General features: G+C 45.8%; 2 protein-coding genes across 3 annotated transcripts; one reads left to right on the forward strand and one right to left on the reverse strand.

Moving 5' to 3' along the window:
• Nucleotides 1-6,793: 6,793 nt before the first annotated feature.
• LOC106640241 (uncharacterized) lies at nucleotides 6,794-67,722 on the forward strand. 2 transcript variants are annotated; one of them, XM_089598362.1, is made up of 9 exons: nucleotides 6,794-7,585; nucleotides 14,719-15,111; nucleotides 22,084-23,148; nucleotides 25,540-25,685; nucleotides 29,652-29,660; nucleotides 56,052-56,186; nucleotides 66,234-66,432; nucleotides 67,051-67,259; nucleotides 67,635-67,722. In XM_089598362.1, the coding sequence occupies exons 2-9, from the start codon at nucleotides 14,913-14,915 to the stop codon at nucleotides 67,659-67,661; spliced, it is 1,989 nt and encodes a 662-aa protein (XP_089454488.1). In that variant the 5' UTR covers nucleotides 6,794-7,585; nucleotides 14,719-14,912; the 3' UTR covers nucleotides 67,662-67,722. The 2 variants fall into 2 exon arrangements, with proteins under 2 accessions (XP_089454488.1, XP_014209682.2); XM_014354196.2 differs by lacking the exon at nucleotides 29,652-29,660.
• A 24,993-nt stretch (nucleotides 67,723-92,715) lies between these two features.
• LOC106640196 (glucose-dependent insulinotropic receptor-like) lies at nucleotides 92,716-93,953 on the reverse strand. Its single transcript, XM_014354151.2, has 4 exons — nucleotides 93,727-93,953; nucleotides 93,290-93,532; nucleotides 93,048-93,216; nucleotides 92,716-92,952 (listed from the first exon to the last, which is right to left on the reverse strand). Exons 1-4 carry the CDS (start codon nucleotides 93,951-93,953, stop codon nucleotides 92,716-92,718), a joined length of 876 nt encoding a protein of 291 aa, XP_014209637.2.
• Between the last annotated feature and the right edge of the window lie 50,226 nt (nucleotides 93,954-144,179).

A 144,179-nucleotide genomic window follows, 5' to 3' on the forward strand; every position in this document is an offset into this window, starting at 1 on the left:
ATAGCACCCACGACGTATCGCCGTGTACCTCTCGGCCACGTCTTTTTGACGAGGCCCTTTCAAAAGACCACCCCTCCCCTATGGCCGATTATCTCGGCGATTATCGGCTCGGGACCCTACACGTGTGCCCGCGCTCGTGCATACAGACACACAAGCCGCAACGCATACACTCGTATAGCTCCAAAACTCTCGCGAACCGAGTGAGCTCGTATAAACTATATACAGCCACATGTTGCTCGGCGCGATACGGAGCCGCGATTCGCTTTATCTTTCGCCTAATTAGCGATATACGACCCCCGAGACCACATAGCTGCCGCGCGACTGCTTCTACTCTCGTTGCTGTTGTTGCTGTTGTGCTTTTCAAGAATAATAGAGCTCGCCGCGGCTTTTTTTTTTGCCTTCCTCGCGTGTAATTGATATATTTATATATAAACACAGGAAGCCAGACGATAATTGATGCGTACACGCTCTTTCTGTTGGCAATTGGTGCTTATGGTTATTAACAGCGAACGATAAAATTACATCTTATCCCCGATGTGGTTAATCGAAGGATTTACATGAAACGCGCGAGCGAAGCGTTATAATTACAGAAACGAAGATGCCTTTTCGGAAGAAAAACACCCCGTCCAGTTGGCGGGAAATAAGTTACGGAGGAAAGCGCAGACCAAGAGGAGAAGGGGGAGGGGAGAAAAAAAGAATAGGCGAGATAAGAATTTTATCGGGGCCATTGGAATTAATCTCGCATTAATTCTAATCGTTCCCGAGGATTTATAGAGTTTCGCGGCTTGTAAGAAACTTGCGCCGGGAGAAGAAAAACTTTTCTCGTTAAGCCCGACATATTTTCCTGGCTCGGGGGCTCGCTTCATAGATTCCACGCTTAACAATTTCTCCCCCTCCCCCCAACTTATTTCATACTATTATGGTGCTTTGCAACACTCGGAAGTCAAATGTGTGATGTACTTCAATTTTTTATGAATTTTCGATGTGGGTCTGCCAATTGAGGACTCGCTCAAGAGGTTCACCCCAGTGATGAATGTATACTTAAAAATAACTCACCGGACGTACGTGATGCAAACACACTGCAAATCTGAAAAAGAAGGAAAGTAAAAAATTAAATATTTATATAAATTCATATATATACCTACTTTCATTGAAGTTTTATCTCAACAAAAAAGAACCAAACGGCTCTTGTCGACAGCGAGAGGCTGTTCTAGATACTGGCCAAGGGAAAACGAAATCGGTGGTATACGCCTGCACTGGCCAAAAGTAAAAAAAAAAAAAAAAAAAAAAACTCCAAGGGAGACGCGGAAGTAGCCGTAAGGAGTTATACGGCATTAGGTGAACGCCCTATGTATGTATACGGCGCGCCCGAGAGCTCGAGGAGAAAAGCCGCACCGAGACGTAGTGTACCCACGTTGTACCGTATACGTATATATATAAAAGCGCAAACACACAGACCAGACACTGTTTTCTACAGCTTACGTTGGCTGAAACTCTTCCCTGTCGCCTCTAGCTCTTTCTCGTTGCACGTTAAATGGACTTGGAGCTGCTCCAGCACCGGCAGCGGTGCAGTTGGATATTTATCTCTCGAACAAATGCGAATCGCCATCTTTCGAACGCCCAAATATGTATATGTTGCGAAGTTTGCTTTGTTGATAAAACCAGTCGATCGTTTTCATTTTTATCGTTCATTATTCGATGTATTTAATTTCACGCTGAACAATATTGAAACGAAACGAAAAAGGAAAGATGCATATAAAAACACACAGGTGCACACAATATATCCATATCGACCTGTCGATGAAATTTCCGGCACGCCGCAGAGATATTCGAGTAATCCGTGCACGCAAGCACACACGTGTGTATTATTATATACAAATGCGTGTATCATATTAACGCTCGTTGGCACTGTCGATGAAACGCGCCCGATAGTGTTTATCTTCGTTTGGAATATAAATTTGCGCCGAGGCTGAAAACAATGCAAACGGGGAACGGCGGGCCGTCCAAATGTTTGTTCCCTCCACGCGATTGATAACAAAAAAACAAACAAATGTGTACGGGGGAAAAAGTCTTACTCGCGCGGGGAGATAACCAACTGCAACGGGAACGAGAGGATGATTCGACATGTACATACAGCAATTTACAAAGTTCGTGGGACGGGGGTGCTGGAGGTACCCACGAAAATGGCTTGCAACGCAGGAAGAAAAGAGAGCTTGATAATTGAATGCTGTGGGGGTCGCGCAGCGAATCGAGGGGGGATGGGGAGCAAAAGTAAAAAAGGAGAAGAAGAGAAAGCCGCGGATATAAATATTCCCATCCGAGTCCGAATAGGTAAAGCTTATACTCGGAGCGTCAGGCGGAGAGAAAGAAGAAAAAGGCTGGTCAAAGTGTAGGGGGGTGGGAGGAAAACAAGAGCGCTAAAAAACGAATCGATAGGCGGAGTTTTTCGCAGCGTTCCGCGTGCAGAGGAAGAGAGGGAGAATGATGTGTATACACGGCGCGGTGGAGGGGAGAGCTACGGCACGTACATATTATACCAGCAACGGCAAAGGAGGTAAGGGGGGCGGAGGGGAGAAGTAGGCGGAGCCAGGCTGATTTAGAGCCGCCATTTTGTGACAATGGCAGGGGGGACCGGCGCGGCTGGAGGGGGGCTGCCTATCTGATTGGCTGATCTATACGCGGACTCCTCTCTGTATATACATACATACGGACAAGCTCCTACAGATTGTTCGCTTGTTACCTACTCCTTGGGCCACCCCCTGCCCCTACATGTATACACATATGTATATATTATATACCACGCCAGCCCATACACAAACGAAGAGCCTCGTCTCGTGTGCCTGTAAGCGCGCATTCTTCCCAGCCACTCGTTCGTTCGCAGCTCGTTTTCCTTTCTTTCCTTTTGCTTCGCTTGTTGGTATATTATTATTATTATGTATAGGTGTATATGTATATATATATAACGCGTGTAAGTACTTTTGTGCTTATACACTGATGGCACGCGGGGAAGCCTTGGGGCGAAAAATTTCACGGGATCGAGAGATTAAGGAATCGGACGGGCCGAGAGTTAACGCTTTCTACTCTCCCATCCAAAGTACTTAATGTAATGTATACAACGAGCTCACTTTAATATATAACATGTATATACACATGTAGATACGGGTGGGTGAGCTAACTGGTTCGCAAATGCACTCTCAACTGTACTTTGCATCTCTGATGCGTGTAGACGAGAGCCTCAAGGCTACGTGGTCCCATTTTCTTTGAAATTACACACGCACGCGCATACTAATGGACGTGGAGAGCCGATGGGAGCTGTTTTTTTTTTTTTTTTTTTTTTTTTTCTCTCTCTTAAGAGAAAATTGCGTTGCGTTGCGCTCTACGGTGGCTCTTGAGCGCACGTACGCATAAAATTAACACAAATGGGCAAAGAACATTCGTTACGCGAGAGAGTGCGAGATTATTAATTTATCCTTTGAGATGTAGTATAAATTTATGAAAACTAATCGTACAAAAGTAGGGAAATTTTTGGAAATACGTATAAACTGTCTTAATTTTGACTCGGAGGTAATCAGGTAACGTAGACACGGCTTATCCAATTGAAATCGCCGAAAATCAAACTAGTACTTGCAAAGTAAATCTCAAGACGAGAATTTGTAAAATTTAAGAAATCACGTTCTCTGATCTGAAAAGCTCGTAAAACGATGTATACATAATTGAATGGAGAGAGATGGATGGTATATGTGTGGCAGGTAGCCGGTGGAAAATCGAGTGTCACCCGCAGATATAATCAACCGGATTAAAAAGACCAAACTGTCCGTCATGAGTAGCAGTGGAGGCGAGAAAATTGCGGAGCACCACACGAGTGTACGTGGGTTCTCGAGGCACCGCGAACATAGCCCAAAGACAGAGTCCTCGCATTGTTGCAGCTTGTTGGCCTCTCTCTCTCGGATTTCGAGGAGCCACATCAGAGGGAGAAAGATAGGGGCGTATCTTAATCGGCATATCTCATCTAGATAGGTAGCGGCGCGCGCGCGAGCGCCTATCAAGATCCCCCGCTCCGTATTATAATACCTCCACACACATCCAAGCTTCTGTATACCCATACATACGTACGCGCGTGCTCTGCTACAAATGGGGAATACATGTATATGTGTGTGTGTACAATCTCGGGCGTAATCTCCGGGTTATGTGTGGAGGAGCTCCGAGGTGGCGGAGGAGGCACGTGGCCCTCGTTTGCCTCCCCCCTCGCGATCAGTTTTCTCCCTCGCCCCGTTTCATCTAAATTCGGACGCCCCAGTCAATCGCTACATATACCCCCTCGTCATTGTTGCTGCACAATCGCTTCTACGGTTACTTGCTATATATGTACTTACCTATACCGATGACTGATGTTGATCTTTCCTTTTTATGGCCTATACCTACTATACACGGTTTACGTGGTGGCTGCGTCAGCGCTTCCCCCCCCCCCCCCACGTCGAAGTGTGCGGTTGAAGTTGAGCCGATCGGACGTGAATGTGTGATTTCGTGTTTATAGGTACGTCTCTTGCGCGAGGAGGAGTTGTAGGGAAACGGATACCTTGTTCCTCGCGCTATATTATCCCAATACCCTGTGTCTGTCGCGCGATTGATGCGGATCTACAAATTTTTGGGTGACGGGCGATACTTGGATACCGTATAGTTGGGTCTGATGGGTGATAATGGTGAGCATGCAGATGATGACTAAATGAAGAACGAGAGGAGATCGAGCGATTGCCGCACTCTCTGTTTGCGCCAGTGATGGGTTCTTTGATACTTGTGTTTATATGTGTATGTGTATGGTTTATCGTTTCTATTAGTACCGTTTGAGATGTGGCACGATTCCAGGCGCGAGTGATTTTTTTTTTTTTTTTTTTTTTTTTTTTTTTTTCGATGATACATGAGCTTTTATTACGTCGCAAAGTCACAAATAACATGATAAGCTGAATACGCGTAAGGGTCGGGAGTAGCTGTAGATGGTGTAGATGATTACGGTACAATAACAAAGTATATACGTGTATATATGTCTCACTTAAATTCGATTGGACGATTATTTCGCCTGTACAGCTCTATCAAATCGTACGATGTTGAATAGAAAAAATTGAAACGTGGCCTGCAATTTCTTGTACAACGTCTTTGACCCTCTGTATATATAGCTTGTAGCTGTGTCTCATTATTGTTTTCTCAAAAAAAAACAATCACTTTGATACAACTGATGATACGTCAATTTGACTTTTCTCAAACGTTTATTACAACACTGTATACTGCTGTGCGTTTTGTAAGGTGTCAACCGCATGCTTAAGTTTACTGTTTTACCAAATTTAAATTTCCATTTTCATGAAAAACAAAAAAAAATTACTTAGGTACCAGAAAAATTGCACAGAGAACAGTAATTTATCTCATTATAGTTGTATGAAACCATAAACTATACATCAGATAATTTTAAGGCGATCGTACCAAATGATATGTCACATAGATTTGAATAAGATCTTTTTGAATGTATTTAATTACACGTAAAAATAAATGTGGACGATGATTATTTTATGAATATGCAATAAGTGTATATCGTTGCCAAATAATATGTCCATGGCGTAAAAAGATTTTTATGAAAAACCGATTCAACCCATTAATATTATAGGAAATTTCATGGTTTACGTTGTAACGAAAATTTGCTTGGCTTTGCCACACATCAAAATTAATCCCTTGATTCTCATTTGTCCCCAAATGAGTTTATTTTTTGATAAAATCTAATAAATGTACAAAGTATATTTTGCTAAAGGATTTTCATGCATTTTGGCATTTTCATAACAGTTTCAATTTGGAAGAGATTGATTGTAAGTGACCTTCGAATAGCAAACTTTTCAAGTTTACGTTCCATGACTTTGCATCATTTTCATACATCCAAAATTGACCATAATGACAGTGCACATTAGTCTCTGGTTGTATATTTAGTCCGAACCGTATTCCAACATACAATTTATCAAACAATATTATTCAGCTCAGATGTTCTAGTTTCTGATTGTAATGTAAATGTCAATCTTCAGTCAACTCGTAAATTTATTTGCTAATTTTTTGATAGTCCCCGTATGAAAATAATTTTAAAAACAGAGATGCTTTATAAGGAAGAAAAAAAAAAATTTTAAAACAAATTCAACGCTATGAAATTATAACAAACCTGCAGGTAGAGGCCCTGTTCAATCTCGTGTAACGTAATTTTATTTTATTTTTTTGTCATCGCATCACTCGCAGCCGGACAAACTCACAAACGGTCCTTCAGAAATAAAAAAAAAAAGGACCAACCGACAGTAGTGGTACGATAACAAAAAAAAAAAAGGTCCCTCGCTCGTACATACGCATAAATATAATAAGTAGGTACATAATATAATGTATACCTACTGGAACGGCAGAGGAAAAAAAAAAAAAAAGAAAGAAATCAGTGCCGAGGGAAAAAAAAGCTCATCGCGGACTCGAGGATCCAACGCGGCCGAGGGGAAGGGCCAGGGCGGAATAAAAACTGGTGGGGCGAGAGAAAAAGACGCACGATGTAAGAGGCAAGGGGGCAGTTGACGCCCGCTGGTGAACGGCCGGCCTATTGGGTGGCGGGCGTAGGCGTAGACGGGGAGTCCGAAGCCGAGTTTGGCCGAGTACAGCCGACGAGGCGGATGAAAGGCCGGCCGGAGTAGGGGTGGGGGGAGAAGGCAGCCGGAGCACGAGAAGAGGGGGCGCAGCGTGAGTGTTTTGAGCGCGCGAGGTTTAGTTTCGCGCCGGGTGCCACGATAGTTGCATCGACGACGACGAGGGGAGACACGCGAGCGATCGCGCGCGCCTGCGACCGCCTCTGCCTGTCTCTCTCGCGATTTACGCTGCAGTTTCATATCCCTGTACTTTATCGTTACTATTACCATTGTTATTTCAATTATTATTATTATCATTACTGTGCGTCCGATCGTTATCGTGTCATCGTCACAGGACAGTATATTACCAGCAACGGGGGCTCTCTCCTTGCGAGACCCACCAATCGTTTTCTACTTCACGACAATCGTGACAGTAGTAACGCATCGATAACAATATCAGGGAAAAGAACGCCGAACGGTTACACGAGAGATGCAGCTATAGCGGCTCTCGCCAAACTATGTGACGTGTGTTGTTGTGATGTATAGAGTGTACAGTGCCGTGGTGATTTGTTTTTTTTTGTATACACTGATGAGGAAATAATTATTATAATAATAATAATACAACTGATAGCAAATATACAAACACGCAAAGCAGCGCTTCGCGAGTGACGATAAGAAAAAAGCGACTCGCTAGCAGTACACCGAACACTAGCCAGTCAAGATAGTCGTGTTGCTTTTTGTTTTACTACGAATAGTACGAATAAATATTAACTGCTACCACCACACCTAGTATTAATACAAACGTAATCGTTAACCGTCATCAATGAATTAAGTGTGTGCGTGTGTCTGTGTTTGCAATAAAATAACTTGACGAACTGGTGCTCTAGTGGGTGACCGACGAGGATAAGAAGTTCGGAAGGACAAGATAACATAGACCCAATGCAACTATAGATAAGGTAAGCCACCGTGGCAGTACACACACACACACGCGCGCGCGATTATGTTATATCCCCCGATAGGGGATAGATAACGATGAATGTTTTATTTTTTAACGTATTTTCCGAGCCAAAGGAGATTCGCACGCGCGAACGCGAAATTTCATCCGCCGTCCGACGGCAACTCGCTGCTCCTACATTGTACGGTTACCAAGCCTTGCGATACTTTGGCGTTGGGAAGTAGCATTTCGTGGCACTCGGTACACTTTCCGTCATCCCGGAGTGGAAAAGTCGGGGGGCGGTGGCCCATATAGATAATACACGATCGATAAACCGCGCTCCGCGTGAGACGTAGCTCGATAAACAAGAGTATATACGTACAAAATATAACACACGAGGAGAGAAAAACCTACTTCTTGGATCAACATTTCGTCACGGGTCGACAAACAAACCGCCGATTTCCGCTCGGTCGCGGTAAACCCCGATCGGGCTTCCTTCTATATATATGCGCGTCCGTCGTGATTTCGATCGATGGAGGAAAAAAAAGAAGAACGAGGACGCGCGGGTGTTTAGTTAGGGCAACGTCGGCGATAAGGCGCCACTATCTTGGCGTCGGAGTTTACGCAAGATGCGGTAATGTTTGCGCTCGGACGCGATGCCGAGCGCCCGTCGCGCGACGGTGGAATTTCGCGCGGCCGATATGCGGCAGCTCCTGACTCACGATTCTCTCTTTCTGTACCGCGCTGTGGAGCAATAATGGACATTTTCCTGTTTCCTTTTTTTTTCCCCTCATTCCCTTAGTAAATCGTTTCGAAGGGAGTCGTAAAACCATATCTTTGCAACGGGCAAGCTCGAATCATGATGATGATTGAACAATAGAAAACACGGCTCCGTACAACTGGTGGTGTAAAAAACAAAGTATCGGATGTCAAGTAAAGTAACTCGACGTGTAATTAAAGAGGAACCAGAACAGGGTGATAAATGACGCATGTTTTTGCGGGATGAAATTCGAGTGTAGTCCCGCGATATTTTGGGCAACGGTAATTCTCGTGCGCAGCGGTTAACCCCGTGTACGTGCAACGAAATGAAGAAGCGGTGAAGGAGGAAAAAAAAAAGAAAAATAACACTCGACGCACAAATTGTACAAGCGAATCCTTGTATAAAATTACAAGAGCTGCACTCGTGATTTTCGCCAGTTCTGGAGTTGTACTTGCGCGTGTGTCTACGGAGGCTGGATGATTGAGGGGAGGGGGAGAAAAAACATGGCGACCGTTCCCTGATCCCCTGCCAGGGGGAAACGTTAATTCCGCGCTTATTGATGCGATGATGTATATATTCTGTGGGGAGTACGTGAGAAATAAAAAAAAAAAAAGGAGACGACGAAACAATCCGACGATTTGCAAGTATAATCGGCGGCTGTTTGTGTTTTCGTATTATTACCCGCGAATCGGCCCGACGCGTACTGGTAATGTGCTATTCAAAGCCGCGCGGGGGCGTAATAAAAAATTCGGATTAATCGGCTTAAAGTATACCTCGGAAGGACGAGATGTACAATTGTCGTCAGGATTTACGCTGATGATCGGATACACGTATAGTGTTTGCCCGCAACTTTGCTAATTAAACACTTTCTTGCCTCGCGAGTGTTGCTTTTTTTACCGATTGAAAACTCGTTAGATTCTAGAGTTGGTTTTATATCGCGACTCGTTTTTTTTTTTTTTTTTTTTCAACTCTGCGCGCCGGTATACATTTGGTGTATGATTTAATGGCCAAACCAGTGAGAGAAACGTTCCGTGAGTGGCGCGCGTTAGACCAAAGTTTTGCGAAATCTCTTTAACGCATATTGATTTCACGTTAGTCTTGGCCGAGAGTTTGCACGGGTCCCGTTATCCCTGCACGGGATGGATTCTTATTGAATTTTTCAAGGCAACGCAAAGTAGTAAAAAAGTACATGTAGAGGGTGGAAGGAAGCCCTCAAGTTAAACGACTCTTGGCAGCGAGTCTCGTCCGATTAATCTTCAAGCACATGCACCATTTCAATTGTCAAATGCCATAAAAAAAAAAAGTCGTCTCTTCGGCATAGCGCGACTTTTCGAGGCTAAACGGGGGGGGGGCGACGCGTAACCTAACCTCAAAACGTCCGTGTTCGTCTCTATCCGTTCCTCTGTCATCGTCTCAGCCAGTGGGCATATTATACATATACAACTGTCACGGGCCAACGGGCCCATTGTCCGATTCGTGGCTCTTTTCACGCGACCTCTCGCTTTTACTTCTCTCCCTCTCTCTCTCTCTCTTGGATTTTAACGGGCCGCAAGTACATTATATTGTATATACAGGCTCGAGGGCGTCTCTCTCGCCTCTTTCAGGGATCTCTCGCAGGGTCGCGGAGCATAAAGCGGAGCTAGAGTATTATGGCATACTCCTATTCCGGGGCAAATCGTCTTACTGGTCCCTTTGTCGCGTCGAAAGTCGTCTCCGCGGTGGGTCTCGAGTCAAAATATTGTGAATCCCATGATGACGCCTTTTCCCCGAAAATCGAAAGAAAAAAAAAAGAAGAAGAAAAAAACCATCATCATCGAAACTCGACCTGTGAAAATATATTTATTTCGTTTCATTTTTTACGTGCCACTGTTAACGTCCATGGTCGTGCTTTGCTGGCCATGCAGTTGAAAAAAAAAAAAAAAAAAAAAAGGCGAACGGCTACTCTCACTCGGTGTATTATATTTAGGTACTTACGTGTAGGAGCTCCAAAGTGACTTTCAAATAATGTATACCCACTTGATGATAAAAAGACCATCGAAATATATAATAAGTGTATACACGTATACATGAGCACAGTACGGGAGAAATATATATATATGTATAACAAAGTGCGCGTTGAACGTAGGTACGCCAGGAGAGTGGCATGAGCCACTTTCACGCTGTGGTTGCTACCATCCTGGTGCATTATAATAGTCCAGCATTATAGTACACCAGCAGAAGGCCTCCTCGAATCGTGCAGAGCGAGGTGTAGGTATACCAGCCTATTTGCAGCTCTTTCCTCTTCGGTCGTATACCGGGCAACCTTCGCGTTGTACTTATATACCTGGGGTACTTCTCTTTGTTTTGCCACGAATTAATTGCGCGGCCCAATTTTATGGGACTCTAATTTCTTCATTCGCCGCTCGTGAATCTCCTTCCTCGTGTGCTGTGCCCCCCCCCTTCCCCCCTGGGTATCGCACGGAAAAGGATTCCGCTAATTATTCACTCGTCGAATTCCGCTCCTCTTTTTTTTCTCTCTATCATTCCTTTGTCTTGCCCCCCCCCCGCCCCCTCTTTTTCTTGTTGGGTACCGTGCTCTGGCGAATTGTTCTCGAGGGTAATTGTGGCCGTACGTTCAGGTCGGATTTATGAGGAGTGATTGCGCGAAATTTTTATGTTATACATTACGTGCAGAGGCCACCTTTTTTTCTTTATATATGATATTATAGTTCATTACGAGCTGTCAACGCTGACGTACATATTGTTTATATACACAATTCACTTGAGGGAAAGAAAAAAAAAATAATGTAAAGGTTTTCGCGTGTTTTTTTTTTTTTTTTTTTTTTTTTTACGTTATCTTTGATGAGAAAAAACCGATTTTCAACGAATCTCTCGATTGACGTGTCCGTGATTAATGTTTATCGCGCTTGTCTCGAGCGCGACAAGAAAACAAGCGCAGCATTAATTAGTTTGAATTCACACGAGTCGAACGTGTCATCGGAGATGTATGGCGTTGATTGAGTTATTATTTCACTGAAATCGTTATCATCGCCACGGCTATCGGCAAAATTCGCGGTAGAATTTTTTTATAAATTGTATTTACATTCTTTTTTTTTTCACCTCGAGCATTTTTTACGTTAATACCGTCTTTGCGGATTAATTTTCCGAGTACTTTGTTGACAAACTCTTTTTCTTTTTTTTTTTTTTTTGTAATCCAAAAAACAATAATAAACAACAATGGCTCGAAAAATCCAGTTGCCACGTATTATATACTTCACAGTCCGATGCGTCGCATCAGCGTAGACGACAATAATTCAGTTTTACTCGACGATGAGCGTAACGCAATCGTAACGCGACACCTCCCCATCGCCCAATAAATCCGATAAGACATCAACTATGTACATAGTTAGGGTACACATGCGAGTGTATAAGTTGTGCCGCGTAGTCCATCGAAATTGTTTGCTCCTCCGATAAGAGAGAGATAGACGGCATTCAGAGAATATATTTCGAAGGTTGAGCCTCTCGATGAAAAAACCAAAATGCGCTAGCTCGCCTACCGCACATTAGCACCGCGCACATCACTTCTCTCTCTAAGGCGTACAAATTTTCAAACGACACGGCAGTGATGACCGATTATCGACGTTTTCCCTCTAATGATGATTAATTTAGAGGCGACGCTGTGCTTGTTAATAACTTACGTCAATTTTCTCCAGTCGACGCACGCGCGTCGAAAACACCTGCGTATACATACTTGGGTAGTTTAGCCGTGTGGCTTAACAACGTTACGATGTGCGTACTCGGGTGGTAGGGAGATTCCCCGAATACACGCGGAATGTATAGATTTTTGACGCCCGCGATAATAGACTTGATGAATTTGCCGTGAATATATCGCGATCGGCCGGTGTAGATAGGGTATACGCGCGGGGTTGTGCGTTATCGGCTCGAAATCAGAGCAGCGAACGATATTTGAATTTCGAGAAATCGGCAAGTGAGAGAGTGACGGAGGGAGGGAGGGAGGAGAAAAAAAAATACGCACGATAAGCGCTTGGTGGTGACTGTTGTTGGACAGCCGCGATAAGAATTTAATTTTCTTAGCGCTGACTGATAGGGGAGAGAAGCTCTATCGGTCCGAGTCTCGATAGCGATCGGTTATTACCGGCGTAGGAAGCTTATTTTATTTTATTTCAATTTTTTTCTTCCCCCCCTCCCCCTATCCTAACATAAACGGTGATTATTCAGTGTAGACGTGTCATAGCTTAACTGTTGTTATTATCGTCATTTGTTGGGTATACATGCCTACAATATCAATCAGTTATGTAAATGCCAGCTCGTGCGTATATTATATACCATAAATATGGCACACGCGCGTCGTAAATTATCGCACGTCGGAAGGAATTGAAAGTTAATTAAGCGAAACAATCCTAGACATTTTGTGTGTACACGCATAAATTAAAGCGCCACATTTAAATGGATCATAAAATAATTATCCTCGTCGATTAATTTCGCGCGAGCGGTTTTACATGAGATTTTATTTTTACGCGACGGCTGACGCGTATATATATATAAATGTACTTAACATGCGTGTATATTATTTTCTCGCACTAGACGGAAAGCTGCTTGCAAAAACGTAAATATCGATAAATTTATTTATAAACTCAACGTGGATCGACGCGTTGTAACAGATCGGTGTATCCACGTATAAATTATATCGTCAAGGAAAAAAAAAAAAAAAAAAAAAAAAAAACATTCATGTTTTTGTCTTATCGGGTTCCAAATCACTGCTCGAATTCTGGATGTTACGTGCAGACGCCTAAAACCTTCCATTAAAAACTTGTCCGTCTCTTTTTCTCTCTCAATAACTTTTATTAACTGCGGCTTCTAATCGATTGTCCGCGTGACCGCGCGCTCGCTCTCATTTTTCTCAGCGGTATCTTATCGAGAACGAGGTGTACCCCTCTCTCGCACACACGCAACACCTACACTGTACATCTTATCGGCTATTGTTTCTCAAGTGCTTTATTTGCCAAATAAGTCGATGGTGCGCTGTGCTTCTTTTTTTTTTTTTTTCTCATATTTTTCTCAGGAAAAAAATGGGCGTAAATTACCGAGACGTAAGAAGGAAAAAAATGAACACGAGTCGATGTACGTGAAAACTCGTTAAGTATCACGCGGAAGAAGAAAGTAAATGTATCGGAAAAAAAGTTTCCAACAAATAGTTATTTTACGTGCGTTAAAGTAAAAAACTAAAGGGCCGTAATAAATCACGTTTTTATCATCAATCATATAAACACATTGTTACAACAGTGTATCATCGTCACAAGGTGATGTATAGACCCGCGATAGTTCCGATGAATATTTCCGTTTGTACGCGGGAGACCCTTCGATCACGTGTGTCTACGCGTCGTTTCGTCAATTTTACGAGGCAGCAATTGGTGTTGTAATTGATACAGGAAAAAAAAAAAAAAAAAATAGGGTTGGAAGAAGAAGGGGTGGGGGCAATAGCAATAACGATAAAGAAAAAAAGGAAAAAAATCGTACCGATCGGTGATAAAGAGCAGCAGCGCTGCCATGTAGCCCGTACCAAGAGAGCTTTTTTGGGGGATTGCGTCACAGCAGAGTGACCTTGATCGGCGCTGATTTTGCTGATAAATAATTTGGAGCCTCGCGAGTCGGCCTCAGTGTCGTCGTATTGTGGCTAGAATAAGCACACGCGACCGCGATCGACCGAGAGATCGACTCTTGGATCGTCATCTTCATCGGGCGCCCATCTCCTCTCTATCGTGAGCCATCGCGTTCACTTGTTTTTTTTTTTTTTTTTTTTTTTTTTCACACCTTTCTACGTTGGGTAAGTCTCTACACTTGTTTTCTCACTTTTCTCCCATTTTCAATTCACACTCTGCTTTTCCTGCGCAATTCAAGTCATCCGTAGTGTCAAAAAAAAAAAAAACGCGAGAGTTGCAAACGACCAATCATAAAAATTAGTACATAAGGGTAATGTATACGTAGTCGCCGTTAAGAGAACACAGTGTATGCAAACACGTGCTCGAGGAGGGCAGAGATCGTCGACACACGATCCACCGATTTTAGCCTCCGAGTCTGTGCATCAGCTCGCCGATCGAAGGACCGATAGCGAGCGATCCGGAAGATCGGGGAAGCTCTTAATTTCACGTAAGCCGATTTAGCTTAGTCGCGAGAGTCGGTGCCGAGGATACACGTCATCCAGTGCGACTCAATTAAATGACAATCCATATACCGATTGGAACAACGATTCTACCTTTTTGCATCGCTCGGATGAATATGAAAAAAAAAAAAAAAAAAAAAAAAAGAAAAAAAAATCATCCAAAGGATCGCGCAACTCGTAAGCTCGGGTCAAAAAGTAAAAATCGTGTAAATGAGTAAATTGTTTGTGTTCGCAGCAACGGGAGGAGCTTAGAGGGCCACCATCAGTCAACGGCTCTCTCACTGGGGCAGCCATATCGTCCGACGACGAGCAGCCAGAAGTAGGAGCAGCGTATAGAAGGAGGAGCCAGCCTCCCCTCCGATTGATCCCCTGGACCGAGTGTACGCGCTTCGGTGCGGGCCCCCAGCCACGAAAATTCTCGACTACATAATGGACATGAGCAGCGAATCGAGCGCGGCCCGCTGGTACGAGCCGCCGAGGAGCCTAGAGCCGGGCTCGGCGGGCGCCACCGGGGCCGGCAACAACCCGGCCGGCGTCGTAGGCAATCCCGGCGACTATCGCGGCTATTACACCCACGCCACCCCCAGCCACCATCCGGCCGCCGCGGCTGCTGCCCACTACGCCCACAGTGAGTATATATATATATATATGCTTTGTATACCATACACATACACGGGCAGATATCATCATTCATTCACACGCGAGTGCAACGCGCCCTTCTTTGCTCTCTCTATTTTTTAGGTACATCGGCTTTTTCGTCTTATCGCTCGGCTCATTCACGCGAGATCTCATCCCTCGAGCCGGAACGACCGCGTTTATTATTTATCGGCGAGCGCCGGTGTCTTTCAGCACCGGCTACGACGCTTGCACCCTACTATATTATACCGGGGGAGCTTTGGCTCGAGGTTGTCCCGCGTGTGTGTGCTCGACCGTCGGGTTGGTTCTTTCACGAGCTAATTGCGTTTTCGGATACCGACCGCGAACTTTTACATGGGATGCACTTTTTCTTTGCCATCCACAGCGGAAACTTACACGCACACGCCATACTTTGAATGTAAAATACATCCGCGATACCGTGGGCCGTCGAGAGTAACGCTCATCAAGGTGCTCGCGTGCATCCAAAAAACAAACAGATGGATGTAAAAAAAAAAAAAATTCAGACAATAAGTACGGAATAAAAAACAGCTCCCAGCAAAAATGTGTGCACAGGGGGGTTGGAGGGGGAGAGTCTCGGATGGAGCCGCGGAAGCGCAAAGACGACGCGCGCTTGCACGTATTTATAAGTATGGTGGTGTCGTTGGCCACGGCCGTAAATCCCAAAATTTCACGCCCCCCCCTGAGTTTTCATTACACGTCGACCGCGTGTATATTATATACACATACCTATATGTGCGCGGGACGCGCGAGCTGCATACGTATATAATATATTATACGCGCCGTGGCGTGCGTGCGTCCGTCTCTTTATGTCCGACGACGAAATTCGTTGTTTATCGGCTCTGGGAGTCCTCTCCCGGCCGTGTCTGGAATAAAATATGTTTCATCGGGACACGGCGCATATTACACCCACGTGGTGGGACCACGCGAGACCTTCAGACTCTTTGGTTGCTCCGTACGTGTACCTGTTACATGTATTATATATAAATATCCACCGCGCGTGTCACCCATCCATCCTCTCGCGTATATTATGTATACCTACACACCCTTCGGGTTACAAATTTAGTACTCGCTACCGCGAAATTAAGTTAAAAGTGTTGTCCTCGGGATCCAAGCGATTTTTCATCCCCCGTACGCCACAGCGTTATTATTATTATTCATATCTACTTAATCGAGAGTTGGAGGTGTCGAACCCCCGCGTATGGGATACGTCAGACGTATAGTTTTCCAAACACGTGTACCCCCCACATATTTTTATACGCTTTTGCAAAGACACCAGTATATACCCTGACTGAAAGTAATATTACCGCTCGAAGAAACGTTCGGCCGATTGAATTTCTCGGCCAGACGCGGTGGATTGCATTTAAACAAATAATTCTTTAAACTCTCCGGCAACCAAGTATTTTTTGCGTTTCTCTCTATCTCGCGTGGGTTGGCAGGGGGAAAAAAAAATAGGAGAAAAGCACGCGCGTTGTGTCGTTGGCCAAAGAAAGCGTGAGAGAGAGGATACACACCGTATGGGAGTGGGTTTCGCGCTCGCAGGATGGATATTACAACGTATATATACAGAAGCGACGGGCCCGAGGGTAGGGTGGGTTAAAAAATGACGCGGTCGCTGCAACGGGGCAAAAATACAAAACGAGCGCACGAGAAAAATAATGCACTGTGCAGTGCCGAGAATCGCGCGGACCCGCGAGGTAACTCGATACGCGCTCGGATCTTCTTCTTTGGAGCGGCAAGCCGATACGGCTGATTCTCACCGCCGACGACGACGATGAGCATCAACGGGAGAGGATCCATGTCCCGGGACGCGCTTCCTTTATATATGTATACATGCCCTTTTCCTTGATTCGATTCGCCTGGCAATCCTCGTTTTTTTTTTTTTTTTTTTTTTTTTTTTTCCTTGCGCCGAGCACAGTGCAACAGTATGTACCCACGGTAGCCCTTGTAAACTCGTGCCAGTCGAACCTTTGCATCCGAGGTTGAATTTGAAGAAATCGATGACGAGCACGATAATCGAGTACAACCGATGTAGTGTTGTTTGCAAGTGCAGCGCCGGGGAGGATTAAATTACCCAAGACGGTGTTAATAGCGCGGTATAGGTAAAGAAATGGGAAAATAAAAAATGAAAAATATATACCACGCGTACAAAGTGTATAGAGCCGCGCGGAGGGAAGCAATTGAGAAAATCACTTTGACCGCAAGAAACGTACTTACGGCATAATTTAGTCATTAGGCCTGATGATGGTGATGATGATGATACATTGACGCGCGGAACGCCGGAACGGCTGAATAGATGAATAATTTTCACGCGTTTGTTTGTTTGAGAGGCAAACGAGCCATCATTAAAACGTAAGGAGGATCCGAGTTTCAAAGGATATTCCTATTGTCTTTTCGTGACTCGTGTACATCTACTTGGTGTTTTCGAGTCCCGATCTCCGTGTCACGGGAATATCCGAAAGGAACCACGCGGGATAACCAAGCGATGGGAGGATAATCCAGGAAAAATGGACCTTGATTGGACTCGGAAATGTACAAGGTGCTTCCAGGCCGAGCCATTGATGTAGATAACCCCGCGGGTTCCTCTTCCCTCGCTCCAAGCAATCGTATATAGGCACGGGTGTAGTACACCCCGCAACATTGTTCCGACCTTGTGAAATGTTGGTCATTAGATTCGTCGTTTCTTGTATACAGATATACCTATACGATTTATCGCGCCTTTCGCTATTATTGCAATGAAACAATAATTTACGAAAGCCACGGCGAAAAAGTTGATTGCTAAACACCCACTCGACGCACCTATAGGCTAGGAGAAGCGTGCATATAAATATATTATGCGCACACACAACGGACGTTTCAAAATAATCGATCAGTATATGTATATATATAGCAAATGAGGGATATACCCCTTGCTACAAACTCCTCTCTCTCTCTCTCTATATGTGCAGTGTATGTGCAGTGGAGTTGTTGGCACGAGCAGTGGTTGCAGTATATTATATGCTAGTATGGTCGAGTATATATGGGTATACATATATACAACCCTGCATATACCAGCGATGGTATAGCTGCAACGGCAGACAGGAAGGAAGCGCAGCCAAGCGCGAAGCTGCCTGTTCGTGTGTGTATATATATATGTGGTCGCGCGCTGTACAAGCTGCTATATACATGTTATATGCTGCTGGCAATTCTTGCAGGCTGTGCAAAACGAGCGAGCGTATAGAAAGAGGGTGCAAGAGGGAGGGAGAGAGGCGCATACGTAATTGCAGGCATCAGGAGGGAGGCAGCGGTATATACGAGTGAGCGAGAGAGAGAGAGAGTTTCATTTCTGCAGCCGCGGCCATCCGTCCACTTATGCGCGATTATACACGTATATACATATACGTATGCATATAGCTTACGTACTCCGAGTTTTTGTTCCTCTCCGAGCAAGTACGGCAGCGTCCCTCTCCTCGTCTTGTATTCTTCTTCTTCTCCTTTTCAAGTGCGGCATAGCTATACTCTTCTCCCGCGGGGGTATATGTATATAGCAAGCACCAGATTGACCTTCTTTCCGCCTGCTCCTCTATATATATGTGTATGTGTTGCAAGAGCGAGTATATGGTACGTACGTGTACCAATACGCTTATACGCGCGCGAGAGAGGGAAGACGCGGAGAGGAGACGCCATCTTGCAAATGCACACACCAGCTTCGAAGGCGGAGCCAAGACCCGGCGAGTCTCTCTCCTCTTCCTTTATCATTATACATGTACATGTGTAACTATATATAAGCGAGAGTCTCTCCCACCTTGTGCCCACCCTATATACTCGTCGCGACACGCTTCGCAGCTTCCATGGTACCCCCGTATGTGCGGGCGATCGCCTTATCGGCTCGCTTCCTCCTATACTTACTTCGCGATCCTCTTGCAACTTCACTCGCAAGTTTTCGATTATACGAGAGCTCCCCGGTGCTCCTTCGACTTACTCTTTCGCTTGTGGAATATTGATGCGCGGCCGATCACCGATAATCATCAGATTTCGGGAGGCAGCCCCAACCCTTCGTTTTTTCCCGTGGTATACATTGACGCGTATACCTATTCGAAATATATACTTGTTTCAACTTACCTTGTATACCTATAATCGAACAAAACCAAATGTCGGCTTCTGAGAGAAAAGCAGAGAACGTGGCGCGCGTGACAACGAAATTGTGTGTCATTATACCCCCGGCAGAACTGTAAAATAAAAAAAAATAAAAAACGATGCCTATAAAGTGCAAAGAAATTCCGCCCCCTTGTGTTGCATCGACACCTTCGAGACTATAAATATACGAGATGCTTGTCACCGCGTCTCTCGCAGAGTAACCTCTTGATTATATATCTCTACGAGGGAATAAAAGAGGAAAGAAACAACAGCAGCGGATGTACAACAAACCAAAAAAAAGCCTGTCGATTCCATCAGTAAATGACAATTCGCACGGGAAACGGAGGCTTCGGAGCGTTCAATTTGCCAAATTAGAAAAGGGCCACGCGGTCAAAGGCTAACTCCTCTGCAGATGCCATCTGTGCACACGCATCCGTGGCTTTGAATCGCTCGAACGCCCTTTGAACCTCGTGTCTCTGTATACACCAGCTAGAGATAAGAGCGCGCGATTCGCACCTACGCTAATTAACCCGAGAGTATACAGGGGAGGGCCTCCTCCAAAGCCCATCGACCGAGAGACCGGCCAATCTGAGATCTCTCCTTCTTTTCTCTGTACTCTTAATTTCCATGGCCCAAAAACTGTGATGGTCTTTCTTCGGACTAGTGTGTGCGGCGTTTTTTTTTTTTTTTTTTTTTTTTTCCATTCCACTACCTCCCCCTCGATCGATACTCCAATTATCGTTATGGCCGGGTTTATCTGCTCGGCTCGATCTCCGCTGAATTTTTCATCGCCGACGCGCACTCGCAAGACGCATACGCGGCGCGACACTCGTCTCCCGGAAGAGCCGACCCTATCAAACACTCCCTGGGTTATTCTTTTTTTTTTTTTTTTTTTTCGACATTCGTCATTTATAGATACGCTGGTATCGACATTCCGCGACCAAACCTTCATTAATTTACACGCTTGGTAAGAATAAAAGAGAGATATCGTCTTTCCCCCGGTGACTCTCGGTGTCGGGCTATCTAATGGCCAGCCATTAGGGTGAGGGACAAAACTTGCCGTGCGTTGCCGCTTCCACGAACCCAAATAATCATCGCCCGGGATTGTTTCCTCCTCTCTTTCCCCGCGCACGAGGTGTATATATACATATAAGCGCTCGTATGTGCAATAATATATACGAGAGATGGCCGAAAATTATTCACGCGCGGCTGTAAAACGATACCCCCGAAGCGAGGTGGAACAGATATGCGCGCAGCTCTCAAAAATGGCGGCCAAAGAGAGGCCGCATTCTCTCTCCCTTGCGATCGATTGCCTTGGCACTCGCTTGTCGGTGCTATAGATACCCCGTCGTTTGTTTCAATAAGGTACATGTCCTCGCAATATTTTCTCACGAACGACATTGTTATCTCTGGGGCGTTAAATTTAAACAAATTGAAATAAAAAGAGGAGGAAGCAGCAACGTTTATAATTGGCGCGCTCCGTCCGCACGCCCGATCTTAAATCATCAAAATAATTCGGTCCGCGTCGGCGGAAAGGGAAAAAAAAGGAAAAAAAAGGTCCAACCGCGGCGAGAAATCCCCGAGGAAGTTTTACGCTTATAATTTACACGCGCGAGAGATCGAGAATGAGATAGCGCGCGTTTTACAAGATCCACGCACTCTCGTGTAAGTGTGTGTGTGTGTGTGTGTGTAACCTGGGCCGCGAGAATATTTTCGCAAAACGCATAAACGCGCACAGTCGTTGTATATATATATATTTATACCGAGCCCGCCGGTAATAGGCGCACGCGCGCGAGCTTCCTTGCTTATACACACATGTATATATATATTAAAAAGTAATTTATCACGTTTTCGGGGCGTAAATCAACGTCACCTACAATTAAAATAAACAGTTACCCCCTCGCTTTGGGATCTGTATTTTTCACACCTCCGCCGGTGTCCGGTATGCAGGACTCTCTGCGGACTGTGCCCTTCCCCCCCCCCTCGATTGCTTCGCAGATTGCACCTGAGCTATTTCCGATTCGCCATCGAATCAATGTTGCTCATCGGCGCGCGTGTTCGGTACTTATAACATATAAGAAAGATATCCAATGCACCTTCCAATTAAAATGTATAGATTATTTATATACACGTGTACCCGTATATATACGGATGATCGGTAGTATAGATCTACCGCTCGATGGATCGGAACAAAACACACACACCCCAAAGAGGATATAAGTAATGTATATAGCATACGTTGCGATGATTGACTCGTGTGGGAATGGAGACGCAGTGCAGAGTCGCTCGGATGCACCCCCAATCCGATAGGCATCTATCTCTCCCGGCCGCTTCCTCCGGACTTTTTATCGCGTCAAGGCGCAAAGTGTCACTCGGAAATTTTTCACGCCGTCGCCCTCTGCTGCTTTTGGCTTCCAATCTCCCTCCTTCCGAGGAGCCTACGGGTTGGCTCGTAAATTTTGTCCCCCCCCCCCCCCCAACTCTACCACTTTTTTTTGGGCCCCACGACGGCCAAATTATTTTTTTCGCTTCGTTCCCAGGACCCGCGTGAACTTGCGACCCGATGCCAAGTATACACCCTGGCTCATACTGTATGTATATGTGCAGTTCTCGCGGACGGTATACACGTCAGTGTGGTGGGTGGGAACGAGAGGGCCTCTCCTCATCGATATATCGATCCGCGCCCAACTCTAATGTATACACATGGCGCCGTTTGCATGCTAATGCCGTCTATATATATATATATGAGCGAATGAATATTCCCGAGCAATATGCAGCTGTATGATGGGTCGGAGTGTTGTTAAAATGACGATTGTGGTTGTGATTGCAGGCAGGATGTCGAGCGGCGGTATGACGGGAGGGCCGATCAGCCAGGTCTGCCGGCCGCACTTTGCCCCGTCGTTGCACCCGTGGGGCCCCTTCCCGACGACCTCGGCCTCGACGAACGGCTCGAGCGAGGACAAGCCCCACAGCCCCCTCGGCACGGGCATGGGGGGCACGGCCGGCACCCTCGTGGGCCACGCGGCCGGAGCCACGGGACACCCCTTCCCGTTTCCGCCGACGCCGCCCAAGGACGCCACCCCCGACAGCATAACCACGAGCTCGAGCACGACCAACGGCACAGGGAGCACCGCCAACACCGCCCAGCAACAACTCGGCCAACTCGGGGCAAGCAGCGAGTACCAGGCGGCCGTGGCCCACGCGGCGGTCATGGGCGCCTTCATGCACCACCAGGACGCCCTCGCTGGCTCCTGCGACGTCAAGCCTTCGGTCATGCTCGGCCACCACCAACAACAACAGCAACAACAACAACAACAACAACAACAACAACAGCAACAACAGCAGCATCAACAGCACGGGGCTCCGTCGCCGCCCCATCAGCAGCAGCAGCAGCAGCAGCAGCAGGGTGGCCAAGTGAAGCAGCGCGAAGGTAATCAGCAGTCGAGTCAAGGGTCCGCGAGTCAGCAGGATTACCAGAGCAGTCAGCAGCAACAGCAGCCCAACTCGCCCTCGTGTCGGGAGAGCGGGGGTGCGTACGGCTCCCACGCCGTATCCCAGTACGATCCCGCGGCTACGGCCTACAACATGTACCAGCACCTCCAGTATCCCAGCCACCATTCCCACAACCATCCGCACAACGGGCCCGCGTCCCTATTCTCCTCGGCGGCCAATCACCACGCCGCGGCCGCTGCAGCTGCTGCCGCGGCGGCGGCGGCTGCCGGCTCGGTCGTGCCCGGGCTCTCGGCCGCTGACTCTAAGGTGCTCTTAGGCGGCCACGTGGCCCAGAGCACGCCCACCTCGCCGGGCTCGCAGCAACAACACCAGCAACAACAACAACAGCACCAACAACAGCAGCAGCAACAAAAACCGAGGAACAAGTCCAGGACGTCCGCCGGTAAGCTCGACCCTCCACCCCACCCCCAAGCTCCTCCTTGCTTATATATTACATACCATTGCCCATCTCTCGCCACCCGTGTCCTTTAACTCATATACTTATACTTATTGATTATTTTACCACAACACTCGCTTCGACTCTCCTCCGGTTTTGCTATTCTTTCTTTCTTTTTTTTTTTTTGTTTGGTTTTTCTGGTCTGCGGTGCTTTGACGTCGTTCTTTTGTTTTCACCGAAACTTCGTACTAACCATTCTTTTTTTTCAACTAATATTAACTTCATGAATATCAGACGTCAAGTGCAGCAGACTTTCATTACTTTGTTCTGCTTTAAACTAACACAATTATTTCCTTTTTTCTTTTTTTGGTTCTTTTTTGTTATTTCACATGATTTTTGGTTCAATCCTCTCTTGAGCTTTCGGTGGCGGTCGTCCAACGCTTGCAGTATATAACATTGTACACACCCATGTTTATCATAATATTATACATATATATATATATATTTATTATAGTCGTCGACACGAAATTCATGACTATGATGGATGATAAATCACACACTTTTGACAGCAGTCCCGTTGCCGGCCGTTGTCTTCGTCACATATACACACGCAGCTCTGTTTTTGTGTCAAAGAGGATATCACGATTTTTGTATTTTGCCTCTCACCGACTTTTTTTTATAAATCTTCTTTGTTTTTTTTTTTTTTTCCTTCAACAATGTTTTTGAAGTGGCACCCACAAGTGCGCGCACAATCTGTATCCATGTCGCCGTTATACAACACGAGAGCACCAAATGAATTTTTCTTTTTTTTATTATTATTCAATGTGGTGTGGCTACGTTTTGTTATTTTGATTTTTGACGTACCATATTTTTCACAACACCGCCAAACGCCAAACAGCAATTGGATTTTTCAAATTCCCCTGCAGCGACCGAGGGACCATCAGTCGAGATTTTTTGTACCGAAACGCATCGTCCCACGTACTTTTCGCAAAGTTTTTTTCACTCCGGTTACTAATAAATTAGCTTCTGTAATAAACTTAAAGTGGCTCTTGACGTTCGGAGGGGGGAAGAGAGAAAAAAAAAAAGATCGGGAGCTATCGCGTGCGTCCTGAAAAATCGCTGATGCTATCGACAGCCCGAAGCGGAGAAAACCGGAAAATACGGGAATACGGCGTTGTCGGGGAGTTTTTGTTTTCCCCCTCCCCCTCTTCGCAGCTAAATTTTAACCAATCAGCGTGACACATTTTTCAAGACGACGAGATTTTAGTCGCACAATCCATCAGACGAGACGACACCAGAGACGAACAACAAAGGGAGAATCGGCTGGTTCATCCACGCTCGGCGACAGCCGCACAGGATCAAGATGCGAGGGGCAAACAAGGGAGACACCGATAATGATCCTTTTCCGCGGGGGAACCGCAAATCCCTCAAAATTACACGTACAAGTGTGCAGCTAACGTACGTGCAGCTAAGCACCAAATACAGAAGACCCAAAGCCGGAAAAATAACCTGTAATTTCCAACCCTACACCCACCCCCCTTCTCTCTCATATTCGCCAATTGATCTCCATGGTTCTCCCACGCATACACGCTCCTTCCTCTTTTCGCTCCAAACAACTGACCTTGCAATGTGTCGATCGGACTATGTATACGTGTACTCGCGCGCGCGCACACATATATAAATATGTATACGCAACGGCAATCATGTGCACAGGACTTTTTCAACAATTGGGTTGTTGTTGTTGTTGCTGGTTGTGGTTGCATTCGATAAGATTATTGATTTCTGCTTTTGCTCTGGTAACCGCTTGGTAATTTGTCTGCTCTGCATGCTGTATACTTATTATACAAATATATATATTAATCAACTCACACCTCTGATGATGATTAAGCTGGTAAAATATATATATATGGTGGTGGTTGTAGTGTAATTTAGTAGTGGAACACGAAGTTTTATCAATTGTTAATTCTTTCATTATCTAGAAATTTCGCGTCTATCACAATGGCACATGTCGAGTATTTTCCTAGCTTAGTTGCACTATTATCATTATTATACACGCATAATATTACGTGTGCTTTTGTTTCCTCCCCGTTGGACCAACTAATGTACCTTTACCGAAAATACTCGAGCGTGAAGCATATAATATCATATATATTATACTGTACAAGGCTGCTGTACTTTACGATCCCTGAATTTCCCGAAGTAGCAAATTTTATGTACCAATGATTGTATGATTTTTCCACTTGCTTCGAGAAATTCAGGATGAAAAGTAGACGCCGCGTACTCGCGAATAATAACCGCACAAAGCAACCAATGAGATTATTAACAAAATGTATTTTTTCTCGGGGGCTTTTTTTTTGATCTACCAAAAAAAAAAAAAAAAAAAAAAAAAAAACACAGAGGGTCGCGAGTGCGTCAACTGCGGAGCGACGTCGACGCCCCTGTGGCGACGAGACGGGACCGGGCACTACCTCTGCAACGCCTGCGGACTCTACTACAAGATGAACGGCCAGAACCGACCGCTCATCAAGCCGAAGCGACGCCTCGTAAGTACTTCAATGCCTTTTCCACTTGTACTTCCGCGTCATATTTTATATTGACAACTCCTCGCTGAGCGGATTTTATTGTCACATCATGAAACACGGCTCACCTACTTTAATAGTAGCAAAAAAAAAAAGAAAGTTACTTACATACAATGGGTAATCATCCGCGTAAGTACACCCGTGCACTCGACATCTCTATTCGAGGCGAAATTAGGTACATATAGACCTGTAGGAGCTGCATTATTCATGCCGAGTATAGGTGCATTACCGCACAAACGGCTGGGCGAGCATTTTAACTCGGAGCTTGGCCAAATTTTCTTTACCTCACTTTTTCGCTCGCCATACCCGATGGAGAAATTGCCGGCCCACCACCGCGACGTAGCACCTCGGCTCCCTTGATTAATCGATATAATATGGGCGCGTGCATTTCGAAATGCATGCAAGGCGTATATATATATGCATACATACGCACAGGTGAGAGTGCAAGCGTGTACGTGTGCATAAGGCAAGGGAAAGCGGAAGTGCCGAGGCAACGGATTGGTCGATACTCGAAGGCGGACACGCTCTTACACGTGATATGTAGTCCCCCCCCCCAACCCTTACCCGCGGACCGGCAATCGCGAGAATTCGATTTATACACTCGGAAGGAGGAGGGAATATGAGGCTAAAATGCACCGCGAGCACGGCATGGTAATACGAGGCTAGGCTGCATCGCGCACCTTTTTTTTTTTTTTTTTTTTTTTCATTCCCTCTATTTCCACTTGTTTCTTTCTCCCTTGGTACTATATAAACTGCTTCGCGAAATTTATTACACTTCCTGTGATAAACTTTTTATTGCCTCCATGCGAGAGGATCAAATATGTATATATATACATTATATTTTCAATGTACGGCGTTTACGTGCAATCGAGTCGAGAGATAAAACGAACTTCATTAGAGGGGGAAAGAAAAAAAAAAAAAAAAAAAAAAAAAAAAAATGAGAAGGTGAAAAGGCGCTTTTTTTTTTTTCGTCGTCGTGCCGCATGCATAATGAATACGTGCGTGGCCGGCGATGTGTGTACACGTATAATACGGGAAGCCAAGTAAATTACAAAGGTCGGCTCAATCGGCGCCGAGGTGTGGACTTTTCTCACCGCGAATGTGTGCCCGTGTTTATACGTGTGTATACTCGCACAAACACCACGTGTACGCAACACACGCGAGGGTGTAGGTACTGCGGACCGGTAGCCGCTCGCACCTACCGTTTGACTGATAGGTGGGCGGGTCGGCTCGTCACAATGTTTGGCCCCCGCGTTCCTATCCTCTGGACTTTCACCGCCTGCTCGGTTCCGATGTGTTTTCAGCCCCGGCTATTCGTAATGGGGCTTCGATTTTTTTTTTTTTTCCTATCCTTCATTAGTGCGAGGTCTGAATAAAAAATTTCACTCTTCGTGTCAATTTTTATATGGATCGGTCGCGTCCTAGAGAGCACGTGTGCGATTCGTGTTTCCAACAAATTATACAACGCGTTTTTAACAAATTATTGCGGCCCCTATCGCATCGTGAATTATTTCTATTTTTGTCCTTTCTAATGCACTGAAAATTCGTTCGTCGCGTAGTTTCCTCGTTCGCATGAAAAATTCATGCAAAAACACCGGAGGCTTTAGCGCCCCGGACATCTTTTACTTTCAATTGAATTAATAGTATTCCCCTCGGACGGCGCAAATTATCGGCCATCCAGTGACTCGACAGGTTCCCCCCGCTTTTCGTTGGCAGCGAAATCTGAATTACATCTGGAACTATCAATGATATCCTACGTTCGCGTCATAGCCAAAGAGCGCGTGTACCAGCCGGAGTAAGAGCGTTTGCGGATCGACGCGAAAACGACGAACGTATATTATATGGACGGGAAGTATATTTGACGAAGAAATTTTGAACAAGGGGGTGCGGAGAGAAGACACATTCGGACGAGCGTGCAACAATTATCCGCATGTCCGTTGAGCCACAGCTTGTTTATCATCCCTCCGTGATCTCTCCATCGGGAGACGTATATATATGTAGCCGCGTAAAATTAGTATTTCGACGGTATGGGCATATAATGTACTTCCACGATGGAGTCCACGTGCGGGTGACATATGTCTTTCGCACAATGTGCGCCGTAAAATATATATTTTTTTTGTTACATGGGGGGCTCGGGCCGGTCTACGGGAGTCCAACGTCTCTCGGTCGCAGATGCGTGGTTGGTGTGTTGTCTATAATGGAGACAAAAAGAATACATAACACAGCGTAAACTACACTCAAAGAGAACGAGATCTTAGATATGATGTATATTATACGCGCAACGGCACGACCATCGGGTGTGTATACACAATACTTGATATGCCCGCGTCGAGGGACCCACTGGTATTATGTATAGGTACTTATTGCCGCGCGGACATTTTGGTGGGTCATATGCAGGGGGCACCAACAATCATCATCATGCACGTATTACAAGCGTGTCGTTTCAGACAGGATCGAGCTAATTTCGGCCGGAAAGTTTGACAAAGCTCGTCTAATGATGCATCGGTACTTGATTAGGGGAAAAAAAGGTATAGATTTAGCTCGCGTATAGAGATTATGCGTAGGAAATAACAAAAAAAAAATCAAAATGTAGCCGAAAATGGGTGGCGAGCAGCACTCGAGCGGCGTATATATATACATACGACAAACAGGGACGAGCCGAGGCGGGTGCTAAGCGCATTGAGCTAAGCTGAGAACCCCCTGGGCGCGGCAGGAGGGGGGTAGACAGGCAGGCTCCCATTGTGCGGAATAATGTACGTAGTAGCGTCAGTCACTGTGTGCGCAGGCCCCGATGGGGCGCGGATAGCAAGGGTTGAAGCCTCGCGTACACAAACACACCGGTATAATATATGTATATATACACACATATACCGACACAGGAGGTACGAGCAGCAGGAGCGACTCGCCATCTTTGATTCTCGCGGCAGATAACGCCCAGCGAACAGCTGGGAAATTTTTCGGCTCGCCCGTTCTCCCTGTTTTTTTTTTCTTTTTTTTTTCTTCCGCCTCGACAACAGCGGCAGCCGTTTCATTTGTTCGGCTCTCGACACTCTTTATGTTGTTTTTTTCATTTATTGTTATTTTATACATCAGGGTGTTCCGCGCACTCTACGGGCTGGACACCCATACGGATCAAAAAAAGGGGGAGGGGGAAAGAAGGGCTGCCAAAACACACACATGTGCTCCCGCAGGAGCTCCGGTTGCGCGACCAATGACACAACGCGTGAGAGCACTGGGGAATCGGGGGATGGATTTTAGCTGTGCTGCCTCTTATACCCCTTCTGTGAACTCTTTCTTTAAAATCTTATGTTACCCTCTTCACGTACCAAATAAGATGGCCACGGTTGTACTTCCTCGTCTCTCCTCCACCTCTACGTATACATATATCTATATGCGTCGGTGTAGTACGCGATTGTTTCGTGGCGCAGTAGCGTCGAGGTGACGATGATCGATCGCCACGCGCCGTAATACCCGTCCTCCGATTGTCTCGTCGCCGCTTAATTCGCATCATAACAACGCATCGCTCGTTTCGTATATTATGTTTATTTTTTATATTTGTACGTATGTATGTATACTGGTGTTAAATAACTCTTCCCTGATACTTTTTTTTTTTTTAATCACCATCCACATAAACCGTATACGGTAAACGTATACGTATAACGACTTTTCTCAGTACTATATAGCACACGTATGGCCGATTGGTTTCGTTATTCCCAATCGCTGGGGCCCCAATTTTCGCCTGATTTATCACGAGCCGCTCGCCGACTCTTTTATTTACCAACCCATTTGCCCAACGAGAGCGGCTAAATGAATTATCAATCCCGGCTCCTCGTATATTTATCGCGATAACACGGTGTTTCTCGCACCTCAAATTGCGCAGTACAAAACTCGTACGTACAGGAGTGGGGGGGGGGGGGGAATGACGAGGAGAGCGAGAAGGTGAGTTGAGAGGGAGAAAAAAAAGAGAGAGTTGAACTTTGCGACTTTGTAATTTCGCATCGCGCTTATTTATGAACTGCTGCTGATTTCGACCCATTTGGACGGAGTGACGCGGGTCCCCCCCCCCCCTCTCTCTTTTGGGGCCGTGCTCGGGCTTTATATACGGAAAATTTATGCGCTTCTTTTTCCTCTTCTTCTTTGCTCCGCGCAGTCGGAAGCAATTTACAAGTTAATAGGTTACAGTCGATATTCTTGTTTCCCCCCCCCCCCGACTCTTCGGCTCGAGCGCGCGATTTATTTCAGCTCCGAGGACGCCCGCCCACCTAATTGGCTCGCTCGCTCTTTAATACCCCGAGCTCCCGCGTTTGCCCGGCAATGCCGTACACATGTACACACACAACCCAGTGGGACTTGGGTCTTAAGAATCGCGTCTCTCGTGTCGACGATATGGCTTTTCTCGAGGAATTTCACCTTTGGCTATTAATCGCGAGATCGGCTCTGCTCGGGCTATTGATGATAATTTTTCACGTGTTTGAAGCGCGAGCGACGCGAATTCCGATTTCTCGGCAAGAATTTCCGAGGAGGCTGCGCCGAAAGATGGATGGAGCTCGCCGGTGTGTACCGGACAATGCGACAATCCCGTCGGGATTTGCATCTGGTACATAATTCAGACGTCTCTCTTTCCTTCGCCCGCTTACACGAGCGACAAACGCGCATATTTTTCCACTGCTCGGGCTTATTTTTCGAAAATCGGCGCTCAAGCGTGTTTTTTTTTTTTTTTTCTTTTTCATCACCTGTACGAGCGCTGAAAAATGGCCCCGATAAACACCACCGGCATATATCGCATTCGCGATAAATTCTTGGAGTTCGCGGTGTGTGCATGCACGTGCGCGCGGGACCGGGGAAGGAAATTCCACGGCTCGCAATGATAAGGGTCGCACCTCTTCCAAACGTATCGGGTATGGTCCCCGAGGGAGACTCTAACGGCCGCTGAAAGAGCAGAGAGACAAGATTTACGCCGACGACACGCGCGTACATATATATATATACTATATACACAGAACGGTAAAGCGCACAGTATGTATATGTATACAGTGTGTTGTACGGAGGGGCCCGATATCCATAAAGCCTCCTCCTCCTACTGTGCCCTTCTTGGCATGTATATGAAGCCTTTAACGCCTTGGACAATGCGCCACCGGTGTGTATGTGTGTGTGTACGGCGTGGCCGGCCCCTCGGGACAATGCAGCCCCGGTAGCCCCGTGAGTAGCAGCGACTATTCATTTTCCGGGCAAAAGATGCGAGCGCGAGATAACCCCGAGCGCGAACCTCGCGCCCAGTGGCAACCTGACCCCCGCCCCCCTTCACTTTTCTCTCGCGCTCACAGCGAGGAGAGATCGAGATAGCCGGGGATGGATCATCATGGGAGGGCTTTGGCAGGGGTACCCGGGAAAATTCAAAGGGGGGCAAATTTTATCGCTGATTGGACGGGTGGTGTCCGCTAAAATCATCCTTTCCCCCATTTTCTCGCCACGCCAACACTTCTCTCAGAGCGTGTGGACGCGGTCTTTTCGGTAATGTACGTGTATACATGCGTATGGAGGAGGATGAATATTTCGGGGCACGTTCGCCGGCTACGTGTCTCAATAAATAACGAGGCACGCGCGCGAGAAAAAAACATAAAAAGGCCAGAGGAGCCAAGGGACAGCAGCGAGGGGACCGTCTTTCTTACACCGTTTCTTTTTTTTAACTTTCGGAGCTGGGTGTCACGGCTGGCTTTCGCCGCACGAACATTAGAAGGACCTGCCTGTGTATATTACAGCGCAGCGTCTACACGGTTTTGGGTGAAAAATGTGGTGAAACTCCCCACGGCCGGGGCTAATTAGCCCGCGAGAGAGCGGACGATCAATCACGACGTATATCGTGGCGCGGCTCGACGTTGGTGCAAGTGTATTGTACAGGCCGTTTCGTGACGCGGGCACGAAAACACGCGGACTTGACGTCATTTCTCTACGAGCAACGTGCGGAGGGGAAAGGCTTAGAAAATTCGGTCGATTAACTCGGCTAGCGTCGCTTTAATTAAATACTCCCACGAACGCCGTGGGTGGAAAATTCATTTGGACGCGTGTCCTTTGTATGTAAACAAAAAAACAAAAAAAAATCGCGGAAAATCCTCTACGAGCAACAGCGTGCAAGAAGAGGTAAAAATACATATAAATGACCCATCGATCATTCCCCAAAGACGGGCAATTCACTCGACGTTTTGATTGTACGACCGGAATATGTACGTGCCGTCCCACCGCAGGTGTGGGGTACGCTTAGCCGGAAAATCTTCCGAAAAACCTCATCGGATGAAGGAAAAACCATAAGCCGACGCCAAAAGTTTCCTCCTGTTTATCGAGCGACCGCATCGGCGTGTAGGGGGGAGAAAACGACGCAGAAAAAAAAGAAACGAGGCTTAAGCTCTTGCGCGCGCGTGAAAATCGAATCGACGCCTGCACGAGCGGGGAAAAGCTGAGCCGAGAGAGAGAGGGATAGATCGATATGCCACGGGGAGCGGTGAGGATGGGGGATATGTATATACCCATATACACCAGTAGAGTATGGAAGAAGTAGGGATGGGGGGAAGCGTATGTATACATCCTTCTTTTTTCCCAGGATACTTAAGGGAAGGGAAGACCCAGCTGGCTCCGTATCATTGGTCGCGATCTCGCAGCCCCTCGGCAAATCAAGGACCAATCCCCGTTCGTCGCTCAAGGGGTTTGCGAAAATTTTCACGGGTACACCGGGGGGAGATCCGATTTCACTTCTCTCTCCCTTTGTGCCTCCATTGTCTATTGTGTATACCTATGTACGCCATCTAATGCCACACGGCAGCCCCTAGTCAGCCAGGATGAGGATGGTGGTGGGTACTGGTTGTAATGGCCGGGGGGTAAGCTTTGTTCGGGACTATCTAACAACGCATGTGCTGTATAAACCCATGTACTAGGTGGGGGACGATTGCTGCAAAAGCGGGTTTTTTTCGATAAAAAAAAAATCAACGAATCGACTACTGTGTCAATACACGTACACCGCTTTTCCTTAAACACACACATATTGCGCCACGCGATAAAACCTTTCTCCGTCCGACGGCGGAGTCCATAGGTATATCTGGACGTGGAATCAAGAGAAATAGCCCCGCTGACCGCTCGGGACCTTTGAGAAGAAAGTTACGGGGAGATTCGTGCTCGCGACGGCAAAACGTCCCCCAGGGGTGGAGGAAAACAAGCCCGAGCCAATCGAAGGGGATGAATCGTTCATAAATCTTGAGCGGTGCTATATAATATTATAGTCCCGTACATGAATTCACTCGCGAATAAAGTAAAAGCGAGCCTTTATTAGATAGGCGAGAGGAGCTTCCATGCAAGGAAAAACGAGGAAGGAAAGAATAAGGGCCGTGCAGGGCGTGTAAAGCGCACGGCGCCGGCCCGAGAACAATAAATCAAATTGGCGTGAAAATCAATTGCAAGACACCAGCCACCAGCAGGTATATATATTGTACGGTGCTCGCGTGCTCGTTATTTTTCCTTTGCTCTCTGTGCACCGTTGTTTCGGCGAGGGGGGGGGGGGGTGAAAGCTCGCCTCCAGGGGAGCGGGCTAAAGTCAATACGCGACTCACGCTTGCGCGCAACCCGAGGGACGCGCGCATGCTCGCTGGATTTTCCTCTAGGGAGGGGGAGGGGTGAAAGCTCGGTGGGTATGTACTCCTCCCCTATATATGGCGCCTCCGACTACTCGAGGAGCTTTCCTCCCACGAAGGGATGAACTCGCGTCTACGGGGGTCGAGCTGGGAAATGCTCTCATTGTTTGAAACGAAACGTGGATTGTATACGTGGAAAATTGAAGGGGCCGGAGGATGTATAGCGGTACTTTTCTCCTCCGTTCGTATGATTCGCTACTATTAAGTACCGGGGGGAACCAACAATTTTGGGGGCTGAGCTCGATGTATGGGCTTTTTAGTTATTCGTACATTAACGAAACTTCCTTTGAGTGGGTAGTTTCTCTGCGAGCGACGAACAAAGGGCGCCCAGGAGTAAAAAAGAAAAGAAACGCCCTTCCGACGAAGTAAGCGCACCTCAGCCGCGTCACACGGGAGAAAATGGCGGATATAGGCAGCGTGCAAACGTGTACACGCGCCGTCTTTGTCGTTAGGGGGGGAGGGCAGACTGGCGTCGCGTCGCGTCGGCTATCGATTAATTTATACCGCGGGGCTATCGCTAATTAGTCACGAGTTGCCGAGCTGAACATATACACACGGGCATGCACACGTATACATGTACATAATAATATACCTATATAAACGCGGAGGACGAGTTTCAGCGCAAGCGCGCGAGCTCTCTTTAACAGCATATTGTATACGTATACAGGCGTGTTAGTGTGGGTCAAGTCCTGAGAGCGCAAAGTGCGTGTGTCCTCTCTGCAACGACGAGGATACATCGACTAGCATTGACCAAGAGCACATCTTACGTATCGCTAATATATTTATTATCACTTAATTAACATCGCTAATTAATAGTATACCTGCCCAGAGTTCATGATCGTGTTGCATGTGCTTGCAAGTTTCGAGGTGGTGTCTTATAATTTACAATATGTACCCACGCGTTTATAATTAGATAAAAAAAACCACACACTTACGTGTTAACTGCTGTACAACTCGTTATCACCTGGATCATAGTTGTGTCCGCTTTGGTGATGGCTTCGATCTGAAAAATAATTTAAAATAATGTTAACTATACGACAGTAGTTGTAAAGGTGAAAAAAAAAAAAAAAAAAAAAAAAAAAAAAAGAAAGGTTCAGAAATCACGTGTGCATGTGGACGAGATAAGAAATTATCGAGTGCACAAGTCAGCCGGTCGATCGGACGGTTCCAGTGACTCGCGTATAATGCCAATTACGCATACCCGATTAGAGCCGCGACATATGTAGGTATTCGCGATGGTATGGGTCGCGAAGGATAAATGGAGTATATATAGGCACATAAGAAAGAGAACAGGGACGGGGGAGAGAATATGGGCTTGCTTTAAACGCTCGGCATCGTATATAGGGGAGAAGGGGCCCACCGGCATTACTCTTGTACACTCTTTTTATATATACCTATCCTCCCTACACTCACTGCGTGTATATTGTACCACGCATCGCTGCAGCATCTCAAAACGGCGCGCACGCGCGACGCAGCCAATTTAATGGGGCCCCCGCGAGTAAATGACAATAATAATAATAATAATAATAATAGTAACGCAGTCGAGCCTCGTGCTCTGGCTAACTTGTTTGCTTTCGCAGTATTTGGCGTGTAATGTAAGTACACACACCTAATGGCCATTTGTATTGAAATGTAAGTACTTGTATATGTACTTATATACCCTACTGCACTCTTGCACGCGTTTGTTTTCATTATGTATACATGCATCAAAGAGAACAAATGAAAAAAAAAAAAAAAAAACAAAGTCGAGCTATTTCTTTTGCGCTTTTCGCGTACGATCGATATTATTATTGTTCTCGATGACTCTCGACGAAGTCACTTTAGCGAAACATCAACTCCCCGGTGTCGGCCCACGGTGTGGTTTTTTCAACGCGCAAACGCTTTTTTATTTTTTCATCTGGATATGTGGAGCAAGTAATGAAGATTTATGTCGCACGATCCAGCTGAGAGTAAGCCAACAACACACGCAGGCGGTTCGCGTACGTACACATGCACATACCTATATATACGTACAAATGGCGTTTCAACTCGTAAAATACAAATTGACTGTGTTAAAGAACTCGAAACATTTATTATTGGCGTACGTACACATACACACGAGCACACCATATGGAAAAGGGTACACCTACCTACCTACCTATATATATATATATATGCGTATATAAGACCCCTGTTCCCATTAGCATATACTAATATCGCGTGTGCATTGTAACACCATTAAACAGGCGTTGCGAGCCATACACACCCACAAAAACTCCGCGAGGGAGAGATACCATTTCGCTTGTAGGTATCATTGTATCGTATAACGCCACTTTGATCGAGCAAATGAAAAAAAGAGAACACGAGATCAATGGGACTTTGGGGTATTGTATTGGCCAACTTTACCGAACATACATTGCAGTGCCTGGCTGCACCGCGTGAGTCCGTAGCGTAAGGAAATTAAGACCTTTGCCTCTGATTTTATTTCCATCGCGGTGTACAATATAACAATTTATCGCGGAGAAAAGTCCACGTTTTAAGTTTTGTTCGGCGAGTACACTAACGATTTAATCGCTCGCGTTGTATTCCGCTCTTTGCGTTTAAGGCCGGGGTTACCCCTTTTTACTCCACCTCCCGACAGTCTCCAACGATCGAACGAAAATAAAATCGAACGCGAAAATCGGCAGGTAATAAATGCGCGATAAAACCATGTAATTTTCGTAACTGCGTGCGCGCGCGTACATGTATATACATATATATGTAAACACACACGCAGGATACCGTAGCGCTGAGTCAACCTCGAGGCGCTTGGGCCGGCCGGTCAGCACACACGTGCACCTCGTAATCACTTTAATTATGCACGGACGGAGGCTGGCGTATTGTACGAAGATGAAGAAAAAGAAAACAGATTTTTTTTGTTTTTTCCTCGGCGAGAAAATAACGTGATGGTGTAAAAAAAAGTAATCGAAAGCCGTATTTTTCGCTTTTATTGCCGTTTATTGCTGCTGGTCAATCATTATCGGGCTAATCAATTGACACGGAGGTTACACATACACGCGCAGCCTTCTTTGCGAACAAATGGCTGGTTAATGCACATCCGAGCGTGTAATTTTTATCATCACCGTCGCTTCGTATATTTATATGTATAGATACATAATATACGGACCGCGGCATTGTAATTGTTGAGTTACCCGAGTATCTATTTCTGAAAATAATGTTTGTACGCTCATTCCGGATAATAGCTTACGCAATATGCGTGTAACTATACGCGCTTGAGAGGCAAAAGAGAGAAGAAAAAAAACTTTGATCTCGCGATTAAATTAACTAACGACGACTCGATGGATTCATATATGTATATATTCCGAGCAGTGAAAGCTTACACCGTGCGGGTACCGATACAACAAATCGTCCTCGGAGCGTGAAATCGGCAATACTCTAATGACAATTAAAAGTCTTTACCGACGAAAGTTCACAATCACGGTTTCCCTCGGATATGTACGCACGCAAAATCACACTGGCGCTACGTGATATCTCCAACCGCACATACACACCGGAGTTGAGCTAAGAGAGGTAGAGGCTGTCTTTCTAACAAATGGCTTTCTAAATACTTGTATTATCGCTCGAGCAACAACAACCGCAGCGTCAGCGCCAAAGAGTTGGTAGGGCACATATATATGTATATAACACACGTAGCCGCGATCGCGGCGGCGTATCGATCAGTCGTTGATTTATCGTTAATTATTCCCCGGCGCGTGTACGTTCGCGCTGGCAGTGCTCACGGCCGAGTGCACATGTACGCGGTGCCTATAATGTGTATACCCTTCTCCTCTCCAGCAGCTCGTCCGCGTGACTCGTCATCCTTCGCTATATCGAGAAGAAAGTCGCTGATTTGCCGAGAAAATTTTTTTTCTTTTTCACCACCTCCCCCCATACATGGCTGGTAAGTATATACGTGTTATTTTCACGCTGGTTTCGCTCACACCAACTTGTCCTCGATGAAAAATGCACGCGCGACTCTTTTTTTTTTTTTTAATTATTTTTAATTAAAGAACATAAACACTCGATCCCCCTGGTCCTCCCTACTTGCTAATAAGACGTTATAGACAATGAGCATCAGTCCCGGCACACGCATGCATACATTTATGTACGCGCTATTCGTTTCAATTTACCGAATCGCTGCAGTTGTGCTCACCCGAGGGAGCAATGTATGTACAAATCAAGACTGTTTAATTGTTTTTCCCTCGCGCGCTTCTTTTCCCATATCAATCCGGGTTGAATTTTCGCGCTGCCCACAACTATTATATACTCGGGGGTTCACTGGCGCGTTTTCCACGCGAGAGAGCAATTAATGTCGTCGCCGTATACACTAATACTCCTCTGCCGGTTTGCGGTTCGAGAGGCGCGTTAATTTAACAAATTGAATGAGCTTTTCAATATGTATACAAACGCTCCCTTTCCACTTGTGTACACGCGCTGCTCCAGCTCTCGTTCATCGACAGTCTTGTATACACACGCTAATATGCTCGAGACGGCGGCACGAGTGAACAGAAAACAAAACAAAAAAAAAAAAAAAAAGAAAAAGTTGCCTTCCGCGAAACTCGCCGCCGGCGCGATTAATCATTATTGTTCGCTGTGCACTTGTAAACCGCGACGTCGTATATGAACAAATGCATTGTTTGCCCGTAGGATTTTCATGTATTTCGCTCCGTTGTGGATAGCAATCTCGGCTATCGCTCTTTTTTTTTTTTTTTTTTTTCTCTGCGATTATTGCTTATTTACACGTATGTAATGAGCTCTCTGGCGCTGATTGTTAATACGCCGATAATCCAGCAACGGTTTCTCATCGTTTCCATCAACGGGGGGATCACCGGTTACACACTCGCGCGCGTTATCAAACGAACCGGTGATCTGGTCTCGTGTTACCGAAAAAAAAAAAAAAACAATCCTCACAGCAGCAGTAGAAACGGCGGTATTTGCATGAGTTACGCTATCGGCATTACGTGTGTGTGTGTGTATAAAATACAGCCTCTCGGTCTCCCTATATCATCGATAGCACGCGCGCGGTATCACGGTGCAGGCAGGGGAACTATATAGGCTGGCCACCTTGCCCCAATAAGCCGAACAGGATACCAGGCCTACGTAGGTATATATTATAAGTACACCACCTCGCATGCGTACGCGCCGTAAGAGAGAGAGAGTCGGGACGCTGTAGTTGCTGTTGCACAACTTGCTGGTTATACACATGCTCGTATACCGCGTTACATATACTATACGGCAAAGTAACAGAGTCTCCGTAGGTATACAACACAACTCTGTACGTGTACGTTTTATATATACGCGAGTGCGGTACACCTATCGTTGCGAGTAAAGGAGGCCCGAGGCGAGCGAACGAACAAACGAGTGTATAAATATACGTGTATAAGCGAAAGAGGGACCATTTTAAATAGCACACACACACACACACACGCGCATCTACAGATACAATGTGCTGTATAGCGGCAATTTATTGTGATAGGCCGGCATACAAGTATATATACATATACATACCCCGTAACCAAACAATGATGAGAAGATTCTTGGAAATGAAATTGAATTATGCGAGTCGGCTACTTTTTCTTATTTTTATTTTTTCCCCTTCCTCGGCTCCCTCCTTGTAGCGAAAAAGCCACCTTTGGCGTGCCATTGTGTGCGGGGAGAACTCGTTGCGTATTATGGACGTACGCGTCTCTCACCTCTAACATCCACCTGCTTACCCATAATCGAGAGAAGCAAATTTGTCATCCCCCTCAATTTGTCTCCTCTGTACGCGTACGCGATCTTTCACCAGATGAGAAGAAAAAAAAAAAAAAAAAAAAAAAAACGAGGATCAGAGACATATGATGCCGAGTCCCGCTGTTATCGTCGCGCGACACAACTCCATTGTTCCCGGAGGGAAGTATATGTATATAGAACTAAACGCGAAATTTCGAGCCGCGAATAAGTAGGATAGCCACGATCGCTTAATCAACCAAGTGGGTCGCGCGTGCACAGCTCCCGTGTAGGTATATATGGCATGGCCGCAGTTTGTATACAGGTACCTATATTGATACAAAGGACACGCACACGCGAAGGAGAAGGAATCTCGGCATACGGGTAATAATAATGACACGCGCGTCTCGCTAACGTCTCAAGAAATCGGCACTTGTGTATACTCATGCACCGATCCATTTGCGAATTTATGTACACGTATTCCCGAAAAATACGGTGTATATGAAAAAAAAGTAAACGTACAAGCGATGCTCGGGAGATCGGTATGCCGTCGATACTCACAATACCTATAATATACGTAACTATGTGGGAGAGAAGGAGCGAAAGAGCCCCCGTGTATAAGGTAGGTATGTGTATACATCACAATAGTTGGCGCGTGTATATTATAGGTCCGGTCTATGTACGCAGAGATCTGTTGGAGTCTGCAGGGTGCGGCCGTGACTAAAAGCTCACCGGAGCGCACTTCGAACGCGCTCCTCTCCCTCGACTGCACAACGCGTGTGTATATATTTTTTATACGCGCATCGAAGCTATACGTATATGAGAGTCCGCGAGGGGAATAAATCGCTGATTTGCCGCTGGTATAGCCACCGCCACGGCCAATCGGTTCGACCTTTTTTTTTTTTTTTTTTCATGTCCCTCTAATTTATAACGGCGAGGAATTTCTCTGAAAATACAGCAGGTCTACATGAGACGTTTAGCGCGGCGCCGTTGTTTGCAGAATCGGGAAATTCTCGCTACTTATTTGCGTTAATGCATCTGCGGAGCGTCAGGTGTACAGTGATTAGCAGAAATCACGGGACGCTGTTACTCAAACTGCCGCGATAAATTCATCCGATTCTCGATCCCGCCTCCTGATGCTCTGTGTATAAATACACACGCGGCTGATTTGGAAAAAAGAAAAAAAAAAAGAAAATCGACGCGCGCCACGTGCACTCCAACGGGACGCGTAACGCGTAAAACACACACACACATGAGCGCGCGTGGCACGTTTTATAAGAGGATCGGGAGAAAGGATGATGCCATTAACGACTATGGTAATGTAATCCTACGAGGCTCCTCGGAGATATTATGGACTTGACAGGGCGCGCATTACACCGTATCTCTGCCCGGTAGATTGCAGCCTCGACTTATCGCAATTACATACCTCCGCTTTCGTACGTACGTGCCCCCCCCCCCTGTTTTATTGAAGCGTATATAGGTGGTACGCGTGTGTATAATTTAACGCTATTCGGTAGGCATATTGGACGCGATTTTTCCGAGAGTTGGCCAAAATTTGCGGTGGCATCTGTATATAAGTGTGTGCAGCTCCATCGGTGGGGCAAATCGATTACACCAAAGTTTCAATTGGAAGTAAAAGCGGCGCGCGGAGTTTGCGTTTTTGCGGCTCGTGTGTACCGCGCACTTAATAAATTAAAGCCGCGCGGGAGAACCGATCTCCAGCTCAGGGGGGGGGGGGCGAATAAAAAACCAGTTCGGTCGCGGGGAGGATATTATACGCCGAGCGAGTACAAAACGCCCGGCTCGTAATAATAAGTACTTTGCTCGAGTCCGATTGTTTTTTCGTCCCAGCGTAGCAAGTTTTGCCGCCGCCGTTCGCGCACAGCTTCCCACCGGCGAGTTTCCTCCATCGCGTGTCCTTTTTTTTCTCTCCTTCGCTCGCGTGTTTCTTGTTCAGCCCGACTCGGCCCTTTTTCCCCCACCGCGGCTATATTTCAATTTATAATCCGAGCCTCGATATTGTTATTTCCGTCATCCAAACCCTTTTTTGCTCCCACGCCCGTTTTTGTCGCCCCAATTTTGGCCGTCCCCTTCGTTCGCGAGATCTTATCCCTCGTTGTGTGTACCCTCCGTATACGAGTGCTCTTAAGTACGTATAAGCGATCGCCAAAATTTTATCGTAGTGATTTCTCTTCATAGCGATCCAATGTGCTTGCATGGAAAACGCACAATTTTTAGATGGGTTTTCACAACGAGAAGTCACGTGAATCAGAGAATACGGAAATTTAACCCATCAATGTCGGTATAACTAAGCAGGATGTGTATACCCGCGTCCCGGGAGCCATTGAAAGATCCAGCCAAGATTTATGCTTCGGCTTTTGTATAACGCCTTGAATTGTAGATACCCGTGGCCGTGGAAAGCTGCAGCGCAACAATGAGCCGCGGAAAAGAGCCACTCGATTTTTTTTTTTTTTTTTTTTTTTTTATCCGTACAGTATATGGTGCGTTTCTGTTGGATTAAAAAATGGGTCACAGGTGGAAAAAAAAAAAAAAAACAACAAATTGATCCCTCGTGAAAGTCTAGAGTTTTACCAAATACGACAATCAATGGTTGGGTAGATGGAAGCCGAAAAATCAAAAGCATATCAGCCAACGATTTGGCAATATACTCGACAAACCGTTTAATGAATTATTTTACCTCTCGCGAAATTGCGCGACGCGTTCATATGAGCGCGCGGACAAAAATACAAACGTATATAAATAAATAAATAAGCGACGTAACTGTGCGAGTTGAAAGAAAAAAAAAAATATGCATGTACACGAGTGCAGCGCATCGGCTCGTCAGCCTCATAAATCTGTGGAAATTACTTCTTTGAAATGATCCTCGACTGGTGCGCAGCTCCTGGCATCAGCAGCAGGGCATCACCGATGTGTACATCCGCGACTGTGCGACTGCTTCATTAATGCACTTTCAGACCTGAGGATGCCCCTGTGTGTGTGTATATATATATATACGTGCATGCGATTGCTGACGCGCAGCCTCCTATCTCCATACAATCGACGCGAGCGGCGCTTTGCATTTTTATTTACACAAACGCGAGATGAGAGGCAAAAAAGGAGGAGGAGAGAATCAATCGTCGCTCGCCTCGCTCCTATACACGTACACCTATACCAGTTACACCGTGGATTTTTTATACCTTGCGTTTTCGTACATTTGTCCATTTTGCGTTACATAAAGCCTTCCTGCGATGGCGTATGGAAGAATCAACGGATGTGCCTGTAACAATGCCTCGGTGTATAAGCGCGTGCTTTTAAACTACGTGCCGATGGTTGCTTTTTTTCCTCTCTCTTTATCTTCGTTGCTGTACACGTGTATAGGTGTAAATTGAAAAAAAAAAAAAAAAAAATGTCACTCTTTGTGCACAAAAGGAGGTATAGTGTTTTTTGCATCCATTTTATGCGCATAACTTAGATTTCAGTCTTCACGTGTATACATATCATTTAGCAATTATTCCTACCGGTGGTGGTGCCGCTGCTACAGTTGGCCTTTTGATTTATGGGGCTCGTGCGCGGCAACAAATTACACGTACCGGACAAGCGCGCGGAGGGAGAGAGGGACCACACCGCTTTGATTGTGCTTATAAATGCACGGGGAAAAAACGATAATTTCTCAATCAACGCGATCTAACGGGTTTTACGTAAGTGTGTTAATGCACACATAGGCTCGGCCCATTTTTTTTTTTTTTTTGTTTTTTTGTTTTTCCATCTCCCAATTGGTATCGACACATCGATATTATATTTGTTCTACGAAATATCTTTGGATCATCGTGGGGTTAATAAAAACGGGAGGGAGAGCACATAAGGTGCCCATCACCATCATCATCGGACAGAGAGAATCGGACACACAAAGCTACTGCCAATCGCGTGGATACACATATACTAACCATCAGCAGAGCCTATGACACAAAATGATGCGTATGTATTACATAGCGTGATTGAATTAAAACAGGGCTGATTGTCGCTCGTGAAATATCATATCAATTTATTCTATTGTTTATCTAGTGATTTTACACAACTATATCCGGCTGCAAGTACACTTATATATACTTCGGAGATCCCGACTCGCGAGCGAAAAGCAAGTTATACATGTATACCCATTATATACAGCTACCTGTGCAGGAGAATCGTAAAAATCTATTATCGCCAAGCTTTAACTTGTACGTGTATTGGGGGGGGGGGAATCGCGTACGTTAGGTATATTAGCGGCTAGTTCGCGTTAGTCAAGCACATAAATATAGGTGCATATATATATACTATCAATAGTCGTTGCGGAGCAAGAGACGCTTTACTGTTATTGTCACCCGCTCTGGTATATTTTAACCTTGGCTCGTGTATGGACATCGCGCGTGTATCGGTATAAATAAATCCAAGTGCAGGCCCGAGCAATCGAGGAAAACGGTAAACGTTCCGGGACCGCGGTAGAGCTAATCATCTCGATAATTACCGGAGGGATAACTCACGTGTATCACCGGTGTATAAGTGTGTGTATATATATATGTAAGGTTTTTGGCGCTGCGGTAACACATCCCATTACTTATTGTGTATATAATTATACACCGAGTCGCGACCCACGCGTAAGGTATACGCGCCAAGGCGCGCAAACAATATTTATCGGTCCGGCTCGGATTTACATGGTAAACTGCGTCAAAACACTCGATCTCGCCAATGTCGAGTCTCACCTTTTTTTCTTTTCCATCCTCTCGGCGTGTATACGTGTGTCGAATAAAAAAATATAAATAAAAGAATACACACAAGCAGCCAGCCATGTACAGGACTGAAAAATTCCTCGCTCGCTCCCGCGAGCTGGCGCGTTATTACTCTTGTACTCGCAGGAGCAGAAAAAGGGGGGGGGGAGGAGGAGGCAAGTGTAAAATAAAATAAAAGAAAAGAAAAAAGTATGCCGAGGAGCTGCTGCAGCAGAGTGAGAAAGAAAGGGACGACTCTGAACGGTATTTGCGCGTGGGCAGTGAATCACTTGAGCGAGGATGCAAGCACCCTGCGGCTCTCTGCTGCTGCTCGCCTCCTCTTGGAAAAAAAAAAAAAAAGAAAAAAAAAAAAAGGAGAAACAGCGCGCCCAGCAACCAGCACACCTACATACACCTTCAATGGAATATAAATAAAATTTATTCACGGCTACCGAAACCCACGGGCCCCTCTGCACCATCCTCTTTCTCACCTTTTTTTTTTTTTTTTTTCCCCCCTTGGCTATATTCTCTCTATTCTCTTAGGGCGTGAGGTTGTATCACCCCCCCCCCCCCCCGGACGACGACACTCGCCGGCTTTTGTCAGCTCCTCTCCATAATGTCGACTCAATAATATTCCCTCTGTATGGCCATATAATGCAGTGGAAGATGATTTGTAGCCTAGGCTATACGTATAGGTGACGCCTTCCTGTGTATACACTCGTGTGCCGATTAACGTATTTATATACACGCACCCGGAGCCCCGTGACTTTTCAATTAGTCGGCGGCTTTTTTTCTTTCTTTCTTCTCCCACCGGCTGTACATGTGGAGCCCGCGGAATGTAGACGTCAAACCAGCGCACACGTGTTCCGTGGCGTGATATCACACGATTTTTAAATAAATAAATATACGCGTCTATACTCGTCCGACAGGTCGATTTGGCATTTTTTCCTCTCCCGAGTCTGAATTACGAGGAGCTCCGTGCAAGTCCTTCCATCCGCGGGATTGATCGATTGGCTTTGGTTGCAACGTCGTTAAGAGGCCCACAATTTTTATTACCTCGAATCCACCGACCCGAAAGTATAATTGTAACTAAAAAAAAAAAAAAAAAAAAAAAACAAAACCATGGGTATTTTGTGTACATATATATTATACCTTCGGATTGTCGTGCGTGCCGTCATTCGCATCAATTACCCATTGATTAGCAGGTGAATAAACCACACGTCCAGCTCGCGGTCCAGCCTGACAGTATGGCACCGTCGATAGTTGGTGCAGCCGATATCAAGCGCGTATAACGGTATGGGTTTATACATACACACGAACCGGGAGGGTACGTATACAATACACATATGTGTTATACCTATACACGCGCGGTGCCTCCGAGCTGTCGATAAATCCGGCGCGTGCGCTCGCGTACACCTCCATGGCAACTCGCTAGCAATGCCTTGTAGTTACCCTCCGCACTATATTATAATATAGGCTTACACACACACACACATGCAACACATGGGGGACCTGCAGCTGTGGCATGCGCGTGTCACGCGTGGAATTTTTGCGCCCAAGTGTATACAGCACTCCCTCACGGAGGCTGTAAATCGCAGGAAAGGTGTTATTTGGCTTCGGGATGATTTATATTTATATAAATATATATGCCGTGCGTGGCCGAGGGTAGGGGTAAGATTATTTGGATTATTACGGCACGAGCGCGAATACCTATGTGCGGGTCACGGAAGAAGAGCCATCGCCAAGGGTATGTACTTATAATGTATACAAAGTGAAATGTGCGGTTTTAGTCGCTGCTTTACACGGGGGCACCAACTATACGCTGTAGCCGTCAATGTGGATCGATCATTTTTACACTCGTGGCTCTTACAAAGATAAATATATCTCACTCATTTGGATGGGGGGGGGGTATATCGGTAATGAATCCTCGAGAACAAATGGCGAGTTCTCACGAGGCGGTTGTACGGGGCGTCGTGCTTAAGGGATCAGCCTCGGACGTGTACCTATGAAAAAACAACGAGGTATCATCAGTAGCATCGGAGCAAGGGCCGAGAAAAAGCGATCGAGGCAAAAAAAAATCGGGGGAGAGCCAGGGCTCGCCTTGTATATGTGTGTGTATATATATATAGGACTCCTGTCGCGCGCTCACTCTCCTGATCCACCTGAGGAAGGAGTATATTATATAGCAGTAGAGAAAGAGAGGAGCAATACAAGGTTGTCGCCGCAGCAGCTCTCTCTCTCTTGCCTTGCTTTCTTTGTTCGATTTCTCCGATGCTGGGCCTCTCTCGGGTCCCTCCCTGCTTGCAGAAGAAGCTGCTGAACACGAGAGAACATTGCTCGCAATTTAAATAAATTCACCCCGGGCCCACCTCCTCCCCTTACTCCTTTTGGTTCTTGTTGTTGTTGCTGCTACAGAGTTCGCACGCTTCCAACCGTCGCCTCGCCTCTTCCTCCCTCCCTTTCTCCATTATCATCATTCAAATCCTCATATTTTCTCGCGTATCTATATACCTATACGCTGTGTATAAATACCGCCTCTTTACCCCTACCTTCGTGTATGTATACCGTGAAATAACTTTGGGAGCCGATATACACTCGAGGCTATTGAATACGCACGCGGTTACGAGCCGTGTTTCATTTTTATCATCCCTCGTACATCATATGTATATGCACTACTGTCCAGTTTACCAGTTAAGAGAAACAGTTGTTACATTCGAATGTGTTTTTTTTTTTTTTTTTTTCCTTTTAATAAAGATACGTACCTCGGCTGTGAAATAATTTAGTTTTCATTTGTATGGTCCCTTTATTGCGCGCATCGATGACCTCCAACGTATGTATAATTGGACGAATAAAAGTCCCGGAATGTTAGCATCGAGTTTAACCTATACCTTAAAACTCTGATGTGTAAACGGAAAAAAAATAAAAAATCCCGGGTTCCCCCTTGAAAATTCGTAGCGTTTAATTAGAGGAGCGAGCAGTAAAACCACCCCGCAGCGCGACGTCTCGGAGAGGGACACCTGTTTGCGAAGTGAAAAAAAAAAAGAATATCCCAATTAGTGCTCACGCAACTCTCGCTACCATCGACGCTCCTTATGTTAGGGGGGAGGGGCTGAAAAATAAAAACAGCGGATAATGTATGCGTATGCATGGATGAAAAAAAAACAAAAAAAAACTAGAAGAGCAGCGTCGAGCGGGAGGAAGAAAGTCAAACAGTGTAATGGCAGAGGGAGCAATTTCCGGTAGCCGTCGTCGATCACCTTGGTGCACATAAGATCATCGTATAGGTGTGCCGAGCTCGAGAGTCTTTAACGGTCGAGTGACACGGATGTAGCCCATCGTTGTACACGGTCGGGCCGCTCTAACAACGCTGTTTATCATATAGATTGGAGTGCCGCCGCTGTCTCTGCTCCCTTTTTTTTTAATTTTCGCTCCATCGCCTCGCGGTGCCCTGCAAACTGCTACATGCGATGGCCGATTTCGCGAGACGCGCGTGCCCGTTTATATATGTATACGCGAGCTGCTGTCGATCTCCCTCCTTCCGAAATAAATATGGATCAACTCGTACGCGATAGACACTTTTCCCACTACCGCGTTCCTCCTCTGTCTTCAGTTTTTTTTTTTTTTTTTTTTTTTCACTTTTGAAATATTAATCGTAGATCGTACTTTTACCATCGGTTTCGCAAGTGCGTATACACAAGCGCAAACTCAACAGACGATTGAATTCGGAAAGATATACGCACGTGTACCAAAAGTTATTTTACAACGCTATTTGATTACCTGGGTACCTGTTTGGGATTACGTAACGCTATATATGTATAACCGTCGAGGTCAGTGGGCAGCTAAAAAAACCGCACATGTCTGCGTGTACGCAAGTATACGGAGAGGAAAATAAGCGGAGAGCCATTTGCGATTTTTGTGAATCAATCGGTATAATTGTATACAGGTACAACATTGTCCTTTGCATGAAGTTGTCCGCGCCGAGCATCGATGCTCCACACACACGCGTACATAATATTCAAACATACTGGTATACCTGAACAAGGGGATTCGTATATGTATAGCATGAGGTGGAAGGACAAAATGAAAAAATAAAAAAAAAAGAAGAACAAGCGAGAAGGATATAGTGTGGGGCCTTAGATGATATGTATAACCCATGCGCCGGTGCGCACCGAGCTATACGGTGTGTTAGGAATGTGGTACCACGGCTTGTCACGGTCACAAACACAAGCGCGCGTGCCCGCCCGTATGGTTCTGCTGACACACGATCGGCTTCACTTGTGTATAATATATTATATATGTATACGCGCGACGAGCAAAAAGATCGGTATATATGTTACACACGTTTATAGGTATATATACGGATGTACATACACAGTGGACGCGTGTACGCGTATATAGTTGGGGTGGGTGCACGCGACTGTGTGACGTATGTACGTATATAATTGCGCGTTTATTTATGTATCGATCCTTGCAGGGCCCGTCATCGATGCAAATCTTTTCGTTGCGGACGCTGTCGCGGTGAAAAGCCGAGATAAGAGGAACGAATAGCTCGCGGGACATTTCTCCGCGGAGTCCACGGCCCTAATTTACATCGCCTCCTCGGGCGCAACACCCGTGCCATTCGTATACTCGTTTTTCGCACTCGCACCTACGCGTGCAACATCACCTGTGTCTAGTCGGTATACTGTGGAAGTAAATGTCGAGTCGCGCGCTTTCGATTGTCCTTGGGACAAATAATGCGCAAAAGTTCGGAGGTAACCGTTATACTTTGGGTCTCACGAGAGTATAGGTACATGTTTATTGGAAAGTTGTGGTGGTCCATTCGTACATCATGTACAAACTCCATGTGTACGTATACAAGGGGATCCATTACAATGGACAAAACGAGCGTCGTGTAACTGACTCGCGTGAAGAAAAAAAAAAAAAAAAAAAAAAAAAAAAAGAAATGATTACACCTATCAAAAAGTCACGCCTACACGTATACGTACGTATATACACGCGGATTGAAAGAGAAGGCAATTTTTTATTCCTTCATCCTCGTCCCGTATCCATCGAAAGTCAATTAAAAATATTTCGTCCGCGGAGCATGACTCGCGCGATTTCGCCGATAACGAAAGAGCTCGTCCATATATACTGGTGCCCCGGTGCGCGTGTATAGTAACGATATATATAGGTGATGGTGTGTCCGAAAGGCAGGCGTATAGAATCATCATAAACAGCCAAATTGTTAATCTCTCAATGGTACACCGTCCCTCCTCCTCGGCTCTCGGCAATTTGTACAAAGGCACCACAGTCAAGTGTACCCGTGTGTATACATGTAGTCCCCTTGATCGCCGGCAAAAAGCCGCGAGCGGGGCAAGGGCTCCTAGTCACGATTTAGCCAAGGATACGCGCTTGTGCCTATATTATACCCGGAGATATTTATCTCGGCCTTGCTCGCGTAAATGCTCGTTTACACGGCGCTCGGTGCAGCATCGGAGCTTCCCCCCTCCGGGACCTCACTGCAAAATTAAAGCTCCCGCGGAAAATCCTCATTATAATGATGATGATGCTCGGTGGTTCGACCTCAGTGGTTCTCGAGTCGCCGGGTGAATAACAAACGACCGCCTCGAGACTGGACGAGCTCGCTCCATCGTTTATATATACATACGTGCTCTTTTCCGTGTGTGTGTGTATAATATGTACACGCGAGGGCAGATGATAATTTTACCCCGCGTACAAGTCTCGGATGAATGTCGCTAAGAGTTTCCCGGAGGCGCCGAAAGGACGTGATCGGCACGCGACTCTGGGCTACACACCCGTGCATAAATGTACATACATCGTACAAGCGCACAATCTCTCGTTTTTATTTATCAGAGAACTTGTTTTTTACGTATACACCCATGTTACACGGATATTATAGGCGCGCTTTTATAATGGCCGGCGTAACAAGCCGGGGCACGCGGCGATTCGAGGAAAAGCCCGCGGAGTTATGATTCGATTCACGTGCGGGGTATATGGTGGTGGTGGTTGTGGTGGTTAGTAGTCGCGATCGCGGGAGATAAGAGGGCGAGGGAGAGGAGCGATCGGCGAACAATCGGACCGGCTCCTATATACGTATATGTACGTGTTGTATTCATGGCGATCGAATCGATTAAGTGCCCCCTCCTCACCGCATCTTCTTTATCGAGAGTCATTGCGAGTAATTAATAACCGAGACGCTCTGTACGTATGTATATATACATATATCGTTCTTGCCAGCAATGCTGTATTTGTCGCGCTCGGCATGTCGCATCATTTATTTATTTTGTTACCTTTTTTTTTCTTTTTCTTACAGAATCGAGCCATTTGAAATTGTGCCCTCCTTCCAACGACTCATCCTCGTTACAGTTGTACACTTGTTTGTTGTATCTACTCACGCGTATACGTACATATGAATCGTACGAAAAGTAACAAAAATCTGGATACATATAATACATCGATTGTCGAGTCCTTGTTTACCTATACACCTATTATATAGTTCTCGCTTCCAAAAGCTTATAAAATAATAATTTCACGAGTCCGGCACGCGTTGCCTCGTTACGTGTTACAAGTATACCCGCGACGACAACGACTATACATGTAACCCAACGCAACGTGCTGTATACCTATACAGTGGCGGACCGCCATTGCGAAATCGTACATACGGACACGGCCAGTTTATAATTTTACATCGAACGAGCTCTTTGACGTGTATAAGTATACATAAACGCGGTTACGTTCAGCACCAACAGCAAGCAGAAAAGAATACTTACATGTAGAGGAGAGAACGGCAATGAGAGAGCAAGAACAGCACACGTGTGTGTATATGGCCGAGATCGTATTTATGTAATGCCTCTTCAGCTCATACAGCTACGGGCTACTAATGACTACTCCTCCTTTGTACACCGGCGCAAAAAGTATACGCTCTTCTTGTAATATATATGTATACCATTCTCGGCGTATATTTATACATACCGCAGGTAGTCACCCTACGACCGTATACGCCTCTTGATTTTTTTTTTTCCCCTCTCTTTCGTTTAATCGAGCGGATTGTACAAATGTACACGCGCTCGGTGAATCCGTTTTATTTTTCTTTTCGGGCGCGCGAGCGAGCATTGTTCCGTACCAATAAAACAGTCAGCCCGAGATAGAGCATCTCCAAAGGAGCCGATTTTGCACGAAGCCGTGGTTTGTTATACGTACACCTGTATTGGATCGGTGGGGTGCCCGTAATAAGCTGCTGCGTATATACGTAAAAGTGCACTTGCAGGGGGTCGATCGTCCGTCGTTTCGTCAACTCATCGTCTCTCTATGTATACCAGCTTGCCGAATTGCAATATGTAGATGGGTTGTTGTTAATCGAATTTTTCATCCTGTCACGAAAATTCACGGCCACACAAAAATTTTTCCTTCTGCCAAGAGGCTTTATCTTCATTGATTTCCATGACAAATGTACATCATATGTGGTTTTCACGCGTAGGTATACATCCAACAATATAAAGTGATACGGACGACAGCAACGACAGCGATAAAAATCGCGTAATGAAGATTTGAAAGAAAGGGATGGTGCAGGGGGTCAAAAAAAAAAAAAAAAAAAAAGACAAAGCATTCGCACGTGTGTCCCGACGACCAGACGATTCGTTTGAAAAATGACGCGGCGGGCAGTATCGCTCGTAACACACGATGTTCGAGGCCGAGAGTGTAGGGAAAAAGGGTATATACACACCGTCTCGTACGGGTATCGTCCCCGCGATGATAACTCAATTCGCTTCCGAGGCTCTCCTGCAACGCGCAAAAGAGATAAATATGGACACGAGAGCGAGCCGGTACAGGTATACGGTGTACGCAGGAGGACCTTGAGCGATTTTTCAATGTTAATTGCCGCGCGCGCGTGCGCTTATCGACGTTGATTTCGCACATCAGGTGGTGCAAGAGCGAGCGAGAAGGTCTTATTAATTCATCCCCCCGAGAGCGAGCGCCAAACTGCGAATCGCGGATGTGCACGTATATGGAGCCTCCTGTGGTATTGCACATAATATATATATTATTTTTAGCCCATCGAGAGATGAATTGCAACTCTTTCGCGTTTATTGATAATAATATGCACATGGTAGTGCAGGTATAACTGTATCCGTGATTTAGTTGCTCATGTGCATACACCTATTCTTATAATACCGAGCAAACAGCCATACCGTGGCATCTTCCAACGCGTGTCTCTCTTTTTTTTTTTTTTTTGTTTTTGTTTTTTTTCATCCTCTGTCATTGAACGGTGTGCTTAATCTTCGTTAGCTTATTAATCGACTCGAATCGAGCTTGTATTATAATAACAAGAAAAAGACGATAATAACAATAATCCCCGGGGGAAGGGGGAGTTTTCAATTTTCAAAAGCCGTGAGCCGAGCAGACAGCCGGGGAATGCCTATCGCGTGTATATATTATATACATATGTATGTGTATTATACCTGCACGTAATCCGCTCGCCTCGCGATACATCCACATGTATGTATATCCGTAATGCATATATACACGCATATACGAAACAGCAGGACCAAAAGAGGAGCAGAATTAATATAAGAGCTTCCTCGCGAAGCAGTAGGTATATTATATATACATGCATGCTCGGAAGCGCTGCCGTAGTTTGCGACGAAATAAATGTAAAAAGATTGCCAAGGAGAAGGAGGAGGTGGAGGTATAGAGGCAGAAGCTGCGCGCAGCGGGTGTTGCTGCTGTTGCTCGGCAAAACGACGAGAGACACGAGAGAGAGAGAGGGGCCTGTGAGAACTTGAGAAATGTCATATCCGTCAGTGTTCGGGGATCTGCCTCCGAGAGTAGCCAACCGGTTTGCGACTATGTTATCCAGACTCATTGGTGTTTGCTGTATTGTACGTGTGTGTACGCCTCTTCTCTTACATATATGTATATAATCTTCCCACTTGGCAATATACAGTATTGTCCTTCGCACACAGAAACGCGTGACTACATGTACATGTAACCATATATATATTAACGCAGGTGTGTGTGTGTGTGTGTGTGTGTGAGTGCACGAGCCGATTTGCATAATAAATTGCCGGTCTCACGCTCGGAGCCTCCTTCGCCTCCACCTCCGCCGCGGCTCTTCGTGGTAAAACAACGAGGCTGAATCGGTGTTGGCTCTGACGGAACAGCGACGAACCTCTCCTCCTCCTCTTTCATTTTCCGTGTTGGCCGATGTGGGGTTGTACAGGGAACGGATGCCAGCAAAAGTGGGCCACTCTCGGCTCCTCAAAACACACATAGTTACAGCGACCCCTTCCCAAAGAATTTTTCGTCCGATCGGTTCAATCGCTATACGCAAACGTTCCCACAAACGCACCATCGATAATCAACGGCAATAAAAAGAGGAAGGATAAAAAAACCAAACTTATACAACGCGAGTCAAGTATACAGCGCGAAACGAGCAGCGTATGTATAGGTGCTACTAACGTAATATGCCGGCCGCAACCAGCGCGGGCTAACGTCGTTAAGACACGAAAAAGCAAAGGTGGGGCCTTCCCGCCGTATATATATATATGCACGTCTTAGAAGAGAGAAAAGGGTCGGGTCGGAGGCGCGAGAATCTTCTCTAGCGGCGAAAAGGGAGATCTAGAGCAGATAGGAGCTTCCCGAGGCGGGTGAGGCGACTCCCGGCGTATTGATTCCCAGCGCCCCCCTCCCGCCACCTTTTCGCCTTGGCCCGCCTCGAGCTCGTGCTGACTATCTGCTACCGGCCGATAAGATCCGGCCGATAGGGCACGATTATGTATATATGCGCTCCCGCGCGTACGGGGGCACAAGGGCTCTTTTTCCATACCCTCGACGTAAACACTAGAGCCGCCCTCTGTTAAAAGACAATTAATTTGACAGCCGTAACAACAATGACGTTTTTTTTTTTTTTTTTTTTCGGGTCTCTTGTCACTCTTCGGCGCGTCGTTACGCGGAAGGTGCTCGATATATATATCCCGTCAAAATAGATTCTCATCAATAGAGCTGAACTTACGGGTATACACGAGTCCAAATAATGGGGAGTTTTTATGTATATCTCGAGGGCTATTTTATCGCAATTTACAGCCGTGCGTACGAGGGAAAACACGTGAGCTCGTGCCAGCGGGGTGTCGCACGTACAAAAACTCGAGCGATTTTTCGGGCTCTCTTCTTCTTTTTTTACTCTTGCCTGACGCTCGACGGCTAGTTTGGAGGAAAAAAAAAAAAAAAAAAAAAAAGAGAGAGAGAAAAAGAAGAAGAGGATCCAGAGGGAAAAAAGTATCGTGGCGGTGAGCACAAAAAGCCCCGTAATTTTTCCGTCGTCCGACAACTGTCGCGCCGAGGGAAATTTCAATAAATTCGCCAGTGTACACGCGGTATCTGCCGGACAAGGGCAGGTATACGGGGAGAAGGACACGAGGAGCATCAAACGAAAGCCGTATAGAGCCTCGCTCCGTGTCATCTAGCTTTTCTTTTCTCTACCTTCGCTTTTCTTTCGAGGGGCAAGAGAAAAGAGGGCCAGGGGGTTAAGTGGTTCTCGAGAGAGAGAGAAAAAAAAAAAAAAAAAAAAAAAAAAAGAGGATGGCCCCATTATGCGATGATTTTCGTCTTCGGCACTTTTGTCACGGTGCGCCGCCCACCAAAAGGGAATATACACACATCACATTATACACACACGCGTTTATACCAAAGAGAAAAATAGAGTGCGCACACGAGCGCTCGATCGGGCGGATTATCCAATCGGCGCGTAATTATTGGTCGCGCGGGCCGCCCATACTACCCGATGGATAACATTAAAGCCGCGCGAGTGTTATGCAAGTGGATTTCAAAAGCCTCTCCTCGAGTCGTCGATTGTTCGCCCCGTGAATTTCGTATTGATTTTTCAAACGAGGGAATCATTATACGTTTATCGATGCCATTATTTACTCGGATCGATTTTTCATTGGTTCATACACATAGGCAGGCGCACAATGGCAAAAACCAACGAGTCCGAGCGCATAATATTGTGTTACACGCAAACATCATTACGAGCTGAAACGAGTGTAGTATAAATCACTCTCTTCCCTCGTTTGTTGCGTTAAATGTTTGATGTATATACCCACGAGATCTCCCGAGTCGATGGAAAAAGGACGGCGCTCGGGCGGCGCTCCTAATGCCCCTTTGGGATAATAGAGCTTTTTAGTTGAGTGTTTGGCCCTCGAGAGAGAAAAGGGTGGGTCGGTAGAGATGACGCACAGGTGTCGGGGAGCGGCGGTAGCGCGTTGTAGTGCCCCCCCCCCCCGATCACTTGGCCCGAAAGAAAAGAGGCCCCTCTCCTGTCGAGAACGGTACACAGACGCACACGCCCTCGACTCCTTTCTCGAAGGATTAAGTCGAGCGCGACGCGCCGGCCTCTCTTCTTCCTCAAATTCTCCCTCCCCCACTCCCTCACCTCCTTCGCTGTCGATCCATTTGTCACTCGCGCGCTCGGACCTTTGGGCCCCCGTAAATCATACACTGCTTACAGGACTCCGTTCGATGATCTCGTGGCACCTCTATTATATAGCGCACGCATTCGTAAAAATAGTCACTTTCTCACACGATAGTCGAGAGATTTTATAAATATAAATAGGCACCCGCAACTCCTTTAACCTCTCGTGCCGCACGAGATAAGTGCAATACATTATTCCCTTCTCTGTACTCGCGCGCTGAGAAACGGATTAAAGGTAGGCGTGTCCCTGCGTCATTCATTTACCATTCAAACGAACCTTTTTCTTTTATTTCTCGAGCGGTTGCGATAAAAAGAGCACACCGCTCGACAATGGCTCCTATATATATATGTTTACACATACGTGCAATGTTGTATACACGAGCCATATATTATATACATGTACAAAGCGCAACAGCGTAAAACAAACATATTCGCAGGAATCAATTTATGTGTTGGTACCCACTTATGCATGCCTATATCCGTAGAGCAGGCGAAAGCGTGTTGTGCTCCATTTTTCATCCTACCCCCACGATTCGATTGTCCGATGGACAATTAAAAAAATCAGCAGCAGCGAGGAGACGTATGTAAATCTAATATGACTGAAAAAAAAAAAAAAAAAAAAAATCCTCGATGCAAAAACAAAGTACGAAGAGTACACACGCACATAAGAGAAGTTTCTCACGAGCCTTGTTCCCAATTTTTGAATTTGCAGTCACTCCAGAGCGCGGCGAGGCGGGCCGGGACGAGCTGCGCGAACTGCAAGACGGCTACCACGACGCTTTGGCGGAGGAACCAGGCGGGCGAGCCGGTCTGCAACGCCTGCGGTCTCTACTACAAACTTCACAACGTAAGTACCCGACGCGAGATAAACAAAAACAAACAAAAAAAAAAACTCCAATCTCTTTCTCTATATATATTGTGTACGCCATTCGTTGGAATCAATATTTTTCGTAGCGCCGATCACGCGAGCGTCATACACCCGTGGCTTGTGCGACATCGTTTGAACATAAAACACGTGTCAAAGCCACGTCCCTCGAGTGCGACGCAAAAAATCACGCGCTCCCCGAACCGCATGGGTAAAAAGACGCATGGCAAAAACAATGAGTCCACATTCGGTCGCACGAGAAACTCGAGCCTCCTCGTCTCGATGGCTCCTCCTCGTGCGCGCCGAGTATATATACAGAGATGGTGACGCGTATCTCCTCGGGCAGTAGTAACTTTCCCATAATTGACGGGGTGGCAGCGACGCATCGGCAATTAGGAGCAGTATACGTACTCGTGGGGAAGAGAGGGTAGTTGTTTTTTCGCCCGACCCCCCCTCAGGAAAGTCGGAGCGTGATCAACCGCGTGTGACACAGGAAGTCCTCCGGAAGGAGCCCTTTCTCTCGGCGCACGGGAGAGATTGGGTGCGAGACTCCCTGCGATCCATCGCAAAGCCGATACATCACGGAAGGAAAAACGAAAGTGTGCCCAGCACGTCGACGTTTACGGGGTTGATAAATTTTTTGCGCTTCCCCCCACCTCCTGGAAGGGGGGGGGGAGAGACAGTAGGTATAACGTATAGCGGACACAGCGGAAAAAACGTAAGAGATCGGAGCAAGGGAGGAGGAGGAGGAGGAGTCGCGACAATGGGAAGCGATCTGTACCCGCGTTCGACGGCAATCCGATATTTTCGCTCGCGAATGCGCTCGGCCCCCTCTTCCCGGAGCGTCCCCAATTGGCCGGCTAAGAGAGAGAGATTCCGCGCTCGAGTGCCCTCATTATTAACCCCGGAGGAGGGCCGTCTTTGTCATCCGAGGCGCTCTCCCCTTGTGTACGCGAACAACTGGCGCCCGGGTGCAAGTATCTGTTACGCGAGCGCGCGACCGATCGTCCCCCTCCCCCTCCTTGCCCGCTGCACAGACGCCGGGGTCTCGAAACATCCTGGGAGGTGCCCGACGGAACGGAAGAGCTCGCCTGCACCGTCGGCGACACGATGATACTCGCCGCCGCTCATCTCCAAATTGTTACTTATCTATATCTTTCGATCTCTCACGGGCTCTTGATTGCAGCCGTACGTACCTATATATACTATTACTTTGATCGGGGACAGTAGCTGCGCCAGCTTTTGTCGATGCGTATGAAGAAACTCTCGAGGAGCCATACGCGCGAGTGGTAAAGTTCACGTGTTTTTCAAGCCTCGAAAATTTTAAGTAGATTTTCTCGACTCGGTTATTAGCTCGGGAGGGCATCTCCGACAGCTGCTACACATCACATTTCTCCATCTGCCCGCGAACAAGCGTCCGACTGTTTTCCGCGAGACGTACAAATGTTCGCTCCCTTTTTTTTGCACGCACCGCAAGCTGATCTTCCAATCATCATACCTACATGGTGATACACCTACATTGCAAAGGGGGTGGCGAAGAAAATTCATAAAACCCCGTGAAATCTGCCCCGTCACTGCCAACGAGCCGCGTGCAAATAATATATGTGTACGTACAATTATATTATAGGCACAACGAGAGAAGGAGAGAGTGGCTTCTTGTATATATATATATATGGGTCCATACAGTTTCATTGAACAATCAGATAAGCGGCCGAAAAGAAGCATATCAGCCAGCAAGAAACCGTGGGTGGGGGAGAGCGTATATAGCCGGGGATAACAAGGTAAAATCAATTAATCGTCTAATTAGTTGGCCGCGAACAACAGTTTCATCGGAATCTCCCTGGGCGGCGTTCCCCGAACCTCCGCTCTCACTCGTAAGCGGGTCGTATAAGTTGTATAGGTGTGTATAGTGAGCAGGAGCATCAGCAAACCCCCCATCCCTTCGTCTTGTGCGCTATTACGCGGAGGACGCGGCGCGCGCCCGCGCTCCTCTCGGGGGGGCTTTATCGGCCGGAATCTGCTGCGGCAGCCCCGGTACGACAAGCCGGGGTACACGTCAAGAGCAGAGAGAGGGTATAGACTACGTGCATTCTCTCTCTCTCTCTACGAGTGCACGTGTGTATATGTTTGAGGAGGGAGAATTCGGGGGCGCGCAAAGTCCCCACGGTTGCCCTGCAGACACACGTTTCCTGGTAATCATTAATTAAGCCCACTGGGCCTTCTCCTCTCGTTTACGACTATACGTGCAGAAGCTTATGTATACATTATACACACTTACCCGTACCTACCACCAGCCAATGTTGCGTTTGACGATGAAAATTGGTTCAACTTCGCGTGGTACACCTATATACGTATAGGTATTTTCATTGAGTTTCCGGATAGTTTTCATGATGATTTGTGTTGCAAAAAAAAATATGTAGATGTCCGGGATAACTATTGGGATGAAAAAAATTAATTATACCCTTTCTCATTGACAACGTCGAACAAAAAAAAATAAAACGAAATTTTCAAATAGAATTTATTTTTAATGACAATGCAGTGAAAAGATAGTTATCCTGAGGCAAAAATTACAGAGGGATCATGAAATCACAAATTTAAAAGTTCTCCCCGATGTAACTGTTAATAATTTAATATTGTTAGAAAATACAAAAACAATAGGATTTGACTGTAAATTTAAAACACATATAGCCACAATAGACGTACTTTTTACCTCGTGTCTCACTCGTACGTACACGATTTAATGAATAATCACCTTAGATTTCCACACCGAGATAGGAATACAAAACTGCATATCGGTTCCAAGGAATATTCGCACACGTAAACGTGAAGGATGTACAGCTGCCGGCCGATTTGGGATTACCATTTTTTTTCCCCCCTCCAACGTGGCGTAAACATAAAAGTACCCACAAACGTCGCCCGATAGAGAACTGATAAACGCGACAGCGTATATTATATATGCACACCTAAAAGGCGTCTCATTTGCGTCTTCGTGCGAGACGGCCGTAAAGGCGCTTCTTTTTTTTTTTTTTTTTTTTTTTTCTACGTTTCGCCCCATTTCTTTTTCGCAAACGAAGCACTGCCTACATGCAAAAATGCAACCAGACAAAAAGAAACGGCCCCTACATGTTTCCATTTCTTCCTGTACACATTATTTCCGCATGTATATTATGCACGTACCATTTTGGTGACGGAAGCTACCGTGTTTTTTTTTCCGCATCCACGTATGCAGAACTGTTTGACACTCATGAAATGGTCTTTAGTTTTTTTTTTTTCTCGCCTGCTAATATACGTCGGATCCAAATTCAATGGCAGGTAGGGTCGTCGCGTGGGTATAGGATAAACACAATTTTACAGCGGACGATGATTGTTCATCACCAACATCACGAGGCATAACTCTGGACGGGGGGGGACAAGGCAATAAATGAAACCGTGTCGCACGTCAAGGCGCTCGAAAAATTTCGGGTCAATCCATAACGGCGATGGCGTCGCACGAGCGGGACGAGAATAAGCCGAAATCCCGAGGCTGTCAATCAAGTTCGGAGGAAAGGGAGAGAGAGGGATAAAAACTCTCGTCGCGCGCGTCACGAATACCTGTGTTGTTCCCATAAAGAAATTCCATTGTCGTGTACACGATTTATATGTTTCATGTATTACCGACTCGGTGTGTTTGGAACGAACGCGTTCACAAATTGATTCTCAATGGGTACATATATATAGGATGGAAAAGAAAAAAAACAACGATTACCATTTGGTGTACCAATGACACGTATATACCACGAAGCGTCTCGCCTCGGCGTCTCACGCTATTCCCCCCAAGCCGTATACGCGCGCATTTAATTATCTCGTTTGTCCTGCAACCCATGGAGATAAGAACATCCTCCTCCTCCTCTTCGGAGACACACTCGCAATGATTAATCTGTGGGTAAAAGCAAAGTAGCAGTTCGAACGAGAGAAACAAAAATCAAAGGAAGAAGAAATAGATGCTGATGGGCCGGGGGGGGGTAGGACGGATATATACGTCCACCGGGCTGTCGTTAAGATGGACCAGCCCGATACGAAGCCCAAAAGCTGCCGAGGCTGTGAGAGAATAGGGACTCGTATAATATACTCGGTGTTTGGAATACATTATGTACCGGCGATCGCTCGTATTTTTTTACTTTTTTTTTTTTTTTTGTTCGATTTCGTCGGACGGCGCCGATGCAGCTACTGCTCCTCACGTGTATTATTGTACCTCGTTCTCTCTTTCATACGCGCAAACAAAGCACCGTTACTCTATGTAATAATTTCCATTTGGAGGAATAATTATGTACCGGCTCTCGTCTCGATGCAAATAGTAGCGTTGATTATGAGAAAACGTCCCGAGACACCTACACGTGCCGTAATGACTTGCTCGCGGCGTGCGACCCAAAGCCGCGGATTTTTCGAAAAAGTTTGTCGTCTGTTTGCAACGAGCACTGCCGTACTCTCGCTCCCGCCGGGAAAATCGACGACAGCAAGAGGGAACACAGGGCCGGCCCTGTTCCGTGGACTTTATCACCCGAATCTCGCCACGGAGCCCAAAGCGTCGCGCAAATATAGCCGCGAGAGAGCCTAAACCGCGATCGGCAGATAAGGCCCGCTACAGTTTTAGCTCCAGCACTCTGCTGTGCGTGCGATATACATCTCAGCTCGAAACCCGGACGATTCCCTCTACGGCCCTTTGATTATTTTGCGTCCGGAGAGCGGCTACGATTTTTCCGGCTCGCTCTTTGACCATCGGCCGCACAGAGGCATGTATGCGCACTTACATCGGCGGAAGCTATAAAATCGCGTTACGCGGAATAGAAGAGAGCCCTTACGGCCGATGGTATATTTAGTATTCGAGGCGCGCGATGCGACGAGCCGTACGTACACCGCCGGTGGTGCTTCTCCTGCGCCGAAGCGCGCGTCGTCACGATCGGACTTTTTTTTTTTTTTTTCCCCTCGATCTCCACGATTCGACCAAACGTTCTTGGCGCACGTAGTAGTAACGAGCGGGGCTGTAACGTATGTGCGCGAAAATCGACTCGAACCGTAAAGATCGCGATCGGCAAGGCCGTAAACCGATTAATTGTATTAATTTACATCCGAGGCTCGAAAAAGTTTTACGACCATGCGCACAATTACCTTTCTTTTCGGCCGCCGGTGTTATAAATTCAACAACCCGGTTGGAAAATGTATGCTCGCACGGGTATAGGGTAAGTACCTACCCCTTTTGATCGGGCGCTCGCGGCTTGTCAATCATATACCCCCAGAGAGCGCCGATCGGTCGGGAATATGCAAGCAGCAGAAAAGACCCGAGCCGTCACTCGAGTGTATGGGCAATGCAAGGCACAAGAGTACCTATACGTGTATAATGTACTGCAGATCGGTCGCATCTCGCATGCAGCCGGCGCGCATCGGCCGGTGCGTCGTGTGCGAGCGCATCAATCGGCGCGCGGCCCTTGTGTGTATATACCTACTTGCCTCGCCGCGGAGGCCCATCGAGTCGTCTCTTTTGTTTGCACCTCTCGCACTTTCGGCCCTCCCTTGCGCTTCCGATTGCAGCCCTGCTTTCATTGTATTCAAATCGCGCCCCTCTGTCTCTCCCCCGTCCGGGTTCTCGTTAACGCTACGTACAGGGATCGGGGCAGGACGATGACCGTGGACGAGATTAATCCGCAGATAACCGATGCTGGTATACATGTGTGTTGTGTGTATATATATATATAGGTACGCACTCACGTGTAGGGAAAACGTTGCGTTGGACGAGCGCAAATTAAAGCGCGAGCGACAAACGATTTTTCGAGGTGGGCCCCTCGAGCCAGGGGGGCCCGGCCGCGTAATGAGGGTCCGACAGCCCATATACGAGCTCTAGCAAATTAGTGCGTATAGCCGGGCTGTGACTTTTTTCATTTCCGTGAGTATACCTAGCAAAATTGCACCAAACGCTTGTGTACCAAGGTTGATTCGTGTCTTTGGTGAAAAACTTTGTCCGCCGTCCGCGTGTCAATTGCATCCCGTTAAATTTCACTTTCAGTTAAATAGCGCTCCTCGGACAAGGGATGCCGAAAGGGCCCCGCCGCAAACGAGGCTAAATTCAATTCGGTCCTCGAAACCGCGTAAATGGGATCAACAGGGCTGTCGGCCGATGCATCGGAGGGAGCGGCTCCTTTTTTTCGCACGAAAGCTATTGCGACGTGGAGGGAGGTCCCGAAAATGACAACGTGGACAAATGCACGCAAAATTTGGTCAATTGCCGAAAACGAACGAGCTCGTGTTTTTGACGGTATAGGGAGTCGTTGACCGGGCCACTGCAACAAAGTACCGCGCGTCGTACAATCTGTATACCTATATACACTCGGTGCCTAGGAGGCGTCGCGATTTATGCAGAAAGAGACAGCTATGGTTACATTGTGAATCGACGTACCGGGAACGGCGACTTGTTGGCATTTGCGTCACGTTGCGGCGCACTACAAAGCCCCTTCCTTTTTTTGCCGTATTTCCCGTGCACATCCCAAAATCATCCAAGCGTCGCGTTAATGTTCCCCGCAACCACCTACAACCACGAGTGTATTTTTCTTCCCTCTCCTGTATCGCATTGAAAGCGAAAAAAAAAAAAAAAAAAAAAAAGATAATGTATGCCTACAGTGTACGGCGGAGTATAGCATCGTTATACTTTCTGCTCTGCTCGAGGCCTATCATTGTCTCTACGCGTTTTCTCTCGACGCGTGCGGTGCCCTCCTCGTCGCTGTGTATACACATACTCGACGAAATCGCGGCTATTTTCATTCCCGACGTCTATCTTGCAAGGGGTAACATCTATACAGTGGCCGCGTCATCTTAAAAGCGCTCGCCTAATTTCTTCCGCGTTTTCAATGTAATTCACTTGGCGAATCTCGTCTGCCGCTCGGCTACGCGAAAAATTCCCGGATGACGGCGTTTGTCCGCAATGGTGGGTACATATATAGCGGGACCCATCGCGTCTATTGTACGAGTATAAGATATATATATGCACCGCAGTCCGCGTTACTTTTTCACCCGGTTCTGCGAGTAGAATAAACGCGCTTTCGCATCGCTTTTCCAATAATTAACATGCACACACGTATATTATTTACATAATCCAAACGCCGTGGGCGCGAAAAGTTTCTCCGGGCCGCGGTGGGCACGAGTCATGCACGAAAAATCCATGAAATTATCCGTTCACTTCGCTTTCGTTCCACGAGAGCGCGAAAAACCCACTGGCTCGTAAAGTTGTGCAACGTACACGCACAACGCGAAACCAGTCGGGAGAAAAATGAAAGAGGAGCATCGGCGATCGGAAAAGCGCGCAACAGCTGCTGCACGCAACCGCGATCATCATCATCATCATCATCAGCATCACTGTGTACACATATATATATATACATGTACGTGTGTGCGAGGCGGGAATTGAGGGCCGCTCTCCGGCGTCGATTCGCTAATTATAATTGCCGCTGCTACCGAGAATCTGGGGGATTCCTTAATTGCGACGTCTGGCGCAGAAGAAGCGGCTTGGTTGCACCGGCCGGTGCGTGTGGGTGCATCGTAACGTTGGGCTTATAACACATTGTACACACATACGAGGGCCAATTTTCTCTCTCGCGGCCTGTCGAGCGTGTCACGCCACCGCAGTGGCTATGCACTCGCGCGTTTGGCTCGATACGCGATGCTCTCGATTCGTATAAATGTGAGCTTGTCTCTCAAACTCACGTGGCCGTGAAAAAAGGCGGAATTCGCGAGCATCAGCCGAGGAAAGTTTTTTCCCTTCTTTCTCGGACTTGGAAAAAAGTGATGGGCTCGGTGGGTGTTGGCTTATGGAAAAGGAAAAAACATCAGATTGCCATTCATTATTCGCACTTTCCACGTTTTATGCTTTACATGCTTATTTATTTATTTATTTATTTATTTATATTTTCAATTTCCCTAATTGTATCTTATTTGTCCGACCAACCGAGCTGGAGCTCTGGCGCATCACTTTCACAAAGTCATATTTTACAAAAACTTAGTCGGTGCATGTTGCACATCCTACATAAGTATATATATACATACGGTCTCTGTGGGTGTTGGAAATTAAGAGATGCTCTCTTGGCGGCCGAGCACTCGTTTTGCAAGCCGCGAAATCAACAAATCGTCAAAGATGCCTCACAAGTAAGAGGTAACAGCTCGCACATGTATATAATACAAATACCCATGAAGTAGGTATACATATAAGGCATAATATAAAGTCAAGCGATCGATGGATATAAATATAATATATACCCGCACACGTTAGAGAGCCCATTCTCTCCGCTGCACGTACATGTAGGTAATGTACAATATGAGCGACCGTGTATACATACCAGCGACTGCGCTAGTTGTTGCGTCACGGCGCGCATTGTTTCAACAATATGAATCCCGCGGCCGCGTCCTTGACTGATTTTTTTTTTTTTTTTTTTTTTTTTTTTCGTTCGGACGCTCTCTCTTTGTGGCATGTTATTTCGCTCCTCTGAAGAACTGTTTCATATATAAGTACTCCTGCAGGCATAAGATCGATGCGCGACTCGCTATAGTGGAGCTCGAAAATCCGGGGGTCGATGTTAACCGTCATCGCAGGTGCTCAGGTGGACTCGTGTAAAACTTACCGGGGCATGCACGCGTCAGTCCACCGTGGGTATACATAATAATATAAGAGCGTTATATTTAAAACCCATCGGTGAAAAAAAAATAACAATGAATAATGCCCATGTCGATCTTGTAATTACTACACTCTCCGACTGTGTGGGTACATAGACGTATACCTAGTGTTGGAATTTTTCCTATTGTTCAGCACTGCCGATCGGGACATTGAATCGGTTGTATATTGACCGTGTGCAACACGTGCCGCGTGTACACCGCTGTTTTTTATCCATTTGCTCCTTTCGCGTTTCCCTTTTCTTTTACTATTTTTTTTTTTTTTTTTTTTTTTTTTTTCCCATCCACACATGTTGATCTCGGAATAAAATGTAGTCACGAGCTTGTAGTACAAACAATATCGTAAGTAGACACATATAATGTGCGCACCGCGAGCTAGTGTTTCAAACGATCCAATACACCTATAAACAAAAAAGTGGGCCATTGTTCACCGATATTATACCTATTGCCTCCGGAAAACATTAACGACCTAAAAATATGCACGACCCCTTTCTTTGCCCCCCCCCCCACCCGCACGTATACACGTGTGAAGCACATTACGCGTTGATATTTTATCATACGAATAATTGAGTCGAGCAGATCACGATTCGCATGTATACATCGCTGTTGTTATCATCATCTTTTGTGTGCAATAATGCAGTGCACACACACACGAGGAGGCGTTGCACACGAGGCGTTCGGGCCGATTGGCCGGGTTAATTGGAGAACCGACGCCGGCACGCGCGCGGGATGATTTTCAAGAATGCGAGAGCAGAAAGTACCCTACATAGCTCACGCGGGACGTTAACCCTCCCTTCCGTCTCTCCGATGCTCCGTGCCGATAAGCGCGTTTGCACTTATTTATAAAACGTCGACACGCCGATGCGTACATGTATACGCGCGTATATGGCTGTACCGCGGTACTTGTATATTATGTGTCCTCTCTCTCTCTCTCTCTCTCGATGGCGTTGGCTGATAAAGGGCGCAGTGCCGCTCGACCGTTTCGATCTTTCAGCCCAACAGATAAGGCACTCAGACGCGAGTGCGTATACACTATACGTATCTCGTGCGCGCATCGGTCGGACGATAAATCACGACCGCCGCTACCGTCCTCCCCCCACTTATACTTACGAGTCGCCGTTGTAGCTGGTGGAGGACCCGCGAAATGGTTGGAGTCAGTTTTGGCTCCCTCGCCCTCGATAGTGGGAGGGGGTTGCTTTGACACGTGTTTTCTCGCGGCACGAGGAAGAAAAAAAAAAAAAAAATGCCATGTATAAGTAGATGTACCCGGTTGGTGTGTGTGTGTGTGTGGCATAGGGCGAGCGCCGTCTCTCACCGAACTGTTGTCTACGATTGTTGCAGGTTAACCGGCCGCTGACCATGAAGAAGGAGGGCATCCAGACGCGAAACAGGAAGCTCTCGTCCAAGAGTAAAAAGAAAAAGGCCGGCAGCTGCATCGGCCTGGGCGGCGTCATGAGTGACATGATCAAGGCCAGCGGGCACTTGGACATCGACAACAAGCCCTTCCACTCGGGCTTCGGCTCACCGATGGGCGAGTATCGTAAGTGCCTGTATATATATACGCTCCTCGAGAGCCCTTTTTTTTTTTTTTTTTCCTCTTCACTCTCATATTGCGTAACGTTATACCCCCCCCCCTCTCTCTATACCTTTACCTTTGCATAGCTAATAGGCAACCCAAAAACTACTGCTATAAGATGTATCCCTTATACCTGTGGATATAATATGTGTTGTAACTCCGACAGCGTCCCAAGCGCCTGAAGCGGCGCCTAGACCCTTGTCGCGTTGTATTCCGATAGTTCTCTAGCTGCTCTGATTTCCGAAATTTTCGTATCCGATGACCATCAGGGCCGATCCCCCTTCGAATTAACATTTTTCCCGTGACCTCCCCTTCCTGGAAGCCCATAACATTCAATCCTTGTTTACAGCACTATTTTTATCTGATAGACTCAACGACCGCGTAGTTTTGCCATGATATTAAATGACAATTTTTTGAAAAAAAAAAAAAAAGACTTTGGGGTAGCTTTGGCCCTACACGTATGAAAGACATATACACCCCCGCAGCTCTATATATATTCAACAACAACATGTATACCTACATCGTGTTTGTATGAATTTCCGTTCTCACGTGGGTCTGGGGTTATCGATGTGTTTACAACAGGAGCGTCGCAGCACCATCACACGATGCATCCGGCGATGCAGCACTACATGTACCACACGGGGGTCGGGGTCGGGGTCACCGGATCGCTTCATCAGGGCTTTGCCCCGCCGGCGCCACCACCGATCCACCCGCACTCGCATTCCCACTCGCACTCGCATCACATGACGAGCCTCCAGGGCCTTCAGTTGGCTGCGACGACGAATGCCATGGTGAGTTTACTTTTTTCTTTTTAGTACATTTAAAAGTATAAAAAAAAAAAAAAATAAAAAAAAAAGTAGTCCTTTGGAGCAAGTATTAATTCAGCGCAGGATTGACGCGGTCTTTGGTATAACACCATACATATATATATCATACAGCTCGGCTCAAATAAATGATATATGTATTGTGCACAATATATAACGTGGCCTTGGCAAACAGCATACCACGCGGGCGAGAGAGCGGATTAAAATCCAATTTGCAGGATTAAAAAGGAAGCTCGTCCTCCGCTGAATGTACAACAACAATAATAATAATTACAATAATAATAATAATAACAAGGGACACCTCTTTTTGACACGGGCACGTCGCTCGATTTTCTGTTGCAGACGGGCTGGCGGTCCGAGTACACATGAACGACCAGTGTCGTGCACTAAAGCAGCCGAGGACGAAGAAAGAGAGAAAGAAAGTTTAAAATAAAAAGAAAAAAAAAAAAAAAAAAAAAGAGGACGTACGGCTCAGGAGTGTGATGGTTTGGTTCACGCGGCGCGACGCGAATCCGTGAGCCGCCGTTGCCGCAGAGCTCCCTCCCCCCTTTTCCTTTTTTTTTTCGTACACGGATACGCCGACAAAACGGAGGAATAACGGAGGATCAAAAAAATAAATATATGTATACATATACGTGCGTAAGTAACGAGACAAAACGAGGTTTTTGCCAAACAGGCTGATTCATTTGCTCAACCACGAGGCTATGAGCGTAGCCGTGTACGCGAGCGGGGGAGGCTGCAAAGGGCCACGTTAAGTGCACAAAAGTAAGGTGTCGATGATTTTTTTTTTTTTTTTTTTTTCCCCCAAACACGAAAGGACCTCTTTGTTGGTTGTACGCACGAGTTCATAATTATTAATACCATTATGAAATACACGAATGTGGATGATGGAATAACGTTGTAATGTACATATGTAAAGTATATATTGTGGAGATCGGAGACGATGTGGAGTTCGAGGGTAAAGATTAAAAAGTGGAGAGAAATAAAAAAAAAATAGAAGATAAATATGTAGGGTCCATCGAGCCCCGGCCCCAAGTACAAACGAAGTCAGCTTTTAATTATATACACTTGTATCGAGTCTTACAATTCTTGTACATATAGCAGCACACAGTATATTATAAATATATTAAATCGTATATATAGTATATATATATATATTATACATAAATGATAATTATAAATTGATCAATATTAATTATAGTTGAAAAAGAAAAAAAAAAAAAACAAATAAATGCAAGAGTGTCGGAAGTCAAATGGTGTATCCCCCCCCCGCGCGAATCATGTTATATATACGTATACCGCAATTCCGTCGATATAATTGTACGAGCGAGACGAGGGTTGCTTCTCGCTTCCGCCTCTCCTCGCGCTGTTTTCATTTTTCGTTCCTTCTTTTTGTTTCCGTTGTCACATAAAAAGTTTCTGTAGAGCCAAGAGACGGACGATTGAATGACTGAGCGCCTGCTGTAAAAAAAAAAAAAAGAAAAAAAAAAAAACCCGCCAGGAGGAGCACACACACGACTGATTCTCGCAGTGGGTAAATATCGTTTCAATGTCAAATTGCGCGTTTTGCAAGCAAAGTAAGCGAGTTGGATTTCCTAGACGCCTCAGCCGAGAGGACCGAAGCTCCGGTTGCTCTAGCCTACTCTTAGTCAAATTACTCCCAATCGGGGTGTCCTCGGTTCTCTCGGACGCTGAACTCGCTCCTCCCGGTGATGGAAGATACTACACTCAAAATTGATGAAAGAGCGTTTCGTCTAAAAAAAAAAAAAAAAAAGTCTCGACTCGAGCGGGATTCCCGAGGTCCTTTTCGCCCACTCCGAAAGCAGGGGCGAAGAGCAAAGCGGGTCCGACAGGCGCGCGTGTTCAACCCGGTCCCTATTACCGAACGGTGTATTGTGCAATTTTTTAAGTAACCAATTTACGACGACGTGGCTCGGCCAATCATTACATTTTTTTACAAAGTTTGCCGGTTTTCACGCACAAATTTACGTGTTTGCGAGCTAAATAAAAGGTGTTTACAATGAACGTGTTTTTTCTTCATTTTCCAAGCCGATTGGCCGACGCGGTGTTTCGTGAATAAGAAAAAAAAAAGACAAAAAAAAAAAAAAATAAAGACAAAGTCGTTTCGTGTGTTGTAAATGGTTAGTTGTAGAGCAACAAAAAAAATATATGTATACAAATCATACCGATCTCTTCTCTTCGGCGATCGCGCCGTTCGATGTGTGCGTGTGCGCGAGAGACTTTTCCCCTCCCGAAGGAGCGACCGAGAAAGCAATAAAACTCGCTATCGAAATCGTTTACGGCTTCAATAACGAAACATAATTAAACGAGTAATGAAACCGAGCACTTTTTGTACAGCCAGTCGTGAACGATACAAAAACTATTATAATCCGCGAGAGAGGAGCTCCGCGTTGGAGTGTAAATTTTGTACTCTTCCCGAGGATCTTGTTGCGATTGCTGTAATAATGTATTGGTGTGGTTGTGTGCATATGATATATTATATTATACATTATCCGGACAAACGAGCAAAGAGTCAACTGCTGTAGCTGTACACATTTAAAACAGAGGAAACAATATCGAGTGACGTTTTAAACGATAGATAGTCAAAAGTATTAAGAAAAGCTGTATCATATTAAAAAAAAATTTAAAAAAAAAAAAAAAAAGAAAGCGAGAGCATGGAATGGATGAAGACATAAGATTGTATAACTATACACTGTGTGTGTGCACGGATCGAGACTCGCAGCGAAGGATTTTCCAAGTGACTGATCAACTGCTGCTCCATTTGTATGCGTACGCAAGATGGTAGAGAGTCGAGTTCGTTCGACTACTTGTTCCATACACCTCTCGAGAAGGAAGACGCGCACACACACACGCGGAAAGGTATCTACTGTAGTATTATTAGGGAATAGCGTGTAGTCCGTATGATGTTGATTTCTTTTTTTTTTTTTTTTTTTTTTTTTTTTTTTTTTTTTTTTCTCAATAAAAAAACTAAAAACAACCAACAACAACAGACTAAGGGAACAGTATCCTCACATTCGCACACGCACGCCCACACGCACACGCGCCAGTGAGAAGAAGGTTATCAATATATCGATGTACCAAGAGGACGCGAAGTATATATGATTACGATTATGATATATTATAATATATTATGCATATATGTATGTATGTATGTATATGCGCGCGCGTGCGAGAAACGAGACGATATTGCAGACACGAGGATCGCGCACATCCGAGAAAAAAAGCAAAAAAACAAAAAACAAAAAAAAAAAAACAAACACAAACACAAACGGTGTAAAAATGTATGTAAGATATGATTGTAAAAAAAGTTTTAACTTAATGAAAAAAATAATAATAAATTAAACGATAAATCGTACACCATAGTGGAATTGATGTTTGATTGATTGCCTTTTTTTTTTTTCTTCGATTTATTATATTCACAAACTTTTTCTCCACAGAAAATATCATACACATTCGATATCGATGAACCATTTGTCATCCATGGATAATTATTATTATTATCGATCCGATCCAGCAATCCGGTATTTCCTGCTATCCTTGCCACCAACACCTCGTAAGACACTGGTAAATCGACGAGTTGTAAGTACTGCTGCTGAAAACGTAAGTAACAAATAATCCACGAATATAATTCCCGAAAGTTAATAACACGTTCGCATCTAGCGGCGTAAATTTTATCCCTCGGCATATATATATATATATGCCCCTTCCTCCGCATCGCTTAAAACTCGATTATCAAAATACCACGTTGTCATGTGGGTATAGGCAATATAAACGTACAGTAGCCGGCATCGCTAAGAACATATGTAATTAAATCTGAAGCCCAGTGAGCCGCGAATACATGTCACTTCATGCGTATGCATATACAAGGCACGAATGTAATAAGTAAGGCCGAGGCGGCGAAAATTTGCATGCTCGCATCGCGGTACGATGAGATATATAGTGGTTTTGCAAAAAACGTCGAAACCGCTAGCGCGACGGGGGGGGAGGAGTACATCTCGCTCACCAGACGTGATATCGGTTGTTTTGCCCGACGCGGGAGCGCCTCCCTCCAAATCGCTACCGTTAGGCTCTGCGCACACACCGAGCCTGTGCGCGAGTAATTAAAACGTCGGGCTATCTTGCGGGTCGCCAATATACGTGTATACACGGGCGAGGATGACACGGCGTGGAATTGCTTATACGCCGATCCCGTTCTCGTTTCGCCTGCCCGTATTATGCATTACCGGCTTTCCCAAGCCTCCGCGATTTACGAGGACGCGCTACACACGAGGTACGAACATGTACGTGTGAAAAAAGAAGTCTACCGGCGTCTTTTTCTTTCTCTTCGTTTTTCCAAATTCGCGATCGTCTCGCTCATATAATACCGATGTATAGGAGCGGATCTGTGCATTTTTTATCCAACCAGAGTCACGAGCCTTGTATGAGCGCCTGAAAACTGTAATTTTATCGTCACGGACTTGTCAGAATATTTAATAAATACTAAATGAAAAAAAAAAGACAATCATAGCGGTAAAACGTTGTTGAAACTAGCTATAGAGGAGTCATTGTGCGTCCTCCCGAGTTGCAGGTTGGAAGAAAAAAAAAAAATACAATTAGCATTTTTTTTTCTAATTCTTTGCTTCACTTTCTCATTTCACGCGTCTCCATTCGCGTGTATAATCTTGATTGCCGATCTTTCGACGTCGCCGGTCACTACTGCAACGCTACGCTGCCTTCAAACGGAGAAAGAAAAAAAACAAAGCAACGTATCGGACAAAGGGCCCGGGAAGGAAACGCCCTCGCGAGTATTAATTAAGACGCGGTGCAACTCAATTAGGGAGACCGCTATCTCGCCCGGTGTGTGTGTGTGTGTTTTCGCGTGAAAATCGGTGGCTCGCGTTCGAGAGCAGATAAACCGACCGATTACCGGTCACACATCTCTCTCTCTCTCTCTCTCTTCTCGAGCGATTGTTATCAAAATTTGTGTCCAAGTGTATATCCTTACTCTTTCTCCGAGCAGTACCTATCCGTGCACGTGTGTATATGTGTGTAAAACGAGATTATTTAAAATGCGAATAAATTAAGGAGGGAGTTTTTGCACGTTGCCGGCTCTTACGTGTACACATGTATATATCTCCCTGCTCTGCTTCCTCTCTTCAACTTCCCTGTATATATAAATATATTCTCGAGCGCGTATTTGCACACAAGCTCCTCTCGTCGTTATGGAGCGTGAAAAGGAAAATACTTACGCCCTCTTTGCTCTCGGATTCTTTGACGCATGCCCTGCACTCTCTCTCCCTCCCTACTCGCTAATATACATGCACTCGTTTCGATATGCGCTATTTTCTTGTATGGTAATAAAAAAAAAAAAAAAAAAAAAAATGTCTAGTGGAAGTAGAGAGAGAGTTATGACTTTAATTAAAATGAATAGCATTCCGGTGAAATGGAAGGAAGAAAAAAGACAATAACGCCGTTTAAGTGTATACCGTGTGTTACGTGAGTGTTGCAAACACGCGCGTACAATTACAAGAGAGCAATTACGACAACGCGTGCTAAAGTGTATATTTACTTGTATGGACTTTAATGTCACAGGCCATATATTTTATTTATTTGCTGCAACGTACGGACTGGTTCATCCCCCCTACCGTAGGTATAATGTGAAAAACCAATATAAGATTCGGAGGGGGAGAAAAAAGTCACCGAGTGAATGAAACTCACGCTCGACTCGGCAGAGGATCAGTCGGAAATACCGAGAGTATATCGCTCGCGGAGTCGAATAGAAAACAGTCGACATCCAGCAAAGGGCGGAGGGGAGAAAGAAAAATAAGAAGACGGAGAAGCGGTGCCGGGAGGAAGAGCAGCTCCTTCGAGCGATCCCCGCAAATCCGAGGCCGCGTAAATCCCCGCAAGTCCTCGCGCGCCGCGGCACAAGTCGTCGGCCGTTCATTTCACGGGGAATTAAGTTCCTCGTCGTCGTCACTTGCACACACGCACGAGGAGTTAAGTCCCGGCAGCTGCTGTCCCCCCACCCCCCTTCCCGTGCGTTGTATCTCTGACCTTTTGCGCCGCGAGCCGACGAATTTTTCTCTCCCGGAGAGGAGCAGAGTGACCGGGATTTGCGTAATCCCGTTTGCGAGAGCACACGGCTTTCTCACGAGGGATCCTCGCCGAAGGACCTTTATTTTATTTTTTTTCCTCCCTTTTTCAATAGATCGACTTTTTCTCCTGCTCGTTGGGTCGAAAAGGCTGCTCTGCGAGTGTGGATAAGTACATACTTATAACGTATGGAGTTTTCAATTGGATGTACCGCTGCTGAAAAGAAAGCAAAATCTAGCCCCACGCGAGTGTATACTTTTTTTTTCTTTTCAAGATTCTCGCTTCGTTAAAGTTACATCTTATTGATGTTAACGATATGCCTAAATAGCAAATACGGAAAACGGGAAAAGTTAGCAAAAAATATTACGGATATTTATTTGATGCAAGCCGTATGATATTTATCAGGATTTTCCACTAATTCGTCTCAAAAAAAGGAGGATGTAAAATTGACGTAGAGTTCGTAACTTTATTAAATGTTAACCCATGAAAAAAGATTTATACCTACGAAAAGGATGGTACTGAGTGTACAGTTGGAATTAATTTTTTTGTTTTCGTTTCATCATTCAACGGTATATTTGCAGCTCGAAAGCCACTTTTTTTAGTAGGAAGACTCAAATCTGATTCCGATCGTAAAATAAACGCGTTGAAAAACTTTTGATCGCTGCAACTTTCCACTGCGAGATCGCAACGATAAGACCGTTGAGGCCAAAAACCGTAAACTCGCTCATTCTGCACGAATAAACAATTTTAGCTGAAAATCAGTTTGTATGAAAATAAAATCTCGATAAACAGTTACGTGTTTAGGAAAAAAAAAAAAAAAAAAAAAAAAAAAATCATTGGCCGATCGCCAGTGAAGGCATCCAGGGTAGCTCAGTACAGCACATAATATACGTATATGTATGCGAGGGTTTAAGGCAAAGGTACTCCATCACCGATGCCCATACGTGCCGCGAGAGAGAAGAGAAAAAGAGCCATCGATGAATCGCTGCCCGAGGAAATCAAGCGTGCCAAGCATACAAGCGGGTCAGCGCCACTTGGAGTGTGAAACTAAGGGATTTGGGTGGCCCCTAAGCTGATTTCATTTGTTTTACCGAAATTCTGGAAAATTGCCCCTCGCCAATCGCCTGGAAATAAAGCGAAATCGAAGTTTCAAGAGATTTGGGGGGAGGGGGGGGGCCCGAGTCCATTTCAACTATACTAGTACAACAGATTCAGAGGATCGCCCTGAAATGAGGTATACACGGTCGAGCGCGCACTTGTAAGTATATACATTACTCACGTATACCTCACCTATATAAGCTTCGGAATTTACGACATGCGTCCGTTGTACGTGGTACATTTGCATGAGAAAAGACTCGAGCAATTATCTCACTGAGCGAGCAATTAATACAATACACTTTCGAGCCATAAATCTGGAGTCGGTGCATGGTATACGTATAAGTATACCTACCCACCTGCAATCCGTCTCTCGGCTCCTCGACGCTAAATAATTTGTACTTCACAGCAGCAGCAGCACAGAGGAAGCTACATAGCCGCGCGTCAGCTCTGAATTCCTGGGGCACCTCCCGTGCACGCACACACACACACTTACAACGAGCTAAGGAAGAGAGGATATAAATATATATGTATATACGAGCGTTGCACTCTCTCGCTTCTATACATAATGTGTATACGTGGTGCGCGGCAGAAGCAGAGGGAGGAGGAGAGTGGAAAAAAAGGAGGCACGCGTGCATTGTTTCTGTGGGAGGATCTCATGCATGTAAGGGACGAGCTCTCCGGGCGCAGGTGTAAAGGGAACATTTGCGCGTGCATGCATCACCGACTGAGGGGGAGAAAAACGAGGATGAGGTAAGAAAACGACGAGGACTATACGGTGCAGTGCGAGCCTGATGTTGTTAATATATTACGTGGACGACGGTGACGCGCCCAACCGCGGAGGGAGCCCACAGTTTCGCCAAGTAATCGCGCTCGTTAATAACATAGATGCGACCTCCACCCCTTTTTTCTTTCATTTTTTTTTTTTTTTTTTTTTCTTTTCGATGCTGGCTACATATGAGTTCCCGTACGCTTACTTGCCGATTTCCTGTATCTCGCGATTACGAGCACCGATGCTGTTAATTGTCCATGTGTGACGTATAAACGAGGGCAAGTGAGACGTCAAAAGCGAATCGGCCACGAGCTTCTTGCACGAGGATCGTTAACTCGTGGCAATTTATCCGTGGGTGGGGGGTATATACAAAGTTCGCGCCTCCTGGTGTCCCTGAAAAATCGGCCGCGCCGAGGAAAATTAGTAATCGACGATATCGCTATATCGTCGGAGCCGATCTTTTCCTCCCCTCGATTTTACTCGCTCCGTGGGCGCATCGTAACAACAACGCAATATTTCTACCCCCCCCTTCCTTTGTATGTGTACAGTGTTCACGTAATGGTCGAGAGGAGGAGGAGGGCGTTTCGCAGAGCTCGGAGCATCATCGCGCAACAACGGAATAGAAAGGGGATAATGCACCGATGGGCCGATACACCCGATTGGATTAATCACATCGGCGCGCCCGATCAGATTGTTCCGCTAATCCAATTCCGACTCCGTTAACGCCGAACGTGCCCCAACCATCGTATACACATATATATATGTATCCTCTTCTCTATATTATGTGCTCCTCTTCCTTCCTCGCGATACTCTCAAAAGTGCGTATACAGCGAAAATCGGGTGTATAGCAGAGTGGCCCGGCAGGGGGGCTCTTTGAGTGTTAAAATGTTAATTTGTATGAGGCCTCGAAGCCTATATGGGAGTCCGGTTCTCCTTCCTCTGCTCCTCTTTTTTTCACCTCCCCAGCGAATAACAGCGTTGTCGTCCATATCCTTGTTTTTTATGCGCCTCAAATAAACGATCTCTATACAGATACGGGTCTTTTCGCGCAGCAAATTGAATGAACAATCGGCTCGGACGAGCCATTATTTATACTTTTTTTTCCTCATCTCCCTCTCTCTATCTCGCTTATTATCGCTCGCGGAGGGTATAATGAAGATTTTCCGTGAGCCAAAAATGCGCTCCTTTCTCGTTACACCTTTATGAAGACCTCGTGTGTTTTCTCTCTCTCTCTCTCGTGTGCGGATCTTCACTCACTCGTGCCATACGGAGGGCAGTAAAAGCAGTGTGGGCGTGACGGCGTTAATGCCCTTTTTCTGGCCAGCGTCTCAATAAACAATATTTACAGAGAACAGGTGGGCTCGCTCTTCTTCCCTCCACCTATATACCCTCATGTACTCTCATTCGGAGGAAAAGGGCGTTGACGGGAGGTGGACCATCGCAAACACTCGCACGGGTGTAGCGAGTTGCGGAAAAGGCGACAGAAGGGCCCTCATAATTTATGCCACTGCTTTACGAGAGCCTAACGAGCGGGTATGCCTCTCTGGACGTCTATCTATGTGTACTGTGCGGGAAGACGAAACTTTATGGCGCTTTGGCGCAGATTGGGGTGTGAGGCTCGAAAATAAAAAAATTAGTTAACAATTTTACAAATGTTATTCGCAAAAAACCAACAGTACCCCATTTCGATAAAAAAATGTTTCATCCGAAAGTGATATGTATACCTTTCAATGGGTGCATCATCGTGTAGAAGCCAACCCCTCACTGGATATTCATACGATTTTAATTGTCACTCCAATACGGAGTCTCGGTTACAGTCGTTGTCCCACTCACAAAAGAATAAACGATCCCCCGTACCAAAAAAAAAAAAGAAAGAAAAAATCTTATTTGCTAAGCGTTTTTCCTCCCATTATGCCCCGGTCACCGGTTGTATATACATATCCGCCACTAATCCCCCGGCAAACAGAACCTCGTAGGTCAACCACTTTTGTCCGCGTGACGCGTGGAAAGGGCGAGTATAGACGGCTGCTACCGCTGTACGAGCTTATTTCTTCTTTTTCGTCTCCACCCGGGGAGGAAGAGAAAAATACGATTTCCTGCATGAATTGACTCTCGATGTATACACCGAGTATTAGGTTATTCCCTATCTATGTATGTACATACACGCGCAAGTATATATAACAAACCCGGGACGCGTCCTTCCTGTTTGCTCTCCGGATTTTCAGCACCTATAATTTCCTACATCCTTGCTCGCATGTGCATGTATACATAGGTACAGCACCATCCATCCACTGCCGCCCCAATTTTTTTTTTTTTTTTTCTCTTCTCAATCTCCTTTTCCCCCTCACAGTTCCCTTTTTTTTCCTTTTCTGCCTCTGCTTCATTGTCTCGCACGTATACATTATACGTGCACAGCACATACGCACCCGAGAACGCATACGGTAATCTGTTGGCGCATTGTCGCGATCGGTAGGAGGAGACGCGATTTTCCGTACTTTTGATTTTCTTTGGGTATATACAGTCGACGCATGCGAGGGGAGGATCAGTCCCGAGCGGCATCGGATACCTACCGGGGCACTTTAGCCATATACACTTGAAAATGCCACACAGTATATATATACCTACTCTGATTCCTTTCAAGTGTGTTTGTTTGTTTTTCTTATTTTATTTTTTATTTTTTTCTTTTCTTTTCTTTTCTTTTCGTCGCATAGCACACACCCGACAATTTACATGTACACGCAACATACACGATCTCGAAAAAAGAGAAACCCTTAATAAAACTCCATACAATGCAGGTTACATACACGGCACACTCGTGTAGTGCTAACGGAATCGAAAAAAAAAGATGGCATAATAGCCCCCCGCGAGTTCGGCACAATGGCCCGTCTAATAGAAATCAAAATCGGTAAATGGCTCTCTCGGACAACAACACCACCAGTTCCCCCTTTTGTCTCGCCTCTCGCCTCTGCTCAACTTCTCCTCCTTCTCCTCCTTTTCGCCCATCACGGAATAATCGAACAAGATTGATGAGGGCGGCGTGACTGCGTGCTTCTCTCTCTCTCCCTCGTACATGCTGACGCGGAATCGACTACACGTGTACGGTCAAGTCGTGTGGGTGAGATTTTTCGTGCAGGGGGGGGAGGGTTTTTAATAAATTCTCGAAAGCCGAGGATAATGGGGGATACACGGAACTAACGCGACGGGAAAATCGACGCTGCGCCCAAGTACATGTATATATGTTACAATATAATACCTGTATGTAGGTATACCAGAGGAGGAGAAGATTTATCTTGTTTTTATGTGTGCGTGTGGCGCGTTCGTTTGTTTCACTCACTGCCAACGACCTCTTCGATACTTACCCGTAAAATTTGAATTTGATGGTCGTTCGCGTTCGACGTGATTACACCTCCAAGCGCTCAATTCTTCTTCAATCCGCAGCGAAATAAGGGTGGAGGGTACGGAGTGCATTCGTTAACGATTTCATTCGTGAAAGTTTGCATGTATACCCATGGGTCGTTAAACATGACAAAAAAAAAAAAACCGGAGGTGCTTTGTACACACGGTGGCAAAATCCATTCGCGCGACCGATACTTTCCCATGATCCCGAATTTACCATCACAGAGATGCAAATCAGCAAATTAAGGCTCGAACGACCGATACTTGAACCTATACCCGTGACGTTTTTCCAAGAAGCTCCGTCGCACACGTTTGAGAGGAATTTTAACGAATCCTCGAAAAAATGTCTCGAGCTCGAGAAGAGATCAGCTCCGTGCGAGGAGAAGAGGGAAAACTTCATCTTTGGCTCCTCGATACATCGGCCCTTGCCCTCCCCATCGTCCTTCTCGTTCCGATGGGGAGTAGTTCGTTCGTTTGGACCCCCGGCGCGAGACAACGAGCAATCAGAAAAATGGATGGGCTGCTAAACTGCGCCCGGATGCCACCCATGGCGAGCGCGAGGATGAGCCTCCTCGTTTCTTTTTTTTTTCTCTCTCTCTCTTGATTTTTTTTTTTTTTTTTTTCCTTCCTTCGCTCGTGATGAGCGCGAGAGGGCCTCTAATTACTCCGCGGGCGAGCAGAGTTCCTTCTTTAAACGGGCCTTTCGACGCGATGTGTACACGTAGAAAATATAATGTATACCCTTGGGAAATTTCACTTTCGTCGGACAAGCATATGTATAATATATACACATACATAGTGTTGGAGCAGATCATCGACGCGATCATTACTGCCGAGTGATAGGAAAATTAAATCGTGTACCTGTACAATGAGCTCTTGTCTCTTCTTGTTTCCCCTTATGGGTATACATCGGTAAAGAGCCGTTCGCTGTACTTATGTAATGGGAAAATTAAAAAAAAAAAAAAAAAATGGTTTGGAAGCTGAAGGACAAGTGAGATTAGACAAACCATGTCACCGAGATGGTACTTTTTCAGTTTCCTCGTAAACCTCCGCTCAAGTCAAAACTCCCAAAAAGGGGGGGTAGGGGATATCGCAGGAAAAAAAAAGGAAAAAAAAAGCACAAAGCGACTGATGCGTGAGTACATGTGTACTTGCATCAGAGACAGAAACATAAAGAAAGAGGAAGGGAAAGACGGAGAGTATACAGTTAAGGAGGGTTAATCGAAGCTGCTCGCGCTTGGCCGGTCGTTAACGCTCCCCCCGCCTGCTCGTGTCTCAGGGACTGGGGGTTCCCTCGAAGACGCATGGCTTCCATCCTCGGCATCCGGGCATTTGTCCAGCGCAGCCAGCCATGCGAGCAGGCAGGAAGACGCGAGGAGGGACGGAGGAGAGAGATTTAGTGCTGTTCTAGCGCCTAATCGCTGAAATCACGTAATCCGCGGAGATCGGAATCGCACGATTGCGCCAATCTGGCACACCGATGTGTTCTCTCCACTGCGCGCCTCTGCCCAACGCTCTCTCTCTCTCTCTCTTCCTTCATACACCTATACACGTATACTATATACGTCCACTATACCGGACTTCCACCACCATGCCACTGCTAGGTGCTACCACTGTGTGTTATTCATCACTCCTACAACCCCCCCCTCGCCCACCCACACCACCCTCCTGCAGTACAACTGCACTTATTCACGGATTTCCAGGGGACGCTTCACGTGTGTACACTGTATAACGTATATAGGTGTGGCTTTGAGGGAGGTACATAAGGGAAGAATCCTTCGATTTTCCCCTCGACTTGACTCGGCTATATACCTAAGCACGGGAATTGCTTAAACTCGGACAAGCACGCGATACTACTACTGTTTTAGCCTCTACCATTTGCCGACGAGTTAATCTCGCAATCGCGGGATAACGAAAAATGGTAAAAAAAAAAAAAAAAAAAAAAAAAAAAAGGAAGGAAGGAATCATTTTTCCCAGTTGAAACGTATACATACACACACTTTGACCCTATTCGGAACGATGTGTATGATTTATCGCCGAGAGAGAGGGAGAAAGAACAATATTGCACGAGGCGTCGGAGGAGGGGGGTGGCAATGTAAATCACGGCCGATTGAAAAAAAAAAAAAAAGCCGCGAGGATGGAGCGAAGAAAACAGGGTATAAATTCACAAGTGCATCAGCACGGATCCTCCCTCCTCGGCTTCTCTCTCGAGCACTTGCACAGATGTGTGTATGTACATGTACGTGCAGCCAATTGGCAGAAGCGGCCCTTTTCATTTCCTCATCCTCTTTCTCGCAATCTTTCTTCTTGACGCGCGGAGGAGAGGCGCGAGCGCAATATTATTTAACCGTTAAAGTCGGTCCTCGTTAGCCTCTCGCCGATGCAGAGGCGTGGGTATGGCGTCGTCGTATATTAGCCCTCGAAACGCCCCCGCGAGGGCGCGCGATGTTACACCGAGATTATGCACCCGAGGGTCACGACCACCCCTTCGGCCCCTCTTGCCCCGCGATACAACTACTTATACCCCGGCTTGGACCTCTCGTAGGCTACGATACTCCACCGGTTGGTACTCCCACTGCGGTGGTGTTTGTACGTTTGTTGCACCTCGCGGTGATCCGAGCTTGCACATGGGGACGGATGAAATTGATGAACGAGGCCAAGACGATCTCGGCGGGATTATTTTTTTTAGCTATTGCCCGCTAGAGGGGGTGGACAGTATAGGCTATAAGCGTTCGGTCTCTTGTTTGTTCGATAATCGGGTGCTCAACGTATTCACGGGAGTTTCATCGTTTTTTGCATTCACGATCGAGAGATTTTGATCTTATGTTTTGACACAAAGACAATTTTTATGTAAGTTTTATAAGTTCCGATGGTTGGGCCAATGCTGGAACAAACCAATGTTCGGAAAATCGTCTTGATACATTTTTTTTTCGCAAACGATCTCAACACAACGTACAGCTTTTCCTCGGGTGGTGATTAACATTTACGCGTATACGTCAACAAAGTTGGTGCGTCTGAGAGAGGAATTGAAAAATATCCACGAGCTTGTGGGACTCACCGACGTGTCAATTTATATGTTTTATAAAATGAAAATAAAAACATCCTTTACGAACGTATACACTCGGATGGTGGCAGGGGGAAAAAAAAAAGAAAAAAAGTAACAGAAGGGTGTACAAAAATACGTTCACATGAGCAGGTTCGCTAAAAACCATTTTCGTACAGCGAAAAAACAGGCCATAAACCCGAGTCACACCGACTCGTGCACAATATAAATTGTAAAGATACACAAAAAAAAACCTTTAATTTAATTTTATTGCATTAAACATAATGGATTAACAATTACTTAACGTGGAGTCGCTCGTTTATCAATATCGAAGAGGACGCCAGCTCGTTGCTGCTACATATATACATGATACATTATACGTTGTTCATTCGGCAAAAGCTTTTACGAGCGGTGTAAAACAATGGCTCGTTCTGTTCTCGTTTTATAAGGTTGTAAGTGTTTTAGTGCGAGTGTACAGGTACCCTACCTGCACCGGACAAGAGAACGAGAAGTAAGGAACTCTCTTGGCCGCTTCGGTTGCTAGTTTACAGGTGAGCAAAAACACAAGCCAAAAGAAGAAGACGACAAAAAAAAAAAAAAATGAAAAAAAAAAATAAAAGAGGTATCAAGCGCGTGTAGTGTTGCGGGGCGCATTTATATTGCGCAATAATCGTTAAAGCGATCGGGAGACACGAGTCGCGGCGTACACAGGTAAACGAGCCCTCGAAGATTATCCAAGTAGGGGAGACGACAGCGCCTGGAATTGGAGAGACAATCGACGAATTAACTTTCAATGTTCACCCGTTGCAGCTCCGATCGCTCCGTACCTTACATACACATAATATACACTCTGTATATTATATCGTTTAAATTGCCTCTCTCTCTCTCTTTCATTGTTCGTCGGCTGCCGTTGATTGTCGTTTACGTAGCTGTGCACGTATACTTGTGTATCCATCGACGTATCGCAATTCACTCGGTTTCGCGTAATTGCGCGTCGGCGCGGCGATGGAATTATATTTTTCAATTATTCGGCGAGAAGATGATTGTCCCGCATGTATACCGAAAACGTGACGCGTGCATACGTGGCAAATTTAACAGATTAACGCAATTATACCGCTCTATAAAGTAAGCGAGTGTATTGCACACAAGAGGATTGGGCAAAAACGCGAGTCGCACACGCGTAAACGGCCTGAAAGTGTGGAATGAAAAAAAAAAAAGACAGAACAACGACGACGTTGGATTTTCTCTCGATTGCGCAACGTTGATTCCACACGATTCATCAGAGATGGCCACCGGGGGATAGGAAAAAGAGTCGAGCAATGTATACTTATACGAAAAAAAAAAAAAACAACAAAGCCAAAGCACTCGTTGCACGGTGCAAGGATTAAGACGACCGCGTTAAAAGGCCATTAATTAAAAGGCCTGCAAATTTTCCCGGAGCACGTATATATGTATGTACAACACTATATGCGTTACACAATGCCCGTACGTTAGCGTGTGCAACGTTGTATATACGTGTAAAGTATGTATGTGGTATAAGGTAAACTGCTGACGCGATTGTAGCCGTAAACGGAAACCAGCGGCAGATCGGTAAGCAGTTATACGGGAAAACCGAAAAAGATTAGTTTCGACAGGCAGAAAATCTTACGTGATGGTCGTTTGGGAGGGCCGTGTTTATACGGTCGTGCATCTGCATCGCGATTTGTTTCTGGGGAGCGCGTGCCGGTGCATAGGTGTACGCGGTGACAAAAACAAAAAAATCCAAGTGCATTTACGTGGATGGTTATCCGCCGGGAAGAGATTTACGGGAAACGCCGTGTTCGTGTGCGTGTGCACTTGATACGCTCCGCGGAGCAGAGCAGAACCAAACTCCAGGGGGGGGGGAGCCCACTTTTCGCACGCATCCGATGTAGAGCTATCGGGGGACCGAATCTCATTGTTTCGCGGATGTCGATCCCGGCGATTGTGCGCTACTCTTGGCTTTTCTGCTCTCGAGATGTGCCGGCTGTATCGCTCGATCGATCACTGGGCCGCAGAAGATATACTTGCCAGAAGAAGGAGCATCGCTTTTTATTTAGATTTTGCGGTGGGATATTTGTTTGGTTGGCGCGTTCGGCGTTGGCTTTTGGCTGATAATTAGGATCGGGATACCGGGGGAGCTGGTTATTTGGCGCACCGGGAGATGAGATCGTTGGATATGGCCCGTGTGTATCGTCGTCACGGTACACAATTGTGTTTCCCTCTATGGTATTGGGGTGAAATTAGGCTAACTGAATTTACATGTACATTCGTTGTCTTACCATGTGATAAATGGTTTACCTTACATGTATACTCGAGTTTTCTCAAACTTTGTACACGTGGCATCACCACTGCTGTTTTCTTTCAATTATCTATGGTGAAAAATAACTTTAACAACAACACACAAGCGTTTATCTCGCTTTTGGGATATTGTCAATAGTGTAAACCGAAAAATAATTTTAAAAAAAAGAGTGACAGGTCGGCAGAAAGCCATTTGCATTTATATCTTGTATACTCTAATCTTGAGTCATATACCTCGCGTTTACTACACGGTATTGACGTATACTCTTCACCTCGAATTCGACTTTTGTTTCATAACTTTACAATGTTACAACTTTAATTTTCTACCAACTTCGAGTCTTTTGTATTTAAGTTTATCTGTGTCTTATATGATCGTGGTATTTGATAGTAATGTAAAAGAAATTTCAATATAATGCGACAATACAAACACGTAATTTAAAGTATAATTTTAATAATAGCTTTTTTAGTAAAATTTATGATAATTAGCATTTACTGAATATAATGCTGGGTATTGTAATAATTTGAGCAAAGAAACTATGACTTGCTTGAATAAAGAGAGTCAAATGAGTTTTTATACGTTTAAAGCTGCTCCAATACAATGTTTCACTTTCATCTTTTTTTTTTCTTTCTTAAAGTAAGTTTTTACAATACTCTATATGCTTTCCATACTCAATTTAATTTTTCATACAAACGCACTGTTTAAAGTTTAGACCACATCGACCCATCACTTCATCTCCAAGATTATCAATTCTTAACAAACGAGTCATTAATTTACACAATTGACAACGGAGTAAAATTATATTTGGCACACGCACGAGCCACCAAAGTAGTAAAATCGAGCATTTCCGAGATATTAAAACTACACGAGGCAGTAGCGTCGTCTAGGTAAAACGAGCCCCCGAGAAGGAAGGTCTCTCTCGGGCGCACCTGCGGGTCCTGTACACACACTCACCTCGCGACGGCCAACGCACGCGACTCACTTAAAAACTCAGCTCGACAAGGCTCTCCTCGGCCGCGCTTTAACGAACGCCCGTAATTGCCAATTTTTTCCCTTTTTTCCTTCTCGAGTCCACCATCCTGTACACTCCGTATACATGAAAGACAGAGGGTTTCCAAGGTCCCCGTTTGTCCGAAATTTTAATTGCTCTCGGCATAATTTACGAACCCTAACGCCCGGAAGACGCGAACGCATTATTTTCGGATATACACGTTTAAATTCGAGGATCGAAAGGAAGAGAAGAAAAAAAAAACGAAAAAACGAAATTAAAATCGAAACGGTCGGTCGGGGCTCGCGGTAACCCGAGCCAACTCGGTTTTAGACCGGTGCGTGCCAACGCGGATGTGTACAAACATGCACGCGCGCACGAACCGATCGCGAACAATCTGCATCGCGAAAGCCAATCTCGGGCGGGTGTCTCTTCGTGACCGGGGACCGTTAGCCTCTCCGCGGTCATATACACCGCTCGCGAAAATCCCGAGCTCACTTTCGTTCGAAAGACGCAGAGGCTAGAGGAGGGGAGATAAAACAAAACAAACAAAAAAAGAAAAAACGAGAGCAGCTGTGCTCGACGATTTTTGTCGACGCGTGAACGCTGCACGATAAAAAAAGGCCGAGTGTGTTGGGAAGGTTGGAAATTAGAGCACATTGTAACTCACGTGGGGCGCACCAAGCAAACAAGGCTACACTCATGTACATCGGTATAATACACATGCCAATTGTGTCATACGCACGAGTTTTCTTCTAGTTTGGTCAATAAAGAGTACAATATTACACGCGGATGACGCGGGTAACGATGATCGATCGAAATCACCAAGATTCCGGATAATGCGTGTTGGAGAGCGACGCTGCAATGGGTGTATGCTAATTTAAAAATACGAGGAGGAAAAATCTTGCAATCCATCTCCTGATACGACAAGTAGTGAGTTAGAGTGTAGTAGTCCCGTTGAATTACACGCCGAACAAAAGCAATGTTCGCTCGTCGGTAACAGAGCAATTGCATCCAACGTCCGCAGCATCTCCTGCGAAAAATTACCGTCAATGGATTGGGCGCGAAAAACTCCGACCTCACCCCCCGCCTCTCTCGAACGCGTAATTAGTTCAGCTGCAGCAGCGAGCTCGGTGGCGCGTGCCGCTACGACGTATAGAGGCGCACACCTGTCGTCCGCGTCTCCTCCGGCTCTTTCTCCTCTGCGCCAACAACGAGAAGCGTAGGTATATATTATATATACACCGGACGGTAGGTAGACATATATATGTATATACGCGATGATTGCCGTTTTATTGCACGCTCGCGCCCCGGCTACTCCACCGTCGGCAGCTTGTGGCGTTTACCGAGGACTTTTTTACAACATCGCCTCCTCTCTCTCTACTCGCGCGCGCTTTGTACTTTTTAAACTTTCAAGGGAGAGCTGTAAAACGAATATATACGACCCCGGTAAATCTCACTCGTGATAAGTATGGACCTCCTTTGACTTCTCAATTGAATGCACAGCGAGTTTTGTTGTTACATTGGCGCGTCGCTCGGCTACGAGGGAGTCTTGTTCGGCGTCAGAACGCGCAAGTACGTGTACGCTCGTAAATTAAACGCCCCGTTTCTTTCCTCTTCTCCCTCGAAAGAGGACGGATCGTCCGAATTCCGGTCCGGGGCCATCGCACCTGCGGGCCATTCGTCGATCTCTTATCACTTGGGGCGCGCCGAGTGTTTAAAGGCGTCGTCGAGATGTTCCTCGAGGAGGCGAAGAGAGAGGCGCGTGGCCACCATTAGAGTGTCAACGGCGCTGGCTCTTTATTTCCACGTTTTTACCCCGGCGACGGTTCAACGGCACATCTCCCGCGCGTACGCACACGCGAGCGAGCGAGGAGGCACGCGCCCGCTCGGCCGAAATCACCTGCTCTCTCTCTCTCTCTCCCTCGTCTCCTAATCGAAGTCGAACGAGCGTCCAGCCCCGGTCCCGCGAGGAGCACCTGCAAGAGCGCGTGCCTCCTTCCTCCTCTTGCACACACGCACCGTGTTGCCTTTTTCTTTTTTTTCCTCCTTTTTTCTACACCCGAGCCACTCCAACTATGAGGATAATGGCCCCTTTATGGATTCAATAAGACTCTCTAAGCGCACCTTAATGAACGTTTTCAATCCCTCCCTCTTTTTTCCGCATCGTCAAACCATTTTACGAGTCACTATCGTTTTTTATCCTCTCTCTCTCTCTCTCTCTTTTTGTGCAAGAAGGTAATCAGAGGTAGAGACTGTCACTATTTATGCCATTAAGGTCCCGATTGCTCAATCATCCGTATACAAGGCTATAGGCTGTAAAAAAAGGGGGCCATAAGAAGAGAGGAGGAAAGGAAAAAGTATGGCCCTATACTCGTTTCGTATATGTTAATCCACGAAAATCGAGTGGAATATACAGGGCTTCCACATACATGCATGTTGCTACAATATATTGAGCGAGTGTTGGAGAAATTTGGAGAACAATTTCTAGGTGGCTTTACAACCAAAGTGTATATACATATTTATAGGGCGGGGGGATATAAGGAGGAGGAGGAGGAGGAGCGGTGGCGTTCAATTCATTCGTTGCAGGGACAGGTGCTTCCTCGAAAAAGCACTGGGGCCCCTCTATGCACAACACGCGTGTATACTATTAAATCGCAATTTTATGCCCCGATCAGAGCGCGATTAAGGGGCCCTCCTCCAGTATATAGCTGCCGTTTGGCTAGAAAAGGCAAGACAGCGGAGATGCGCAACCGCAGTCGTCGACTCTTCCAACGTCGCGTTAATTGGACAGCGCGAGAGCACCCCGATTTTACACTGATTCCGGAAAATCAATATCTCGCATCTCCTCTTCTTCTTCTTCTTTTTTTTCCCTTGACTGCATTGAATGCGCTTGGAAGGCACTGCGCCGTCTGCCGCTGTATCTCGATGCCCTCGCGAATTGCGATCTCGCATCGCTGCGCTTATGGCTGTTGATCTGTTGTTTCCGTGTTTCCCTTAAGCAATATATTTTATCGGCTTTTACACCAGCCAGACAGCCTGAATCGTATATCGACGTGTATTTTCATGCACGTCCGATCGAATTAGCTTATACGGGATACTGTGTACTACGGAGGTTTCGTTAAAAGTACGCGCTCTCCGTGCTTCCGCACGATCCTTCGGGCATAAATTTCCTTTGGGCCAATAGACCAAAGTTTCTCATCCAAGATCTGTCGCGGGTGTGCTTGGATTGTTGGCTTTTTCTTCTATTCGGCGCAGTTTTTCATATATATGTGTATATATATATAGGTACACCGGATGGTGCAGGGCTTTCTAGAAAGCGTTTTATAGTCTCGTGGATTGGATGAAAAAGAAAATTAGGTGGTCCACGGGGAAAGTTTTGACGCAAAACTGTTGAATTTACGCGAGCGATTGAAAATGTTCGCGTCGATCGATCTTGTTGCAAAAACAAAAAAAGGCTCAACGAGTATAGCCTGTGTTATATAGGGGTGGCACGCCCCAGGTATACGTAATTACAGAGATCGGGCGGCGCTGAATGTTTATGGGGAGCAAGAAAAAACAGGGATAAGGAGACGGAGAGGAGTGCGGATCAGGGCGCTTTTTTACTTGCTCGTCGCGAGGACCTTATTCAGATGAAACCTCGTTAACGACTCGAGAAAATTGGAAATGATCCTAGAGTCGTAAATATGTATTTTCAGCGTTTCGTTTTTTCGGCCGTCCCGTCTCTCTCGGCCTACCTCCTTTTTCCTTGTTCTGCTTTATTTTCTTGCAACGTACACTTATATCGATGGGTATAGGTAATATAAAGCTGCCTATACTCGAATGAATAATCAAACCTCCAACTCTTTTTTTTACCCCTTTGATTTTTTTTTTTCCCCAAGGTGATTCTCAGGCAAATTGAGTTGCGCGACAACGTCAGGTGGATTTTTTCATGAATATTGATTTTTCACTAATATAAATATTTTATTTTTTCATTTTTCAGAAATGGCAAGCATTTTTCTTGTTTATTTTAATATTATATAATACGTATGGTTTCTTATGTTGATGTACTGAATTGTACTGGATGAGATAAAAAAAATGCATTAAAAACAAAAATGATGAGAAATTAATAATACGAAATTCACATGTTCCAGCTTTGCAAAAATGTTGAATTTCACAGAAAAAAAAAGACCCGACATGACACAGGAGTTAAACAATTTAGTAGTAGGAACAACAGCATACGGATGTAAGTACAAATGCACCGCTGATGCGTTATTCTGTATGTAAAAGTGGAAAAACGTAAGGGACAAAGAGAAAAAGCGTTAGACTTGAAAAGACCACCGGCACGTATATCACACGGGACGCAGCACCGGGCTTTCTCTCCGAAATCGCGGCGAAACCGCAGGAAAGAAAAAAAAAAAAAAGGTGGCAATATACGTATGATATTAAGGGGCTCTTGGAAAAAACTGTACCGGTGGCGCGAGTCGAGCCGCCCGAAAAAAGAATCGAGGAAGAAGAAAAAAAAAAAAAAACCAACGAGGACACAGACAGACAGACAGACAGCAACAACAACGTAGGTGCTCGTGGACCATAATTCCTGCGATCGACACACATCACCTGCTTGTACCGGTCGGCCAGGCTATACACTTGTATCCCCTTTTGGACGGGGGCTTTTCCTCCGCCACCGATAATCGGGGGACGACGCCGGGTAAGGATCAGGTGAGAGCCGGCAAGATTCACCTGCCCCGCGACGGAGCCTTGCACTCTCCTTCTCTCGTCTCCCGAGCACACGCGTGCTCGTGCTATACATATATACATAGGACGCACTGTCCCGCGCAGCTGCTCCTTCGGACGGTGTAATTCGCCTGGCCGTTTTGTTCTGCCACTGTATACCGTATACCTGTAGATGATGTATAGAAACGAGTTGCAAGCTCGTTTTGGTTACGTCATTTTCAGCCGAGACAAGCTGTGTTTATTTACTCCACCAAAGCTTCAAGTGCTTACTTTCTTCCTACATTGCAAAGCAGTTCAAGTGTCTCACCTTATTCACCTATAAGTTTTCAGTTTACTTTAGACTACCTTTGAAGGAGCACTTGCTCTGAATGGCGTGTAGTGATTAGTAAGGACGAATCTGGATGTTTGTAAAATTCCATGGTCATGTCAAGACTTTATTCAATGGTGTAATAAATATATTGTTTTTTTTTTTTATTTTCCAAAAATATTATTAGTACAAGATGGAAAGAAAATTTTGGAACTTTTGTGCATTTATACTGATATTTTAATTCGTAATTCGTAAATGAATGTACATTTACTGAATATTGATTTAAAAACTTTCCAATTTTTTTTTTTAATATTATGTCATGATATAGTTGTGTTAAAACGTGCAACGATTTGGTCATGAAAACTAGCATCACCATAATTATCTTGATGTGCAGACACGTGATGTAAGAGTAATGAATTTCTTAGTCTTGATTTTACTTTACTTCTTCTTTTTCATAGAGATTCGAACAAATATGTTTATAAGTATGATAGATATGGTAGACAAGAGTAAACTAAAAATTGAATGAGTAAAAGTTAAGGTGCTGGTATACGAAGGATGTGAGATGGTGATACAGATAAGTGACACATATCGGGAGAAAAGTTGAAAAAATTCAATTTGGAGGGAAGATGCATGAATGTAGAGCCAAAGATATAAGACGATCCTGCATTGTACGAGCACGTGTCACTACAAAAATATTTGGGATTCATAAAAAGGAGGAAAAAAGTCCGCGGGACGATAATTATAACGACGACGGGTGACCCAAAAAGCGGCAGCACTTTCTTATTTCTTCATTATCCTCCTCACTTGCGAGCCGCTACTGCACCAAAGAAGGAAAACATCACACACGGCTGGTACTCCACGACTCGCCGTCACTGCCCGTTTTCACCTTGCACTCGGCCGCACGTCTCTGTACATGCGTACAAGAAAAAAAAAAAAAAAAAAAAAAAAATGTACATACTACATGCAACGACAAACAGCTATACGGCGCCTTTACACTTTTGCACTCGACGCATTCTCACATGAGCGCGTCTCTCTTCCTCCCTTTGTACATTACGTGTACGTAGGTACCTCGCGTTTCGCCATTACGCTAAAACCATGCCGGTGGCAGCGGGGATACAGCTATACGTACACACACAAAACTCCGTGCCTTGCGGCGTGCACTACACTATAACTACAAGTTTATTTCGCCATTGTGTTCCGTTAATGAGTATCCATATACACTTTGTTGGAGGTGCATTCGAAATTTTTCCCTTTTTACGGGCCTCTCTTTTTTTTCCAGTCAGCCTATACGTGTATACGCGCGATATTATTTTTCTTTTATCATATTTTTTTTTCTCTCTCTCTCTTTTACTATACATCACCCGACCCTGTGGTCGTGTACGATGCTTTTTCGCGGTTATTGCGAACAATAGTACGTTCATTTGTTTGGCTTGCGTTGGAAAAAAAAAAAAAAACTTTTTCAGTTCGCAATTTTTTCGATTTTTGGCTATTGAACGACAAGTATCGTAATTTCGAACAAGAGCATGGGACACACGGCTGAGCTGCGTCAATCGTCGTCGGACAATAAAGGTACCGCAACGCAACATTTTCCGCGCGACAGGCACACAAAAAAAATAATTAAGCAGAGTTCTATTGACACGAATACCAAGTAAGGCGAAAAAAAAAAAAAAAAAAAAAAAAGACCAGCAGAAAACCACCGTCAGTTCCCACAACGCACGCAACAGTTATGTATGTATGTATGTAGGGAAAAATTCGCACTACACTGACGGGACTACGGAAAAACGACGTTGCAACGTGTGATGCACGCAAGAGGGGACACACACTGCAATATGGAAAAGTGCACGCGGTGGGGAACGTGCAATGCGTAACTGCAGGCAATCGCTCGAGTGTCTGGCTAATTAACCAACTAGGCTATACAGGCAAAAGGAGAAAAGACAGCGGTGCAACAAAAATCCATTCCTATGGTTAAATAACGCAGAGCACATTCGGCGGCCATTCACAACTTTGGTTCGTATTTTTTTTTAAGGTGCACCCACACATACATACACGAGCTGCAGGAGGCGGCAGGACATGAAACGCGTGCGTGCAGCCGCGATTCAACAATGCCATTTGTCATGCTCATGCGCGCCACTGACAAACTTGCACTTCCTTCATTTGCTACTTACCTTGGCCGGGTCTCCCCCCCTTCCTCTCCCGGGAGAAGCCTATAGTGCTCCCGATATCTCTACCCGAAATCACCCCGTGGTAATCAGACGTTGGGCTGGGTGTACCCTCCTTCGCCCATACCTTCCATGGACTCTTTAATCCCTTGACGCCCTTTTTTGCATGATAAAAATATGCAAGTCGATGGGAAATGGTTGTTTGCGTAACAAGTACCAAGGAAAAAGACGATTTCTCACAAAAGTGGCTTTTGCTGACAGCGCGGTGAAAAGGTTTATGTTAATGTTGCTGAAACGATATTTTGTAAAATTTTCCTTAATTTTAGAACATTACAGGTACGTACAAACTTCAGTTCTGATGTTTTACAGCAATTGATATGATGAACGAAAATCCACCGATGGTGAGATCATTGGATAAAAGTGTTTATTCGAAACAAAAAACACAAGCATCAGTTAAACAAAAAGAAGGAAAAAAAATGCACGAACTGGATTGTGCTCCACTTTTTTTGTCAACCTTAGCCGTTCCGAATAGTGTACCTACTCGTCCTGGGCCGACGCTCGACGTCCTATCGAGGTAGGGAAGGCTTTGCGAATGTTGGGGTTACTCCACGCGTAAATGCACGGATTGAAAGCGCTGTTGGATATGCATACAAAAAACGCTATCTCTTTGATCGGGTTCAAAGGACCCGTGAGTCCGGAAAATAGTACGATAAACGATAGAGCCAAATAGGGAAACCAGCAGAGCGTGAAACAGCCCAGGACTAAAAGTACAACCTGGAGGTAAAAAAAAAAAAAAAAAAAAAAAAAGAAATGATAAATATAGCAACACCTAGAAGTGAAATGTAGGTGCAGACCACACGCTTACTTACCTGATTGTTCTTGCTGGAGTTGCACTTTCCGTCCAAGCCGAGCTCTTGCATCCTTTCTTGTGACCTACTCAAGTGCGCCCTTGCTTCTCTCCAGATCAAACAGTTGAATAAGAAAAGAATGCACAATGTTATCACGAACGTCGGTACTAGAATTACAATGAAGTACATCCTGGAAGAACAAGGATTTTTCACGATGCGCCATTTAACGTAGGTAAAAGCGATGATTTTATAAATTTTTGTACCTAGGCAGGACGTTCAGGAATTCGCACTTTTGCGTCTCGGTCGAGCCGTACACGTTCCAGTAGAGGGGTACCGAGGATATCAAAAAAGCCACGCACCAATTACCGATCGCCACAATATTTATCACCCCCTTGGTCACGTATCTTGGATACCGAATAGGGTACTTGATTGCTATGTAACGATCGGCAGCTATTGACAGGATGTTCAAGCCACTGACGCTAAAGGTGCCACAAGAAAAGACGTGCCTGTTGAAAGAAATGAATGTAAGATAAACCAATGGATACGTTGATTATGGGCATTTTAAGGAAATGGTACTTTGATGAGTTTTTAAATAAGTATACAATCGATCAGCGATCCATGGACAACAAAACTATACTGCTTCTATTTAAAATTATTTAAAAAAATATATCGGCACGATACGTATTATTTCATCACTTGCCTAAGTATGCACAAGTACTTTTGGTCATTGAAAGACGGGTCAAAGAGTTCGGCTAGTCTGTGGAGTGTCGCCAAACCCACGCCCAGATCCGAAAAAGCGAGGCTGAGTACCAGGTGGTTCGAGGAGGCTCTGAATAGTCTAGGAAACAGCCAACCGGCTATGATGGTCGCACCATTGAGAATAATGATTACCACCGCCAGCGCTATGATCGCGATCAACTTGAACATCCTTGTACGTATCGATTGGCCTCCAAAGACCTGGATGTACCTATTTTTATGGATCGTGAGAGGATGTTACCAATGTTTGTACCAGCACCGACGAAACTAATTTATTGAGTTCAGTTGATAATAAAAAAACAAAACAAGCAACGATTGTCAACGTTGTGAGATTACGTGCTCGAGCTTTCGCTTCCGTACTGCAAATGAGCGAAACACGACGCGCCAGGAGTACCACACTAACAATAAACTGATTAATTTAATAAACGCGAGTGCTCTTCTATCTCGTGAGAGGTGGGATTTACTCTCATTGTTTTTTCCTTGCAATTAACCCCAGTGGCGCAATACCTCGTACACTCTTGCAAACACAATTGTGCACCCGTGTATACTCATCCATACGGAATTTAGTGCACGTGTATTAGTAGTGTGCACTGCCCTTGGTACGCTACTTTATAGGCGAGGATAATAACGACGGAGGTACAATGTTGACCCTAGAATGCATCAGCTACACGCAGTTCAGGAGTGGCCTTGTCGTTGTTTCGTCACGACAATCAAACCTCCAAATTACAAAGAATTTTTTTTTCATCGAGTTTCCACGCAATTGGAAGAGACACGAGTTAAAAATGTATAGACGACAATAGTGCACATTAGGTATGCACTACCTAATGAAGCATTGTCATCGCTTCCTTCCAAAATCACGGTCTCGAATAAGGTCCAAAAACCCAAGCCGGCAAAGATCCTGAGCTCGTGTGTGGCCTGAGAAACCGAGCATCCGGCCTCAGGGAGATTTAGAGGCACTTGGAAGCGAAAAGCCAAAAATTGTGACGGAGACCTCTTCGCACCCTCTCCGCTGCTTCCTGTCGGTCGTACACGCCGCGAAGCTGGCTCTATAAGGTCCCTCCGGCGCAGACACGACTTTTCTCCAGCTGCTGTCCCACTCTGGCGGGAGAATCCGAATGTGTGGTATACGTATATATACATTGCACATCAAAGACCGATTCCCTCGGCGCACCTGCTCTCGGCCGTGTACTTCTTTCCGATGAGAGGGCACGTGAGCGCACCGCGACACGGAGGGCTCGACCGCGTTTTCGCGGAGCTTTTCTGCCGCACGAGTAGACCGCGGCATTGAATATGCATCGAGGCGACTGACTTCCGCTCGTGTATGTACATATATACATTACGGGGACAGCTTGCCATTGGCGGGCTCGTGAGTGTACAAGCGAAAATCGTAAATTGTTTTTTTTTTTTTTTTTTTTTCCGTAATTTAAAGCTATTTGGGTCACCTCTTCAACGCGACACGCGCACCTGCCGCAAAACGTATATATAGTGTAATGTCGCGCGGTGTACACGTGAAATTAATACACCCCATTATCGTTTCTCGGATCGGGGGATGTTTAACACAACATAAAACTATAAAAATATTGTATACCTTGCACGTAATTAATGCTTCCTTAATAATTTAAAAATTTTCATTTTTATTACCTATACACCTTATACGCACGTATACGCGCTCGCCCCGGAATAATGCATCATTACTCTCCCAACAACATTGCCAACTGCAAAATAATGACTCTCGCGTATACACAACACATTGCGCGGAGAGAGAAAAAAAAAAAAAAAAAAAAAAAAAAAAAAAAAAAAAAAGGAAAAAATGGAAAAATTAAAAGCATTATCTACCCCGGCGCACACGCGCGTATGTGCATATACGTGTACTCGTGTGTAAGAGACCATTTGCGTAAGTATGAAAATTTTGCTAATCGCCGATCCCATCAGCCACACGCTCCACACCCTCGCTTATGTACACGTACGTGATCTCCTCCGGAGATTTTTTCCAGCGATACACCGACTGCTGGAATTATCAAATTCCCCTCCCCCCCCCCCTCGCGAAGCATCACAATTATCCTATTATAACAAATTCATGCACCCGTGTAACCAGTGCCGTACCCTACACGCGCAGTGCACATATCCATTTGTACTTCCTACGACGATAATTCATTAAGATCCGGGCGTAATGTTACATTTTTTCTGCGCATCGGGGCACAGCGTCGTGTGGATCCTGATAAAATCGAGAGATGCGCTCGTCTATGGTAATACGTTGGACTGGTGGTTGTACTATTACCGGAAACTACGCGTTTATAAAGGGTGCCATTGATATATATACCCAAAGAAAGCCATGTCCCAACGTTAAACGTGATTTTTGGTATTACTTTTGCGTTATATCTCTGGTGGATCATCGATTACTCATGGAACAGTCGTGTGTATGAGAAGAAAAAGAAAAAACGTGATCTAAAAAAATAAATGTACGTATTATAGACTATACAATACTTATATACGGAGATGGATGAGAGGGATATCTTGGGATTCCCGAGGCGTGCGTCGTCATCCTTCTTCCCCGGCTGTCGATTAAGGTGTCACGTATCAATCAGTTTCGGCTCCTTCCGTCCAGCCCACTAAAACGCACGGCCCGTATCGGGTGTGACGATCGCATAAGCGGACCATTCGTTTAAATACACATACGAGCGATGGACTCGCGGGACGACTCTTGACACAACGTGGACGCTGCTGTTGCACGCGGACGTCTCAATGTTCCGGAGTGTTGTACAGTTGAGTGGTGAATCGATCGTCTCTTCCACTCTTTTCCTTCGCCATACCGATCTATCCGTAAACAAGCTTCTTCGGATCAACATTGATAATCGGCCCAATAATTTTGCAAGGAAAGACAAAGATGGTTTACAACGTATACGTACAATCATCGTAGGTGATGGATTTAACAACTATACGACAGGGGGAGACGGAAGCTTCGTCGGATGGTTTTCACGGGGGAAGGAGAGTTCGCGCGTGTTATATGAATCACAAGCTCGGGGTATCACGTGTTTTATCCGTACATGTATACAAACAAGCTGGAGAAAACGCGAGGCTGAATTACAAGCCGCGCGTGGTTTCCTCCTCGCCATAAATCCACAGGGAGGCGAGCCCAAGGAGTTTCTCCGTCCCCAATGGTCCCAATCGTGCAAAATCGGCCCCTATCGGTAAAAGCTTCGTCTACTTTTTTTTATCCTTTTTTTCGGTTCTCGTATCGAATTTTCTTCCAAAATAAAAGGAAAGCCAAATGACGCTCTCTTGGCCAGACGATGGATCGAGGGGAGAGACACCGGGGCGAGCTTTCGAGCGACACGCACGCGTCGCCGTGTTTGCCCTAACGAAGCCGACATTGTGAGCGCAAAGGAGAAAGAAAGTTATTGTCGCCGTCAGTAGCGCGCGTATTGCATTTTCAGTCCCGCGAGTGTACACGCACACACACACATCGGCGCATCGATTCACCCTCGCGTGCGGGCAACTTTTCCGCGAACACACGATCCTCTCCTCGTGCTCGGGCAGTTTTAAAACGCCGCTTCATCACGCCACATGTATTTGCTCGCTCATTGTACACAGGTATAATATACCTACGCCGGGGCTGCCTTTTTTCTTTTTTTTTTTTTTTTTCTTCCAACCCCCCCTTAAAGTTGTTTTCGCGTGCACGAGCTTTTTTTTTTTTTTTTTCTTGCGTCAGGGCTATACTTTACACGCGCCCTCCCCGTCATCACCGATGCGGAGCATTAAAGAAGTTCGATAGGTTCGGCTCTCCCGGGCGTCACGGCTCAATCGAACCGAGGGACATTCCGGACGCTGACCAACTACTTTACTGCCCACAGGGGAGCTTCGGGGTTCCCCGACAATTCCACATCCAGCGCGCCGGCGTGTCTGTTTGCGCATACCGCGGATTCCCGGGACGCGTTCTCCGTCCGTGAAGGTATAAGCGCGCGGGCGAACGAGAGACGCGGATAAATCGGAGGAGAGCAGAGCCCGGCACCTTCTTCCACAGGTATCATCAGGAGTTGCACGGCGCGGGAGGGAAGAGATCACCGATAGCGCGCAAACGTATCTCTCTTTCTCTCGTTTTCTCTCACCTCGGCAGCGAGAGGATTCATCCGTTGGTCCCTCTCGCTTGTATGTTTCTTTTGCGTCACTCCCGCGCGCCCCGTTCCCTCGGCCCAACTGTATACGCTTTAATTGGCCAAACATTCGGGGAATGACGATACGAGGCTGGATAGCCGGCCCTATAAAGGGGGGAGAGATGCAGGGGGCTCTTTCCCCCCGTTGCCTCTTTTGCCCCGATCGATGATCGAGGGAACGCGGACCCTGCCCGGCGCGACTTTTCTCACCTCGTTAGCCGTCGCCTTCGGGAAACCGCATCGTTTACAGCGCGGAACAACTTCATTAGCCGAATCGACCATTCTCCCCCGTGCATGGCTTTCGACCCTATACCGTATAGGTACCATATGGCTTGCTTCGTCCTCTATACATGTATATACACAACTCCGGTGTCTTCCCGATTTGTTTGTTTTATAATAGACCTCGTCGACTTGTTTCTTTTTTCCCAGAGTCGAGTGCATCCTTGCCGCCTTGCGAGGGAGAAGAAAAAGGAAAAAATCGACTCGTTGACCCTTGGATACAGGGTGAGATACCGGGTTACGGCAAACTCGCACCGCAACTGCTGCAGGCCCGATGCAAGACTCGACCATACGAGAGGAAGCACTCGTGTCTGTATATATATATATACACATGCTATTAATTCCTAGGACCCTTGCACGCGTGTATATGTATAATATTAATAAATGTATATGTGTGTATATGTGTATAGAGGGGGGGAGAGCGGGTATGGGAGGAAGTGGGGTGGAAAAAACAACGAGCGAAACCTCGTGCGTCGTCGATTTCCTCGAGAGCCAGGACCGTAATTAGCCAGTATCGGCATATTATTATTGTTAATTCGAGTGACGGAGGAGAGCGTGAGAGGACGGAATCTCGTTAAGGTGGGCGGGAATCGATCGGCGCTGCAGCAGCAACGCGACGCCGGGCGACGGGAACGCGTCTGGCATCAATCTCCTCTCTCGCGCGGGAATTAATCTCCCCCGTCCTTTGCCTCGCTTTTTTTCATATTTGGCAATAATTACAGGGGGGAGGGGGTTGCGCTCTCCCTCCCTCACTACCCTCAGACTCCGAGGGACGCTCCTTTGATGCGCTTTCGCACGATCCTAATATTTCCCGTATATAAATTATATCGGCAATTAAAAGCAGCAGCAGCAGGAAGACTCTCCTTTCCCCCCCCCCTACAGCCAACCGACTCTCTCCCTCGATGCGTATATACTCACAATCGACGTGGCCTTCTAATGCACGGCTGCGGACCGGCAAAAAGAGGACGCCCGTCTCGTCGCTTGCAACCTTGTTTCTGCATGCGGTGAGCCCAAAAAAAAGTGCGTATACTCCATACATGTATACATGGTGAGACGAGATCGTTTACCCCGTCCGGCCGGCACAGGTTGTTCGGGACTTGCCTTTTTTTTTTTGTTTTTTCGAAGGTATATATATCCAGCCGATCGATTAGCGCGGATCCACAGGATGATGAGATTTCGGGGCCGGCCTCCCCGGGAGGAGAGAGACGATGCAAGGAAAATACGGGGCACAACACACTCTGCGCTCCCACCGCGTATGTATATCGAGAAAAACCAAGCACACATGGATTAGCTTAAATTGTAAAACGCTGCACTAGCCTTTATACGAGGCGAGCATACTCGGCAGACGGCGTGTCTACCGCGAAAAAGGATAACCCGAGGAACAACAACGCTAACTAGCCGGCCGATAATGCGGCTCTCTCGCGCCCGGCGGATATTAAAAAAGTTAATAGGGGGGGCGTACGAAGCGTGGGGGCGTGCGAGCGTATAACGCGGTGCCGGGATTTATGTCCGCACCACCGAGAGTATAGATACCGTCGAGGCTCTCTCTCTCTTGCCCAATGGGCATCGGCAACCAAGACAACGAGGGAGAGAGCCTCCTATTCTAAATCTCAAGGAGAGCTGCGCACGGATGAGAGAGAGAGAGAGAGAGAGAGAGAGGAAGGGGGGGGGTATGCGCGAGGGGGTCATGCAGCCGGAGATAAGCGCAGCGCGCGAAAGAAGATGAGAGGAGGGTTGGGGGAGCCGGTCGTCCAGCTCTTTCCTCCGCCCCCGCATCGCCGCAGCATCGCGCGAGGGCGCGAATTCGCGAAACGGCAATAGACCGAGGGGGGGGAGGGGTAGCGCACCTCGTCGACGTGAATTAACGACCCGCGCCGTCGGCGCATCGACACTCTCTTATATGATATACATAACCACCACCACCACCACATACCCTCCCATCCACCGCCGATCCATTGTACGCGTGTGTACATCTTTTTCAATCCTTTTGCATCTATCTGTCCGGTATGGAAATAAACAGCTCGGCCCCCCTCCCCCTGGAGCTCGTAGACGATACTTATTTACCGGCTGTACAACACGAGTGCGAGACAGCGACGCTCCATGTTAATGAACCAACGCGAGTCGAGAGGTGTGTGCAAACACATATAGTATACATACATACCCATACGTCTCGTTTGGGGATTCGCGTGTATGAGAGTAGGGTGTGAAGGTTTATTAATCTCACCTTCTTTCGCACGATCTCTCCTGTCGCGTACTATACATACATTATCTCGCCCTATTCGACCACGCCTTCTTTTACACGACGATTACGAGTGATCGTGTTACCGATTTTTGTCTAAATTCACCATTAGGTACGCATATATACATGTATCCAAGTGACTTGTCGCGCGTTGCTTCATCGATAGGTAATTATGTACCAGTATTTGTGTATTTCCTTTGAGGCCGTTCGGACACAAAAACCACACGCGTATACGGCACCCAATGCGTATAGGTACGCGTGTACATAGGCTCGAGGATTAATCGGTCCACGTTGCATCGGAACAACGAGAGAAAAAAAACTCGAGCAAAAGATTCCCGACTAAACCGGAGAAATGGATGATGTGTATAGTGTCCGCTGCACGTGCCATCGACTTACTATGTACTAATAGGAGCAAGTAATAGCAGGCCATTTGGGTATGCGTGTGTTTATAGGTACTCGAAAGAGCGAGTAATCGAGGGACAGTCGCTCGAGGGGCAATCGTAGCGCAGAAGCGCGTGTGGCGCGTATACGAGTGATGGATTTAATGGCCCGGTGGACGGCGATCGGCAAATGAAGATCGACCGACGCCACGTTTATGGGGATCGTTGCCACGTATACGGGAGGGCCTCCGATGCTCGAGTTCAGTACCGATCGCAACTACTCTCGTTGCTCCTTTTTTCAGCTCAATGTTTTCCAGTTAACTGGACACTTGCTCAAAAATACCGATATCCCGGCTGACGCTGCCGGGGATGCGCATCGCAGAATTACTGAAAATTACAAAAACACACACTCGAAACGCTCGACGAGGGGAAAAGAGCTAAATTACAAGTAAGTATCGGCAGCAGCTCTCGATCCCTCGATCGGTTGTCAATCGAGCCGCTATACCCCGTATCTCATCAGCGAGGTTCCACCGTTATTGAGGATAACCATATAGTTGCCCTCACAGAATCACAATTGCAAATGCGAGGGCATTAATATTTCGTCCTCATCGTTAGAGCCTTATTCGCGTATTACGTATCTCGTTGCGTCCTCTACCAAAAGGAGGAGGAGGAGGAGGAGGAAAAAAAGAGCACAGCGCGAGCCGAGGAGAACAATGTGCCCGGAGAGAGCGAATTTCCTCGAAGCCCCGTATCCGTCTTTTTTCCTTTTTTTGTTTTTTTGTTTTCTTCATCGTCAGTAGTAACGCTTCGCTCATTTTTCGCATATCCCCAACACAGCTGGCGTGCACTCGCAGCGAGCGGCAGCAGCAACGTCTCGCGGCGCGATTATCGTAACTCTCGTCACTTCTTTATCGTAATCGACCGATCGCCACCCTACGCCCCCTCCTCCCCTTTTTTGCGCTCCCAGACTCGAAGAGGATCGTGAGATCGAACCTTTGCCCTCCTCCTTTCCCTTGCTCCTACACATATATATATATACGTGGCCCCTCGGATTCGCTTTTGTTTCTCTCCCTGCACCCCCCAGCTTCGTCGAGGATGACGCTATACGAACGGGCTCTCTCTCTCTCTCTCTCTTATACTTATTTGTATTGTATATGTACTCTGCCGGGTGTATGGATTTTCACGCCCTCGCTCCTCTACTCGCGAGCAAATATACGCTGCACGTTTTCTCACGCGCGCCTCTTTGCCGATGTACTATGGATACTTTTGGTAGTAGAAAGCTTAATATAATGTACCTTCGACCAATGGGAAATATGATTAACACTCTTACTTGGTACATTGAAAATCTATTGGTTTTTTCATATTATACTTAAAGGTATCAAAACGTTACTCGAAGAAAAATGCACAAACACCACACTGTGTTGTTGATACGCAGGGCCAAAAAATTCGGGCTTTTGGTGGCTCGTTCTTTTTTATTTTCATCGTCATCGTTATTGTTATTATCATGATAGTTTTGTATTTTATTCCACGTGAGCTGGGCTCGTAAGAAATATTCAGTACCCGTACATGCACGATATCTCCGTGTGTATATATGCAGACACAGTCGCGAGGAGTCAGGGCCGCTCAGGGGCATCTCCTTCGCGAAGTGTTCCCGTTCCTTCTTCTTCTCCTTCTTACCCTCCCACAAGCCGTCCGCTAACCCATCATTATCGACAATTTATCAATAGCCAATAATATTATATTAAAAGGCCGCGCAATGCCCCCCCCCCTCCCCCCAACTCTCGAAATTGCAAGCACCGAAGAGGGAGAGAAAGCCTTTCTTTATTCTCGCCTCGAGTGCGATCTCGAGAGCGAGGAAATTTCGGTGCAACTCGTGCGAGATGATGAAAAAACAAAAAAAAAAAAGGAAAAAAAGGACCCGGCTTGCCCTCTCTGCCGGCTTTGTTTTTTCTTCGTTTAATTATATATGCCTCGGCTGCCCTCCTCCTCCTCCTTTCGTTTATTCCAGGGCTACGCGAGGCTACTCACACTTGTGCTTTTAATTTAAAACTTGTATACACTACTACTCTAAATTAATCTCCCCGGGATTCTTAGAATATTGCATTTTCTTTTTTTTTTTTTTTTTCCTTTTTAAGAGCTAATTAAAATTTTCGCTTCTTCCAAATCGACGCTTGCCGAGAGCTCCGATTATTTTACGCGTTCAATTTTCCCGACTGTGCTTGGGGAAAAATTTCCAAGGACAAAAATGAGCCGGTTAAGCGTCGGCGGCACGCTCGAATCGCGTACAATTTTAGCGGTTACGGTGTTTGCCCGGAGAGGTGGGAAAAGAAAAAGAAAAAAAAGCTCTTTTCTCGCGTACCTCCCGTACTATACATGGGCGGGATTTTTAATTTTTTTCGAAAATTTACGTCGAGACACGAATGTGTATGTTTCGCGCGAAAAAAAAAAAAAAAAAAAGAATTTTTAATGAACTCTCGTCCAATAAATCGGTGCTACCACCAAGACTCGCCGCGCGTAACTTGCATCGAGATAAGAGTATAATATGTACCTATATGTGTGCGAACGAGCTCGCTCGTCGTAAAATAAAGCGCGTAAAGCGCCCGAAAAATTGAAATTTCAGCGAGAGATAAATTTCTACCTTTACAGCTTCGGGGAACGTTTATAAGCTCGCGGGGCTTACTCAAGAACCACGGTAAAAATGTTTTTTTTTTTTTTTTTTTTTTTCTTTTTACAACAACAATATCTTAACACGAGCGTTTGTTTATATACGACTCGGCACTACGGTATTCGTTGTACGTATATCAAACACTCCACATAAAACGGACTCTTGTACAGTTGTTTTAATCACCAACCATGTAAAAAAAAAAAAAAAAAATAATAATAATAATAACAATAAAAAAACATCCACTCAAAGGGAGTCACAGCTTTGCCGAGATGCAAAACTCGCTCCCTCGTAAGAATAAAATTTACCTATACTCATTAGCACGAATAAATGATTGTATTCCACGAGGCCACCGCCAAGACCGATGACCATTCGCGAGCACGTACGGGATAGAAAAGAGTCAAGTGCAGCGACTTTTTTCTCGGTGCGTGGGAGAGAGGGAAAAAAAAGGGCACCCACACAAACGCTTGAGTACAAAGTCGCTGGTCGAGGCTAAGTTACGACTTAACGAGGGGTTGGCGTGAGAGCCGGCCGCGGAGGAGCTTTCGTGCTCGCACGGGCGCGCTCTGATTCTACCTTCCAGTATAGGTACACTGCACGCATACATATGTATACACGGCTAATCAGGGAGCTTTCGCCCCGCGAGGATCGATCATCCGCGTGCATGCGATTTTATACACGAGGACGCTTCGAGCTTGCACGGTTAGTTGCTTGTTTTTTTTTTTTTTTTTTTTTTTTTTTTCAAGCCTATGGCGTCGAGTCGCGAGCCTAGGAAATTGTTCCTGCCTAGGAGAGATGTTTTGGTACAAAAGGGCACGGGAAACTTGACAAAGTGCGCTCGTCATTCCCGCGACATCAGGTGAATCGTGAAAATACCTTACGAGGCTGAGATCTATCTCGTACACGTAAAAGGGCCCCTTGCTGTTGGAAAAGAGGGGAAAAAAAAAAAAAAAATCCAGCGTCAAAGGAGACGAGGAGTCCGTCCGCATTTTTTTACGATCCTGCGGCGCGGTGGTGGCTCGAAGGGACCCGACACGCCTCGCGCGCGCGCGCGCACACGTCCGACCACCGAGCCTAAAAACTCTATGTATATACGCATGGCGCAAGGTGCAAGATGCCCCCATTGTCTCGTGCTCCACGGGGCCGGCAATAAAATACGAGACAGGACACGAGAGAGGAGGAGAGAGAGAGAGCGGGATGCCGGAGCGTATCTAATAGACGAGGAGGCCTAGGCTCGCTCGTAGGGTTACGTCCTTAAATCATCGGGGGGCTCCGTTGTTGGCTGCGAAAATAAAGGGAGAGAAAGAGGAGCGAGAGAGGTGCGCCCTGTGTAGCTCGTGTACACGTGCGGTCCCACTGGCGCCAGCCTCGTGGTGACTTTCTTCGGCGGTGGCTTTTTTTTTTTTTTTCTTTTTTTTTTCCACCCCTCTTCCGACTTTTGAAGTTTTCCGAGACTCTGGCACTTTCTTTTGGAAGCTTGTGGGTGATGCTTGTTACCGTGCGTGTGCGTTACCCCCGACTGGCGGCACTGAAAACCAAAAAAGGGGGAAAAAAACAAAATCCTTGGAAAGTGAACTATTTTTCCTGTGATCATGCATCACTCGCACGACGATAATGCCGATAGAGAGACAGAGAGAGAAAGTGATTACAAGCTCAAATCGGGGATAGTCAAAGAAGCAAGTGTCTGAGCTAAAAAGGTAAAAATAGAAGAAAAAAAAAAAAAAAAAGAGGTGGAGTCCGCAACACGCGACGATTAGGTGTCCCTCTTGGCGGCGAGATAAGCGCTTATTCGATGATAAACAGATAACTCGGCTAATGGGGAGCCCTTTGAGCGCGCGCTAGATGTTTATCCGGCTATTGCACGGCTGTTTTTTCCCATCCGATCCCAATTGGAAGTAACAATCCATGGAGTTTTTTTTTTTATACGGAAAATTCACTTTATCGGTTTGTAATAAGTATAAGCGATATTACATATTTTGGTCTTTTATACTTGGATCTTGACGATTTTCTAAATGTCACTTTATAGAAAGGGCCCTGTTATTGATTGTTCGAGACAAAGTTCCGGCATTGTAAAACACACACCCACATAAGGAAAAAAAAAAAACAAAAAAAAAAAAAAAACAAAAACGGTCGGGTGGGACTGCTGTTGGAGGTACATGGTATTTTCGGCATTAGCGGCAATTTGTTCTCGCGCATAAAAGTCGGCGCATTTCGGACTCGCTTAATCAAACGACGTGATAAGGAGGCAAGAGGAGGAGGTGGAGGGAAGAAGAAGGGCGAAAAAAGAGACTCGTGTACGTGGGTACACACCCATACATGTATATACATATGTAGAGAGAGCGAGAGGCGGTCGGAATGGCCCATATAATGAATAATTTAGGCCCGCGAAGGCTGACCGATGCACGCCAGCGCTAACCGCCGGGCGAACGACGACGCTAATGCCTGCCCAGATAAATTACTGATAAGCCGGCCCCCGCGAGATACGCATCTGGATCGAGGCAACTACTGGCCGGTGCACGCGATTCACCGACCCTGCAGCTACGAAGGGTCCTGGTACACACATATATACACCCTACTCTCCCTAGTTGTTAATGTACAACCCATATATTTATATGTGCGAATTGCATATTGTTTTGTTCGTCACTGCCTGCTGATGCGCCCAATATTTCCCACTCAAAGATCGACCCTCCGACGGATGGAGCTTAATTTCAATACTAATAAACAATGGGCTTTTTTTTTGTTTTCGAGCAGATACACGTGTGTCGCGTTGCAAACAGCGCCCATCACTGCTTTCGTTTTCCGCTTGGCCGAACTTTCAAAGAGCCGGACGAGGTACGGCTGTCAGCCGCAACGACTTGGGGCTTTTTCAGGTGGCAGCGGGGAACAAACGAAAAGCCAAGAGGAAGGGGTGCATGTATCGAGAAGCAGTCGATAACGTCAGCGCCAGCCCCATCGGGAACTTAACGGGCCCACGGAAGCGTAAAAATGACGGAAACGTCGAAACCCCCGAGCCGGAGCATCACATTGTTTTAGCAAGTTTTATCGCTAGCCCGTACACCGCGAGCAACTGCGTACATGAAGGTACCTTGTACTTGGTTAAGTTTGCACGTGCCATTGGCGTCGAGGACAGAAAAAAAAAGGGGGGGGGGGAGTTTGGAAAAACAAACTAAAAACGTGGAGAGTTCACGGAGCCGTGACGAGGGGAGGAGTGTCGATACGCTGGAGTACGTCGGGAAAATTGAAAAGGATTCGCTTCCACCCCCTTCTTCGGCCGCTCGGCAAAGTTGGTCGACTGTCCTCTCTCTCTCTCTTTGGGAAAATAAACGTCGCAAGTGGTGGAGTATAGCGTCGGAGGGTATAAATGTACGCGGGATGAAAGAGAAGAAGTGGCTACCTATACACACACAGACACACAGACACACACAGACGTGCGCGGTGAGAGAAAGGGGACAGAGCCCGGCGTAGTCAGATGGAAGGGAGGAGATAGCGCGCGGTCCGTTCGCCTCTATTCTGCCGCGCGGGGTAATGGATACTCGAAAGATTACCCTCGGCGTCGCCGTTAATTGACAAGTCCCGCTTTTGTGCCCAGCACGCGCGAGCGTGTACACATGCACCTCCCCCGTATCTCTTTTCACTCTCCGAGAGCTGCACATACCTACAGAGAGAGGGGCTCCATTGATCACTGGGAGTCCACGGCTCTGCGGAGAGACGCGCGTATCGACGACTTTTCGCCGCTAAAATGTTATCGGTCCTCCTCCTCCTCCTACCCGCGTGTATATATTCACGCTGATTTTCAATGTGCGCATACGTAAACCACCTGTCGCCCTACATCTCCGATTGGCAATTTTTCTTTTTTTTTTTTTCCATCCTCTCTTTCTCCCATCACTCGGCGTGTGCAATAATTAGCAGGTTTCCCCTCATCCCTCGATTCTACTACAAAAAATTGTCTTGTCTTCGATTAATGACCCCTTGTCCGGCACCAGAATCAATAGCCGAGTCATGCGTTCAATTGGTTTTTCAAGTATTGTATCGATAGATCTTGGTCAATGGCTCCCGTATAGCCAAGATTGTAACGGATCAGTTAGACCAAGGCCATCCAAAAACATTCGACACGAGTGTAATTTGTCGGTATTATGCAAACGCACGCGTGTAAAAAAACACATAAACGCGCACAAACGGAAGAATCATAAGAAAAGCGTGCAATGCAAACACATCGGAGTGGAAATTCTGTCGAATATCCCTAGCGATCGGTGGCTCGAGATAACACGGAAATAACGCCACGACCGCGGCGTCGGTCCCGTTTGCATAATCACACCACGCGCGAACGAAGACGGCTCGCTGCGGCTGATAATCACCACGATAGGCCATCCACGCCGGGGCTTATTAAACCCACTATATCTGGCGTTCATCTATACTATGTACGCCGGTGATTCATCATCATCGTGGTGGTGTGTGCCTATACTTTTCACGCTGCAGCCACACTTTTGTCGTTTCACTCGAAAACCTCGCAACCGATCGGGGAAAATAATGACTCGGTGGCTTATTTTCCACGACCCCCTGCATTGTATACGGAGGATCTCGTTGAACGCATGATGTACACCTACATCTGATCATCGCGAGCCCGATAATTTAAAACCCGAGTGAGCATATATATACCGCACTCGTTTTAGCGTATTCTCTGCTCCCTGGCGCGGAAAAAGCTCGAGTAAGTGCCTCCCCCCCCACGAAAGTAAAACAATCGACGTCAAGACAAAATGGTATAGGAGGGCCCCTGTGCACAAGGCAAGCGCGGCATAAATCATCGGCCCGGAGCGTGCAGAAACGCATCCGTCTGCAGTGCCTGCTGCTGTACTTTCGTGCGTATACGTATGGGTATACTGTATACGATGATATTTTCGGGGCGATGGTGCAGTGCCGTTGGCAGCGAAGAGAGAAAAGAGGGACTTACTAGAGCGTTGAAAATTGAAAATTCAAAATGGCCGATGTGTATTTCCGCTCCAAGGAATTAAAACAAAAAAAAAAGGCCAGCGGTGCAGGCAGTCGCGTCTGTACCTATATTATATACATGTATATCGTTGCGACATGCATCGCCGTTTGTACACGAAACACACACATCCGCGTGCATGCGTATACGTGTACGCACAGTGTCCGTGATTATTTGCACGGGTGTCTCGCTTTTGCCATATTGCAGTACGCCCCTATGTGTGCACCATAGCTTCGTGGGTGATGCGTGCATGTGTCGCGGGATGAGGAAAAAAAAAAAAAAAAAAACAGAGTGGGAGGCGCGATCGCGCCGTGCGAATGACTGCCAATATTGTTCCTCCTGCAGACGCTTTTATTTATCCTCCCACCCACCGTTTTTTTTTTTTTTTTTTTTTTGCACTCGCTCGGTGTACGCGGTTTGCTAGAGATACGCGCTTTTTGAACTGCGTACAGAGACCGATAGCGGTAAATATTGGCGCGTCTGAGGGCAAAACGCGCACATTGTGTACTACCTGTATGCATACATACATATATATACGCCTGACTTGCACAAAAGGCCTCGGCTGCAGCGAGTCGTTTCCGCGATAGGTACACACACATGCACTCGGGATTGCTGTTCGTTCGTTCGTTTGTTTGTTTGTTTGTCGCGTCGTGGTATGTATAATATACATACGATCGCCCCACCGAGCTTTCGAAGCTTTTATTGGGCACGATCGCCGATACATAATATACATACATATATTATATGCATGTATGATGCGAAAAGAACTGTTTCGAGAATCAAAAAGTAGCGCGACTTGCGTTCATTTAACCGGTGATGTATCTCCACGTTAATTTACGCTATACTTTGGTGCTTCGCACTGAGAGAGCATCCGATGTGCAAAGATCACTCCTGGTACATAATATAATGTACAGCGCAGGGGAGGGATGTAAAAAGTCAATGGCCGATGGGAAACAGAGTGACGACAAGCTGTGGTACGCGCGGGTCGTATATACAGCAAGCCGGAAGATCGGTATAGCGGGGGAGTAAGGGGTGAAAAAAAAAAAAGTCCAACAGCAAACTCGTCGGTCGTCGGACGAGGACTTTTTCATCGGCATCGACACGTACGTCGTCTGTTGGTGTATAGCCGAGGTGCAGGCAGGGAGGGAGGAGCGTTTGTTTGTGATTTTTGCACAATGCAGGTCCGGCGGTGCTTTTGTTTTAAAATTATCAACACGTCACACAATCGGCCAGTTCCCCGTTGCAACTAACGCCGCGGGCCGGCAACAAAGAACGGCTTTTCTCTCTCTCTCTCTCTTTTCGGATGCCGTATTCGTTGATTCGTCCGACGGCCATGTATAACAAGGCATTGCAGTGCAAAAGAGGAACGGAGACGCGAAAAATGCAGCAGCGGACAGAGAGAGAGAGCCGGAGACGTTAGCTACTACGGCACAATCGCCAGTGGCACTCTCTATTTTGCATCCCCCCACGCGTACATATAGATACTCTCGTATATATCTCGGCCGCTTTCCGCACTCGTTGGTATTGAAAGGCATTTTATACATTAGCCCTATCGGCCGTGCTGGTACCGCAGGTGCGCCGGCTCTACGCCCTTCCACTTATTCTTATGCCTTTTGTATGCCCTCCCCTCGTGTGTGTGTATATACTGCAGCTTGACGCTCGTGATGTTCGCTAAATATACCTCATAATATTATGTAGAGAACGAAAAACATATCTGCACGTGTGTATTTTGTTATTTTTCGTATATAGGGCATTGTTTTCGAGCTCCCCTCTGTCCCTGTGTACTACTGTACTGTGAAGATAGACTATATCTTTTTTTTTTACTCGAAGCAGTTGTTGTTCGCACCGATAACTTGAACATTGCGAGAAACTGGAGCTTTTTCATTAATACCACAGCTTTTGGCGCATCGTCCACTTTGTCGTACTCGATGAAGGATGTACTGGTTGAATATGGCCTAATCTCGATGAATTGACTGAACATATTGATACTCTCTTATTTATAGGTAAGTGGGCCCGAAGCGTCGGGTGGAAAATAATTATTGTAAAAAAAAAAAAAAAAAAAAAAAAAAATTGTGCCACAAGGTTAGTCTATTCCCGTGCAAGAGAGTTCTCGCATATTCCCTTTCCGTTTCGTGAAATCAGCCAAGCCCAAAGCCAATTATTATTGGCACGAGGCTCGCAAAACTCGTGCCACAGCTAAAATTGCTTCCCATCTTTCAATAAACATTTCCTATAGGCAAAACTGCGAGGCTGGGCGCCGAAAAAATTAATAATGCACCGCCGGCAGATGGCAAACAACCGTAGCCCTCTGGAAAATAAAAAGGGGAAAGGGGGTGAAAGCCAAAGACAAAGCTCGAGCGAGCGACTCGGTGTTTAACTCCGGGCCAAATTACGCAAATTCGAACGATAAGCTTCCGGTGATCAGCTGCTGCGAAAAATCCGCTTCCGAGACGTCCAACTGCGAACGCCGCGGGCTACGGCGATGGCATGCCGTGCGATCGTCGAGGGACCTCCACTCGGAAACGAACACACGGGAGAGAGCAACAGCACCTACAAAATACTCATTGGCCCGATCATTTTTTGCGTGCAAAAGTATATACCCATACGCTACCAGTATACTTATGCTCCTTGGAACTAGTTTGGAAAAATGCATGGCAAACGCGTATATATTGTACTTGATTGTGATACGTGAATAAGCACAGGTGAAAATATGGGTATAGTCCAGTTTTTTCTCTGTAAAATTTTTGGGGTTAAATTGTCCCAACAATCGAGTCCCAACGAACAGAGAACCGTACCGCATCAGGCCGGTCAGTCAAGCCCTTGTACAGACTATTTAGAGAAAAATACCAAAAAGATGACGTATTTTCACGCACAGCGCGAGCGCAGTTATTCCAGAGCCATAAAATGCCCACGAGAAACGCTACACCAATTCCCTTATCCCCAATGCCATCTCTTTCTTTGCTTCACGCGAGTAGAGAGTGCACCTACTTTACACGCGAGACGGGACAGCACAAAGTACTTGCCTCATGTCATTCCTCGATGGTGCAGATGCTGCAGAGTACTCTCACGGCGCTTATCTGAAACAACAAAAACAACACGTCCATCAGTAAAGGAGATCATAAAAATCAATGATGAATCACAAAGAGGAAGCGCGCTAAAAGTACCACAACAAGGAAAAAAAATGCCCCTCCCCCAACGCAAGGAGGAAGAGAGAAGAAAAGAAAAAAAGAGAAAACCTTTTATTTTATTTTTTTTTCAAACAAACCAAGGCCTGCACGCAGAAAGCATGAGGGTCGGTATACATATACACGCCACATTCGCTCGGTTACAATCCGTTGATCGCTCCCACGCATTAGAGAGCGCGAGCGTTCCTTCGTGCTCATGCGCGAGCACGTACGCCCGATGGCTTTGCTTTCGCAAAAAAGGAGCCAGCCGGCAACTCAACGCGGATCCAGGACGACAACAACGGCAGCGGAACACGCGCTACCCCCAACTACTCGCATTACATCGCGTGCGAGGCCCTACGTGCCCCCCCCCCTTCCTTCCCCTCGACCCTTCTTCGTCGTCCTGTCCGGGCTATAGCCCTCCTCCACCTCTCTACCTTTTACCATCACCATCCGGCTACACTGTAAGTCATACATTACGATACGTTCGATGTACGCTAAACCAAACAATTTTTCCCTCTTTTGTTTCCTCGGGTGTGCGTTATGATGTACAATGTAAGACCCAAAAGCTAACATTTTGCTCCGTCCAGCCATTCAGAGATCACTGGATTCGTACACTATCGGTCGGCAAATCGACCGAACTACACGTACTTTTGCACTTTTGTGTATATATATGTATATATATGTATATATGTATGGCCGTCCACTAGAAGACTTTGCAAGAGAGAAGAAAAAGAACGGGTGGGTCCCCTTCGTGTCACGGTCCTTGGCGTTATTTCCATTGGTGGTCGCCGCTTCTTTCTCTGCCCCACTCGCCGTCAATCGATCCCCTTTCGATCCCCGACCCTCGGGGTCTAATTGACAGGCCTGCCTCGGAAGATGTTTTATTACGCGTTTGTTTAATTACGCGCCGTTTGTCGTCCCGAACGCGTTTTATTTCCAGCCGCTCGCCGCTTTGTAGGGTACACCGAGACCAAAGGCTCATTGCAGCTTCTATACTCCGCACCGAGTGATGAGACCGAGATTAAGCGCGCCTTTGATTCCTCGTTTCGCCCGCTTACCCCCACCCCCCCCCCTCGCGCATATCGTATATACTTATTGCGTCCCAAGTTTCCGCGGGAGGATCGTTAGCTCGCGGTTCGATGAAATTTACGACCGACAATGAAAATCGTCGCGATTTGCGCCCCCCTGTTACATAGGGTAAAAAAGAGAGAGCTCGAAATCGTAAATTACATTTTATACCCCGCGAAAACTCGTTACGCGCTCCCGAGATGTGTAGGTACTCTGATTATAAGGTGTGTCGAATTAACGGGCATACCCAAACAACAACAACGCCGAGTTGGACCAGTTTTCGAAAACTCGCTCGGTGGCCGCGATAACTAATGGCATTTAATTGTCGCGCGGGTATCCGAGCAATAAGCATATATATGTATGCTTGTCCCGGGTTGATGTAGAAAACATTTCGGCTAATTGTTGTGGACAATTTACTCACAACATAATATAGGTGTTGGGTATGATATACATAAGCGCGGGGTTTTTTTTTTTTCACGGAGTGCGAGTTGCGGCGGATGCGTGCCACTTGTCCAACTGCGCGCGGAGAGCCGAGAAAACAAAGGATCGGTTTTTTGTGATTCTTTTGGCTCCTTTCACCGAAAGTCAAGGAGATAGCCAACTAAGCTAACTGTTTTGGGGTTGAGAGTCAAAGGGGCCCTCGTTATAGACCGTCAAGCCGCGCGATTTTCTCGGGCAGACGTCCGGTGTGTGTACCACTGGGCAAATCGACCGTGCGATTTTCACGTGTATAATATGTACACGCGCGCGGTGCCATTATTCCCAGCGACCTCTAATAACCATAGGTGCCTGATACTCCTTTTGGTAAAGAAAAGGATTTTTCTTTTTTTTTTCTTTCAAAGTAGATGGCTCAATCGAAGGGGGGCAAAACACGCCTCGCGTGCGTTGTAACGCGCAGTGCACGTGCATAAATTCAACGCGAGAAACACAACCCGTGACGTCAGCCATTCTCTGCACTGGCGTTCATACATACATGAGACAAAAAAAGTGTGGGGAAGATGGAAAAAAAAAACAAAGGAGACTCGAAAATTTATGGAAATTGTACCAGAGAAACGACCTTCTCTCTTTCTAGTTGGCGTTAGCGGCAAACTCGGAAGAGCCTAATGTATTGTAATGGGCTGCTAGTTCCGTTTTTTTTTTTCTTCTTCTTTTTGGATGAATTTGAATTTTCGAAAAAACCATACATAATGGAAGAATATACCTGCTACACGCTTAAATTACTACTGTGCTTTTTGTCTTTCTGGCTCGTGTGTACATTGTTTGCAAGGAAGTTGCCGAGTTCTTTCATGTACAACGTAAATATATATATACCGATCAAATTGAGCAGTCACGCTCGGCAAACATCGAAAAGAGGGATAAAATCGCGAAAATCAGGAGTCCCTCGCGGCTATGTGTATAATATACACACTGTGTACAGTTGGATGTCGAATTAGCCGTAATAACATACGTGATTCTTTCCTTCTTTTTGGTGCCGAGCACACAATACAAATGTCGTGTATTCACACTTCCTCTCCACTTTTGGAATTGCAAATATATCCATCTTCGAAATGCTACCGTTGCTCGCGCTCAGCCTTGGGCGGTTTAAACATTTTTTCAACGCCCTGGCAATCTAGTGATCGCTCAAAAATAGTGCCATTTTCATAATCCGGAGAAAAAAAAAAATAAAGAAAAGCAAAAATTAGTGATTGACCCTTCGGCCAGATACCGACGGGAAAAAAATGTACGATTTACCGAAATTAAATCTCAGTATTGTCTCGTCGTAAGGACTTTGAAGGCGTTCCGTGGGACATCATTTTTACCATTTGTACATGCTAAAGTTTAGGTCTAAAGAAACAATTCGTTCCTCTCATTAGAAGAATTTCCCGTACGCAGTTAGCCACGGTGTTTTTCCAGAAAAAAAAAAAGGAAAAAAAAGTTTTAAAATAAACCGCGGATAAATAAAGAGCCATTGAATTGCGAATGGTTATTGCATACGAGGAAAAATAAAAATCCAAGCCAGCCGCAAGAAGCACACAAGTGGCATTGTATTCCGCGCATAAATAACAACCCGGGCGTACGTATGGTATATACAAATAAGGTACACATATGCAAACAGTTTTGTCCGGCCTCGCGCAATTAGCTCTCCTCGGTTTGGCTATCGATGCGCGCCGTCGCCGGAGCACATGGGAAGAAGAGTCACGGGGGTCCTTGCGCGATTTCAAATGAATACTTGACGCGACGACCATAAAGGGGGGGAGGGGGAAAGGATAAAGACAATCTTTTTCAAAGCCCTCCCGTTTACCTTATCCCTTATTCAAATTGGCAAAAGCTGCTGAGGGCACAATATTACAATACCTACACAACCGAGCACGTGTACTGTCGGTCGCACGTGACTGCGCAGATAAATAAAATTACAATACAATAAGGATTTTCGGGAAGTCGCGCTTTTTAGCTGTTGAGGATGATATTTCTTGTGCCGTGTACACAATCCGTGTACGCCTGGGTATTTTGTACGTACACGTGTGCGACAAGCTTATATACTTACTTAACATAATGCAGGTGATGCATGTTACAGAGGACTCGTCGCGTGTGATCGGATTGGACTTTTCTCGAGTACAGTTGATGTTTATTCAGCAGCGCTTGGTTGGATTATTTCAACATTTTGGGTGGTATCTACCTTAGAAAATTGGAAATGACTACAGTATTTTTTTTTTCAATTATTAGAGTTGAGAGAAAAAAAAAGCACTGATGTGATTGGACGTACGTACTACTGAACTGAGAAGGGTTTCAAAGCATTTTCGCATAAAATGAAAAAAAAAAAAAAAATAGAGATTACGCAAACACTCGAAAATTGGACGTATATCGTCGAAGTAAGGGGCAACAACTGAAACACCATCAGATCCCCCACATCCCCTTGAGCAACATCGGCCAACAAAACGCTCGCCTCCACTTCCCATCTCGTCACACCACCGAGTAGGTATTAATTAATAAAATTGCGCGGCTAAAATTATTAAAAAGTTACAACGTCTCCTTCACGAATCTCCGGCTTGCGCCACTACACATCGTATACACAAATGAGCTGCATATTTCGACAGCGCCGGAAAACTTGAAGTAATACCCCATTCACCCGCGGTTTGATTCACGAGGGCGCGCGTCATATAATTGCATTGATTCACGAAAACAAGAGGTATTATAACTATAGCCACCGGCGAGCGGTTTCATTGAGAAAAAGAAAAGAGGGGAGGGAAAAACGCCAGGCCTTGTACACCCGAAGGCCCCCGAGTTTTCCCACAAGTGAAACCGCGCGAGGTTCGCGAATGGCCGGATTGCCCCACAGGAAAATATACATACCTACACGCCGAGTTCGCCACATATACAACGCGTATTGGGCACCTGTGTGTGTGTGTGTGTGCACATACAATACAATATTTACGCAAGGGGGACGTGCTAATTCGCTAATTGCTTCATTTTCCGTATAAGCGCGACGCTGATACAGATTGCCACACACTGCTTCCTCTTTTTTTTTTTTCCATACCGATCGTAAATCTCGGCTCATCGTTTACACGTGAAACAAGCGAAAAGGAACAATATCGACGCGTGGTATCTATATAATATAAGCATGAGTTTTGCATCCGTTTGACATTTGAAGCGATCGTCAAAGGAAATCGGCGTGGTGTATGGGTAAAAAATATACGTGTACGATAGCCAATTGAAAATGCAACCGGCGCTCACGAGCGTGAAAGTCCGGCCCATCGCTCGGCTCATTTTCACTTGGCTCGAGGATTGAGTGCTCGTACATTATACGTGTAACTGTTGGTTATACGTATAAATAATAATAATAATAATAATAACAATAGTAATAATAATAATATCGTGTAGGTGTACCTCGTACGAATGGAGAGCGCGGGACTATCGTCGGCGTGTGATCGCTCGAAATGTGTAGCGCGCGCGAGAGAGAGAGAACTTATATATATATTCGCGCCGACAAAGGAGCAGCCGGGCATCCATAATTCAAACGATCGCTAGAACAGTCCACGGGTACATTGGTATGTGGCTTATTGTGCATAATACGCACGCGCCCGATTGGCTCTTTAACGCGTCGACACCTGCAAGTCGAGGGCGACCTTGCCTCTTCCACATGTTAATTTTCACACCGGCTATAGCTCGCTACTTTCCATACAACGAGTGCCTAACCGGACATTATATTTATACATGGATACAAAATATCTATTTGCTCTTTGGGTACCGCTTTTGACAAATTTACTTTGCGCTGCAACACTCCACTCGATATTATATACCCATCATCCGTATATATACCCATTTATATATATTTATATATATATATATATATACGTATAAGCACGCGGAAAGGAAATATTTATGTTTATGAGGTCGAGTGAGGTTGATCTTGGCACGTAAGGAAAAAGAGAGGATTATAGATGCGCGTGATCGAGCAGCGCCGAGCGTGGGTGGAAAGACCGACGTATACAGTGGGACGAACATTTTCTATCCGTATAATACGTACTTTATACGAAAGACTTGCTTGCGGGGTCGAAAAAAAGAGCAAGTCAGAATTTATTATAACATGTTGACCTGAATTTCATCGGCGATCGCGGTACCAAAAGCATACCTCATGTAAATTAATGTAAATCGCCCAACTGCGACAATTAGCGGGAGGGGGGGTGGTGACTCGAGGTACAATATATAACACATATATTGTAGATCGTGCGCGCGCCTAATCAATTTGGGGGAATCGCGTGGGCGTGTATTGTATTTGTGGGTAACGGGAGGTGTCCGACCGACTCGAGTTTATCGTTGTTCGTGACGAGTTTTTTCGCGATGTAAGAACAGAAACGAGATCATCGATCATCGCGTAAACGCGTATACGAGTGAGCACCCACTCTCTTTCTCACTGCCACACTGGGGGATGGGGGATTTATTCGCGTATCTTATCGGGCTGGCTTTGGCTTTTTTGACGGATCTGATGCATAATTCAGACTAATTATCGTCGCTGTGGTGTGTAAGGGCTGGAGGCAGTGGAGAACAGTGTACTCACACCCACACACCTATATACTGGGGAAAGGAGGAGAAGTACAAGGTTATGCTTGGCACGTTTTATATTCCATTTATATGGGCTACAGATCAATAAATACGTTTTTTTTTTCCACGGTCTAATTGAACAAAAAAAAAAGTCAAAAAACTTCTTTACTATATGTATAGTTGTAAAAAACAAATCTTGGCTTTCTTTATCAAATTGTTACACGGCAGAAAAGCATTGCAAGACATTTAAACCCGTAGATACAGTTTTTTATCCATTGCTACGTAACTGGGTAAAAAAAAAAACATTTATTTGTCACCCATAGGGATGATAATGGCCATGTTATGTATTTTAATAGCGTATACCACTTCCGTATATATTTTCTTTGCTCGAATCATGTGTGATACGAGGAAACAAAAAACGCTAAAAAATAGTCGTCCACGAGAAATGGTTGAAAAAAAAAAGACTTTGAGGGAAACACCGATATTATGAGTTATTAATGAATAAGATTACTTATCTTTCACGGATATTCGGTCGCGGACACAGTATTATAGGTACAAAGTTAATTTATGTTGTCACCTATATTTTGCAAAAAATATCAATCAATGTATAAAAAAAGAAAGTATTTCGTGATTATTTTCGTCATTAATTACACCGATGGCGGAAGATGCACCGTGAAGATAGCCCGTCGTCCGCAATGGTCTACCGCAATAAGTATTCACGATGCCGATGCTCGTAAGAGCCATTCTTCTTTTCACGCGCGCGCCCAACTCTTTTTTTGCTCCTCGTCACTATACACTCGTCGATTCCTCCTTTATTTTTTTTCCTCTCTCTCTCTCTCTCTCTTTTCTCGCTCCACACGCACGTAAACGACTTCATTTCAGCTTTACGTCGTCCCGTCGTAAAGCGTATATCTCGCGGAAAAAAGGGTATGGAGAAGGAAGCCCTCTCTCGCCCGCGGCCTCATCATACTTTCAAATAAACGTGCACGCCTCTCGTTAAAAGAGCGCCTTCCTCCTCCACCCCCCCTCATGGCTAATATACCCGCTGCACCTGACGGAGCACTTCTTTTCGCTCGAGAGAGAGAGAGAGAGAGAGAACACACCACCGACAACTCTATCTCGGCTTATCGGCGCATCATACATCCCAGCGCAAAAAACAACTCGGAGCCACTGGAAAAAACAGTCGAATAAGCGTGCCCGTACGGTAATCGTCATTTGGCTTTGATCGCTTTCGACACACGTGCCCCAAAAATGTCCGACTTGTGTGTGACCATAATTATATAGAGGACATAGAGCGCTACCTCTGCATATGAAGTTTATAGGAGAAGGAGGTGGAAGTAGATCATCCGAGGCGTATCTTATCTTATCTTATCTTATATTATACTAATATATAAAGTAAAGTCGCTAAAACCGTTGTAATCGCTAACCACGAAAACTACTGAACCGATTTTGCTGAAATTTTGCACACTGTGTAGTATAGTTATTATCTTGAATGATTTAATAACAATAGCAATAAATAAGCTCAAAGTTTTGAAAAAATACGCCAGCTTTTCACTTCAGTTCAGTAGGATCCTCCAGGTAACGTCGACATAAAATCGAGGCTACCCACAACAGAATTAAATAAGTGTGGTTATAATTTGCCAGGGAGTCTCTTGGGGTGTCTTCTGATAGTTCATCGAGCAGCAGCGAAAATGTTGATGATAGACGTGCAGCTGGGAAACCCGGTTATCGATGACACTCTTCTCTTAAGGACAAGAGTGACCCTGGAGCTGAATCATACTTTACATCATGACATTTGTAAATGTTTAACTGAGTGACTCTAAACGAATCTAACCTACAAAACTTTGTAGTCGTGCGTAGTGATTGGTGCGCAGCAATTGGGTCTAGGGCTTCAGCATGAAAACATTATGGGAGATACCCGCGCAGTAATTGGGGGCGTAGCGACTGGTGCTAATTTTATAACCGTGCGCAGTAATACCAGCAAGTGATTTCAGCACTAAAACAGTTATTTAAAAAAAAAAAAAAGTTAATTAACAGAAAAATGTTTGTCGTTTTAATCGCACAAGATGCTGCAGATAAAGATTAAGTAAAACTGGTTCAATTTACATCAAAAATCATTGAGAAATGAGAAACTTAGTACAATCAAAAATTTCAGTGCGCAGTAATTGGATCATTTACTCCTATATGTAAAATTTTTAACTGAAAACATTTGACATAACATTTCAACACACTACGGTGTTCCATTTAGTAAGTCTCGGGAGAAGCCAAGAGGGGGGCCGCTAGTATAATATAATATGTCCTAGTTCTCTTACCTGCTCGCGGTCGGGGTAAACGGATAGTTTCGGGAGTACAGCCATGCGTGTGTATATTACGTAGAGGCCCTTCGTCCTGGGCTGGTGCGCATAACGTAACCACCGACCGAACTCGGGAGGCCCTAGCATCTGCTCCGGGGGCCCGGCGGGCGTCCAAGTGTTGTAGATATATATGTACGGCGCGTCCAGTGCGTGGCCGGCACCGATATCGGCCCGAGATCTCAGATGCGCGGCCCTGATATCGCGCTTGGCTTACATTGCCCCGCATATTGTGTGTACGTACGTACACCCATACCTGTGTGTGTGTGTGTAACAAACGCCGGGAGGAGGAAGCGCTCGGACAGTCGTTCGTTGTACGTTACGTAGTTTCCTCCTCTCTCTCTTCCTGTCTTGATCCTAGCAGCCCCCGAAAGCTCGTCGCCCCCGTGTGTATATATATATGTACTTTTACAGCTTTTCACTTCCATCGGCGACTCGATTCCCACTCGCAATAATTAGCGTCGGGTAATACATCTTTTCTAAATACCTGTTATACATATACATGTATTTATACCCATCAAGGGTGACGCGCATCACGAGGATTATTCGCGCTGCCGACACCATAAATATGTACACGTCTGAAATTCATCACTCCCCGCCCAAGAGGGTGTCCGATGGGCAATTTGTCGAGATGATCGCGCTGCGTTACAACTTATACAGCTTTTTATATATAAATGTGTTGTTATTATTATCATCACTACTAGTATATATATATACAAGAGTCAGAGTTTGGCGATGAGGCGACCGAGTGCTGTTATATATATATTATACATATTAATGTACGGTGGCTTGGTCGCGCGCTAATTGGCAAGCGCGTTTTCCTCCTCGACCCCTTGCTTCCGCTACGAATACATTATACATAAATATATATATATATATATACACCCGTGAATGCACGAACGAGTGACCATTGCTTTGGTGATATACACGTTTGTGTGTAACACGTCTCGATTTTTCATTTCGTCCATACGTATGTATACGGTGTAGTATCAAGTTCAATAACCATCGTCTCGTGAACACACGCATCCTCCGATCTAACGAATTATTATCATACGCAGTGCTCTCGGATTTTTTTACCCGATCGGGGCCAGGGGGCGATATAGGAGGCACGACAGCAATTACCTCCCACGGGTTGGTATCAAAGTAACGCATGGACGAGAGGTAAAGAGGAAAAAAAAAAAAACAACGCAAAGAACAAAAGTAGTGCGCTCTCGACTTCTTCTCGTGCACTTATTAGTTCGGCATTGCGAAGGAGCGAACTGCGATCCGTGCATAGTTGCAAGTATTAGATATGTGTATATTTACCTGCACAGCATAATATACATTATGTACACACACATGTACAGGAACAGAGGAGTGTATGGAGAACAAAGAGAGAGAGAGAGGGAAAAAAGGAGGAAGACAAGAGGAGAGGGAAAGAGAGCAGGCGCGTTCCCCTGTTATTAGGGACAATTTCCAATTGGCCTCGGGCTTCCTTCTTGCGAGCGCGCGCGAGCCATCGGAGAAAGAGGAGGAAAAAAAAAAAAAAGTAATAAGGAGCGAGAGGAAAGAGGAAGAAAAAAAAAAAAAAAAAAAAAAAGGTAAGAATCGAGCGAGAGACGCACGCACGTGCATAGAGCGAGAGGAGCGTATATAATGTTATGTGGCACCCGGGGGGTGTGCAACAGCTATACGGCACCGAGGAGTGTGTGTGTGTATCCTCTTCGCGCAATGTCCTCCCGGGGGCGGTTGTTCCGCCGCTCCCGCATAGCGAGCATATTTTATGATAAGCAGCAACAGCGACGGCGGAGTCGCGCATTTTTGATAAGCGCTCGGGGCCACTACTCTTTGCTGGACGACTCGTATACGCCGAGACTTTTTTTTTTTTTTTTTTTTCATTTCTTTCCATTGTCCGACCACTGCTAAATGACATTTGACTTTTCTTTTTTTGTTTGCGCTGTACCGAGCTATGTATAGAAAAGGTTTTCCTTGACGCAGCCACGAGAACCATTCCGACTTGGCATACGAAAGAATATATATACCAAAAACACGAAGGCAAAGGAAAATAAACTTCATACATATGTGCCGATCAAGTGGCGGAGTAGGAGGATACGTACGCGCGCGCACTCAACGAGTAAAACGCAGGGAGAGCACGTAAGAGAGAAAGAAAGCGGTAATCATTGTGATTATCTCGTATTAGGTATTGAGTACGGATTTGCATAATGTTAGCCGTGGCCGAGCCCGAGGACATTTCGTCTTCGTCGCGCTCCGGTGTTGCCCGTCCCCCACACATGTATATTTTTCCCTCCACGCGCACTGGGATTATATTATTTATGTGCCCCCCCCCCCTGCCAATTTTGCTCGCTTTTACACTCCTAGCCCTTTTTTTTTTGCTCCTCGGAGCAAAGTTGCTCTCTGAAGTAGCTCGATCGGTGCGGGTCTCGCGCGATTATTGTCATTACGATTTACCTCTGATTTTTCCTTTTCCACCGAGTACCGATATTTGCACGCTACGAGTGTTGTCAAGACTTTATATATATACGCGGCATTGCCAATCGGGTATCCTCGGTCGGAGCGATGCGGCTTTCGTCGATAAAAAAATCGGACGAGCTTCGAAAAATCCGATCCCTCGAAAAAAAAAAGAGAGAGAGCTCGAGGCGGAGAGGAGGTCCCCGGCTCGCTAAATATGGGTTGCGTTGGAGAAGCGCGTCATCAGATTTCTAATAAATTTGAATAATGCCGAGTCCCGGGAACGGATCTCGCGGGCAAACCTCCCCCCACAAAACTCGCATCCGACCGGGGCACGCGTGCTCATCTTTCTCTCATCGCTTTTCTCCATATAATATACGCGCTGATTCGAAAAACAACGAATCGTTTGCGAATCGTGTATTATACCTAAATACTTTGAGGGAGTACGTAGGAGGAGCTGCCAGGCCAGCAAACGAGGAGCAAAAGAAAAGCGTGATTAACCAGCGGGTAATAAACGAGCGCAATATTAAACGAAAAGGAAGAAGAGGGTTATTCCGAGGAAAAAGCAAAGTACTGGCGTCCGATCGCGCGGTGGGAGAGCACCCGTGATCCCTCATCCACGGGGTATTAATTTATCCTCGTCCAATGAAAGTTGGCAAGTCGACGGGGACGACTCTATCGTGCACGTATCCACCCAAGGAGGAGGAGTACACGATTACCCCGCTCTGAAAAATTGGCTCCGAGAGATTCCTTAATTTCGCTCGCGGTGCAAAGGTAATTATCGATAAGGGCCTCCTTCCCTCGTTCAGCTCGTGTGTGCTCTCGATTTATCTTGTATACGCTCGTTGCCCCATCTTCGATCTCCCATCGAAAGAAGTATATAAGGAGGCAGAGAGAGAGACCAGGGCTACCCCCGCGACTCGCTCTTCTCTTGGAAATTGGGTTTGCGCGCGAGCGTCTCGGACTGTAATGGCATACACACGTATATTTATATATACACGTGCACACGGCGCAGCGTTCAGTTCAACAGCAGCAGCAGACGGGAGAAGCCCGGTAATTAGCGCGGGACTACTCCCGAAGCCAAATGACGGTGTGGTCCCACGAAGCTCTCCCCCCTGCTGTATTTAATACAAGTATAAGTATATACACACACACATATATACATATGTACCTTCTTTTCGCATATGCCGATGTGCGCTACAGATTAAAATCGCCCTCTCCCTCTATATATATATATATACATCATTCGCTTTAGTGGCCACTGCACGGCGTGGACTTTGTTTCCATGTTTATGGGCGCGTGTGCGTCCTATACAGCCGAACGCTCGATCAAAATACAAAAATCCTGTACCTGCGGCGGCTCGTTTATCACCACGGCAGTACACGGCAAGGTTATTGCGGGTAAAGTTAAACCACCCGCGTACTTTTTCAATCACCATCTTGCTTCTGACCTAGACTCTTGCCATATTTTCAATTTTTTTTTTTTTTTTCCAAAGGTAATCTACCTATAAGTACTCATCATCCGAGACGATCTCGAGGCAAAGTCACCAATTTTTTTTCCCTATATTAAGCATTATCTCCACGCGTCGTCACACTCGTCCTTCACGCCGGTATACAAGAGGACGAACTGACGCAAGCAGCGTCAGAGACGGAAAAAACGTTCAGGGGGGGGGGGAATACGTTTGTGCTGTGCAAGTAGGTATACGATATATTAGATGTGGTATACATACGCTGCAAAATATTTTTAAAAAGTTATACTCTACATGAATCCCAATGAGCGCGCCGTCGCTGCAAAACCGTTGTAGCACGAATGATCGGGAGTTGGACATCACTTTTCCCCGTTGGCAAACAACATGCATATATATATTCGGCTTGTCGTTTGAAATTAACGAGCGACCATCTCGTCGAAGCGTAATTAAGACGCGATGCGAAAACAAAAACAAAAAAAGTAGAGCATGCATAGCTGAACACAATCCATATCGGTATGGGTCATACAGACGAATGAAAAAAGAGGCGATCGGTATCTCTGGTTGTCCATGGCATATAATGTATATTATTTTGGTGTATAGGATATAGTTGTAATAGCACATATGGGTGTACCAAAAACAGGGCGTGATCGTTGAAGGGGTCGGTACAATACTGGAGGGACTTGGGGAGTTTGGCGGTTCCCGCGAGCGGAAACCATCGACACCCCACGCGCCGATCGACTTGCCGATAAGGACTGTGCGCGTTTACCTATAGACTGACCTATACACGTAACGCGTGAAACCTCGCAAAAGGCTGTTTGTCCGTAAAAAAAGAAAAAAAATACACGACAGGGAGGAGAAGGGTGGTCCGTTAGGAAAATGAAATTAAAACTTCCCAAATGTATTTTTAATCGTCCCCCGTTGTCGCCGAGCTGCAGATAAGGTATCTTAATACGTTTTTAATATGCCGCGCGAAACTTACGTGTATATACGTATTGTGTGCCGGCTTATCGGTATCCGAATCAAGCATCATCGGGCACACGCACGCGCGAGCTAGCCCCGCGAAACGGATCTTGCCGTGGGATATTACACAATGGATTTGAGCCGCCGGAGTTTCCTAATGTCCCCTATTCTGTTTTGGATTCACAAAAATACTTACACTCGTCCTCTTTTTCTCTCGCTTTCTTGCGTAACCATGGATTAATGATAAAACACGTCAGTGGACTTGGAAAAAAAAAAAAAAGGCGGGGGGAAACAAAAAACAATAGCCGCGGGGCAAAGAAGATTGAAAAAACAATCCACCAATGATGTTGCTCCTTTCGGGGTGAGTATATGGGTGAAGGTGTGCGTGTAACGTGATATGTGCAAGCCACTCAGCCGTCATCTAGAGATTGGGAGCAGAGCAAAAAAAAAAGTTAAACAATCGCGCACACGACGAACGGAGACAAATGGTATTGAAATGAAAAAAAAAAAAAAAAAAAAAAAAAAAACGAAACACAGGCATGTTCCTCGTAGCCAATCGGAGCTGCGATGCAACGCTCCGACTTTGATGCACACCGGGAGGGTAGGAGTAAACACAATGATTGAAAATCGGGAGAAAACGGGGGAGGGAGTCCCGTCCATACAATAGGATGGATATACGGATATAGAGGCGCGAGCCGATCGAGATGCAGTATAGACGTATATATATATATAAAATACATTCTATGTACTCGGTACATATAATATGCAGTACACGGTGCAGCAGCCGCGAAGGGAAAGAGACGGAGAGAAAGGTTAGCAGGCAGCTAGTGCAGCGCACATACCGCAGACAGCAGCGACCATTACTCGGGGATGGCGAGCCAATGGAGAGGATCCCCACGCCCCCTCGCAGGCTCTCTCTCTCTCTCTCTCGGAAAGCAGATGCAGACGTATATATACACACTTGGTACACGTTTTTTCCTCCTCACCGTGTGCACGTGTGGAGTTGCCGCGAGAGCAAACGGCACGCAAATATATCATCGAGCTATCCGTCGTCTATAGGTACCCCAAGTACCCGTGCCCGTGGGGGCAAGCTATGTATGTATATATATATGGTGGCTATCTCCCGCTGCGACGGACTTTTTCTTTACAACCTCCTTGACTCCTTGGATATTCATATACGTACGAAAGCGCACCCTACACGGATTTCCCAAGGATATATATATATATGTATACATTATACTCGTTGAGCAAATTTTCTTTTCGATCAGCAAACTTTGGTCGCCGATCTCGTATACGAATCGGTGCACATCTCGTGATGACAACTGCATATAATTATACGCACTCGGCGGGACGTGTACGTTCACTATCATTATACACTCTCCTCGGAAAAACCAAACAGGTCCAATTGCACGCAAAAGGAGTAAGTATATAAATATATAAGTGTACATTTGTATACCTACTCGTGTAGGGAAAGAGGGAGAGAACGGGCGACGATTCGATATACTTGTAAATCTCGGTGTCCATTCATAATACATATATAATACACACGCATGCACGTACGAACGCGAGCTCTCGTATTAGCGCGCCGGGCGAGAGATGTACACGCATCGAGGGGGAGATAAGCTTATGTAAAACAATATCTCTCCACCTCCTCCCCATACGTGGTGTGGGAGAGGGATGTGCCAGGGGCCAATTTAAAAAAAATAAAAAAGTGCGAGCTCGAGCGGTCGCGGGAGGTGCTGGCGAGGAAGCTCTCTCTCGAAATAATGCCGCGCACCGGTAAACAATGGGAAAAGGGGGGGACCCCACGAATGATAAATACGCTGGATTCTCCCGACCATTATAATCTTATTGTTGTTCTTCTTGCTCTCGTTCCCTCCTCCACCACCTCGAGAGCCTTTGGCTCGCGTGTGCTCACGCATCTCTTTGCGCTGCATTTATATATACATGTATGTATCTGTACACGTGCAGGTGGTGCAAGGCGCACACGGAGGCTCGTTCTCGCTTCTCTTTTATATAACGCGCGAGAAGAGGCACACGAGTGCAAAAAAATAATAATAATAATATAAATCCGGCCCACGGAGAGGAGAGAGAGAGGGAAATAAGAAGGAGCAGGCAGGGATATAAACGAGTACGGGGAAGCGAGAACCCTTTGGCCTCGTCTCCTCGAAAAAGCTCGCTGGCCTCTGCTGGTGGAGAGATGCCCGCTCGGAGATACTGATTACAAAGTCCATTTCATTTGTAACGAGGTCCATCTATTTTGGCGGCCCCCAAACAGGAGACGGGGACACAGGTAGCGCCCGAGATCTCAATGGACGATATCACCTCGTATTATCATTAGTTTTCCCGCCAATGCCGACTCTTCTTACTCTCCATTCATTTTTCACTCCCATATTATCTGGTGAACCCCCTACCCCCCGTCCGCCAAGCGGAGCTTTTGAATTCCGTGTGCTTTGAAGATTTTTTTTTTTTTCCTTCTTTTTTCTTGAAACGTAAAAAAAAAAAAAAAAATTCACGCGAAAATCCATCTCGTCGCGAGGTAGGTATACCGTCACTTTTTAAAACATTGCAAATTGTAGCGTAACCTCGAGATTTTTTATGATGATGATGATGAGGATGACGACGGACGTGCAACATTGGTCATTAGGTTTCAAGTTGGCAAGCTCATGCACGGATAAACGTGTATACACATATTATATTGTATATCTCACGTGCCATCGGGGAGGGGGGGCACTTGCGGTCAAGCCCACCTGTAGACATATGTATATATTACATGTATGAGAAATAAAAAATGACGATTTTGACGAGTGCAGTCATCGTTATGTTACATGCTCTCTTGTGTCTCAAATTTTGTGCCCCCCGCCCCCCATATCGGCCTTTCGTATCTCGAAGCTCATGTTTCGACTCGGGCCGTGTGGTTGATCGTCCTCCCCCCCCCCTAGCTCCACTTTTGATGCACGCTCGGAGATTAACTTCGCGGGTACAAGTGTTGCATTTATGGATGCGCGCGGAATCACGGGACCGAGACTTGGGATTTCTTTGTTTTTTTTTTTTTTTTTTTCATCGAGTTAAATGTTTCAAATGAGAAACTATTGGAGGGGAAAAACAGGCCCAAAAGGACAGCCGATGAATCCTGGAAAATTTAATGCCCGGACCGAAAATCGCTCGGCCGGAGATTTTCGGGGGGTGAGGGGAGAGTCTCTCTAGGCGCCGAAAAAACACAAATCAGCCGGGCATGAGACAGCGGTTGGGTCGAAAAAGAAATTCATATGCGTGTCCGGGCTTCTCCCGTATAACAGATCACAGGTGGACGACATGTCACTTTGCAGGTATTGTTTTAACAATTCCTAATGGGGGGGGAGAAAAAGGGGGGCTCTGTGGTAACCTTTTCTCCCTACCCCCCTCGCCCTCGGCCGTACCACAACATTTTTTATCTTTCGATCTATAGTTTTTCCTGCCGTGTATTTTTTTCTTCTTCTTCTTCTGCTTCTCTAATGGAAAAATCCGAGCGACCCGTTATGTGTCTCCACTCCGGCACGAGTTTTATCGGTTCCGAGAAATTCGTCTAGTCTGAAACACACGGCTCCTCGCACGCTATATTATACATTATACGCTCACCGAGGGGTTGGGGAGGGAAGCCCTGCTTGTACACGGGTAATTTATGAATGATAAATACTGGACGGGCGAGCGGAGCGTTACCTGAATATTAATCGAGGGTTTTTTGGTTTATTTTCCCAGGCCTACGAAAATTTCACCGAGAAAATCTACAAAGAATTTTTTTTTCTTCTTTTGTTTTTTTTTTTTTTCGTTGAGTTGCGCAATCGCGTGCCCATGCGGTTGAAAAAAAAAAAAAAGCGAGCGAGCATCGTCGTCGACTTTTCGTTGAAAAATCTCTCGGCGAAACTCGAACTTTGGTCGCGTTCTCGGATTACGGAGGGGGTTACGGTCCAGAGGCCCCGAAAGAAGAAGAAGCCGATACTTACACGGACGTAGGTAACAATTAGAAATTGTTGTTGGTGTTTCGTTATACTCGACCGGGTCGAGGGGCGCGCTTGCGCAACTCCTCCGAGTTCTTTTTTAATTTTATTTCTCGGCTGAAACTTGAGACTCCTCGAGAAGACACCCTGTGTGTAATGTAGGTCACGATTCCCGGTGAAAATGTACCGAAAAATCGAGAAAACCGCAAAAACGTATACATTGTCCCGGCGCTTCTGGAAACAACACTACACGTATTGAGTCGGAAAAAAAGAGAAACACCGTTAATCAAAGAGATGCAGGGTACACCGGGGGTAAAAAGCCCGGTAGGCCAAATCAATCCAGTGCGCGCGTCCATCTGTTCCCCGCATCGGCTGCCATCGCGATAACGAGGAGTAAATATTAATCTCAATCGGCGAACGGGGCGAGCCGGGCCGACTACCGTGCGCGAGTAGGAATCGGTCCCCCTATGTATACGCTCGAGCGATAATTCATTGGCCGGCCACGATGGGCCCTAACTCCTTATCTCATTCTATTCCGAGAACATAATAGGCCGGGGCTCCGTACACACACCACCTTGGATCTCCAAATTGGCTTCCGCTTTAATTAGGAGAGATGTGTGCTGCCGATGCTGCTGGGACGGACCACCGTATGGTGGTGCATGTAGCGTGTCTCCCGTGTACACGAGGAGAAGGACCCCATTCGAAATAAACAACCGCTCGGCCCACCCCCCCTTTTCTCTAGGCTATAACCCTGATGCCTCGTACGTTATACCCGGCTACGCTGGTCGCTGTCGTTGCGTCGTTCCTCGAATTTCGTCGTGTGTTTCCGATATTGTATATGACGACGACTGTGCCTATACGCTCCCTCCGAGAATAGGTATACACATATAATATACACGTAGAGTTGAACGTTATCGAAGACGACTATAGCACAGATATAAGTAGGTGGGAAAATAAAGCTTCGCTCGTTTGGTGAGTGTTTTATCGCCCTGGTGTTTTCGTAGCTTCCGCTCGGCGTACTCTTTCGCATCCGCGCTTGTCCTTTAGATCGCTCGCTCCATTACAAGGGTCATCCTAAGCACCCGCCCCATGCAAGGGGTAACATTTATCATTAGCCCTCAGCGGCTGTATAACATAGCTTACTTGGTTTATCATTTATTTGGAATTTAATTCGTCTCTGTAAATGAGTACTGTAGGTATATATATGCCATCCTCATTGGCGTAGTATAACCAATGGCTCTTGGCAATCAATGGATAGCGCTTATAATTCATGAAATGACGAACGAAGCGATACGATGAAGGAATCAGTAGTACACGACAAGTGGGAGGCAAAAACTTGGATGGAATTTCGAGATGTCAGCGATGAATTTAATTCCAATCTCTCTTTGCTCAGAGTATATATATATAAGTACCCAGTGCCATATTTCCATGCACTCGTGTTATAGCGTAGCAAAAATTTCACCGGCCAGCGAGCAGGTGTCGAGGGGTACACAAGCGCAAAGAATTGTACAGGCGAGGCAAAGCACTGTCACTATATACATATATTGCATTGTAGGCATTCCATCGCACGGGGCCCCGGATAAATACAGTGGCTCTGTTATAAGCGAGTAGCAGCTTACATTGTTCAATTACGAGAAACCGCTGCCACGCCGTGGAATCTTATTGATCTCGACCGGGAGATAAAGGCTTACGCGCACGGCTATACCACGTATATGTAGTCGCATACCCCGTGGTCAATTGCTTTATTTTTTCACCGCCGCGGGTTCGACACGTGAGTCGCTCCAACTCCCGAGGGGGGAAAATTGATTTTTTTTTTTTTTTTTAAATATATGTTTTGAACTCTGTTGATTGGACACATTAAATGTTGAAAGTTGCACGTGTACAGGTAGGTGTAGGGTATAAGGTATATTTGACAAAAAGAGAGGAAAGAAGTAAAAGTAAACGCAAGTAATTACAGGAGGAGAGATATATACGCCGGAGCGTGTAAGTATATAGGTGGGGGGTATTCGGGGAACACATATCGGGACATGCACTTGGGGGACGCGACATCGAAGTAAAGAAAGAAGGGGAGCATGAATGCGCTATCGGGGCAAGGAGATAACTTGTCCGGGCTAATTTAAGGACGTCTCTCCGCTCGCGAGATGGGGCCCGGCTACTGGCATTCTGAGTGGCATCTTCGGCTCTCCCCCCCCCCTCCTCCGCGAGCTCCTCGATCTATCCGGCGCGTCTCCTCACCGAGAGACGGGGGGGGGAGGAGATCTCCTCTCGCCACTAACGAGGTCCAGCCACGAACTCGCCGTATAGGAGAGAGGACACGGCCAACTGTCAATTAAGGACACGACCACAGCCGCGGCCGGGCCACACTTTTGCCTGCCTGGCTTATTTACCCCCTCCTACTCTCTTCGCATTTCACTTCTCTCTCTCTCTCTCTGCTGTCTCCCATTATATACATCCGCACACGTCTACCTCCTCCTTCTTTACCTTCGTCCCCCCCTGCTTGTGTGCATATATACACCACTGTTGATTTCTCGAAAGGCCGCCATGCAAAGTGCATTTTTCTATACGTGTATATGTACGTTCAAGCGCCCCCTTGGAGATGACTTTTCGAGAGCCGGTGCGTCATTGTACCCAAGAGCTTGTGTTTACAAAAGGACGCGCGTGGTGCGAGCTCGTTTTCATTAAAATTTCAAGATGGGATGTTGGGTGTACGATTGAATCGGTGGCTAATTTTGCGTTTACGAGGGCGACTCGCGTGTGTGTTCCGGGTGACAAAAAGGCTCGAACAATAAGCCAGTCGGAACGAAAGGAGGGGGGGAGGGGGGAAAGGAGCGTATGGGACAAAAGTCGGGAGATAGCTCTCGCCACCCCTTCGTGGAGGTAAAGGCACCTACCTCCCGCGAGTCTCTTTAATAACGCATTGTGTGCGCGCCTCCCTGGCATATTAGGTTTATGCTAATGCCGATTCGATCCTCCACTCCTTCGTTCCTTCTGTTTTCCTCCTTTTTTTTTTTATTTCTGGTGCATACACGTACATATGTATATTATTATGGGTGGAGAAACGGGTGGAGCAGAGTAGCAGGTAAACGAAGGAAAGGAGGCAGCTGAGGAGAGATCTAATCGGGGGGGGCCATTGTCGAGTGTCATCCCCGCGCGCGTGCTCTCGAAATAAGCATTCGTATATATACACACGCATATAACCTACTGCAGCTTATTTCTGCTCCTTTATTTTAATTAACTCTCTTATCCGATTTCGCCTCTGCTCTATACAAATATATATATGGTACCGCTGTGCTTCCATATTATATATGCATTTGAAGTTCCGTGGGTACAATGTGTCCGTCTGCATATGGTTTCCCAAAGGGAAATGCGTCGTTTGCTCGCTACCGCGGGATTATGATAATTTTTCGTATGTGCCCTCCTTTGCTTATGGGATGTATATGCGTTGTATTGTGTGACGCTTTTTTTCACAATCAATGTATTTGCTTCGCTCATTGAAATGATGCATCGTTTCGCGTTTAAAAAAAAAAAAAAAAAAAAATTTCTTTCCCATTTGCATGAACGTAAGGATCGTCCAATAAGATTTGTTTTGAGTTTGCTCGAGGCATCAGGTACATACATTTCACTACCCAAGAATTAATACATAAGATGGTTTTATTAAACGAGAGTATTAATTTCTACAAAATTCATTTAGACGAATTTATTATATATTAAAAAAAAGTTAAATTAACAATTATTTGTTTGATTTTTTTTAATAACAAGTTTGCAAACGGTATCAAGGCTCTATCGATGGGAACCAACGATGTGCCGATCATTGTGGAGATATACCTATCGTTGGGTGAAAGGCCCGTAACCTACACAAGCGTACAAACGTAGAAAACTGACGAGCTTTTACAAGCAATTTAATGGAGATCATGATTTAGAACGGACAACGAAGGAAAAAAAAAAAAAAAAAAAAACACGCTCAGCTTCACGGGAGAACGATCCGAGAGTCCATATATACTGTATCTATCCATTAATGAGCCATGTATACTCGGTCGAGCCAAACCTGTTTTCTCGTCACCGCCACGGTATTATTAGGAAGCAGTTTGGAGATATACACTCTTTTCTCACGGCAGTAGCAACGACAGGTACTTATACCTACATATTATACACTTGGCTGTGCAGGCGAATCTCGATGATCGATCAAATCTGCCTGCACACGAGAGCGCGTGAAGATATTGTTGTTAAGTGAACAAAAAAATAAAAAAAATGAAAAGTGAAAAATAATCAGCTCGATTTGATTTGATTCCCTGGTGCGCCATCCTTGGAATGCAACAACCCGGCAACGTCATCTCGAACCGATTTTCGCTGTGTAAACTTCGTTTAGGCGCGTGATTTATGAACGGCGGATAGCTCCGAGAGTGTGAAGAAACGGAAAAAAAAAGCGTATTTTGAAGCGTCATCGCGAGCAGGGTAGAGGCTCGCGGAAACGCACTTGGACACGGGGCACCGAGGAGGTGAGAAGTAATAATTGTTGGGTCGCCTAATGGCCTGAACCCCGCCCGAGAAGAAAGAGAGCCACGCGCTCCAGGTGGCTCTTAACCTTTTTTTTTTTCTTCTTCTTTTCATTCCTCCTCGACGGGCCCAATTGGCCCCTCTCGATTTTCAATTCGTCACTGTTGACTCTTCGCGCCCCGCTTATGAAATATTGCTTTTGGGGCAAGAAAAAAACAAAACAGAGCACCGTTAAAACAACGTCCGACCATTGGCTCGCCCGTGAATTGTATAATTACTTTTATGTTTATAATTGCGCTGATGGAACGAGAGAAGGAAAAAAAAAGAAGTCAAATCTCAGTGCCGGGCGTGGGTTAATGACGCGTGCATGTGCCCTATAGGAAGGCTCATTAGGCAGCTCTCATTTTCGCCTCCTCCTTCATCAACGCCATCGGAGGCTATAATTAAACCCGCTCGGAACACTCCCAGTACACCCAAAGTAGTCGTGTGTGTGTGTATGTATGATATCAAAGACCAACGCAACGTCATATAAATAAATACCAGCTCGACCGTGTCGCGATGGGGCAAACAAAAGTACATACACACACACACACATCATTGGGAAAGTTCCATTATTCCCGTGGAAAGATTTTTCCCCGCACGCGTAGCCGAAAAAATGTGTCCTGCTTATCGGGGATGATCTAGCGAGAGTCCGTCGCCCGGCTTAATTAACGCCCAAGCTTCCCCGAAGCTCTTAAAAATCGAAGGAGCGGAAGGACCGAGGTGGGGGCGAAAAGAGCCACGAGGCTCGTAAAAATCACCGCACGACCAATACTGAACATTCGCGCTGCGCGTATATATACGTTTTGGAAGATCGCGTCGACGCCGCACAGTCTATTAAGTACATCTCGATTCTCGGAATCGACGATTTTTTTTTTTTTTTTTTTTTCTCTTCTTTCCCCTTTTCGGGTCCCTCTTAATCTTAATGGCCCGTGTCGCGTTGATTATCCGGCTTGTTTACACTCGTTCGATTCCTCCTCGGCCATCTCGGCTCCGGAATCTTGGATTTCTCTCGTTCGCTTTATCGTTTTTTTTTTTTTTTTTTTTTTTTTTTGGTTGGACAGCGATACCTTGTACGTATACATATACTGCCAAAAGCAAGTATTACCTGTATGCAGAAAAAAAAAAGAAATAAAATAAAAGAACGAGAGACCGGCTACTTTTTTGCAACCAAAGGTTTCTATGGACGGATGGGTGCATGTGTGTGCTATTTTGAAAGTTTCCACCATCGCTATAAAGGAACAAAGAATTATTCGTGACGAGTTACCCCGTTGTAAGTGTACTTTTCGCTTGGTTTAAAATTAATTAAACCAAATCTATAGTCCAGCGTGCAAATGAGAGGGGAAAAAAAAAAAAAAAAAGAAAAACAATTTTTCAAAACTCGGAGTGTAGGCTGTTGTACGCTCCTGCGAGTTCCGTGTGCTGCGCGCTCGACTTGCCGACGGGCAGCAGCTGCTTTGCTCGTGCTGAAGTTCACGGTTCGCTGACGGCGTCAGATTTACATAAGTGAGCATAATGTAGAAGCGAGAGAATATAAAAAAAAATATATATATATATATATAGAGGGATAGGATTTCCGACGGTGAAACTCGTCATGTTTCCGTGCTCGCGTCGTGATTTTCTTCGTCTTTCGATCATCGTTCGATTGTCATCCTAATCAATGCAACCGCTATTCGTCAATCGGTACACGTGATGTGATTTTTTTCTCTCGAGTATTTGCAAGCGATGATTCGTCATCGTTTCACGCCTATTTGAATTGATTTTACCTTCATAGAGGAAAGTGAGGTTCGAAGAACAGTAAAATCACGATGAACTCGTTGAGCGATAAAAAATATGTATAATTTGAATCATAAAACATACTCGTATTTAAAAGAAAAGTTTTGCCCATCCGCTAAATGGAACGATTACAAACGGGCCCTGGTAAGCCAGAAAAACAAAACAACGAGCATCAATTCGAGCGTCCCATCTCCGTGCCAACAGCCTCGTTCCTACAAGATTAATTTTACGCGCACCCGAGTGAGTCTGCAATTTATTACAATTAAAAACAAAAAGGAAGCCCATCCCCGGGGTTAAAAAACCACCGAAATTAATTGACAGCTGCAGCGCCTTTTCATATCCAGCTGAAGGAAAGGAAACAAAAAAAAAAAGGTACCACGAGTACCTGCATCTGCACGTGCACGAGAGATTATCGACTCTCTCTCTCTCGGAACGATGAGAGAGAGAAAGAGGTAGGGACCAAAAAAGTTGTACAGCCGTGAGCTTTTCTTCCCCCGCCCCCTCGATACATCGAATTGGCGTGAGCCAAGACACAGACTTTGGCATAATCTCTCTCTGCTCTTTTTCATCACTGCATTACCGCGGGCTCACAATATATATAGGTACTGTACATCCAAAGGGAAAAGGGGAGGCAAGTGCCACGAAAGAAAAAAGAACCTCGTCGACAATACTCACTCGCGTGCACAGGTACACAACAATATACTTTTTGTTCATATATATATATGCTTTTTTTTTTTCCTCATCATCATCATCGACGGGCCAAAAGCATAAGGATAAGTATATACCCCGTGCCGTGAGCTGTACACCGAGCGAGGAGCGCAAAAAAAAAGAAGGGAAAAAAAAAAAAAAAAACAACGAGGAATGTCGAGAGCGAGAGTTTTATTATTTCGTTTCGAAGGAAGCGGCAGTGTAAAGCCGCGGAGAGAGAGAGTCGGCTGTCTCGTTAGCGCGGCCAATGGGGCTCGCGCTCTCACGGACGCCCCGCGCGCTACGAGCCAATCCCAGCCGGAGAGCCGGATCGCGTGTCGAGCCCGAGCACCTCCTACTCTCCCGGCTCTCTCTCTCTCTCTCTATGCACTCTTTTCTCTTGCACGCTCACCGTATACATTTATATGTACCCATGTACATGTATACTCCAGTCCATATACGTGTATATGCAGGTACTGGACCGAGCCAACTATCTTTTTTAACACGTATATTTATTTGTTTCTTTCTTGGCGCAGACGGCCTGGCGCGTAAAACCCTGTCCGAGGTGGGAAATAAAAAAAAAAAAAAAGAAACCTAAAGTACCAGATGGCTGGTAAAGCTCCCTTTTGATTTTGAATTCCCCGCCGTGGGATCGAGAGGGCGCGAAAATTCGAGTCTGTCTGTCCACCTCGTGTCTGTTACTACTTGTCGTCCGAACAACAGCCTTTTTCGCGTACCTTTTCTACTCCACGCCCGTACTTTTGGATCATTGTAGTATCATCACTGAATGCGCGTAATTAAAAAATATATTAATAATAAGAAAACACGTGGAAATTAATTAACGACATTTCAAAGAGTTTGCGTGTATTATACGTGCGCGAGAAATTCCTTTTGTGCATCGAGATAACTCAATCAGCTGACGTAACGTGTATCCAGTCGCAATCAAAAATGATTAATGACTCGTTTTCACTGCAACTATATCAATACATATTAATCGATATAATCATTATTAACTCGTCGACTTGTGCAAACATCGATCATATCTGCGTCGTATAAGGTTTTGGGGGAAAAAGAACACGAGGCGAATAAATCAGTGGTAATTAATCCACCGGAGAGTGATGAGGAAAAAAAAAAAGCCTCCTCCTCCTCCTCTTCGGTCCTTAATTACGGAAAATCATTCGAAACTCCGGCGTCTCATTACGGCTCATTAACAAATTGATTTATTTTCCAAGGGAACGAGGGACACGTGGATTTTTTAGCCAGACAGATCACGCGCTCGCGGTGTACGAAGGAAAGGGACAAAACAAGAAATTCTCACAGAGGCGACACGAAAAGCAGCGAGTATCTTTCTCTCTCTCGCTACTTGCACGCGAGACTGGCAAACATGTATTATACACTTATATATACGCTTACGCACGGCTAACTCCTCGGAGCAATCATCGCATCGTAACTACCTCCATTAGAGCACCAGAGACTCTGATGGAGCACACAGACACACCAGTACGGCGAGACACATTGTGCACATCTCGTATACGCTGACTAATTAAGCGCCGATCACCCGCGTCGCGTATATAATAATATCCTACCATCTATACACACACACACTCGGTACCTTATATATTATAGTATATGTGTACACAAGCGGGTTCGCACGCGCGTAATTTATGACAATAAAACGCGAAACCAGGCGCAACGAGAACGGCAGTTTAATAAGGCGCCACCGCGAAATTCTAGAGCGCTCGCGCGTACATTTGTACCTCGCACTCTCTCCGGTTTGCCAAGTAAATTTATCGAACTCGAATGGGCCCCGATTTCCTTTTTTTTTTTTTCCAAAGATCTTATCCTGTCGATTTGTTAATTAGCGAATTTGCGCGATCCCCGGGAAGATTTATGCCCCGGCTCGATTTCGTGAGATTATTTATATCTTTTCGGGGCCACGCTACGGTGCACGTATATACCTATACATTTGTATCGGTAACAGTGCACACGGACGCCCGCTTCGTTTCATTGTACAAACATGTATATACTATAAGGTACTTGAGAGAGAGAGATAGGCAAATGAAAACGTGCTAATTGGATGCATATGTATAAATGCGTCGTGAAAATAATTAAAGTATTTATACGGTGTCTGCGGGCAAAGTTTCCGACCGATCGCGGGGAAATCGCGATAATTTTTACCTCGGACTCGCCGTCACGACGGAGCTTCTCTCGTGCTAAAGAGTCGAGGGAGGAGGGGCGCCTCTGTCCGCTCGACAGGAGCGCGGTGTACGTATATAAGCAGAGTGATTTATAAAAGTGAGCAATTAAAAGCACCTCTATCGGCCGCACATCGCAAGAGACTAGCGTACTTTGCTCGCATGGATTTAAAGTACAACGTGTGGAGATCGGCACGGACGATTCTTTGAATCGGTTGACACCTCGGGGGATCGCCGCGTGATGTATGGCCACCGGCTGTTGTTAATTCGGTGGCGTTAGTTCCATTCGGAGGGTTGCTAACCTACGCTATCTTTCGTTCGCACTTTTCTCTCTAAAGTACTTGTGTATACGCAGCTCGATTGGACCATGGTGTCTTCCCCCCTCGCCTCTATGCATTTTTTGGATTTTTTTTTTTTTTTTTTTTCATCCCGGTGGTATCGGTCGTTCGAAGGATAATCCTGACATTAGTGTACGCGATACCGGCTGTCTCTCGGAAAAACAGGTTACGGGAGCACAGTAAATATATTATACGAGTGCCGATCTCCGGTAAGAGGTTTACAGCTCGTTTTCGGTGAGAGAGCGTACACACGTGGGCTTGTTAATCAAACAAACAACTGTGAATTTAACTGTGTATCATTACTCTAGATTTGTTTTTCTTGCGCGTACGCGTGCACATACGTATATATGTATATATACCTATGTGGTATTTGGAAAATCCTGTATTGTACGATCGAAGCGATCTCGAGGTCTGATTGATGATCGGCCAAAAGACGTGGGCACGTATACACATGAATTAGACATTGGGCTATTTTCGTCCGTCAAATGATTTACCGAAGCAAAGTGTTTGTGTGAAAGACCAAGAAGAAGAAGAAGGAGGAGGGGAAAAAAAAAAAATATATTAACTCGCATCGTTAAACACGTACGGATTTTGAACGATCGGAGAGAGGTTTGTTGGCGTGTGCTCCGGGTTCGTTACTTCTCACAATTAACATGTAACAGATTCGGGCAATTAATTTTTTTCCCCCTTTTCTTTTCTAGGTCCCAAGCGTCTCCGGCACATCGGGTAGGATGATTTATGACGTGGTCGAGTGAAGCCTTTTCAAAATTTGTCCTCCAATCCGAACCCGATCGTAATATTTCATCGCCGTGTCATTGTTAATTGACCATTGTGACGGCCGGAGGAAAAAAAAAAAGAAAAAAAAAAGGTCACATATGTGAGATACTCTCGCGCTAAAGATCCTCGATCTCTTTTACCATATGTACAGGCGGAGTGTTGCGCGAGCAAAGAGGAAAAGAAAAAAAAAAAAAAAAAAAAAAAAAAAAAGTATGCAGCGTCCGTAGGCATAATTATTTATGTTTTCCAAGCGGTTTGAGTATATAAGCGGGAGCAGCGGCTCTGATAATATACGGAAGGTAAAGCATACATAACAACGAGACGAGACTTTTCGGGAACGAAACGGCGTACCTACGTGTATACGGGAGAACGGCGCGGAGAACACTCGAGGGAGCACACGCTTCTCGGAACCCGATTAGCATATTTCCAAGGAAATCATCTCCCACACCGATCACCTCTTTCTCGTGTGTACGTATGTGTTATACACACACAGGCAGACAGAAGCGCGATACACGGCGCGTGTATTTACCTCGAGATGTCTTTCTTTCTTTTTCTTTTTATCTTTTTCAACGATAATAACGCGCTAAAATCTTCCACGATCCAGGCTTCCCACGCTCGCGGTTCATCCCGACGAGGATATCGCTCAATAGTTTTTCTTTCTCGGGTATATACAAAAACGGAGCAATCGTACATCATGTACCGCTTCTGGGGAGAACAAATGGCATTTTTCGGCCGGCCATTGGGAATTCGCTCGGCGTCCGTTATAATTTTCGTATAAACGTCCGGGCGCTATACCTCTTTACGTGAAATGCGCGCCCCAAAGGGAAAAATGACGATCACGTATCCCAGCGATGTTTACGACGACGCGAGAGAGCCAAGATTTTTCCGACTCCCCTGTACTCCCGTCCCGGTGATTTCGTATGCGCTATAGCGCGAGCACTTATGTCACTCGAGACAAAGATCTCCCGACTCGCCCGGAATGCCAACCCTTTAATTTGAAACACCCATTGCCCGTTCAAATATTCATGTACCCCGGAGCGTCGCGTGTGCGTTACATCACGTCGGCGGACTATATACATATATAGGGTAAGAGGCAAGAAAAAACGTTCCACCGCGTTCATCAAAACGGACCCCTCGTGCTACTGGTATGAAAACAATATTACAGCACCGGGACACGATCCGCGAGTCGTTCGTTTCCGCGAATTTATTATTTTCGTATACCCGCGAGCAAGAGAGAGAGAGTGCTCTTATCGTCATCGCGGCGGTTCGATAACGCTCGTAAAATAAAAAGAAGGGATAACCATATGTATGTTGTGTACGGCCGTTCCCAAGGTGGACCTTTTTCAGGGTTTTATTCCGCGAAATGGTGGAATTACTTGCGCGTGCACGATCGTGCCGATGAGATCCACTGAGCACACAGAGTATACACGTATATACCCTATTGGAATATCTTCAATCTCTGCGAACACCTAATTACGGATGCGCTATCGGGGATGCGCGATCGGCCGTGAATCCATACCGTTTAACGTGCGGACTCGCAAGCGAGTGTTGTATATGTGTGGCAGAGAGAGAGAGAGAGAGAGAGCCGCGGACGAGTAAGTAATTTGCAATGCATTACAGGCCCGCGCACCGATTTACTGCTATTGTTTTCCGCTCACTTGTTTTGTTGCCGAAAATTGTACCGTAGAGTCGATTGCTCTTTCCCTGATGCGATGACGCTTTGTATCGGACTATTCGTGCAGTGGTTTATATTCGGAACGATTGCCAACAAAAAAAAGGGGGCAATTTTGGGGGGTAAAAATCACTTTCAATATCATCTCAGTGGTAGATGGCAAAACAAAGTTAAAGGTGTACGTATGTTATTGGTCTCTGCAATATTTTGCCATCTGAATTTATTTCTTAAAAAGAAACGCAAGTGTTGCGGTTGGATTGAGTTGTGGGAATACGATGACAGCTCAGCAACCATTAAATTATTTTGTTGATGTTGAGTAAAAATAACAGTCGTGACTAAAAACAATCGTGAAAGTAATGTCAAGTGCACTCGTCCAAAATAATATCATGAAAATGAAAGAAAATTAAAAAAAAAAATACGGTAGTATGGGCTGTAAAAGCGTCCAACTAAATACGAATGTCGTGTCAAATGAACACTCTTTGTTTGCCTTGGAAAAAAAAAAAAAAAAAAAAAAATTAAAGGTGTCATTTTTCACGGAACAAAATAAATAATAAATAATACCAGGGCATACCTAATTGTGCGCCCAGCGAGTATATAGGTGCAGGCCGTCCGTCAGTCAACAACCCCTAGGGTCCTTTTCTCGATTTTCTCATGCGTGCCATTTTGATCGTACAACGTGTGTGTATGCGTGTGTGTGTTTACCAGAGCCACGAAGGGCTCGCGTGACTTTTCGTTCACGGGATATTCCGTCATCGTCGCCGTTTGTATATACGGCTGGACGTAAAAACGGCCAATGAATTAATGAGGACATTTTTTTTTTTTTTTTTTTCTTTTCATTCGTGTCGAGCTTGCGCGCGAGGGGTTGTTTTTATTTCGTTGCGACTCCGACGACGTCCCTTTTTTACCTTCCCCCCGCACCCGTACGCCTCAGATTAATATCCGCGATAAGGGCGGGTCACGCGTTGAGCAATTACGCTTTAAGAATCGCTCGCTCGCCCACTTGGCCCCGTCGCCATGAGGGCACGAATTTCTAAATTTATTCGTGAAAAATGTAGAGCGCGGCCATAAATCCACCCACCTTCTTTCTCCCTTTTTTTTTTTTTCTTCCTTTTATACACGGCCCTCCGTATAATACGTAATAAAATAAAATGGGTGGAAAACGTACGAGAGAGCAGTGGCTCAGGGCTGAGAAACTTATTATTATTTGTTCTTCATGCAAATGGGTCGTGGTACAATTTTATCCTATACCGCACAACAACGGCCCCAGATTTCTCAAAGTCGAATGTCACCCCTATACCTTTTATTACAAATGTACTCTCAAAATCATATTGAATTTGAAATGATGAAGTAAGCTCGTTGCCGCGCGTGTTCAAACGAAAAATGGTTCGTATGCAAGATGAAAAAAAAAAAAGAAAATCGTCCGCGCGCACGTAATGGACAGGGAAGAGTCGTGTATATAGGGCGTCGGGAGCAACAGCGGCATCAGCGACGACGAGGGTACATTAATTCCCGAAATGCGTGGCGACCGGATGCAACGATGATGGGGAGGGCCGATAAAGCCATGACGCGGCTACTCTCTCGATAGTGCCTGCACGTTATACGTTTCCCCGGCGAAAATGAATATACGAGCATGGGCGCGCGCTCGTGTGTGCCCCTAACGAGTTTGTATATAGCGCCAGACTTTGTAGATTTGTACATTGGGAGATCCCGCGTCTGCGCTAGTGATGAATGCCTCGAAACACTTTTTTTTCGAGCACCGGCGATGGCGTGAAACTTGAAAATTGGGAATACTTGTTTTATCATCAAACATTTTTTTCTTCTAATTAATGCCGATGTGTCTTTATTAATTACAAATATAAATATATTTGGGAAAAACTTCGGATCTGAGTCCAAATAAATTAGTGGGTTCCGCCTTTGAAGTTTAATTTATGCGAATGCATTAAATACTTATTAACGCGCGTGATGAAAAGTTTTTTTTTTTTTTTTTTTTTTTTTACATTAATAGAGCAAGTAAAGAAAAATAGTTGGGAAAAGGAAAACCATATTTATAAATGCCTCGTCCACTTTGCCGAGTTTCGACATTGAAAATTCAAACCTTCGAAAGGTAAGGGCGCGTAAATATTCATAAGGGGATCAATTAAGGCCAGAAATGTTTTTTTTTTTTTTTTTTTTTTCTCACGACAACTAATTAAATTATAAAAAAGATCTCGTGAGATCAAAAGTAAATTCATAACAGTACTTTAAAAATCCTTGTGTTTTATATGTACGTGTCCGTCGCGAAGTATGGAGAAAAAAAATTTAGGAAGACACCCGCCCTGCTTAACAATCAAAGGAGCACAGGTCCATTAAACACAAGAATACTCGGAAAGAGCGTAGCACCGCCGAAACAATGAAACCAGTGTACACACAGTTTTGTACGGTCACGTAGCCGATGCGCGTGCCTAATTCACGAAAAACAAACAAAACTGGTTTTCACAGGATCGCGGCGAATGAGCATATGGTGACAAAGTTGTGGCGCGCGCCCGTCGTAAATCTCATCGGCGAGATGAAAAAAAAAGGGGGGGGGGGGCATCGGGGAAATCTCCATCGCGAAGACGCGCGGCCGATACGCATCTGGCCCAGATAATTATGAAAAAAAAAAGTACGCCGGGACCGAGGATCACTAGTATACGCGATGCATTCAAAAGGAAAAAAAGTGGATCTAATCCTTCCAGGCTGAGAGAAAGGATTCCAACAAGTGCAGCGATTTTTTGTGTATTATTATATCAGTTTGGCGAGGCAAAACTTGTGCAATCCGTGGCTCACAAGTTTCAAAGCCAATTATGTGACAATTGATTCAAACCTCGAGTGTTGCACAACCCTTGCTTAAAGAAAAAAAAAAAAAAAAATTAAAGAAAACACACGAGTTCCCGGGTTTCAATCAAAACGGTCCTACTTGGTGTCCTGGGACGATTCGCGAGGGACGAGATCTCCCGAGCCTTAATGGAATTCTGGTCACAGAGCGGAGCAAGATCGGGAGAAGCATGCAGAGCCACATGATGGGAGAGCTGTGAGCAAAAAAGAGATCCTTATCCGTCAAACGCCTCGGTGCCGCGGCTCGTCACCAGCCCCGAGGTATCATCTCTTACACTTTACGTGCGTTACGCGCTGGGATATGTCGTCGCTGCAACGGGACATTTTTAATTTTTTTATTTTTTTATCCTGTTTATTTTTCCGCGAAATAATTTTTTATCCTCCAACCGAGCAACTGTATTGTATTTTCAACC

This window comes from Copidosoma floridanum, unplaced genomic scaffold (genome assembly GCF_036245765.1).
Source record: "Copidosoma floridanum isolate Cflo_tuat_1 unplaced genomic scaffold, Cflo_Japanese_pri ptg000006l, whole genome shotgun sequence".
NCBI lineage: Eukaryota > Metazoa > Arthropoda > Insecta > Hymenoptera > Encyrtidae > Copidosoma > Copidosoma floridanum.

Coding starts and splice junctions, on each gene's coding strand:
- LOC106640241 (XM_089598362.1), top strand. CDS start 14,913: ATGGACATGAGCAGCGAATCGAGCGCGGCCCGCTGGTACGAGCCGCCG. Junction 15,112..22,083: donor TGCTGCCCACTACGCCCACA/GTGAGTATATAT, acceptor TTGTGATTGCAG/GCAGGATGTCGAGCGGCGGT. Junction 66,433..67,050: donor CTCACCGATGGGCGAGTATC/GTAAGTGCCTGT, acceptor TGTTTACAACAG/GAGCGTCGCAGCACCATCAC.
- LOC106640196 (XM_014354151.2), bottom strand. CDS start 93,953: ATGTTCAAGTTGATCGCGATCATAGCGCTGGCGGTGGTAATCATTATT. Junction 93,533..93,726: donor AAGTACTTGTGCATACTTAG/GCAAGTGATGAA, acceptor TTCTTTCAACAG/GCACGTCTTTTCTTGTGGCA. Junction 93,217..93,289: donor TTCCTGAACGTCCTGCCTAG/GTACAAAAATTT, acceptor TTGTTCTTCCAG/GATGTACTTCATTGTAATTC.